The following is a 144,179-nucleotide window of genomic DNA, read 5'->3' as shown; positions in this document are numbered from 1 at the left end:
GACACAAAAGCAAGAATTACATCTGATTTACGACTTCACTACTTAAAACAACTCTATCTTCTCAACAACACACTTTCAGATTAGCTACTGTAAATTATGGACAGCAACACCATGGTGTGTTTCTCATTAATCATCAGCTGCAGTGTGGTGGCTGATTGGCTACTCTTACTGTCAATCAGTGTTGCATATTTATTGCATATGAAATCGTTTTTAAAGAATTTGCAATCGGGGGAAGAACTACCCAATCATCGAAAATGACATACCTGTAAGTAAATGCTTGAAAAAATCCGAAAATCTCATAGTTCACATATAGAACTGTTCTTTCTTTTTCAATTATTCAATCGCCCAATTTACTGATGTAAAGCTTATATAATATATAGAACCGGAGACCAAAAAGGACATGATTCAATCATTCTGTATTCATTTCATGAAAATCTGAGTGTCGAATTTAAAAAAAAAACCAAACACGTTTCTTCAGAAGTATTCAATGTTGTGCATCTAGTAATGTTCACTTGCATTCGGCTTAATTGTCGTCTTACTACTATTGAACTATGAAATCTAGTAGTTGATTATTGTCACGAAGGGCAGATATTTCAGAGCAGGCTATGGCAGTTGTTCAGGCTGTTGTCTTTTTCCACGATACTTCTTATGCAATATTAGTCTATTTATGTCGGGTTTGCGCCCGTCTCAAGATGTATCACCTAAATTGCAACATTTAAATAAATGTCATAAAAATTGGTCAGTCTTCACATATCAGACAATAAGTATTGTAGTGCTTTTCACAGTCCTCAATTTAACACATATACGAATACAAGTAGATCGTCAGAAAATGTGTTCCAAGGGTTTTAAACACGCGGCATTTATAATTATTTTCAGATTGCAGAAAACGTTTTAAGGTGAACCCGAGTAATGATGTTTTCTGTGAGTTTATATAACAAATACGCTCAGGGAAGTCCTGGCACAGTGGCACTATGCAATTATCGAAAAGAAATGAAGCATATAAAATAATCAGGTATATCATATAACCGATGTTTTATTAAAATAATTCCCCCTGTAACAAATTCTGTTATTTTGTGAACGAAAGATAGTAATATATTGTAAGGAAATATCTAGCTGAAATTAGTTTCGTTTTGAATTCGATGTGACAAAAACACATCTAATATTGTTGGGGGCATTGATGTAATATGGTAAATCTCGGGATTTAGTTGGACACATAGGGTGTTAATTTAATTACATATGATATTATTTGTATACTGTAATTCAGTCAGACGAATACGGATTACATACAATCGTGTGTGCGCTGCTGAAGGCAACAATAAACCTTTGCAATCTCTTACGTGATTTAAATTATAATTATTAGAGTAGTGGTAACTCCTTCAATGTTGTTTTTCATATTTCATATTTTAGAAATTAAAAAAATTCTGATTTAAAAATTAATAGACCTTAGACGCAATAGCCATCGAGATGTTGTTGTTGTCTCTAAAATAGTGTTTCATTCTTTCCGTAATCGCGTCAATCTCTCGTGTCTACTCATCGGTGTAACCATAGTATTTTGAACAGTGGACGAGATGAGAGGAGAGAACGGGCAAAACACGTCTCTTGATTCCCTTACTCTCAACAAAATGTCGACAGTCATTTGCGTGTAAAGTATATTACTAGAAATATAAAACAAAAATCTTCTCGAAGAGCTTTTTCAGTAAATACAACTAGCGACATGATGCAGGTAGTTAAAATTGTTATTCGTAGTGGTAGTTCAGAATCAATATAATATGCATAATGTATGCTGCTACATTTGTCGGCTGTACAAAACACTATCACTAAATTACGTAATCATTACGTTACATAATAAATATTGCAATAAATATGCTGTGCCATAATCCGTTTCTGATATATATGCAAATACACGAAGTGATATGAACATGTGTTCACAACCGGGAGACAAAATCATTAATATGCAGCTCACACGTGATGCTTACGGCATCTTGCTGAAAACGATATATGCAACTTTACAAGATTAACGATTTTAGTTGATAAGTGATCGGATACACAACATAACGAAATGCACGGATTGCCCGATATTTAATTATTCGTATATTCCAATGAATTGAGCAAGCGAAAGAGATTCCGGTGACGACAAATAGTAGATTCAAAGGGGGTTATTTTTGAATATTTAACATTCTCAGTATTGCTAAAGTTGAATACACATGTTCAATGACAGTTAATGTTATTTGAGCATTTCCTCGGGTAGGTAGATCATATAGACTCAAACACTGAATGTCAATACATATTTAAATAATATTTAATAAGTTCTTTAGAATACAGATAGCGGCATCCACATCGATATCCCTACTAATATATTACGTTTGAAAGATATAACTAAAGGTTCGTAGAATCTCCTGCACCAAAATGTAAAATGAAACTCGTCATTGAATCTAGACAAATAAATAATGCTATGTGGCAAAAAAAGACTCGAACCCTGACAACAATTGTTATTATTTGACTAAAACCACGCTTTTTGAAAAATGAAGAAATAAATTCAATTTGCTTGTTCGGTTGGTAAAATAAATGAATAAATAAATTGGGTTGTTTTTCAACTCGACTGCTCTCAAATTACATTATGAACTATTGTGGCGTTATGCTCATTCATCATATAAATATATGAGAGAAAAATGAACATTTCAATATTGGATGCTGTTCAATACAAATTGCTTATTGCGTACGACACATTCTGTACTTCGCAATATATTGCAACAGACAGTGCTAAAATTGACAAACAACTGTCGATAAAGTTTTCATTTTAAGTAGTTTGCTAAACATGACGGACAGTATTTGCTCCTTATCCTTAGTGATTAATTGGGGATATTTTTAGATTCTGGTAACATTTACATGATCCGATGCAATATTTAGTTGATATGGCAGTAATCTTACATAATTATACCTTATGCATCATTAGTTTCACAAATTTTAACCATCAGTTTCGTTTTATGGCATAATTCACGTAAATATGTCGATATAGTGTGCTCATATACCTAATTAGAATATATGATACATATAGTATATCTTCGCTGATATTGAAAACTTTTTTTTTATGTTCCTACAGAAAATACTCACAAGATTGTCTGTGTCCATAGATTATTATTTCTCAACCCTTCTAGAGGTTCTCAATATCGCATGCGAACAGCAAGACGAAAACCTTAAAGTTCTAATCATTTAAATGTGTACACGATTTTCACTTAGCGCCAGTGGCTAGTATTTATAGTTCACCAGCGGCTTGTATTTATAGTTGTGTGCGCTCCTTTAGTAGCGCTGTGCATGACGGGTGTCTTCCGCCATTGTTGTTGCTTTTCAATAAAGCTGTTTCTTATCGTTCACCGGTGTTTGTATCATTACTGGCGTGGTGGCAGCGTCGGGATACGAAATCGACGCTAAATATCGTCCCTAAGAAGTCCGGCCATTCACTCAAGCAATCACCAGTGAACTTGCTTCTACTATAGCGGTAAGAAGTCCACTTTAAGTTAGTGTGTCGCTGTATATTGAACTGTCATCATGGCCTATAATGTACGGGCGCCAAAACAGTGGAGTTTGACCAAACACGAGTCAATAACGTCGTTCGAAGCCTGGCGACAAAATCTGCAGTATATTTTGTCACTGGATCCAAATTTTGCTATATTTCTTGCCACTGATTATACATGGAATAAGAAGTCTAATGCCACGCCACTGCGTGGTTTTACCGACGATGATGAAGGTGTCGAAGAACCGAAACGTCGAACCGCTCAACAAAAGGTCATGTATCTCGAATTAATGCTGGGTCAAATTGCCAATTATTGTCCTGTAATTTCACGCAACACCATCTTAAAGTCGTCCACATCCATGTCATCAATTTGGCAAGCAATTCGTTTACACTATGGCTTCCAGACCTCGGGTTCACATTTCCTGGATTTTAATAATATTAAATTAGAAGCTGACGAGCGCCCAGAAGACCTATACCAACGCCTGGTTTAATTTATTGAGGACAATTTGTTACATCGTGACAGTGACATAAAACATCATGGGGAAACCACCACCATTGACGAAGAACTCACACCTTCCTTAGAAAACATCATTGTGCTCACATGGTTACGCCTATTACACCCACAGCTACCAAGCTTAGTGAAACAATGGTATGGCACTGAGTTACGCTCAAAGACGCTTGCTACTCTAAAACCAGAAATTTCTCAGGCATTAGATTCGCTTATGGAGGAGGTTCATGCTTCAGCTGACGCAAAGGTTTTGCGCTCCGTTGCCAATCAGTATATACACACCAAGGATCCTCCAAAACCGACCACAACATCAACCAAGCGCCAGAGCACTAAATCATGCCCATTGTGTAAACAAGCTGGTCGTCCTAAATACCAACATTTCCTAAGCAATTGTAAATATTTACCGACAGAAGATCGCTTATACATTAGCAAATCTCGGCAAATAAGTTGCCAGGATGATGAGTCTGACAGTGACGGTGAAGACATCACCACTGATAACTACAGTGACCAACCATCAAAAAATAGTGTTCGCACTTGCAGAGTTAACACAAAGCAGTCACCATTCTTTAAGGCTTTCTACCACCATCACCCTCTGCAATTAACACTAGACACCGGGGCGGAAACCAACATGATTAGGTCTTCACTCGCTAAATATATAGGAGCTACTATTCAAAATAGTTCGCAAAAAGCACTCCAGGCCGATGGGCTGACACCACTTCGAGTTATCGGTGAGACTCATATCATACTTAGTAGAAATGGCATTGATCTTATACTCGACGCACTCGTCATCGAAGAATTGGATGTCGACATTTTAGCTGGCACACCGTTCATGACAGTCAATGACATTTCCGTACGCCCAGCTATGCAGCAAATAACTATCAAAGGCACACATGTTGTTAGGTATGGAATCGAAGACGACACACTCCATTCACACAAAGTACATCGCACACAGGCATTGGTATTGCGTTCCCCATCGGCCTCATCTGTTATTTGGCCTGGTGAATTTCTAGAAATTAAACTACCACCTAATATCGATGAAGATAAAACTTTCGCTATTGAGTCGCGTCATGATTCACCCAGCATGCGTAACCTCAAACCGTCACATAGATGGCCTCAGCCAGGTATCATTGAATCAGTCGCAGGCAAAATTCGCATCTGTAACAACTCAATGTCACCAAAAGTAATACGGCGCAATGACCACTTTTGCCAAATTCGTCATACCACTTCACCACCATCAGCAGCATCTAGTACACCAGTCAAGGACACTCTTGACAAATCTCGTCCACGCTCACCAACAATGCACTCGGATGGTGTTGACCTTGACCCTGACGCAATATTGACGATCGATGAGCGCTCCCAATTTCGAAGTCTACTTCGTACTTACGACGATGTCTTCAATCCATCAATTTCCGGTTACAACGGTGCATGTGGTAAATTTGAAACGTCTGTCAACATGGGCCCTGTTGAGCCTCCTCAAAGAAAGGGGCGCGTCCCTCAATACGCTCGGGATAAGCTCGTAGAGCTTCAGAAAAAGTTTGATGACCTCGAGAAATTGGGGGTATTCCGTCGACCTGAAGACGTTGGAGTTACCGTAGAGTATCTAAATCCATCATTCCTGGTCAAAAAGCCAAACGGCGGTTATAGACTTGTTACTGCATTCGCCGACGTCGGTCGTTACAGCAAACCACAACCTTCGCTAATGCCGGATGTCGATTCAACGCTACGAACCATCGCATGCTGGAAATACATGCTCAAGACTGATCTAACCAGTGCTTTCTACCAAATCCCATTAGCAAAGGCCTCGATGAAATATTGCGGTGTCGCAACACCCTTTCGTGGTGTGAGAGTATATACGCGTTCGGCCATGGGCATGCCCGGGTCAGAAACTGCTCTTGAGGAGCTAATGTGTCGCATATTAGGTGACTATATACAAGAAGGGTGTGTCGCAAAGCTTGCAGATGACCTATACTGCGGAGGGAACACCCCACTTGAGCTACTCCAAAACTGGGAAAACGTTCTACAAGCATTAAGTAAGTGTAACATTCACTTGTCAGCCAGCAAAACAACGATCTGCCCAAAGTCCACAACCATTTTGGGTTGGATTTGGCGAGAGGGCCAACTTTCAGCGAGTCCTCATCGCATTGCAACTCTTTCATCATGTCCACCTCCTGACACTGTCCGTGGACTACGCTCATTCATCGGCGCCTATAAAGTATTGAGCCGTGTCATAAAAGGTTGTGCAGCTATAATCGCTCCATTTGAGTCAGCACTTGCAGGCCTGTCATCACCAGACAAAATTCAGTGGTCAGAGAGCTTACTACATAGCTTTAAAACAGCACAAACTTCACTCGCACAGAACAAATCAATTGCTCTTCCTCGTCCCTCAGATCACCTATGGATTGTAACCGATGGCTCAGTAACCAAGCATGGCATTGGCGCAACCTTCTACGTAACGCGCAATGACAAAACTTCACTAGCAGGATTCTTCAGTGCCAAACTACGCAAACACCAAGTTACATGGCTACCATGTGAAATCGAAGCACTATGTATTGCGGCATCAGTTAAGCACTTCAGTCCGTTTATTATCCAATCAGAGCACCAAACCTGCGTTCTAACTGACAGCAAGCCATGTGTACAGGCAGTTGACAAACTCTGTCGTGGGGAATTCTCATCAAGCCCACGTGTCACTTCCTTTCTTTCTACTGTAAGTAGGTACCAAGTTGCATTGCGCCACCTTGCAGGTTCAGCCAACGTGCCCTCCGATTTTGCGAGTCGCAACCCACCCGAGTGTGACGAACCAAATTGCCAAATTTGCCAATTCATCCAGCGCACTGAGGACGCGGTTGTAAGGGGATCCACTATTTCAGACATCATTAACGGCAAACTACGCCTCCCGTTTACCACCAGATCAGCGTGGCTAAGTACACAATCACAGTGTCCAGATTTACGACGTGCACACGCTCACCTAAAACAAGGAACAAGACCATCAAGGAAACTCACCTCAATCCGGGATGTGAAACGGTATCTTGCTATCGCTACTATCGCAAGAGATGGTCTCCTCGTCGTTAAACACAACGAACCCTTCCAAGTGTCATCTGATCTAATCATCATTCCACGTGCTGTTCTTAACGGACTTTTAACTGCACTTCACATCAAACTCGATCACCCAACTAAACACCAGCTAAAGCAAGTCTTTAAACGCAACTTCTACGCTCTCGACCTGGACAAATCCATTGAGTTAGTGTCACAACAATGTCATGTCTGTACGTCACTTAGTAAGCTGCCTGATACGCTAATAGAACAAACATCAGAGGACCCACCACACTCAGTCGGAGTATCTTTCGCAGCTGATGTAATCAAACGCAATCGCCAACTCATACTCGTCCTAAGGGAAACCGCTACGTCTTACACGTCATCCACTATTATCGATAGTGAGAACCAAACCGCACTACGTGATGGTATAGCCCGTTTAGTCATTGAAATGCGTGCACTCGACGGCCCATTTGCCGTGGTCCGTGTCGATCCTGCTCCTGGTTTCATAGCACTACGTAATGATAGTATGCTTGAATAGTACCGTATCAATGATGAGATTGGTCGCATTAAAAACATCAATAAGAATCCCGTAGCCGAAAAAGCCATCCGTGAACTGGAAGAAGAGCTCCTCCGGCAAGACCCAAGTGGTGACCCAGTTACTGCTGTAAAACTAGCTATAGCAACCGCACGATTAAACTCTCGCATTCGCAATCGTGGACTATCAGCTCGCGAAATGTGGATACAACGTGACCAATTCACTAATGAGCAAATACCACTCGTCGACCGTGAGCTCATCACACAACAACACGAGTCACGCACTATTAATCATCCATACAGTCAAAAGTCTAAGACAAAATATCGCGACAGTACAGTCAACAACATCAAGGTCGGTGACTTAGTCTACTTACGGTCTGACCGCAACAAGTCACACGCTCGCAGTAGATTCCTCGTTGTCAGTATCGATGGGGAGTGGTGCTTCATTAGGAAGTTCACTGGCTCGCAGCTACGTGCTACTTCATACAAGGTCAAATGCAACGAATGTTACAAAGTACCTGACCAGTACTTTGACACCACTACTTACAACAAAACACCTGTTCAAGACAACAGTGATACAGAAGCCAATGATCACCAAGTATCCAGCTTTCCTCCCAGTCCGATTTCGCCTGAGACACCAATCGAAATATGTCTCCCCACAATCGATGACAATTCTTATCTTGTAGACAATGTAGTCAGTAGTGAGACAGAGAAAAACACTGAGAATATTGAGTCTTTGCCTAGTTCCCCTCCAATAACTAGACCTCAACGGCATCGTAAACCTCCTAAGTATCTAGAAGATTATGTAACATAATCAATGTACTTTTTGTGACATGTATTGGATCATTTTGCTTGTTATGCCATTACCACTTACGCAATGAATTTTCGTGTTTTCTCGTTTTCGTTTACGATGATTTTCTTCGAAAAAGAAAGAAAGAGGTCACGCCAGTGGCTAGTATTTATAGTTCACTAGCGGCTTGTATTTATAGTTGTGTGCGCTCCTTTAGTAGCGCTGTGCATGACGGGTGTCTTCCGCCATTGTTGTTGCTTTTCAATAAAGCTGTTTCTTATCGTTCACCGGTGTTTGTATCATTACTGGCGTAGCTTATCTTCAAGACATCGCATTTAGATTAGAGAGTTCCCCTGAAGGATACTCAGGACAAGTTGGGGATATATTGAGAAAGGTTTTAGATAAGAACTAAGTAAATGCCCTTGAAGGATGCACATTTCAATTGGTTTCTGAAAGGTGCGAATGTCATGAGAAATTGTAGTGAAAAAATATTCTTAACTATTTTGACAAAAATAAATAATATGTCACCAGAGCATACTATAACGAGTTGTACAGGGTTCACTGGTAAATGCGAATTATGCATGGTACTTTATATAGTCAGACAAGGAATGGTGTCTATACAGGATTAATCACTAAATTTCACATGAAATAACCCAATGTATAACTGTGTAACCAATCGGTGTTCCTCGACACTCTGATATCACAAAACAAGAAGGCGCTCCGTCACAGCTGCAAAGACGTATATAATTTCTAATACCTCTATCCTAGTATGAATATGAGGTTATTACGAGAATACCTCAAAGTCGCGCAGCGGAGGTCGATGCGCGGCGTACTGGCTGAGTATCTGTCGAGCGAGCCCATGCACGAGTTGAGCAGAACTCAAGATGGCGCCACACACGATGTGTCGCCGATGATCAAAATGACCAGAAACACTGTCCAATTTTGAACTTTTTTCAGTTCATTGCCAGAAAACGATTGCCTTATCATTGAGCAACATTCTGAAAATGCTTTATCATAAATTAGCTGTCTCACTTCTCATAATTTTAAAACAAACAAAATGGCGACGCTCGTTGACCGGAAGTGCACGGTTTTCGAACTCTTATAGATTTCTCCTATTGTCTTACCAACGTGTTTTCTATAAAGCCTGCTTCGTTGCGCTCACTATAATATAACGCACCAGCATTTTGTCGGTAAAAATTATGGCTTTCAAAGACAAATATTAAAGGGATTTAGAATACGACACTCGGATATTGTGTTGAAGGATTTAATTTTATGGTTGCCATAACAACGACAGCTACCAAACTGACATCTACGACACGTGGCAGAAAGACACAAAAAACATCCATCATCCATAATGTATATGCACATCAAAATTTAGGCATCTGTCGGTTACGGATTTTTTTGTTTTGGGCAGCATTTTTATTGAGATTGTGGCAGATGTGTATGACAGACAAACAAATGTACATACTGGTAGACAAACAGGCAAGAGATACACGTTCTCCATAGTTCATGGTCATCATGCCCCTATGTCTGTGTTTATTCTCCGTTTAATCCTGCGTAAATACCTGACAGAAAATTGCGTTTCATTACAATTGTGCCTTTGGCAACAGATGTGAAAACGATTCCGCGCTGCGACTAATTGTCCTGTTGAGGCGCTTAAAGCCGACAAAGTAAAAATGAGCCGCAGCCATCTAACCGTGATTATACCCACTATGCACGCCAAATATATTGATCAAACTACAAAATCGCATTTCTGGAAATATCTTGAAAAAAAAAAAAGACAGGGACATGGTGATTTCCCGCTTATCGTGAATAATCATAGAATAGTTCGGTTAGTTTTTGGTTAGTAATAACAAAAACCTCTCAGGCAGTATTCGGATTTATATTTTATATTTCTAGACTAGAAGAGTCATGTTACTGACAAAACAAAATATTTACGCGTGAAGAGACAACCCTGCCGGCTGTGATTATACGATTCAATGATTTAATTTATTTATCGTAATAATAAATTCCGGCACTTTGTAAGAGGGTGGTAACAGCACCAACAAGAGGGACATGAAATTAAACCACCCTTGGTCTTATAACCCACGGTCATGGTCGTATGTTTATTTCCGTAAATGTACCCAGACAGATTATTACCACAGTTGTTTTCATATGCAGATTAGGCTTCGCCAGAGTTGTTTTCGTATGCAGATTAGTAATCTGCCAGTTGTTTCTCCACGGTTGATTTCATATGCAGATTAGTAATACGCCACAGTTGTTTCTCCACGGTTGATTTCATATGCAGATTAGTAATATGCCACAGTTCATTTCATGTGCAGATTATTACACATCCTAATTGTATTCATGTGCTGATTAATAGTCACCGCAGCTGTTTTCATATGCAGATTAGTGGCCACCATAGTTGTTTTCATATGCAGATTAGTGGTCACCATAGTTGTTTTCATATACAGATTAGTGGTCACCATAGTTGTTTTCATATACAGATTAGTGGTCACTATAGTTTTTTCATATACAGATTAGTGGTCACTACAGTTGTTTTCATATACAGATTAGTGGTCACCATAGTTGTTTTCATATACAGATTAGTGGTCACCATAGTTGTTTTCATATACAGATTAGTGATCACCACAGTTGTTTTCATATACAGATTAGTGGTCACCATAGTTGTTTTCATATACAGATTAGTGGTCACCATAGTTGTTTTCACATGCAGATTGGTTCTCACCATAGATGTTTTTATATACTGATTAGTGGTCACCATAGTTGTTTTCATATGTAGATTAGTGCTCACCATAGTTGTTGTAATATGCAGATTAACTCTCATCATAGTTATTTTCATATGCAGATTAGTGGTCACCATAGTTGTTTTCATACACAGATTAGTACTCACCATAGTTGTTTTCATATACAGATTAGTAGTCACTATAGTTGTTTTCATATACAGATTAGTGGTCACCATAGTTGTTTTCACATGCAGATTGGTTCTCACCATAGATGTTTTTATATACTGATTAGTGGTCACCATAGTTGTTTTCATATGTAGATTAGTGCTCACCATAGTTGTTGTAATATGCAGATTAACTCTCATCATAGTTATTTTCATATGCAGATTAGTGGTCACCATAGTTGTTTTCGTACACAGATTAGTACTCACCATAGTTGTTTTCATATACAGATTAGTGGTCACCATAGTTGTTTTCACATGCAGATTGGTTCTCACCATAGATGTTTTTATATACTGATTAGTGGTCACCATAGTTGTTTTCATATGTAGATTAGTGCTTACCATAGTTGTTGTAATATGCAGATTAACTCTCATCATAGTTATTTTCATATGCAGATTAGTGGTCACCATAGTTGTTTTCATATACAGATTAGTACTCACCATAGTTGTTTTCATATACAGATTAGTGGTCACCATAGTTTTTTTTTCATATACAAATTAGTGACTCTATAGTTGTTTTAATATACAGATTAGTGGTCACCATAGTTTTTTTCATATACAGATTAGTGACACTATAGTTGTTTTCATATACAGATTAGTTGCACTATAGTTGTGTTCATATACAGATTAGTGGTCACCATAGTTGTTTTTATATACAGATTAATTAGTGGTCACCATAGTTGTTTTCATATACAGATTAGTGGTCACCATAGTTGTTTTCATATACAGATTAGTGGTCACCATAGTTGTTTTCATATACAGACTAGTGATCACCATAGTTGTTTTCACATGCAGATTAGTTCTCACCATAGTTGTTTTCACATGCAGATTAATGGTCACCATAGTTATTTTCAGATGCAGATTAGTGGTCACCATAGTTGTTTTCACATGCAGATTAGTGGTCAGTATAGTTGTTTTCATATACAGATTAGTGGTCACCATAGTTGTTTTCATATGCAGATTAGTGCTCACCACAGTTGTTTTCATATGCAGATTAGTTCTCATCATAGTTGTTTTCATATGCAGATTAGTTCTCATCATAGTTGGTCTATATAGATTAGTGGTCACCATAGTTGTTTTCACATGCATATTAGTGCACTATAGTTGTGTTCATATACAGATTAGTGGTCACCATAGTTGTTTTCACATGCATATTAGTGCACTATAGTTGTGTTCATATACAGATTAGTGGTCACCATAGTTGTTTTCACAAGCAGATTAGTGGTCAGTATAGTTGTTTTCATATGCAGATTAGTGGTCACTTTAGTGTTTTTCATATACAGATTAGTGGTCACCATAGTTGTTTTTATATGCAGATTAGTGGTCACCATAGTTGTTTTTATATGCAGATTAGTGGTTACCATAGTTGTTTTCATATGCAGATTAGTTCTCATCATAGTTGTTTTATATGTTGATAGAGGACGTGTGTGTTCTCAATTAGTTGTACCATTGTGTTACCGCGATCAGGTACTAGCACTTGCTCATGAGTCAGTTATGGCAGGTCATCTGGGTGCTAAGAAGACTACAGATAGAATAGCAACTCAGTTTTATTTGCCTGGTATGCAGGATAATGTTATTAGATATTGCAGGTCATGTGATATATGCCAGAAGATCACTTCTAGGGGTCGTGTTAGCAAGGTACCATTAGGCGATATGCCTTTGATTGAAATTCCATTTCAAATGATAGCCATGGATCTGATTGGTCCGATCAGTCCCGTGACTGAGAGAGGTCATAGGTACATTTTAACTGTTATAGACTATGCTTCACGATACCCTGAGGCTGTAGCGTTAAAGAAAATGACTTCTGAAGTAGTTGCTGATGCATTAGTCAGTATATTTAGTAGAGTTGGTGTAGGTTGTTTTCACATACAGATTAGTGGTCACCATAGTTGTTTTCATATGCAGATTAGTGGTCACCATAGTTGTTTTCATATACAGATTAGTGGTCACCATAGTTGTTTTCATATGCAGATTAGTGGTCACCATAGTTGTTTTCATATAGAGTAGCACTCATCATAGTTGTTTTCATATGCAGATTAGTGGTCACCATAGTTGTTTTCATATACAGATTAGTGGTTACCATAGTTGTTTTCATATGCAGATTAGTGGTCACCATAGTTGTTTTCATATGTAGATTAGTGGTCACCATAGTTGTTTTCATATACAGATTAGTGGTCACCATAGTTGTTTTCATATGCAGATTAGTGGTCACCATAGTTGTTTTCATATACAGATTAGTGGTCACCATAGTTGTTTTCATATGCAGATTAGTGGTCACCATAGTTGTTTTCATATAGAGTAGCACTCATCATAGTTGTTTTCATATGCAGATTAGTGGTCACCATAGTTGTTTTCATATTCAGATTAGTGGTCACCATAGTTGTTTTCATATGCAGATTAGTGGTCACCATAGTTGTTTTCATATAGAGTAGCACTCATCATAGTTGTTTTCATATGCAGATTAGTGGTCACCATAGTTGTTTTCATATAGAGTAGCACTCATCATAGTTGTTTTCATATGTAGATTAGTGGTCACCATAGTTGTTTTCATATGCAGATTAGTGGTCACCATAGTTGTTTTCATATAGAATAGCACTCATCATAGTTGTTTTCATATGCAGATTAGTGGTCACCATAGTTGTTTTCATATAGAGTAGCACTCATCATAGTTGTTTTCATATGTAGATTAGTGGTCACCATAGTTGTTTTCATATGCAGATTAGTGGTCATCATAGTTGTTTTCATATGTAGATTAGTGGTCACCATAGTTGTTTTCATACACAGATTAGTACTCGTCACAGTTGTTTCCATATACAGATTAGAGGTCGCCATAGTTGTTTTCATACACAGATTAGTGATCACCATAGTTGTTTTCATATGCAGATTAGTGGTCACCATAGTTGTTTTCACATGCATATTAGTTGCACTATAGTTGTTTTCATATACAGATTAGTGGTCACCATAGTTGTTTTCATATGCAGATTAGTGGTCACCATAGTTGTTTTCACATGCATATTAGTTGCACTATAGTTGCTTTCATATACAGATTAGTGGTCACCATAGTTGTTTTCATATGCAGATTAGTGGTCACCATAGTTGTTTTCACATGCATATTAGTTGTACTATAGCTGTTTTCATATGCAGATTAGTGATCACCATAGTTGTTTTCATATGCAGATTAGTGGTCACCATAGTTGTTTTCACATGCATATTAGTTGCACTATAGTTGTTTCCATACATAGATTAGTGGTCACCATAGTTGTTTCCATACACAGATTAGTGATCACCATAGTTGTTTTCATATGCAGATTAGTGGTCACCATAGTTGTTTTCACATGCATATTAGTTGCACTATAGTTGTTTTCATATACAGATTAGTGGTCACCATAGTTGTTTTCATATGCAGATTAGTGGTCACCATAGTTGTTTTCACATGCATATTAGTTGCACTATAGCTGTTTTCATATGCAGATTAGTGATCACCATAGTTGTTTTCATATGCAGATTAGTGGTCACCATAGTTGTTTTCACATGCATATTAGTTGCACTATAGTTGTTTTCATATACAGATTAGTGGTCACCATAGTTGTATTCATATGCAGATTAGTATAGTTGTTTCCATACACAGATTAGTGGTCACCATAGTTGTTTCCATACATAGATTAGTACTCACCATAGTTGTTTCGATACACAGATTAGTGGTCACCATAGTTGTTTTCATACACAGATTAGTGGTCACCATAGTCGTTTCCATACATAGATTAGTACTCACCATAGTTGTTTCCATACATAGATTAGTACTCACCATAGTTGTTTCGATACACAGATTAGTGGTCACCATAGTTGTTTCCATATACAGATTAGTGGTCACCATAGTTGTTTCCATACACAGATTAGTGGTCACCATAGTTGTTTCCATATACAGATTAGTGGTCAGCATAGTTGTTTCCATACACAGATTAGTGGTCACCATAGTTGTTTCCATATACAGATTAGTGGTCACCATAGTTGTTTCCATATACAGATTAGTGGTCACCATAGTTGTTTCCATACACAGATTAGTGGTCACCATAGTTGTTTCCATACACAGATTAGTGGTCACCATAGTTGTTTCCATACACAGATTAGTGGTCACCATAGTTGTTTCCATATACAGATTAGTGGTCAACATAGTTGTTTCCATGCATAGATTAGTGGTCACCATAGTTGTTTCCATATACAGATTAGTACTCACCATAGTTGTTTTCATACATAGATTAGTGGTCACCATAGTTGTTTCCATACACAGATTAGTGGTCACCATATTTGTTTCCATATACAGATTAGTGGTCACCATAGTTGTTTCCATACACAGATTAGTACTCACCATAGTTGTTTCCATACACAGATTAGTGGTCACCATAGTTGTTTCCATACACAGATTAGTGGTCACCATATTTGTTTCCATATACAGATTAGTGGTCACCATAGTTGTTTCCATACACAGATTAGTACTCACCATAGTTGTTTCCATACACAGATTAGTACTCACCATAGTTGTTTCCATACACAGATTAGTGGTCACCATAGTTGTTTCCATATACAGATTAGTGGTCACCATAGTTGTTTCCATACATAGATTAGTGGTCACCATAGTTGTTTCCATACATAGATTAGTGGTCACCATAGTTGTTTCCATACACAGATTAGTGGTCACCATAGTTGTTTCCATATACAGATTAGTGGTCACCATAGTTGTTTCCATACACAGATTAGTGGTCACCATAGTTGTTTCCATACATAGATTAGTACTCACCATAGTTGTTTCCATACATAGATTAGTGGTCACCATAGTTGTTTTCATATGCAGATTAGTGGTCACCATAGTTGTTTTCATATACAGATTAGTGGTCACCATAGTTGTTTCCATATGCAGATTAGTGGTCACCATAGTTGTTTTCATATACAGATTAGTGGTCACCATAGTTGTTTCCATACACAGATTAGTGGTCACCATAGTTGTTTCCATACACAGATTAGTGGTCACCATAGTTGTTTTCATACATAGATTAGTACTCACCATAGTTGTTTCCATACACAGATTAGTGGTCACCATAGTTGTTTCCATACACAGATTAGTGGTCACCATAGTTGTTTCCATACACAGATTAGTACTCACCATAGTTGTTTCCATACACAGATTAGTGGTCACCATAGTTGTTTCCATATACAGATTAGTGGTCACCATAGTTGTTTCCATACACAGATTAGTGGTCACCATAGTTGTTTCCATACATAGATTAGTACTCACCATAGTTGTTTCCATACATAGATTAGTGGTCACCATAGTTGTTTTCATATGCAGATTAGTGGTCACCATAGTTGTTTTCATATACAGATTAGTGGTCACCATAGTTGTTTCCATACATAGATTAGTGGTCACCATAGTTGTTTCCATACACAGATTAGTACTCACCGTAGTTGTTTCCATACACAGATTAGTGGTCACCATAGTTGTTTTCACACACAGATTAGTGGTCACCATAGTTGTTTTCATATACAGATTAGTGGTCACCATAGTTGTTTCCATACACAGATTAGTGGTCACCATAGTTGTTTTCATATACAGATTAGTGGTCACCATAGTTGTTTCCATACACAGATTAGTGGTCACCATAGTTGTTTTCATATACAGATTAGTGGTCACCATAGTTGTTTCCATACATAGATTAGTGGTCACCATAGTTGTTTCCATACACAGATTAGTACTCACCATAGTTGTTTCGATACATAGATTAGTGGTCACCATAGTTGTTTTCATATACAGATTAGTGGTCACCATAGTTGTTTCCATACATAGATTAGTGGTCGCCATAGTTGTTTCCATACACAGATTAGTACTCACCATAGTTGTTTCCATATACAGATTAGTGGTCACCATAGTTGTTTTCATATACAGATTAGTGGTCACCATAGTTGTTTCCATACATAGATTAGTGGTCGCCATAGTTGTTTCCATACACAGATTAGTACTCACCATAGTTGTTTCCATATACAGATTAGTGGTCACCATAGTTGTTTTCATATACAGATTAGTGGTCACCATAGTTGTTTCCATACATAGATTAGTGGTCGCCATAGTTGTTTCCATACACAGATTAGTACTCACCATAGTTGTTTCCATACACAGATTAGTGGTCACCATAGTTGTTTTCATATACAGATTAGTGGTCACCATAGTTGTTTCCATACATAGATTAGTGGTCGCCATAGTTGTTTCCATACACAGATTAGTACTCACCATAGTTGTTTCCATATACAGATTAGTGGTCACCATAGTTGTTTCCATACATAGATTAGTGGTCACCATAGTTGTTTCCATACACAGATTAGTGGTCACCATAGTTGTTTCCATATACAGATTAGTGGTCACCATAGTTGTTTCCATACACAGATTAGTGGTCATCATAGTTGTTTCCATACATAGATTAGTGGTCACCATAGTTGTTTCCATACACAGATTAGTGGTCACCATAGTTGTTTCCATACACAGATTAGTGGTCACCATAGTTGTTTCCATACATAGATTAGTACTCACCATAGTTGTTTCCATACACAGATTAGTGGTCACCATAGTTGTTTCCATACACAGATTAGTGGTCACCATAGTTGTTTCCATACACAGATTAGTACTCACCATAGTTGTTTCCATACACAGATTAGTGGTCACCATAGTTGTTTCCATATACAGATTAGTGGTCACCATAGTTGTTTCCATACACAGATTAGTGGTCACCATAGTTGTTTCCATACATAGATTAGTACTCACCATAGTTGTTTCCATACATAGATTAGTGGTCACCATAGTTGTTTTCATATGCAGATTAGTGGTCACCATAGTTGTTTTCATATACAGATTAGTGGTCACCATAGTTGTTTCCATACATAGATTAGTGGTCACCATAGTTGTTTTCATACATAGATTAGTACTCACCATAGTTGTTTCCATACACAGATTAGTACTCACCATAGTTGTTTCCATACACAGATTAGTGGTCACCATAGTTGTTTCCATACATAGATTAGTGGTCACCATAGTTGTTTCCATACATAGATTAGTGGTCACCATAGTTGTTTTCATATGCAGATTAGTGGTCACCATAGTTGTTTTCATATACAGATTAGTGGTCACCATAGTTGTTTCCATACATAGATTAGTGGTCACCATAGTTGTTTCCATACATAGATTAGTACTCACCATAGTTGTTTCCATACACAGATTAGTACTCACCATAGTTGTTTCCATACACAGATTAGTGGTCACCATAGTTGTTTCCATACATAGATTAGTGGTCACCATAGTTGTTTCCATACATAGATTAGTACTCACCATAGTTGTTTCCATACACAGATTAGTACTCACCATAGTTGTTTCCATATACAGATTAGTGGTCACCATAGTTGTTTCCATACACAGATTAGTGGTCACCATAGTTGTTTCCATACATAGATTAGTACTCACCATAGTTGTTTCCATACATAGATTAGTGGTCACCATAGTTGTTTTCATATGCAGATTAGTGGTCACCATAGTTGTTTTCATATACAGATTAGTGGTCACCATAGTTGTTTCCATACATAGATTAGTGGTCACCATAGTTGTTTCCATACACAGATTAGTACTCACCGTAGTTGTTTCCATACACAGATTAATAGTCACCATAGTTGTTTTCATACACAGATTAGTGGTCACCATAGTTGTTTTCATATACAGATTAGTGGTCACCATAGTTGTTTCCATACACAGATTAGTGGTCACCATAGTTGTTTTCATATACAGATTAGTGGTCACCATAGTTGTTTCCATACACAGATTAGTGGTCACCATAGTTGTTTTCATATACAGATTAGTGGTCACCATAGTTGTTTCCATACATAGATTAGTGGTCACCATAGTTGTTTCCATACACAGATTAGTACTCACCATAGTTGTTTCGATACATAGATTAGTGGTCACCATAGTTGTTTTCATATACAGATTAGTGGTCACCATAGTTGTTTCCATACATAGATTAGTGGTCGCCATAGTTGTTTCCATACACAGATTAGTACTCACCATAGTTGTTTCCATATACAGATTAGTGGTCACCATAGTTGTTTTCATATACAGATTAGTGGTCACCATAGTTGTTTCCATACATAGATTAGTGGTCGCCATAGTTGTTTCCATACACAGATTAGTACTCACCATAGTTGTTTCCATATACAGATTAGTGGTCACCATAGTTGTTTTCATATACAGATTAGTGGTCACCATAGTTGTTTCCATACATAGATTAGTGGTCGCCATAGTTGTTTCCATACACAGATTAGTACTCACCATAGTTGTTTCAATACGCAGATTAGTGGTCACCATAGTTGTTTTCATATACAGATTAGTGGTCACCATAGTTGTTTCCATACATAGATTAGTGGTCGCCATAGTTGTTTCCATACACAGATTAGTACTCACCATAGTTGTTTCCATATACAGATTAGTGGTCACCATAGTTGTTTCCATACATAGATTAGTGGTCACCATAGTTGTTTCCATACACAGATTAGTGGTCACCATAGTTGTTTCCATATACAGATTAGTGGTCACCATAGTTGTTTCCATACACAGATTAGTGGTCACCATAGTTGTTTCCATACATAGATTAGTGGTCACCATAGTTGTTTCCATACACAGATTAGTGGTCACCATAGTTGTTTCCATACACAGATTAGTGGTCACCATAGTTGTTTCCATACATAGATTAGTACTCACCATAGTTGTTTCCATACACAGATTAGTGGTCACCATAGTTGTTTCCATACACAGATTAGTACTCACCATAGTTGTTTCCATACACAGATTAGTGGTCACCATAGTTGTTTCCATATACAGATTAGTGGTCACCATAGTTGTTTCCATACACAGATTAGTGGTCACCATAGTTGTTTCCATACACAGATTAGTGGTCACCATAGTTGTTTCCATACATAGATTAGTACTCACCATAGTTGTTTCCATACATAGATTAGTGGTCACCATAGTTGTTTTCATATGCAGATTAGTGGTCACCATAGTTGTTTTCATATACAGATTAGTGGTCACCATAGTTGTTTCCATACATAGATTAGTGGTCACCATAGTTGTTTCCATACACAGATTAGTACTCACCATAGTTGTTTCCATACACAGATTAGTGGTCACCATAGTTATTTTCATACACAGATTAGTGGTCACCATAGTTGTTTCCATACATAGATTAGTGGTCACCATAGTTATTTTCATACACAGATTAGTGGTCACCATAGTTGTTTTCATACACAGATTAGTGGTCACCATAGTTGTTTCCATACACAGATTAGTGGTCACCATAGTTGTTTTCATATACAGATTAGTGGTCACCATAGTTGTTTCCATACACAGATTAGTGGTCACCATAGTTGTTTCCATACACAGATTAGTGGTCACCATAGTTGTTTTTATATGCAGATTAGTGGTCACCATAGTTGTTTCCATACACAGATTAGTGGTCACCATAGTTGTTTCCATACACAGATTAGTGGTCACCATAGTTGTTTCCATACATAGATTAGTACTCACCATAGTTGTTTCCATACATAGATTAGTGGTCACCATAGTTGTTTTCATATGCAGATTAGTGGTCACCATAGTTGTTTCCATACATAGATTAGTACTCACCATAGTTGTTTCCATACACAGATTAGTGGTCACCATAGTTGTTTCCATACACAGATTAGTGGTCGCCATAGTTGTTTCCATACATATATTAGTGGTCACCATAGTTGTTTCCATACATAGATTAGTGGTCACCATAGTTGTTTCCATACACAGATTAGTGGTCACCATAGTTGTTTCCATACACAGATTAGTACTCACCATAGTTGTTTCCATACACAGATTAGTGGTCACCATAGTTGTTTTCATACACAGATTAGTGGTCACCATAGTTGTTTCCATACACAGATTAGTGGTCACCATAGTTGTTTTCATATACAGATTAGTGGTCACCATAGTTGTTTCCATACACAGATTAGTGGTCACCATAGTTGTTTCCATACACAGATTAGTGGTCACCATAGTTGTTTTTATATGCAGATTAGTGGTCACCATAGTTGTTTTCATACACAGATTAGTGGTCACCATAGTTGTTTCCATACATAGATTAGTACTCACCATAGTTGTTTCCATACACAGATTAGTGGTCACCATAGTTGTTTTTATATGCAGATTAGTGGTCACCATAGTTGTTTTCATACACAGATTAGTGGTCACCATAGTTGTTTCCGTACATAGATTAGTGGTCACCATAGTTGTTTCCATACATAGATTAGTGGTCACCATAGTTGTTTCCATACATAGATTAGTGGTCACCATAGTTGTTTCCATACATAGATTAGTGGTCACCATAGTTGTTTCCATACATAGATTAGTGGTCACCATAGTTGTTTCGATACACAGATTAGTGGTCACCATAGTTGTTTCCATACATAGATTAGTGGTCACCATAGTTGTTTCCATACATAGATTAGTGGTCACCATAGTTGTTTCCATACATAGATTAGTGGTCACCATAGTTGTTTCCATACATAGATTAGTGGTCACCATAGTTGTTTCCATACATAGATTAGTGGTCACCATAGTTGTTTTCATACACAGATTAGTGGTCGCCATAGTTGTTCTCATACACAGATTAGTGGTCACCATAGTTGTTTCCATACATAGATTAGTGGTCACCATAGTTGTTTCCATACATAGATTAGTGGTCACCATAGTTGTTTCCATACACAGATTAGTGGTCGCCATAGTTGTTTCCATGCGAAGATTGCTCACCACATATGTTTCCATACACAGAATAGTACCCACCACAATCTCTTTTTCATATTCATATTTATAACACCCACAGTTTCATTTCGCACCTATGTACATTAGTATTTCCAGGTTCGAACCATACATTTTGTATTGGTCAGTGCCTATACTTCTACTCTGAGGAGGAATTGTTGTGGGGATAGGTTCGTCATGTTATCGGTGTAATACACTGATGGTCAGCATAGTGTACACTCTCACTCAGTAAGGGCACTGTCTGTTCAAATATGTGCTGGAGCTTACGGCAACTCAGTGTCCCCGATTTAAAGGAAGCGATGCTTTGGCTTCCTGTATCCAATATTCACATTATCCGTGTGTGTGATAAAAACAAACAAAATAATGATATTCATCTAATAATACATATTTATTAATACACTTAAATTAATGTACAGTTAAAAGGTAAAGTCAAATTGTACATCTAACAACTTATCGCCGCCATTATCATGAACATCACATTCGCAGAGCATCCTTCATCAGTTGCGCCCTCTGTCGAGTCGGTATGGTTATTACAAGTCGTAACCTACCAATAGAGGGCGAAATTCGCGCGGCTTGTACAGGCCTCGCACAAAAGTTGGAATTTGTATTCTGAGTGTAACTCTCCATTCTTGCTTTTCAAACTTGTTTGTTGAACAAAGTACATTTTTATAGAGATCTTAGTAAACACTAATTGTACTAGTTTGTTAATTTGGATTAATTTAAAGTACTATGGAGGTAATGATATTTTAAAAGAAAAATTTGTAATACCTATTTCACTTCAAGTTCAACACTCATACTGTTAAAGGTTTAGAACACACAACGTCCTGATTCTGTGATGTGAATATGCATTTGGGTGAATCTCAATGTTGTATGTTATAAATACCTATTGACATACAATTTTCGGGTAACGTCATATATTTGTATTCCTCTTTAAAATATGCGAGTCACCAATCACATCAATTTGCGCTTGGCCTATGTTCTACGGAGGAAACACACATATGCTGTTGCCTGCATGGTAAGTCAATATGTGTATACATTTGCACATTTAATATGACAATTACACGCTAAAAGCAAACGCTTGGTAATAAATACAGCACTACTATATATATCTAATATATCTAGTGATTTTACACGCATATATAATGTATATTCCCATTTCAGTTAAGTCTATTTTGGTCAATAATGCTCAAAACATTAAACAATAATAATATTCGTTGTGTTAGTGAATATTAATTACTGTAATAACAAATTATAGCGTATGGCATTAGCAACAAAAACATTCCTGGTGAATAACACACTTAAACTATCTAATAAGGTAGAACCACAAACAGATACCACTAATATGGATCGAAAGATCGATCCTTTATAATAATGTAGTATGGGAAAGTATAAACCCACATATGTGGTTCAGAATAATCTTCACTTCTGTTTCCCGATCACATAGCGCTACGAAAATTTACACAATGAAAAAAAGACATCTAACTTTATTAACTCCTCTGGCGGCAGATTTTTTCGACAAACTTTAGGTGTAACATTTTGCAAATTTTATATATTTTTACTTCTTTTTAAAGTTTAGACCAAGTGGACATAATTTCACAGATTAAAATTTTACGTTTTGAAAGGTTACAAACGTCAATATGGCGCGAAAAGAGTTAATGTATTGTGTTATGATACAATTGTGACGATGCTAGACGCCAACTATTATAGTACATTATAACAGTGAACTGAAGTTCGGTTTAGTATCGAACAAAACTGACCGTTTAATCCCATAATTTTCAACTATGTATGCATTTATGTCACATTTCTATATAACCGACATTTCAATTTAAGTTATTTCGCTACCAATAAAAGAAAAATTGATCACGGTAAATTATTCAGAAATTGTTATACATGTAAGACATTCATATTTAGTATTACGGAGAAAGAATGACGTGTTTTCAAGAAACCATATGTAAAATAATCTAAAAAGCGGCCATTTTGGAGAATTTTCCATAGGGATTCATGTAAACACATTATTTCATGGATAACTTATACTAATATTCAAAATTCGCCATTTCTCATCTCGGCCATATGTAGCTTCAGAGCACTACATACCATTTCTAAGCATCAGTCTCCGAAATATGGTGGAATGTTTCTGTCATAGAAACCAAATAAACTACTCAAAAATAAGCATTTTTGATCAATTTGCAAGTTCCTTTCGTGGAAAAATTAGTTTGGTAATATATAATGTTTTATTTTGAACATTAAACTAATCCAACCCTCAACCTGAATTTAGAGAATTTACGTTTTTCTAAACTTTAATAAGTGCACTTTACTATTATACTTTTTTAAATATAATCGTTCATATAATATGTAATATTTGATTTATTATACCATATCCCCGGGTGCCACACGGGATTACTGTACTGCAAATCGTTTCTATGCACAAAACTCAATATCATATTTCTAAATATAAGTTCATAATTTGTGACCATATTAGGGCATATAAGCTCTGCAATAGCATTATTTTCAATATTAGTATACTAAACAAAGCATTATTTTCAATATTAGTATACTAAACAATTAACATACCTATTTTAAATTGATAGCATTTCAAAAAATAAAGCATGATTCACCCCATTTGTTCACACATAAAATATTTTATAATTTTGTTACCGAGACTGGTAAATTTCTATTAAGTATTATGTTCAATAAATAAGTAATGTATACTATTGTTGCAACCATGCATAACGGTAATTATTCAAGGGTCTACACGATTTTTCGAAATTCTAGTGTCCCATGTCTAATTTCCATATAATTGCTAACCGTCACGTCACAAACTCTACCATTGAAACATATTTTTTTCTCGATAGCGAGTATTATTATTCAGCTCAGTGACTGTTATTAAAATTATTAACTCTAAAAATTGTTGTTTTACATTCACTGCATGTGATTATGTCTTATGCAGACTTTGACGATTTAGCAAAATATTATATTTCCCGTAATTAGCAACTTAATTTAAAACGAACGTTTTCTCGAACAAAATATATCACCGACCTCACTCTAACATTGTCAACACTCAGATTTGTATTAATTGTGGGTAGTTTTATCTCTCTAAATAAATAAATAAGCCCAACTCAAAACTGAAGTAAGTAACTGCTACAAACCAATTATAACTTTATAATAAGGTTTTAAATATATATATCATAACAAGCACATGTAAATGACAGGAGATTAGCCGTTCATATTCTTATAGATTCCAACTATTATCCATCTACTAATTATATAAACGGATCACTGTAATTAGTACATAGGCGGAAAGTTCCATAGAAAAAAGTATATTTACAATTATACCGAAACTGTTTTTGAAATGTTGTTTTCACCTTGTTCACACATTTGAAAATCGATGTATTCACAATAGTCATGTCTCAGAGACGTCATTTCCCAGTGACACTGTGAGCACGCAATACACTTGGTTTGTAATGTTATATCACGTGATCACAAATAACTAATAATTGGTGGCATTCTAACCCTGATTTCCAACAATGTGTGTAAGTGATGCAGTCGTGAAAACTAATGACCTCAATCAACACTAATATAAACTTTCATAAATTATAAATTTATAACCTTGATACCCATGCAAACTTTAAAATTATTTTCTCGTATTTTCTATTTTACACATCAAACCATGGAGGTATAAACTGTTTATACCTCCATGATCAAACTGTCTTATTTGAGGAAATAACGCAGATATAAACAAACGTACATCACGTGAGAAAATGGTCACATTATAAACTGTGGTTAATCATACAAGTGCCGTAACCATCACGTAGCCATGCTCTCAATAATTAGTACTACGGGTGTCTTGAACTGGCCAATGGGCATTCTAGTATGACGTAACCTGGTTATGACGTGGTATGTGAAATAACTTTGAGTATGCGACTTATGTACTACAACCTAAACTACGCGTACTCGCAACTGCAATATGATTGGGCGAAATTCCATAATTCGCGACAGTTGTGGTACATTTTTTTAAAGATCACTGTCACCAGATGCTAACGGGCATAGATGCCGCAACCAGCACGTGGTCACGTCGTGACATGGTGTACGTTTGTTTGTTTCTTGGCTTATTAAATGTGAGACTGTAACTCGAATCTGAACCTGAGTCAGGATATTCTTATCTTCTTAGGTTTCTTCATTTTCTAACTGCTTTTTGGGTTGTGATGTGACGGTCATATAAGTGTCGATACCATGACCCAACCAGGCACTCTCCGTGTGGTGGAATTCATCAAACCCTGCGTAGTTGGTGAAGACATTATCAAAGCTGCGATCTTTGTTGAATAACAAAAACACCTTCTTCCACTTGTCCAAGTCAGGGTATAACTCCTTGACACGATGTGCGGTCAAAAAATTGTTCTTCGCCCAATGTGGTCGAGCCCTGTATTTCTCAAACAGGAAATTCTCCAACGATCGGTGGTATTCATCAACTGCATAAGCCCCAGGTAAAAATGGCACCTAAAGTGTGAATATTTTGCTACGTAATTTAAAAGCGTAGAAATAACCAACAAACAAGTCACAATTCCATCAATAGCATCACACATCATTTTGTCCTGCTAATTACTTATTCGTGTTCGACTCGGAATAAAAGTGCAAATGATAAAAACGATCTTTTTAAATAATGTTAAAATAATAGTTTATTGGCGTCACTGGAGCTGGTGTAAATCAGAGAAAAATAAAACTCGCATACATCTGTATTGCCTGATTTAGACGTATTTCCGCGCTTTTTTTCTATTGTAAAACGACTCAGTCACAACAAATGATCAAACACACACACACACACACAATGAGTACAGGGCACAGTGTATTAAAAAATCGCTGATTACACGTATTGATGAAAATGTAATACATCCTACCTCGATATAGCAGTACTCATCGCACGTTGTACCGTCCGGTCTGTTTCTATTGGCTGGGCTCAGGTACAAATCATCCGCCTTCACAAAACGTACGTAGATCGGCAGAAGACTGTACATTGCGTGTTCTCCTGCATAAAACTGTGCCATTTTGATGACGTTAGCCAATGCGTTTTCTAAATTCTCCAATGGAATACAGTACTCAGCGGTCTTTACGCTAATTAGAACAAACGTAATTAAAGGTTTGAATGTGAATTTTAATCAAAATAGACTGAATATGACCAAATATGGTGAAGTTTATCATCTTACAATGACCTTCTTGGTTCCACATTTGAACCCTTATGCAAATTGATTGATAGAAACTTACTGAATATTTCCATTGGTGAAGGTTAGTACGTTGTACCACTTGTGAATATACGGCAACTTCCGGGCAAAGTTGTTTAAACCAAAGTCTGTTATTATTGGTATGCATGAAGTACAGCAACACTGTGCACAATGCTGCAAAAATGCTGCCGAACAGTCCGTCTATAAATAGAATTAGAAGAGAGACATATCCCATAATATAACCACACATTTCTAGTAGTGTCTACGCAATTTTCAGAATTTGGCGGGAATTCATATCGAACAGTTAAATCGCAACGTAACCCAGTGCGCGTTCTATAGAACACGGCACATCGGGAACTATGGTCGGGGACGATAACGCCGTGACCGTCACGCACGACGTGTTTAAAGGGTGGTAGTCGTCGCGCCACGCATACGTGAGACTGTTGCGCAGATCAACGAGTACAAACCGAGATGTTACCACGCTTTAATAAGGTATTCCAGGTGATTGGAAAGTATCGAAGGAGTCACCAGCGGTAATTAGTGCGCCCAGGTTAAACATCATACTTGTGATTTCCATTAGAAGAACGCATTGGATTGTGGGAAAATCAATGTTTATCAACACAAATGTTGCACATGCGCAGGGCGACGACTGCCGTCCTTTAATGTGGGTTCCATAGCGTATGAAATAAATCACCTGTCAAATAACAGTGAAATAGGTGAATATGAATTATGATGCCATTGGCAACAAGCAGGATACACAGAAATCTTTGTACTCACCTGTACAGCCTGACAGGCCGACTTGCCGCGGCAACCAGTGCAACAAACTCCACATTGAAGATCAATACAGTGATCGCATTGACAACAACCATGGTATTCGACCTCTTCCCCTGCTAAGAACACGCCCTTCACATAATTACGCTTATTGCAACACCGTTTCCTAGGAAACGGATTGACGAAGAAGGAAAAGTATTTCCCATTATGAGTATACATTTCTTTAATTTCCTTCGGGATCCGGAACTCTTCTACATATTCACCAGGCCGTGGGCAGTCGATGGTGAAAATTTGTCTGGTCTCTTCGATGTTGAACATTGTCGTGCATTCGAAGGTTACCGAGTAGATCACCCCCAGCGAACCTATCCCGACGGCGACAGCATTGAACACGTCGCTGCTGACGAGCTCTATAACAGGATCACCATATGAAGCACCATTTACTCTGTCTTCCACAACACTGAATTCCTCGTCTGTTTCACCTTCCTCGGGTTTTCTCACTTTTAATTGGATTCCCCCAGCAATGATTATGTGAAATCCATACACGAAGTTAGACTATAACAATTAAGAACATAACTATTAGAAAAATAACCTTGATCGGTCAAAATGTAGGTGTAAATTTTGTTTTCTCCAGTCTAGTTACATAGATCAGTGGAATAATAAATGCGATGATGAGAAAGCAAAGAACGCTATTTGAGAAGCAAAAACGTGTCTATTTACAGTCAAATTAATGTACTGTCCATACTAAAAGTGTGGTTCATTCAGTAAGTTGCTTTCTGGCTATTAGCACTCAGATATCTAACTCAGTGAAGACCCTTATTTCATTTCTACTTTGAAATCAAGTTTAACGCTAAAAATATGCAAACCCTGATACGTTAAATAATTGCACTATGTTATTAATACAAACAAATACACGATCACTACACACGGGAAAACTCGTTACTACTCGGGTCTAAACAAAACAATGTGAAAGGTATGATATACAAACAATAACCCCGTTGTGAAACAAAACTTATATCATCATTTGGTCTCACGAAAACGATTATTGTTAAATTAAAGCGCGGTGGTCGTCGCGCAGCGCGTGTTCGAATTTCATGTGAATAAACAAAGTATTTTACACGCGTTGTATACGTCGCTGTGAGTCCCATATCGAACAGTACGCGGCACGACGAAATTAACCAAACAACATAGTATACTGTTTTGGTGTTTGGGTCCATACAAGATATTTATATTTATAAATGTATAACGTTGACGTATTTTATTTACATTAAAGCGGGGAAGTCGTCACCTGCGCATGCGTCAGATGACCCTAGCGTGTCATTGTTTACGAACAAGCGTCTACCCATGAGCCTTTGCGTTTTTAGTGTGTGTTGTCATCGTCGCTTGGGACTGAATTCCCGCGCGTGCGCAGGTGACGGCCCTCCCGCTTTAACACAGTTGCCCGATACAAAAAAAAAGAAAAAAAGAAAAGATTTTTAGGTCCTACACTATTTGTTGAGTCGCATTTGTGTGTAAGTGGATTAATCTAAATGCTTATAATTGTTATCCATTCCAGTTTTATTTATACGTGATCAATTTAGGCATTACACTATTTTGCTAACTTGCCATTGTTTTGGTTCCAATCATAGATCCATGTGTCGATGTGCTGACAATACCGGCTACAGTCTGTCCAGCGTAGTTTCCCATAGCCGGGAAGGCAAGGCCATGATTCTTGTCCAACTCTCGAATGAAGCTGTGCACTGTCTTTCCACCTTGCACGGTAACGTGGAACACGGATAGGTCTGATTCAGACTGCCTCACATCTAATATGCGTTCAAGGTCAGTCATATCTGCATATATACATCATGATTTGTGTTACTAATTATTAACACCAGAACTATGACCAGACAATGTGCAGTTTAGTTTTAATCATTGACAAATTTATAATAGAATTTATTTGTCAGTATAGATCGAGAACATGCGTTAGCAGATTAATGTGCCTTTTGGTAGAATATCGATTTGATCTCGTTCTTTCAGAGCATTTTATTATATAGAATTATGTGGTACTTTTATTGTTTATTATCAATATCATATGCTGACAGAATTACGCATGTTTTCGAACCATAATGCCTGGCCACCCAATTTGTAAGAGAATATTGGGAGACTTACCAATCAAAATGTCCCTTACGCTGGTTAATTTAGACCACGATGACCCGCTGCCTACTGCACGAACCCGCAAACCATTTTGGTGTGCAAATCTCAATACGGCGGCTATTTGATCATGAGCGTTCATTCCTAATTCGTGTTCCTCCATTTCTAGAACCATACCTAATGGACATTGATTGAAAGATATTATCGTGAAATTATTGTCTGTGACATAAGTTGAGTTCAGCGTATGAAAGGTTACTAATAAGTGTTCACATAATATATATATATATATATATATATATATATATATATATATATATATATATATATATATATATATATATATATATATATATATATATATATATATATATATATATATAACTAGCGTATGAAATGATTTTTCTCTAAAGTAGAAGCCTACTCATCAATGAAAATACTCAGCATTTATTCATTTTACAATAAATTCAATACTCCAGGTCAATATTAGGCCTAATTTTCGAAAGAATTATGTTTTAATTTCAGTAGATAGTTGCCATTTTAGTAGTATTATAGGTTTATATGGCAGAGATGTTATGTCATATCTTAAATTTTTGCACAATGTATTTGCACAAGAACCCTTTTGCAAGGAAGAGCCTAACACTAATTCATTGTACACGGAGGCAAACACGTCGTGTTGTTGTAGCCATCAATTCATGAAACTTCGCATGAAACACATAAATTATCTGCAACAATGATAACAAATGTGCAGTATTGTAGTTATACTGTAGAAGGCAAAGTGTTTTGTTACGATACGATACAATACAATACAATAAACTGGAGTGGACTAAGGCTGCATGTCCCATTTTCCAGTTATCATTGATTTATTGTCTCTATAGTGACACACAATAATACATTTGTCTTTGTTTTATGTTGTGATTTTATCCCAATCTGATGTTCATGTGCTAAATGTAGTAGAATATACTACCTTGTAGGAGTGGTTTCTTTGTGACTTTGTTTGAAGGCTTAATATATCCTACCATGGGCTGCACAGTCTCCGTCCCATCATAATTGTAAAATGGTCTTTTATGACCATAGGTACAACACCGAATACATGGCCAGAAACACTGGTTGTACTGTCTCAGCCCAAAACAGCAGTCCACACACGAACATGAATTCCCCATTGTTGATCACTGCAATAACGCCAGGTTAACTACAATAACAAATATGAGTCATATAAGTATGTTACAACGGTGAATATATAAGTCTGCTTCCTTGTTTTATATTTATATTCTCACAGAAAATGTGGCTATGTATAGACTTTTTGAACAAAATACCACACGCAAATAACAAGCAATGCAAGCAAGCACAGTCAATAATTCAAACAATCCTATAATTGTTCAATTATTTCACTTCATGTGCTTATAGCTCATTTATGATCGATTATGTTTTACTTAACATTTACAGACTACCAGGTAAAACTAAATATATATATATATACACTTAACTCAAGATTCATTAAAGTATGGGTCTGAAATTTGGGCTTGTGAATTATCAAATGATGCCAACAACTTGGAACAGGTGTGTAATCAGTGCTATTGTTTTGGGTGTTAGCAAAGTGACCCCAACCATAGGCACCAGGGGTGAATTAGGCAGAATTCCTAAAAGATTGAAAGCCTCAATCTCTCAAATTAAATATTGGTATAGAATGTGCACTTTGTCTGGTAACAATATCCTTAAGGCTGCTTTAAATAAAACGGTAAAATCACAGTCAACATGGATTAAGCATGTAGACAACATATTAGGGGAACATGATGTTAGAAAAATTGAAGAAAAATAGTAAGGATGGTGAAAGGAATAAATTGAGGACTTACTGCTTATTTAAAGAACATTTTGAGTTAAAATTATCTGAAAAATATAAATACATTTGTCGCATACGACTTATTTACCACTCCCGTGTCACTGAGAATGTTCTAGAACCGTACTGTGTCTGGGTGGAATATTCTATATTTCTTTTTAGGAACTGGTTGAATAGGTAATAGAACACTGTAGGAGGCAATAGAAGGTAATGGAACATTCTAGAAATTTGTAGTAAGTGCCAGACTCATTATGTATGTTGACGTAATGGTCTATTTATAGACAGTGTGGGTATATATAGGGGAGGTGTTCAGCACTGAGATCAGATCGAAGATCTCGTTGAATTGTATTGGAGTTTAAGTATCTAGTTATTGGAGTAGTGGAGTTTTACCGCGTTATTGTACTTGATGTTTGCAGAGTATAATAATACCAGTACCAGTTGAAACCTCATCTGTTGGCTCCGTGTTCGTATTTTATCATCGCCGCCAGGGAAGTCTTTCTGTTACTGTTGCCATTTTGGTATTTGAACCATCACACCTGTACTATACCAATTACGGTAATATTACGTTGCGTGTGACAACATTCAACCTTCGAAAAATGTTAAAGATGTAACATAAAGCTTTTTATCCTTAAATGTCTTTCCTTTAAAAGTGAAAGAAGATTGTGGTCTCAAGTCTAATTTACCAGATGATATTTTTCTTGAGGTAATGACAAATGCAAAAGCCCTTCACTATACCTTAAAGATACTATCTATAAATCCCCTGATTACAAGTTGCGAGAATATTGAAGTTATTATTTTGACATTCCTTCAGCTCTTTTTTCAATTTTATTGCATTTGTTTATTTATGTCTTGTTATCCCCTTTACCTTCAAATCCCCTGATGATCAAGTTGTGTAATAAAGTTATTATTATTATTAAAGAGATAAGAGTTTTGCCAAAATGACGAGTTTCTTGAGGTAAACAAAGAGTTTCTAAAAAAACATTTAATTTATTTAATTGAATGACATACGTTGTACCAAAGTGTTTTCCACGATACGTGTGTTATATAATGTAATCATATATCAATTATGAAAATTGACTTTGTTGCTATATCTCTAGGTGTTATTTCCTATTCCCGCTACGTGTATTACTGGCTTTTCAAACACCATGTTTTGCTCACTCGCCTAATCGAATCAGGATGATTGTAGTCAGTTTTATAGTACGCGACGAAACAACTAACCAAATCGTCGAAGCAATGGTGAAGATTAGTGGTTAAAATCACACTTTCTACGTTGGTGGTCTCCCAGTTGTTGCAAGCATGTAAGACTGGGTTGACTTTGGGCAAGTGACGCCCGCAAGGTAATGTTACTGGTGCAGATCGGACAGCGCTGAGCAAACGGTTTTAGGGCCGTGGTCGTCACATCACGCATGAGGACTTTTGCGTTGATAAACATCGCTTTACCCACCGAGTTGAATGCACTCTTCTAATGGAAATTAAAAGTATGAATTTTGGCCTGGGCGCGTCGTGCACTAATTAGCACAGGCTACTATTTCGATAACCTTCCAATAACCAAACCAAGGAAATTATCTAATCAAAGCTTGGTAATGTCTAGATCTGTACTCATTGGTCTGCGCAACAGTCAAAGAAGCCGTCTTTGTTCATATGAGAACCCAGTCTCGTGCATGCGTGGAGCAAAGACAGTCGTCCTAAGCCTGCCACAATACAGTAGACGCCCGATTGAAAATTGACTTGTGATTGAAAATTAAATTGTTGTAAGGTTGTGTGTAAGAATATTCAGGTAATCAGTTATGTTCGATATATGCAGTTCGTCAAAGTACATAGACAGACAGCGAGTATATGTAGCGGGGCTGCATCCAGACAAAATTTCCGAACTGTCTAAAACTCCAAACAACTGACGCTTTCTTAACTTCAAGCTAAATTTCGAACTGACAATAAATTAATCACTAACATGAGAGGACTCGGCCTCATGAAATTGGACTGACATTGTTCTCCTAGACCGGCCACATTCCTAAATGAATTTATTATCGGGTCAGATATGATATTCATGCCTTTTTTCAACTGGAAAGTATATCCATGTTGTATGACTTACTGAGCATGTTACTAAATATATGGGCAATGCATTGTTGAAAAACTTTTCGTTGTATCTAATAGAAAACTATTATCAAGAAACTCAAAATTTCGATATACAAAGTACTAATTTTACTATAGAAAGCAGTGCAAAATGCATATTTTGGCCAATTTTTATGACATTTGGAAAATAGATCTCCGGAACAATTGTTCATGTCAATAATATGATTTTTTCATTTCATGCTCTCTAAGAAAAATTAAAAGATATTAATAAGAAATAGGCATTTTACCATACAGACCAAAGCATTTACCTGACGCACAAACTAAGCTCGGCATTTTTTTTTATTTAAATGGGTAATATTAATAAACACAAACCTCAAACTTGTTTGAGGATATAAACTACTCGAGACATTGCTACTGTTCGAAACACTACAACTAGAGTAGGTGGAAGCGCCTGTCTCATCCCGACCGGTTACCTAATGTCCAAATGTACCGAAGCTACAGCACGTGGCACGTTGTTTGTATGTACTGTGGATTAGCGTATTAAGTCGGTGTGGAAACTGGATAGATCGGGTAATAGGGTACATGCATGGTGTTGACATTTGTCACCAAACTGCCTGTACCCCTGGTTACATAATATTAGATCATTGTCAATGAAAGATGGATCATTGTTTTCTGCTGCATGTAGATATTCTTTCCTTTGACACACATTTGAAATAGAAATCTTGGCTGCTGGAATAATACATTTAACTTTGCTAACGGATGATGTACACTGGTTAAAGATATCTAAAATATAATTTTAACATCTCACAATGACAATGAAGATTGAATGCTGTCACAGTACTAGTGCTCTTCAGAAACAACAGGTGGTACATTTTCCGTAAAGCCATCGTTAGAATTAAATCTTGAATTCATATATTCTGCTTTCCAAAGCTAGTAAATGTTTATTCTGTTGCAAGAATATATTTGGTGGTGGTCGGTTGCGCTATATGCTATCGGTGACAATGGCGCTAGCCACGGCTGCAGTATTTTCAGAAGGAACACGAAATCTGCGCTGATTGCAAGATACACATGGATAATGTGCTTTACTCAAGTTAACTAACCTTGGATCATCATTTCCACAGTCATAATACATGTGTGCACAACATGTTGTCGATTTCATTAATTGTAATATAATATTGCACCATATTTTCAAACTAGTGGTACTCAGTAAATTAAACGTCAACAATTTTCTTTTTTTTGTGTCATTTTTGCTATCAAATAAAACTGTACATAAATATGCTCCAAAATAGATGTTAAACCTGTGACGTACAGAGAAATAAATAGAGAGGTAGCTGACTCACTGACTTACAAAGTAGAGGATAAACTGCCGGAAAACAAATTTGTGTTCGAATCGACATTCAATATCCAGCTAACTAGGTGCTTCTTGCATATCTATTTTACTCCATACCACAAAGGTATTTGGTTCAGGATTGCGCAGATTAAAAACTCATATAAATACACACGAAATATGCAAATAATTATCATTGGAATAACATTTTAAAACAAAAATTACCAGCATTTTACTGATATTGATCATTTGTCCTTTTAATTTTTGTTTTCATAATGTGAGCATACATAGCATATTAGCATATCAAAGCCTGAGAATAAATAAATAAAACAAAAAGTATTCGAATATGATTGATAATCAGGCACTGATGGGACGTGATACAAAAAAATGTTTTCATGATTCCTAATAGGAATCTAAACAGTCCTGTAGTTCAATACACTTTAGGAATAAATAAAAGCTGTTTTCGTGTGTTCTTGGTTGCACCAATACCTCCAATAGTATAATTATTTTTACGGATATCGAGAGGCAAAATGGGTGGTGTCATACCAATGCAAGCTGAGATATGTTTCCGTGTGCGTTGGTTGGGATCGAAAGTGTGCGTGTGTGTGCGAGTGTTATACACAACGTGCGCAATACAACTGATAGACAAATGTACCCAGTGACGCGATTTCTCGGTTGGTCAAAGCATGACCAAGGTAGAATTTGATACAAATTGACAACGAATAAGATGCTCTCTGATTGGTCTGACTGATAGATGATAGTAGCCAATCAGGCACAATCTTGTGAAGAGCTGCGCATTACCTCTGATAGTCAACGACTGATTGCATCACGTTGTCGGTATGTGGCGTAGTCGAATGCCGTGTTGATATCGTCACTTAATGTATATGTTCATTCTAGATAGATTTGTTCTTGAACAGTCAATTTTGAATGTTGATTCAAAAATAACCTAAGTAGCCAACATTACATTTAGTAAACTCTTTAGATAGAAACGCCAACAACAAGATGGTGGCAATATTAATGCATAGCTGGATCAATGTATTGCTACAGAATATTGAAAATAAAGACGGTCGGTCAATTAATAAACATAACGTGCATTAAACATTACAATACACGAAAAAAATAAAATAGTTTCAAATTGAAAAAATCAAAAATAATGTCTATTATAATTTCTCGTAGGCAGCTGGTATCGCAATGTTATACATAGAAATGTTATTAGAGGTTCGTATCTTGTTATACGACAGTTTTCAGTATTTTAAGGTAAATACTGTCATGTTTCTGCTATGTCAGTCTATCCGGAAACCAATTCTTATTTCACGACATATGCTTTAGTATTGTATGTAAAATGTCTGTTTGTTTGCAGCATCCGTTGGTATTACCTACGTCATCAAGCCATGGTGGATGTCGACGATGCTATCTAGCAAAAATATGCTTATAGCGACAATTGCTGTTGTGATTTATGTAACTATCCCGTGTAAATCTCATTAGTATGTCTATGTTGAAATATGTATGGTGAATCAATAAAATAATGTGAAAACACTGATACTTACATCAAAGTACAAAATACGCACCACATCGCCACATACTGTCAGCGCGAATCGGTATGCCGTTTTTATAAATTTAACCCAGAGACCCGCATCTTTCACAAAACGAAAACGTCGATATAGATGGTTTTAAGTAGCCTGGATTAATAAAAAAAACACGCGAATTTCAGGGAGGGGGCATTTTTGTTTATCGTCCTGTCAAATCAATTGTTTTAGGACGGGGGGGGGGGGATAAGACAGCAAATAAAAGAAACTCGTACGCGCTTCTAGACATGATACAATGATTTGATATCGACATGAAACGTCATGAAAGAAGCCAGTTATATTGGCCCTTAGTGACGTCATTATATTATTGCGTTTTCTAAATTTGTAAACATAAATCACCTCATAGTTCAATAATCCTAACATTTTAGTATATTAGTGAATGAACGTATTTGTTTAGTTTGGTATTTCTTGTTCTTAAGGTTAAGGTTCTTGTTATGGTTTAGGAAAACTACTAGTATGAACAATCATCGATAGGTGTATCAGTAAACAGACAACATAATCAAATTTTATGGTTCGAATTGGTAGCGCAGGACACACATGCAAAACACAAGTATCTACGGATGCACGAACAATGTAATAACGTTCAACAGTGAAGGTAAAATATTGCTTTTCAATAAAATATACTACTATAATACAGTTATAATAATCAACAATACAATAGTTCACTCAGGTGTATATTGAACTGTTCTAGGGATGTGTGACGACTGGCACTAGACACGCAGAAATGATGAATGCAAACACAGTCAGCTGGAGCACACGTGATAATAAAATAAATGCGATATTTACTCTATGGGGGCCGCCATATAGAGATCTCGTCATATGTTAACATTGTCGTCTATGGAGTTTTCAATTAGTGGTATGAGCCCTGAAATAATATCTAATACTAATTCAACGTTCTATGGCACACTCCAAACACTAGCGGGGCCCTCACTTACGTTCCTCTTGTTCGAACGGAGGTGAGAGCGACCGCCAGTGTTTGGAGTGTAGTGTGTGGTTCTATGGTTCAGTTCTATTTTTAGTGGGGTAATAAACTGCTCGGCTGTGCTCGCTCGCCAGGCTTTGCCTGCTAAATATTATTTGTTATATCGGTTACAACTAGCATAAAAAATTACCATATATAAAAACAAAACAGCAATATATTGGTATATATATATATATATATAGTCAAGAAGTGCAATCAAGTATGTTCGTAACAAAATATGCACACATATTTAAGCTGCCGAAAATCATACCTCAAAATACCTTGTCAAACCCAGTTACGAGTGATTATAACACTTATTTTGTATTACTTTAGCTATCGAAACATGATTTCAACGAGGTACTTTCTGACTGAATTAGTCAACGGATCATAGACGACTTGTGACGTCACCATTTTTATAATTATATTGTGGCTTAAAGGATTTCAATATGTGATTTTCCCCTTCAACTGCGAGATCTCGCGAGTTGCGTGAAAGACGCGTGCCGAACGTCTGTTGCAAAAATCGAACGATTTGATTTTGAACTCGAATTTCATTATTTCGTAGCTAACGTCGAAAGGCCGATCTTTGACAGGGGGTGCCCATCATCAAATGTGTACAGCACATTACTGAGCATAAAAATATCTCCAAAAATACGTGTTTGTCGAATCCCACGCGATGTTTGTCGCCACTACGACGCTATGACCTTTGATCTGTTTTTACGTTCGATTAAACGCATAGCTCATGATCTCGCAGTGAACGGAAAATGTTCTATTTAGCTGGTTATTCTGCATGGTTACTTCGGGAGTGACCAATAATTTTGCAGTCGCTTGCACTGGAGACGGGTGATGTTTTGTTGACGATCAGGCCAAAAAATTCTAAAACACGGTATTGGAGCTCTAGCTGTAAATGTTGATTGTTCGTCAAAATTTAACAACATAATGTAAAATAACTCGTTATTAAAGAAATTTGCTGATTTGGATAGGATCTAAATATAAGCAGATATTTCTGCATATTTGGAATCCAATCGTGACAGAGCGATTGATCCGGATATTAAAGCTGTTGGGGTCAAATCAGTTTGGGATTTAATTGTTGAATTGTTTTTTTTGGGCGGGGGGGGGGTATGTAATATTATAGCTATTTACAGTTTTTTAATCATTCAGATTTACTTAATTTTTGTTTTGTTTCCATTCTAGTAAATTATGCCCAGTGTTTCGTGTAAAGTTGAGGCCTTAACATCAGTGAGGCGATGGCTCAATAAACGAACCTTGGCTGGCGAAAATGCAGCATGTCAAGCAGGAAGTGCACACATTTGTTGGAAATGAAAGAAATTCAATGTAATGAATGACAAGAATTGTAAAATTTTGTTGAATGTTATTTGTAAATAAAATGTATTTTTTTTATAATGGTTCATGCAAGTTAATTCATTGAGTTGTTGAATTCGTGGGACGACAAATTAACATCAATACCGATGAACATGAAGTGAATCTTGCGAAACTGCGTCCACTTTTGTCACTTTACTAATTCGAGGAACAAGTGAAAGTACAACAAATACAGTAGTTTATCTAAAGGTTTAGCATACTGCATATCAAGTTCGCAATAGTTGCATTAAAAATAAATACATTTTTCAAACCGAACAATTAATATGTTTGTGTTCTTTTGAAAAACACTGCGTCAATCGTAGAAATGCCATTGTTTTATTGTTTATTTTATTTCTTGCTGGACAAAGCATCGGCAACCAACGTATATTTAGATCGCCGGACCAAAGAAGATCCTGATGATTCATGGTCGTGTTCTGTGCAACTTGCAATACAGAATTATCGAGAACACACAAGACAAATAAGTAAAATTAAATTGTCTGTCGTAATCCCGAGTAACGGAACGACAGCTGTAGCCCATTTCTCCAGCTTGTTCTTGTTCGCTAGTCAACCTTTGATTGAGATGATTGTCTTCAATGCGAAAAGCCACGTAACACGATCTTTTTTCTTGTACATTGTAAGTGTGTGTTAATCATTTCCCCCTCGAGCACCCTGTCGTCCAATATAAAGGCTAGCTGTGATTGGTTGTAGCTTAAACGAGATTAGAACGGGATTTCTATGGACGTTGTGTCAGATCCTTGTTGGTTTACCGATTACCAGCACTGCCAACAAATTAATAATTCAAATAAAAGAAATTGTATGATGAAAATAAACAATTGAAAACATGTTTAAAAAAAAAGCTCAAACTAGGTTCTTATTTTAATCAAATTAGCTTGTTAACATACCTTGCGATGGACTAAAAGGAATGAGACTGGTTCATGTATGGAGTTGCTGAAATAAAATCACGGCAAATTTTGTTCAATTACGGAGAATGTGATTTGGCAGGAATTTTAAACATCAGTTCGGGTTATTATGTCTGAGTTAAATATAAACGACCTTAAATATTTTCTCATTTTAACAATACCTGACAACTCTCCCCATACCGATTGGACAATGAGTTATTGTCAGGCTGATTGGAGAGTTTAGTATTTGGTAACATTCTCCGATTTTAGCACAACAGGACACGTTTTTTCCTGTCCTACCAATTTACGTCAATTAACTATCCAATGAAGCATAGATTATTTCTCTGTGATGTCTCCGCAGGTTTACGGAAAGCTAATAAGCTATATTCTAGGAATTCGATTATAACTATACGATACGGACTGCAACGCCAATCTCTAAACGTGACCAATATAGACTGTGTAATTTTATAAAGAACGAATTTAACAAAGTTGTTATCCTAGTTCAAGACAGGCTATGGGGAACATTACGATTTTATCTGCGTTGGGTCAACTTGGCTCGTGGCCTGCAGAACAACATATTCGTGTACATTATGATACATCAATGCATTTGAGATTGCACCAATTACGAACGATGACACATTAAACAGTCACTTTCGTAAATAATCATCCTTCATTAACGTTGTTATAATTGTACTCTGATCCGATATGTTTTAAACTAAACATTTAAAGCGGGGGGAGTCGTCACCTGCGCATGCGTCAGATGGCCATATTTTGTCATTGAGCCTTTGCGTTGTTAGCGTGTGTTGTTATCGTCGCTTTATAGGACTCGATTCATGTGCGTGCGCAGGTAAAGACCCTCCCGCTTTAATTTAGAATACTATTCAATGATTTATCGGACTGGCGTGTATGTATCATTAAAGTTCATTCACTTGCATAATTTGAATGCTATGTGTTATGAATTACATAATTATTGGCGTTATTAGGGAAAAGTATACGTCTATACACCCTCTCATAATTCTGAGCAACTCGACTCAAGATCATGTCACGCACGAACGCTCTCAAAGCGCAAAACGTTTTTTGTTGGCATTTTAGATGTTATCTCTCAGCCAGACGCATCTCGTCTGAGTATGTACAAAATCTACTTTCAACTGCATTCAGTATTTACGAAGGAGATTTTGCCACTGTGTGAAACACGCTGATACGATTGAACACATTTGATTTGTATTCAACATGCTCGACCTTTATCATTTCATGCAACGCGTCAAAATGCCAAATGGATTTACTTGGGACCACTCTGCTACACTGTCGATATCACTAGTTTCAAGGCTGTGGAGTCATATCTCAGAATCCCTTGGACCGATTCCGTTCATTCTATGCATGTGCCTATTACTTTATGTGGAACATATGCACATGCAGTGGTTTAGCGATTCGATTCAAAATGGCCGACTGGAAGCCATCTTGTTTTTTGAAAATGTTGTATTTTGGACATGCCTTTTCAGTTTTCATTCAAATTTAGTACATAGATCATACATGTTAGATTACATGTCCCCGACCGTCCGTGAGTTCCTGAGTCTGTCCGTCCGTCCGTCCGTGCGTCAGTCTGTCCAGAGTCATATTTCCGAATCCTGTGGACCGATTCCGTTCATTCTTTGCATGTGCCTACTACTTTATGTGGAACATAAGCACATGCAGTGGTTTAGCGATTCGATTCAAAATGGCCGACTGGCAGCCATCTTCTTTTTTGAAAATGTTGTATTTTGGACATGCTTTGTCAGTTTTCATTCAAACTTGGTACATAGATTATACATGTTAGGATTCATGTCCATGACGATTTATTTCACAATTGGATCAAAGATGGTCGACTGGCAGGCATCTTGTTTTTTTTTATGCGGTATCTTGGACGTGCTCTGTCAGTTTTCATTCAAATTTGGCACATACATGTACTTTATACATGTTAGGATGCATGTCCATGACAATTTGTTTCAAAATCTGGTCAAGGATGGCCGAATGACAGCCATCTGACCTTTTGGTCTTACTACTATATTTCCACAATTTATGTACCATTTTCATTCGTATTTGGCATACATCATACATATCAGTGTGTTTCATAATCAGATCAAAGATGACCGAATAACGGCTGTTTTTATTTTTGGCCATATGACTACTACACGGAACACGTGTTTTGATGTAAATAAACAATATGTTGTATACGCCACTTGGTACTCAAGTTTCAAGCACACGCTCGCAACAACCCCTCCGCTTTAAATTCAATATCAGTATGAAATCGTATCTCATCAATATCAAAAACATTGATTTGAGAACTAGTCTGGCTAAGTTCCGTCTGAGTGACCATGCCCTCAAGATTGAGACTGGCAGACACAATTGTACTCCACTCAGTAACAGGGTTTGTGACATGTGTAACCAAGATACCATTGAAAATGAATTTCATTTTATGGTGGAGTGTCCCAAATACAGTAATAGACGCAGTGTTCTGTTTGATACAGCGGCTGATGTGATTGACTCCTTTCACACCCTGCCTCCTGAAGAACAGTTCACTACACTGTTAAATAATGATAGTATTGTCATCCAGGTAGCACAGTATATCAACAAGTGCTTTGAAATTAGACAACAAATTTTGGATTAATTGAAGGAGTTGTTTTATTATTATTTCTTTCCCATTAATATTCTGTTTTTGTAGATTAGTTTATTTTTTTTATTACTTCCTTATTAGTGTATTGGTGCTGTATTCTTTTACTGTTATCTGTAACCATTGCCACTCTCTCCGGGGAGTGAGTAAGTGTTAATAAATAAATAAATAAAAATATGACGAGCACAAAGAAAACTTTTAAAAATTTAACGGGGACTGTGTCATTTTCAATGACTTGTTTTACTTCGTATTCAAACGTTCGTAAGAGTTAAATTCATTAATAATGGTAAATAGTATGTCAAATAATCAGAATATAGAGTGTGGATAAAGTACTCTTATGTGTTTACGTGGTCTATGTGACCAGCAATTATTTTGTTTACAACTAATCATGTAAAATAACAATATAACTCATTGTTTAGTTGACAAATTTGTGGGTTTAAAACCTAGTGAATAAGCATTCAATCACAGTCCCCCGTAATCTAAGATCAAATCAAACATCACTCATGTAGTCATAGATCCGTAGTACTTCAGGAACAGTTGTACTTCCGTTGGATCTGACTTGACTTGTTTTGCCAGAAGTGGATTTGCAGATTACACAGATGTTTATATCGTCGGTTGATGGAATCATAATCGCTGTATTAAAGTTTGATCATTGACCTCGATTTTCATAGCAGTCGGGTTACAAATCGATCGTTACGTATACGTCAATGGAATGGCGATAACGCGACGGAGGCCAGCATTTGAGTTCGATGACTCGTAAATAAGAAAAAAAAAACTAACACTTCAATGTTCATTCAAGTTCATCGAATGTGCCTGTATCAATACTTTTTTGAAACGTTCTTTGTTATGCCAGTGAGAACCCCCCCCCCCCCCCAACTATGGAGATTGGGTATAAAAAACCACGAAATGCGAAATAACCCAAAAGTTCTTTGACATCAGTTGAGCTAACTGAATCAAACAGAACTTTGAGATTAGCAGCCAGGCAAGTCGTCGCATTGTCCGATAGCATTTTGCTAGGAATGAAACGTCTTACGGAAAAGCGTCCGACTCGAAATGCAATAATATATGTCTTATTTTAGGGTTTGGGTACAAGTTGGGGTGTACGAGTAACCACACAAGCAAACAAGTACACATAGGCTTTGCTTTTGGTGCTCTTGTTCGATTGCAACAACTTAAGGTAGAGATGCAGTTTACCTGACAGGTATTTTAATTAGTTAATTCGGAAACCAAGATGACCTCCCTTGTCCACAAAACTATATATTTTCGGAAAGCTTATTGTATGAATTTTAAAATTTTGTAAGTATTTGTTTTCTATGGACACTGTAGTTTGAAATATGCACATAAATGTGCTTTTTTGGTCAAAAGCGATTTAAAAGAAATCATGCTTCTGTTTCCTGTCAAAATGGGTTTATGGGTACATTTTTGAGTATGTTCCACCATTCACAATTCCACACAATTTCAACAGTCTATAGCCAAGACTGTTTGGATAATAAAAAGCAAAAAAACAAAAATTTCACTCCCAAGTGCTCACAAACCTGCATTTCTACCTTAACTGGGTCTTTACGTCATCGAGTACAAGGTAACAGCTTTTTGCCCCCCCCCCCCAAGAACAGCTTTCTCCGCGAGTCTGGCAATTGGGATGAATATATTGTACTGTTCTTCAACTTTTAACCGTGCAGCGACCACAAGAATCAAACCCACAGTCTCCCTATAATTATGCCACACATTCATACGCATGTTCGACTTTTATATGTGTTCTATACCTCGACCCATAGTGAATACGGCACTGCGGGACGACTGTGTCGCTTCAAGTCAGTAAATATTAGTACATCTATCAATTGTATTAAATTAAATATAGCGTAACATCATCTATTTGAAATAAAACGATTCATTTGCAATTTCATTAAAATTAATATCATAATATACTTTATATACTATAATATACTTGCATGTCCACCGCTGTACATTGTTTTCATTAAATAAAGTGTAAATATTGTTTTCTTTAACAATTCAGTATCCGCTTTAAAATATTATTTTTTAGTGAAAATGATGAACGCATCCAATCTGTATACATTCCATTGTTTTATTTTCCATATTTTATTGTTTTTATTTTTGTTTATTTATTACGTTTTATATGAGGATCTGTCGCGTATTCTAATTGTTTTATTTCGTTTCTGGCATCATGTCGGTGACGTTGGTTGTCGGTTGCTTACTCAACCTCGCAATACAACTAAGTATATTCACGAACTTGCTACCATACTCATACAACCAAGAGAAATCCAGGTCATTGTTGTCTACAGCTTGATATGCATGCTATTGTTCTATCCAGTGACCGACAGATTATCCAGCGTATCGATAGATTACGATTCAACCCTTGTACTTTAAACCAAAATATCTGAGATCATCAATTGATCAAGTCCGTCCACTGTTTTGCCACGAGTTCAATGTGTTGGCATCAAGCGGAGCGGTCAGAGCAGTTAAGTCCGAAATTAAAGCGATCGGGTAATCGCAACGGCTCTTAATAGCGAACACGGTAACCAGGGTTGATACATTAGATTCTTGCATTACGATCGACTGAGGTGACGACATTTCAACGACTACCAATAGCAATTTGAATGAAACAATTGAAGTATTTGAAGTCGAATTCTGAGCAGTGATGTTCAAATGGGTCTCATCGGCGATATTTTGGTTGACACATCTAGGTCCTAATTACTTCCGGTAAGTGAATATGCAAACCACTCATCTGCATGTGATGGTCGTCTTGCCGAGTTGGCACATCGCGCCATGCCACGTGCGATCTGAATGACTGGCGCTTTTGGTAATGTGATCTATTGATTTCACGATTAGGTTATGCATGTAATTTTACATTCGTTTACACACCTACTTTCAAACGGGGATCGTAAACCGACACACTCGAATGCAAGATTGTAAACTGCATACTTTATTCACATGGCGATTGTAAACACAACACTTGTATTCATATGGAGAGTGTAAACTACATACTTGTGTTCACATGGAGATTACAAACACTACATTTGTATTCATATGGAGATTGTAAACTACATACTTGTGTTCACATGGAGATTACAAACACTACATTTGTATTCATATGGAGATTGTAAACTACATACTTGTGTTCACATGGAGATGACAAACACTACATTTGTATTCATGTGGAGATTGTAAACCCCACACTTGTATTCATATGGAGATTGTAAACCCTACACTTGTATTCATGTGGAGATTGTAAACCCTACACTTGTATTCATGTGGAGATTGTAAACCCTACACTTGTATTCATGTGGATATTTTAAACACTACACTTGTATTCATGTGGAGATTGTAAACTACATACTTGTGTTCACATGGAGATTACAAACACTACACTTGTATTCATACGGAGATTGTAAACTGCATACTTGTGTTCACATGGAGATTACAAACACTACACTTGTATTCATGTGGAGATTGTAAACCCCACACTTGTATTCATATGGAGATTGTAAACCCTACACTTGTATTCATGTGGAGATTGTAAACCCTACACTTGTATTCATGTGGAGATTGTAAACCCTACACTTGTATTCATGTGGAGATTGTAAACCCTACACTTGTATTCATGTGGATATTTTAAACACTACACTTGTATTCATGTGGAGATTGTAAACTACATACTTGTGTTCACATGGAGATTACAAACACTACACTTGTATTCATACGGAGATTGTAAACTACATACTTGTGTTCACATGGAGATTATAAACACTACACTTGTATTCATACGAAGATTGTAAACTGCATACCTGTTTTCACATTGAGATTGTAAACACTACACATGTATTCATACGGAGATTGTAAACTGCATACCTGTTTTCACATTGAGATTGTAAACACTACACATGTATTCATACGGAGATTGTAAACTCCATACCTTATCGTCACATGGAGATTTTAAACACTACACATGTATTCATATGGAGACTGCAAATGCCACTTTTATTTATATGACACAAAGTAAACACTATACTCGTATTCATATGAGATATTGTAAACACTACAATTGTATTCATATGAGGATTCCACTAATCACCACACCGGAGGTTGGATAAGTGGTGAGCAGTATTGTGCGAGTCAGCAGAATTGGACCCACCAAATAAGGAAACCTTGGGGTTAACAACTATGAACACATTAAGAATTGGCCATTTCCGTGAAAAAAGGGTGAAATGTTCTAAACACAGATAAAGCTATGGTCCCACAGCAATGCAAAGTAGGCAATGTAGTGTGAATACTAACAGACAACACAAGAACAAGGAAGATTTGAATGCACGGTCATTTTTGCAACGTTGCATATTTATTTTTATTTCTAGCCTTGGTTTATTTTTAAATATTTGCTGGATAGTTTAAGTGATTTTTAAAGGAACACCATCAACCTTTTCTCAGGGTATAACAATTTTTTATTGTAGCGGCAAATAACGATTCGATGAATATTCGCGAATTTTACAGCAATGGAAAAGTTAACTTTTAAACGTCGGGTAAACATGCCTGGACACACGACAGGAAACCAGCACTGTGACGGCATTTACAACAATGATTCGAATATCCGCGTACTCATTTACGCCAGTTAAGAGGATATAAAAACTCCCATTTATCTTGCTGGCAAATAACCAATTAATGAATATTCACAAATTTTACAACAACGGCAGAAGGCAACTGATAAAACGATGTGTTGGGTAAACATGCATGGACACGCGACAGGAAACAGAGACTGTGATGACATTTACATACTAGCCTCTTGAACATATTTTGAAAACCTATCATTTTGTTTTTCATTTTGTTGTTATCATGATTGAGCTAGTAAGTTTAATCCGTTCAGGTAACGCATATGCCAGGCGTGTTTGTCTTGCTTTCGTTAAAGTAGGACTAAGTATCCTCGCTGTTATCATCTGTGACAAGCGAAACCCACGATGCGACAGGTGAGTATCTGTGTGCGTGAAGCAAGAAGTCGCGCAGATTATTATTATTTAGACTGTAAATATAGACATTGTAGACGTGACACATGATTCATATGACAACTGTAAACAATTCATAAGAATATTGTAAATGTGACACATTGTTAACCTTTGACATATAATTATCGTAAACGCTTAATCTAATTTGTAATTTATAGAAAATGTAATCGATTAACGTAGTTGAAAATATCATTTTAGTTTCACCATTTATTGAATGCATTAGAAATAATTTAATTTACTGGTGTAGGTACTTCAACTGACTGTACGCTGTATATAAAAGTCGTACAACCTATATTGCTGAATTTAAACACTGCGTGTACAGTCGCCGAGTAGCGATTAAGAATTTCGTGTATAAGCAGTTTGTACCAATATCGAACACGATGCTTTAAACTATGTCGATGTCGACGTGTGTCATAATTGTCTCGACCTCTTAGTTCGTTTTATATCGACAACACGTGTTTGACGGTGAATACTCACGTATACAAATATGAACTGATGACAACAACTATGGCTATGTTTTTATATTTGTTAATAAAACTGTTTGACTTGAATAGTAGATAGTAAAGATAGATATAGTAAAAATGGTACATAACTAACAATATCTGACATATAACACGTCGACACATAAAAAAGCTACTCTTTTTTTTATGTTCCATGTTTAAAAAAAAACGTTCACAATGGGAACGAAAACGAAAAACGAAATCTGTTTGTACAGACAGCCATCTATATTTTCCAAAAGCATGAATTTACAAATGAGTTTATATATTGTTTGGAAAATTCTTATTTAAATTGTCAAGCTAATAATTATTAATTCCGTGACATCTTTGACCAGAAGAAACAGGAGATCGGTCACGTGAAGAATCTAGACATTGTTTTAACCGGCTACTCAAGTTGGGATTCTTGTATTCAAGGATTTGTAAGCAACACGCACAACTTTGACTGTTTAAAATAGGGGCATTATTCGCAGGTTTGAACATCTCAATTATAGTGTTGCATTTGCATTAATTAAATCAAATGCGTCCAAAAGATTTGTCTTAAATATATTGTGTTCACCAAGTTCAAAGCTAAACGTATATTATGTTGTCATAACTACAATACCAATATTCTTCGGACGTGTAGAAAATTACTCGACGCAATATTTTTATAAAGAAATTTAAATATAATTTTCACTAGATATATTTAATATGTATAACAGCTAAAATGCATTCTAGAACTCTCCATAGTTGAAATACATTATAACAAGAACGTTTCCATGTCAACCACCAGAAGTTATATTTTTACCTTGGTGAGATAATGTTTTTAAACTTTTTTTTTGCCAAACTTGGAGAAATTTACTTTAGTTTTTTCGTTCATATTTCTATGAACATATTGTAGATATTTCTATTTGCTTTCCCAGGTATCACAAATAAATTAATAAATAATTCTAGTGACGTCATAAGCGGTTACATTCTGAATTCGTTCTAAATAGAGCATTTCTGATATAGCAGCAACTCGTTGTTTAGACTAGTCTAGGCTATTTTTATCAGATTGTATTGAAATATATAAAGAATGGCTTTTTCCCACACACAATCATCAATCCAGACAATATAAATACTCTGTATGCTTTGATATTCTATCGTTTTGTTTTCATTTTGCTATCATGTTAGTCTATTTTCAGAAAAGCAAGTCTGACTCGTTCTATGTATAGTAGCGTTCATGCACAGCATCTTAGCACGGGCTAAGTGGTCAAATACCTTAAGTTAGCCCGTGCTATGAAAACGTGCGTGAATGCTAAGCACGGGCTAAGAAACGCTAAGTACGGATTAAATCATCTGGCCTGCTTTTAAGACAAGCTTTATTTCCTTAGCACGGACTAACGAGTGGGCATGAACGCTTAGCTCGTGCTATGTGCCCAAAACGCTATTGTATTCAATGTTCATTTTGAAGATTTAGTATTATATTCATAACTATTTATTTCGGTATGCCATTTCCGACATGACAATCAATGCGAGCACATTAAGAGATATCTGATTGTTCCCGAGAAAAAATGAACTGACGATGAGACTCTGTGCTACTTCTTGTTATTCTGCAATTTTCATTTGTACCTTTCTACTAGTTACTGTACAGTAGTGAGTAATCATAGTTAAAATGACTGGAGAAGGTGTTTGTGTATTCGTAACAAGATTGGACGTTCATTTGGCACTCACCACTGTTACCTGCCGTGCGTGAACGCAATAGACCAATTTCCGTTCACTGCGAGAATCACGCGTTGTGCGTGAAATCGAACGTAAAAACAGGAAAAACAAAGGTCATAGCGTCGTAGTCGCGTCAAAGATCGCGTGGGATTCAACAAACGCGAAAATATTTTGGGGGCATTTTCATGCTTAATAATTTGCTGTACACATTTGATGATAGACAATTTCAATTAAGTGAGGGTATTCGAAAGCAATATTCCTCTGTCGAAGATCGGCCGGTCGATATGAGCTACGAAATAAAGAAATTCGAGTTCAAAATCAAATCGTTCGATTTTTGGGGCAGACGTTCGACGCGCGTCTTTCATGCATCTCGCGAGATCTCGCAGTTGAACGGAAAATCACCTATTGGGTTTAGCCGATATGCAAAAATATGAGATTAGCTTTAAATGTAAGTTTTGTTTTCAAAACGGAGAGCATGGAAAGGTGCGATGGAGATTACTAATGTAATTTGGGGATGAGAACATCATTTGTAAATATAAGTTGAGTTTTACAGAAAAGACACTGTGGATTAAAGTATGACAGAGATGTATATACTTAGACATGTCAGATTTTTTCGAAGATGGTAGTACATAGATGTGAAAATGTTCCAATTCCTTTTGCAGAATTGGGGCTCCCTGGGCTAGCCTAACCAAATAATAGTATGACCAACTCATCGTACATGATAGAGGGCGCTATGGAGTTGGTGTACATGGTCATGCCAGTTTACCATCACCCTGATCTTAAAACAGGGTGGTTGGGTATGGACTGACAACACAAGTTTTTGTCGTCGACTTGAATTAGTATATACCCCTCCAACAACTTATTTTATTTAGCTCCATGAGTCACGTGATGAACTGGTAAACAAGTATGGATCATTTTTTTAGTAGTATTTAGAGCATGTTTAAATAATTGTTTAGGTTATAATTGACATTTTAGGTTGATAGTAACATGAACATGATTTATCGTGAGTAAATCCCTCCCCCAATGGCAAATATATAGCAATATTCTTTCGATGAAACAACGCTAAATGCAAATGTGCATGATGCGCCTCGGTACTAAGTCAAAGAGCGATGCACCAGTGATGATTATACCGATACATATATTGTCACTATGCATTGTTAAGACATTATCAAAAACAATCGAAAATAAAGTTATCACCTAATCGATACTACTGTCCTGGGATAGATATTCAGTCTTCGATTTAATAAAACTCATAACCTGGTTTTTCAGTGAAAGGCTTTATTTCCCAATATATAATCAAAATGTTTTCTATATAAAACCACACTGAACTTAAAAATACAAGGGCATTTAATTTGAATCACTGTCATATATGTCACACCCATGCATGGTTACTCGTAACTCTGACCCTAGTCTGGTCCCCTGCCCCAATTTCAACGCTGAGGGCGGTATTTTCTTAACCGCCCTCAGCGTTGAAATTGGGGCAGGGGACCAGACTACTCTGACCCACGATCAACAACGCCCTCACAGGTGTTTTTCTACATAACGTCAACGCATGCGCAGAAGAATTATTGGCTGAACTTATACTTCGATGAACTTCGGGGAGTGCGCCCTCTTAACCATGTAATAAATATTAAATATTTGTACAATACTTAAAATCCGATGTCCTATAGTAGTGACATAACACGTGTTATTATAATACCGACCTGGTTTCACTGGCACTGTAAAATACGTACGACTGAGCATGCACGCATGCGTGGAATCGCTAAATCACAGGCAGCGATGTTTATCTCGAATACGTGTGCAAACAGCCCGTGTTGTAGACGTGCATACAATCTCTTGTTTATTTGTTGCTGTTTTCGCAATAAAATAATGTCACGTGAGTGTGTAAATAACGAAAGGCGTACTCCTGCTAACTTTTGTTTATCCGAAGTTCCGTACTACCTCATTCTGAAAGAAAAACTAAAATACACTTTAAAAAATAATGACGATAATGATACAAATAGCAAAATACATAAATGACCGTTTTAAAATGATCAGAAAAGAAAAATTGAAAACACCAAAAATAAGTTACCGGCACTTATTACCTCCAAGCATTTTATTTGCGGGAGAAACAATATATATAACACAACATAACACAACATTACAAAAATCAAAGAAAGCTTAGAAAGAATTCCCATGTGCTGAGAGTATTGTAACACATTAAATATAATTCGGAATTACTTAGCTGAAAACTAATTATGCAAATCAGAAAATTAATATGAAAAGATTTTAGTGTAAAACTAATGAGATCTTCGCAATGTAACAGAACATCTATGTACCAAGTTTAATTGAAATGTGATTAGAACCAAAAAATTATGAATTATTACGCTAATTAGGGAATTAATATGAACAGATTTTCACCTCAAACTAATTAGGTTTGTACATTGTCCTAGAGCATATTTGTAATAAGTTTCATTGAAATGAAAAAATTAGTACTTTAGATATCAGTGTGAAAGCTTAAAATTGGTTAATTATGCAAATTAGGCAATTAATATGTACAGATTTTTACCCACAATTATCGAGGTCTGTATATTGTCCTACAGCATCTATGTACAAACATTCATTGATATGTGATGATTAGTACCTGAGATATCAGTGTGAAAGTTGGAAATTATTTATGCAAATTAGGTAATTAATATGCACAATTATTTAGCCTAAAACTAATCAGGTCTCTGCATTGTCCTAAAGGATCTATGTACCAAGTTTCATTGAAATGCGATGATTAGTACTTGAGATACCCGTGGAAAAGCTGAAAATTAACTAATTATGCAAATTAGGTGATTAATATGCACAAATATTTATCCGAAACAATCAATCTCTGCATAGTCCTTGAATATTTAAGTACCAAGTTTCATTGAAATATAATGCTCACTACTTACATCAAAAGCTGAAAATTAATTAATTATGCAAATTAGGTAATTATATGTACTGATATTACCATAAAAACTATCAGGTCTGTGCAGTGTCATATGACATCTATGTACCAAGTTTCATTGAAATGTGATGATTAGTACTTGAGATATCAGTGGAAAAAACGAAAATTGACTAATCATTATGCAAATTAGGTAATTAGTATCCACGGATTATTACCAAAAACTAATCAAAACCTAGCTTTAGTTCAGAGCATCTATGTACCAAGTTTCATCAAAATCCAATGAGTGGTTGTTTAGATATCAGTGGAACAGTCATGATACCACTAAAAATAGCTAATTATCATGCAAATTAGGTCATTAATATGCACGGATTTTTACCAAAAAACTAATCAAATCTGCGCATATGTTCAGAGCAATCTATGTATCAAGTTACATCAAAATTCAATGAGTGATTCTTTAGATATCAGTGGAATAGTCATAGAACAGCTAAAAATTAGCTAATTATCATGCAAATTAGGTAATTAACGAGCATGGATCTTTACCAAAACCTAATCAAATCTGCGCATTGGCAGTGGAACAGTCGGACGCACATGGGGGTCAACAACATACATAACACTTTAAAAACAACATACATAACACAACATTACACAAGCAACATACATAACACAACATAACACAACATTACAAAAACAACATACATAACACAACACTTTAAAAACAACATACATAACACAACATTGCAAAAGCAACATACATAACACAACATTACAAAAACAACATACATAACACAACATTTCAGAAACAACATACATACACAACATTACAAAAACGCAACTTGCACACCGTTGATAAGTAAGTATTTGAAAATAAATTAATTTATGTATAATCAGATACAACCAGTATACTTGAGAGTGGGGTCGTTTGAAGAAAAACATTTGAAAGAAAACACCATGATGTCCGATTACCAATATAAGGTTCGTTTACTGTCATAAATCTGTCAGTGTGATACACAACGTATTTTCTTCCTAATAAATTACGAGCAAGCATGAAATAGTTGACACCGGGTTCCTACCGCACTATATCATGGTGGTAATTACTATGATCAAACAGAACACGGAATTCAGATGTTGGGTTATTTTGTATTTGTAAATCTCTTGCACGTTTTTTTTTTGTAATGTACATGATTTCTTGTTCTTGAAATAAGTATGTGTTCCACTGATTGTTCAGAGATCAGCTCGGGTAACATCATTATGACGTAACACAGCATGGTCATAATTGTTCATCAGGCTCGGAGGTTCCAACTGTTTACAGTATACGAAGGTATATCTACCCGGGTTGGTATTGCGCCATGACACAGGCTGGCAAGTTCATCCCGGGTGGAGTTACAATTTAAGGGCAGTTAGGGATTCATAATATTTCAGAACGAGGATGTGCTTCCATGTGCGTAAAAGGGGGCCTTTATTCTTGTACGATTTATTTATTGACATTAGTTTAGATATTTCGATGGGCGCTTCTGCAACTTTTTTAAGGCGGATATTATTGACGACTTGTTTGTCTTCCTCTCGCTATCGAATCAAGTACAGTAAATGTATTCCAATACCAGTAAGTACCATTTCATCTTGTGTGTGTTGGTACAGTGTAGCTATTTTGATGGGAATTCCACTGATAGGGCCCAAGGTCTTCAGTAACGGCCGGGTATCAGTGAGCGCTCTATCACATTACGACTGACACTCAGATATTGGCGTCATTGAACCACACCGTTTTTTCAACCATGATGCCTTGCTGGCCACTTTCATCATGTACTGATTGTGCAACGTACACATCGCATCGTATCGCTACATCGTTTTTTCTCTTAAGAGCGCCTCAGTGAATCAATTGATCCTTCGCTGGCCGCTTTCAGCGTGTACCAATTTCAATGCGACGTACGCATTCTCATTTTATCGCTGTTGTCTCAACCATAAACATTACAGAGAAGAGCGGAACCTATGATACATGTCATCGATGACACTCATGGGAGTAATCGAAGTTTTTTTTAGTCCGAAGTAAAGTTCTCTGCCGGGTGGATGTGACGTTCAAACTTTCCGCAACGAACGAACTGCGAACCAGTAGTAGACTAGAAACACGTATGCACCCGTGTTTAATATTAAGTAACCTTCTACTAGAATTAAGACTAGATATTTCTGACAGTATTCTTAGTGCGCAATCATTTTTACAGACCATAGTCCATCTTGTTTATCTGCTTTGTGGCTGTGATAATATAATTGATAAATGTAACGTGTGAATTACGTGTATGTTCCACGGAATTCATCACAGATAAGGAGACGAAGAGTGATTAGATCAACCCAACCCAGTTATATATAGCATATGATACAATCCCATACTGGCATAGCGATTCTAACTAATTATTAATATTTGATTACCAAAGATAAGCTGTAGTATATCCTATTTTAATGTTTAACTTACATTCCACTTATTAAATCGTGATTTCATAAGTGACAATGACTGCCAGGCAACCAAATTTTTGGCAGCCAACTGACAAATTTAATAGACAAGAATTTATTATGATTTACAAATACATAATAAACCATTCAGAAAATTATGTAAAAAATCTTATGTCCTTTGCATAATTATCGGTGATATTAATTCACTTACAAGAGAATAAGATGCCTTTGTGCTGCAAATTGCGTGGTTTATCACTCAGACAGATATTGCTGTAAATCAATTTATAACAATAAGTAAATATGAAGTATGATGCATATGTGCAAAGTGTTGATATGTTGGGAGAAGTGTCTAATCTGTCAGAACGACCTAAATATTTACTTTAATCACCATTGGTTAAATTTAGTTGCCATGGCCACAAAGATCTGATGAAGACAATGACAATGTTTCTTGATGACTATAATGACAATTTTATTTATTTATTTGTTCTGGAAATGCACATTTTTCATAAGACAATCATTTATTTGTAGAAGTACAACAGTGTATGACATCTGAAAGTATACCAACAAAAATATGTTATTTTCAACATTATATGTCATTTTTAGTGTTTTCACTTATTTAACTTTTCAAAATTGTTCAAAGTCACAAAACCACCCACACCCAAACCTTATCCACACACACATTGCATTCTGAAATCTACTGCCTGTCAGCTTTGAAGATTGAACCATGAAAAAAAAACAAAAAAAAAAAACAATACATTTTGCACTATGTGTGTCTTTGGATCATAAATGTTTGTAATGTAGTTACTGGTTGAATAGTAATTAAGTTGAAATAACTTTTCTCGCTACTTTGAACTATTGAATTTAGATTTTTATAAATAAAAAATAATATTTGGTGGCTTGAGTTAGATGTACATGTATCTCAACATTATTATTTCAATTGTATAGTATATGTCACCATACTTCATTTGGTTTTACAGAATGCTTTCCAAATACTGGAACTCTAAATTCACCATGAAAAAAAATTAATCACACCTTGTGAAAAACAGCATCAGAATATCTCAACTATAAAACTATAAAATATATTTATGGCTTGTTCATAAATTTTATGTGTAATGTAGGTTGAAACATTTGAATACATTATCTCAGTTTTATTTTTAAATGTATATCATAAAAACTTATATAAACAATTATTTTTTTGATTCAAACATTTGTTATGCAATTTTACTAGAAAAAAAATTGTTATTTGTCTCAGTGTATGTCTAAAGTATGCAATAAAATAATTATAGCTTTGATCATTTCCATGGAAACAATTTTATCACAAGTTGTATCTTCTAAGTATTTGTAATCAATTCATTGCACATCTTAATTTGAATATAAAGATTCAAATATTATTTAAAATTTAGTGTTATTCAAATCATATACTACAGTTTCAGTTTAAAATTTAGTGTTATTCAAATTATATACTACTTCCAATTTAAATTTGGTGTTATTCAAATTATATACCGGTACTAGACTTTCAGTTTAAAATTTAGTATTATTCAAATTATATACTACTTCCAATTTAAATTTAGTGTTATTCAAATTACATACTACTTTCAGTTTAAATTTAGTCTTATTCAAATTATATACTACACTTTCCATTTAAATTTAGTCTTATTCAAATTATATACTACTTTCAGTTTAAATTTAGTCTTATTCAAATTATATACTACTTTCAGTTTAAATTTAGTCTTATTCAAATTATATAATACTTTCAGTTTCAAATTTAGTATTATTCAAATTACATACTACACTTTCAGTTTCAAATTCAGTGTTATTCAAATTACATACTACACTTTCAGTTTAAAATTTAGTATTATTCAAATTATATACTACTTTTAGTTTAAATTTAGTGTTACTCAAATTATATACTACACTTTCAAGCTTAAAATTTAGTATTATTCAAATTATATACTACTTTTAGTTTAAATTTAGTATTATTCAAATTATATACTACACTTTCAGTTTAAATAATATAATTCCCATTTTAACGCATCACCTGCTGGAAGTCTCCATGGATTGCCAACACAGAATTGGAAAAACAGATCAGTGACTAACGATGCCTTATAAACTCTATGTATTATTAAATAAACACTGATGGGAAGTAGGTCAGTTTTCAAAATGGCTGGTGCAATTTGTTAGTTAATATTAGACATCTATTATTCTTGTACAAGCATCTGTCAATGCAGATAACCTTTATTAAAGTCTGTATGAATTTATTATCAATGAATTCTGGTAATAATTAACATAATTTTATCATAGATATTGCCAACTACCCACCAACCTTTCATTCAGTAATACAAAGATTGAAATTGTGTTTTGTCCGTACCTTTTACTCACAGTAAAAAATGTTTCCATATAAACAATGACTTTGTGAAATTGAAAATTTACTTTAAATATAATATAAAAATTGTTCAACTACCATAAGTGTGTTAACCATGAGTACCTCTTCAAAACATTGAATTCAAAGTCCAATTACAATAATAAGTCAATTTTATTTTTCCTTTGATGTTCTAGGACAAAGCACAGCCATGATAACTTTTTGATTAAAATATGTGCATATTAATTACCTAATTTGCATAGCTTTTCCATTGATCTCATGAAATAATCATCACAATACAATGACAATTGGTACATAGGTGCATGGGTACAATGCTAAGACTTGATTAGTTTGGGGTTGAAATCAGTCCATATTATTCACCTAATCTGCATAATCATTAACAAATTTTTATCTGATATCTAAAAGCTAAATATTTCCTGAGGACAATCGTGAAGATCTGATTAGTTTTACAATTTCAGCATAAAAATTACCTAATTTGCATAATATGCATAATCTTCACATTTCAAAGATACATAGATGCCTTAGGTTAATCCACTTCAGTAGTTCAATGCTGAAAACATTTAATGTTGTATGTCTCGCATAACAGACCTATATTAGTCACAAATATAGGTTTTGTTAGCACCTTGTATGTATAAGAAATGTACAATATTTGGGTAAACTTAAACATGTGACTCATTTTATTATTGTTGACCAGGTACTGGTAAGTGTGCATCCCAGGCACCAGTAAGAGTTCATCCCAGGCACCAGTAAGAGTTCATCCCAGGCACCAGTAAGAGTGTATCCCAGGCACCAGTAAGAGTTCATCCCAGGCACCAGTAAGAGTGTATCCCAGGCACCATTAAAAGTGCATCCCAAACACCAGTAAAAGTGCATCCCAGGCACCAGTAAGAGTGCATCCCAGGCACCAGTAAGAGTGTATCCCAGGCACCAGTAAGAGTGTATCCCAGGCACTAGTAAGAGTGTATCCCAGGCACCATTAAAAGTGCATCACAGACACCAGTAAAAGTGCATCCCAGGCACCCGTAAGAGTGCATCCCAGGCACCAGTAAGAGTGTATATCCCAGGCACCAGTAAAAGTGCATCCCAGACATCAGTAAAAGTGCATCCTAGGCACCAGTAAGAGTGCACCCCAGGCACCAGTAAAAGTGCATCTTTGGCACCAGTAAGAGTGCATCCCAGGCACCAGAAAGAGTGCATCCAAGGCACCAGTAAGAGTTCATCCCAGGCACCATAAAGAGTGCATCCCAGGTACCAGTAAAAGTGCATCCCAGGCACCAGTAACAGTGCATCCCAGGCACCAGTAACAGTGCATCCCAGGCACCAGTAACAGTGCATCCAAGGCACCAGTAAGAGTGCATCCAAGGCACCAGTAAGAGTGCATCCCAGGCACCATTAAGAGTGCTTCCCAGGCACCAGTAAGAGTGCCTTCCATGCTCCAGTAAAAGTGTATCCCAGGCACGAATAAACATGTATTTCAGGCACCAGTAAGAATTCATCCAAGGCACCATAAAGAGTGCATCCCAGGTACCAGTAAAAGTGCATCCCAGGCACCAGTAAAAGTGCATCCAAGGCACCATAAAGAGTGCATCCCATGCACCATTAAGAGTGTATCCCAGGTACCAGTAAAAGTGCATCCCAGGCACCAGTAACAGTGCATCCAAGGCACCATTAAGAGTGCATCCCAGGCACCATTAAGAGTGTATCCCAGGCACCATTAAGAGTGCTTCCCAGGCACCAATAAGAGTGCCTTCCATGCTCCAGTAAAAGTGTATCCCAGGCATGAGTAAAAGTGTATTTCAGGCACCAGTAAGAGTGCATCCCAGGCACCATTAAGAGTGCATCCTAGGCACCAGTAAGAGTGCACCCCAGGCACCATTAAGAGTGCACCTCAGGCACCATTAAGAGTGCATCCTAGGCACCAGTAAGAGTGCATCCCAGGCACGATTAAGAGTGCATCCTTGGCACCAGTAAAAGTGCATCCCAGGCACCAGTAAGAGTTCATCCAAGGCACCAGTAAGAGTTCATCCAATGCACCAGTAAGAGTTCATCCCAGGCACCAGTAAGAGTTCATCCCAGGCATCAGTAAGAGTGTATCCCAGGCACCATTAAAAGTTCATCCCGGACACCAGTAAGAGTGCATCCCAGGCACCAGTAAGTGTGCATCCCAGGCACCAGTAAGATTGTAGCCCAGGCACCAGTAAGAGTGTATCCCAGGCACCATTAAAAGTGCATCACAGACACCAGTAAAAGAGTATCCCAGGCACCAGTAAAAGTGCATCCCAGACACCAGTAAAAGTGCATCCTAGGCACCAGTAAGAGTGCACCCCAGGCACCAGTAAAAGTGCATCTTTGGCACCATTAAGAGTGCACCCCAGGCACCAGAAAGAGTGCATCCAAGGCACCAGTAAGAGTTCATCCCAGGCACCATAATCAGTGCATCCCAGGCACCAGTAACAGTGCATCCAAGGCACCAGTAAGAGTGCATCCCAGGCACCATAAAGAGTGCATCCCAGGCACCATTAAGAGTGTATCCCAGGCACCATTAAGAGTGTATCCCAGGCACCATTAAGAGTGTATCCCAGGCACCATTAAGAGTGCTTCCCAGGCACCAGTAAGAGTGCACCCCAGGCACCAGTAAGAGTGTATCCCAGGCACCAGTAAGAGTGTATCCCAGGCACCATTAAAAGTGCATCCCAGACACCAGTAAGAGTGCATCCTAGGCACAAGTAAGAGTGCATCCCAGGCACCAGTAAGAGTACATCCTAGGCACCAGTAAAAATGTATCCCAGGCACCATTAAGAGTGCATCCCAGACACCATTAAGAGTGCATCCCAGGCACCATTAATAGTGCTTCCCAGGCACCAGTAAGAGTGCCTTCCATGCTCCAGTAAAAGTGTATCCAAGGCACGAGTAAAAGTGTATCACAGGCACCAGTAAGAGTGCATCCAAGGCACCAGTAAGAGTGCATCCAAGGGACCAGTAAGAGTGCATCCCAGGCACAATAAAGAGTGCATCCCAGGCACCATTAAGAGTATATCCCAGGCACCATTAAGAGTGCATCCTAAGCACCAGTAAGAGTGCACCCCAGGCACCATTAAGAGTGCATCCTAGGCACCAGTAAGAGTGCATCCAGGCACCAGTAAGAGTGTATCCCAGACACCAGTAAGAGTGCATCCTAGGCACCAGTAAGAGTGCATCCCAGGCACCAGTAAGAGTGCATCCTAGGCACCAGTAAAAATGTATCCCAGGCACCATTAAGAGTGCATCCCAAGCACCATTAAGAGTGCATCCCAGGCACCATTAAGAGTGCATCCCAGGCACCAGTAAGAGTGCATCCCAGACATTAATGAATGAATCCCAGTAAATCATTGCTTATCAAGTCAGGGCTGATTTGCCATATGTGATCTCATTCTTGAATGCTGCTTTATATGCAATGCAATTTACATGTATTGCATATAGTAATAGTTACACAATAAATTATAGAAATTGTAAATATTATTGAAATTATTCTCCCTTACCTTTTAATATAAGTGATTTAATTAATATCCAATTTCATTTTATAGCAATGACTTGCTGACACCACATCCCATTGATGGCGACAAATTTCCAGTTGACTTTGAGGTAATTAACAAAACCTTCTATTTTACCATGAAAACCAAATTGTATGCTTGTTTGGTTTCTGTAGTTGCTAGGATATATATATATATATCATACAAACACTATTAACTTCAGTGACTTGATGAGCTGAAGGAACATGGGTGTTGAGTCTATAGAAAAATATGTTTAAAGAGATGTTCAGTTTACAGAATTATTATTTTTTATATTCTGTTATTAATTTTACACAAGTTTTACATAATGATTTATATAGTTGTTCAGTCTACAGAGGTGCTTAATTTATACAGGTATTTTGTTGCACAGATTTTTAATTTATAGATGTATTATGTTTCAAAGATGTTCACTATACAGAGGTATTCTGTTTACACAGGTATCAAATTTACACAAGTTTTCAGTTTACACACTGATTCACATGGATGTTTACAGAGGTGTTCAGTTTACAGATGTATTTTTTCAGTTCAGTTCAGTCTACTTCATTTCCAGGTGTTCAGTTTACAGAATGTGTTTTACAGAGGTATTTGTTCACACAGGTATTACACACTGGTTTACAAAAGTTTTGGGTTTTACAGAGTTATTGAAAGTGAAATTCTGTTCACTAAAATTTCAGTATACAGTCGTATTCTGTTGCATTGTTCAGTTTACAGAGGTGTTTAGTATACAGAGATATTCTGTTACAGAGATGTTCACTTACCGAGGTGTTCACTATACAGGGTATCTTGTTTAAAGGTATTCACTTTACAGAGGTATTAAGTTTACAGAAGTATTCTATTTACAGAGGTGTTCAGTTTAGAGTGGTGTTCAGTTAACATAAGTGTTCTGTTACAAGAGTTTTCTTTTTACAATAGGTAAATTTCCAGATAAATATGCTTCCTGGGTTATGCAAATAAATATTAAGATCATAGATTCAATGGATATGTCATTCATGCTCTTTCTTACAATCCTACATATTGTTTGCTGGAAAGCTATCCATGGTGGAAAAATGACATCAAATATATGACATAATGGTTGGGTTTTCAATGTACTAGCTGATTTAAATGGTGTCCTTTTCACTAATTTTCAGCAGAAAATACCTCATAATATTACAGTATGGAAAAAATCACCATGGATGATTTGTCTTAGTGAAACGTGTCATTGTGAATTGTGTCATATAACAAATCTACTCTCTGAACTTCATTTATCAGTATTAATTGTTTCCCTGGCATAGAAGTCTAGCATGAATACAGAGAGTTGCAACTGTATTAAGCAAGATCTTTGTTAAACAAAATGTTATTGAGCTTAATATATTTTGACTTGTTTATTTCATCCTATCAATACAAGAATTATGAGCCTGTACATGCCTAGGTCATAAATGAGGAATGACCTATAAAACAAATTTTATATTGGACTGAAAATTGTAATTTTCAACTTTAGACATATTTAGCGATGATCACCAGATAAACTGCTTGAATTGAAGTACTAAAGTGGTCATGTTAGAATGTGTTCAATGTGGGTCCCATGTGACATACAAAATATGTGTAATTTGCACACATGGTGTAAGAAGACTTTTTATTTTTTTGAAGAAGAAGGCGTTTTGCCTTTAAAAGGCGGTAGTCGTCACGCTGTGCATGTGCGAGATATATGGGTCTCATATAAACAAAGATGGCGACGTTGACTGTTGCGCAGATCAACGAGTACGAAATGAGACGTTTCCAAGCTTTAATTAAGCAATTTTCATGTTATTGGAAGGTATCGAAGGAGTCACCAGTGGTAATCAGTGCAAGTCGCGCCCAGGTCAAACTGCATACTTGTGATTTCCATTTGAAGAGCGCATTGGATTGTGGGAAAATCAATGTTTATCAACACAAATGTTGCACATGCGCAGCGCGACGACTACCACGCTTTAAATCAATCAATTATAACAAATTATTGCACATATTTGGACAATATCACACAAAAAGAATTAATCTATAGCAATATTTTTGGAAATATTAAAACATAGATTCTGAATTCTTTATTTCATATACTTGTATAATGAATTATTTCCAACAGTAATGTGTTTCCAGCCTTGCTTATGGCTTTGGGTGAAGTGTAATATAACCATCAACATAAATGAGATTTTAATTAGTCATTAACATCTTAAATACCACCATTTGTCAAACCATAGGATGTTAAATGTTAACAAATAATAATTCTAATTAATTATAAATATAATGAAGGACTGTTATTTTTTTAAGAAACCAAAGGTTTATAGGGTTTACTTAGGCGGCTCTAATACACAGAAATTTTTCTCAAATCATGACTTGGTATTTGAAAGCATATTGGATTACGGCTAAGTGCGTGCAGTTCAGTTTCATTGATTTATCTACATACAAGATGTGAAGATCAACCTGTAGGGCAAATTAATGTAAGTTGCAATAACTATAAGTTAGTTTAGATACATTACCTGCTGAAAGCCTCCACATATAGTGGATATGGAAAAAAAAAACAGCAGGCGTTGTGTTAACTGTTTCAGGCAGTTTAGGCAATAATTATAATTGTATAGAATGAAAAACTATTATTACCCTGAAAACTTACAATGTTAAACGTCAATTTTATATGGAACCCAGTGTTATATACCTAGTTGAATTAATATGGCAAACCATTCAATGAAGTCCATTCTGAAAAAAAACTATTATAATGTATAATATAATGTTTTCACTGATGACAACATATTTGAAATTATTATACATCTGTCAACGTAACGGCTTAAGTTACAGCGTGCCATAATTTTGCGGTATTTTACAGGGTATTTTCATCCTACCATATTAGGAAATGCAAATTACAAATATGGAATGATTACGCGCTTAAGCGTCCACTAATAATAAAAACAAACATGGCTGCCACCAGGGTTTGGCCAATCTCAACACAAAGAAGTTTGCTGATTCTGTTCTAAACGTTTTGGATTTCAGCATTCCCATGACGTATCCTCGGCAAGAAAAAATGTATAATGATAAAGTTACTATGTGGATACCTCAAAGTATTCAGTCAGACAGTACACCATCACATCGACCTCCGCTGCACGTCAGTCGATACTCTCGCTGTACTGTCTTCATGTTTACTTTGAGGTACCCTCGTAATAACCTAAAATTATTGTTTGTATATGTATACAAATAACAGGATTACACTCTAATTGCATAACTAGTGTTTAACATTTACCAACAATAACTGTACAATGACAGCAATAAGAAAATATTTGTGACATGTCACATTGTGAACCAGCAATACTATATCAGTAATTTTTTTTGGTGATGGTATGATTTGGAAATGTTGACAATGATTGTTTTTGTAATAATTACATTCAGGATACAATATCAACTCTTCACATTTTTCACCAATTTCAAGATATTTTTTGTCTGGAAAAATGCAAAGAAGGACATTTTTGGAACAATTTCCAGAGAATTTCATATACAACATTTTTTTCATATAAATTATATATTCATAAGGAATTCCTAATAATTTATTAATTTTGTTTTGGTTTTAATTTTGTTTATTTTGCTGACTGGAAAATGTGCTAAATTAAAACCCAGTGTAAAATTTAGCATAGAACACATTATCTAAATGATAAAACCGTGAATGTAAAACCCACTAAATATGCCTGAAATGGTAAATCAGCGAAATTTAAACCCAGTGAAAATTAATTTATTTTACAGTATTTGGATATTTTGGAAACAACAGTATATTAATTAATTTTGAAGGGATTTTCTGATTTTAACTATGTTTGAGTAATTACCTATTTCTCATTATGCAGAAACTGTACATTAAATGTATGTCTACTTCAGAATTATAAATCTCTAGATGAGTGTTTTTGGTTTATTACACAAGAGCTTGGCAGTGTCTGTCACATGATACATTTGCATAGAGAATGATTTACAGAGGTTGTTCAGGAAATAAAGGATGCCTAACTGCCCACTATTGCATGATAACAGGGCAAGAACAATATTGTGTGCAATAGGCAAAATACATGTTGTGGCAACGTGAGAAAAAGATAATAATATGCAAATTAGGTAATTAGTATGCATAGATTTCAACCAAAAACTATTCAGGTGGTAGCTTGAGAAAAAACTATTATGCAAAGTAGACCATTAGTATGCATGGATTTCAACCAAAAACTAATAAGATCTGCGAATTATCCAAGAGCGTCTATGTACCAAGTTTCATTGAAGTCTGTTGAATGGCACTTAAGTGAAAATGCTTTTAATATGCTAATTGATATGCAAATTAGGTAGTTAGTATGCATAGATTGCAACCAGAAATCAATCAGATCTGTGCATTCAATCCCAGACCAGCCACATAGCATGTTTCTTTGAACTCTGATAATTGGTTCTTGAGATATCAGTCGAGCATGCACATACATAATTAAAGTACAAACATACAGACACACGAACCGCAAAAACTTCTATTGTGTGCTTTGCCCATGGGAGTCAAATAGCAGCACTCCTTGTGACATGACAAATGGCGTCACTTTGTTTAATCTGTAGTCAGGCTTTAGTTAGTACAAATAATCCTGTTAGATATACCGGCACTTGCCAATCTTAAGAGTATGCTAGTTATAAAGCTGGTTCTGAATATATTCAGAGCTAATATACATAGCCCCAACTTTGATAATGTAACCATTGAAGGCATTGGTTAATAAAAACAGGGAGACCATCTATATTAAGATATATTTCAGCTATTTCTTTAATTTCTGTAAAGGGTAATAATATTTTCAAATGCACTTTTTTTATTTTTAGAAATAACCTCATCATATTATAATAGTCACTATTGGTCAAATGTGTTCTACACTGGTCTTTTACTGGTCAGTGCTGGTTAACTGTATTGTTCAGTGATCTAGAACTGGTACACATTGGTCAACTGTGTTCTACAATGATCTAGTTTTAGTCACTATTTGTTAGTTGATGACATTACCTTGTATTTTCTATTTTTAATTTTTATTCAGACCCTGTCCAAAAACAGGGACTCATTGTATTGATACCTCCATATTGTGTCTGTGTGTTCATCCTTTCATTTGTAACCATCAGTATCTCATTCATGCTTGGAATTATCTAGTTTAAACTTTACACATACAATGTACTTCAGACACTATATTGGACATATAATTCATTTATTTCATGATCCAATTCAAGGTGGCTAAATGGCGACCATTTCAAGGTAAAATATGTATCAGAATCACACATATTCACCATTCTGAAACTAGATCTCAGTTGTGAATGGACGTATTCTGTTCAAATTTGATACATACGTTGAATATAATACTACTTTTACGCATTTCATTTCATTTCATTTTTTTATTGTGTTCAAAATGACTGGCTGCCATTTTGTTTTAAAGGATGCAATTCCAGATTCATATCTCAGACATGCAATTTAAATAGATATGTTATGTGCAGCTGTCATAATTCACATGGTAACGGAAAATTTGACGGGACTATGTCAGTGACAATAAGTCGACACAGCGGAGCTGTTCATTTTACTGATTGTCCGTCGTCGTCAACTTTACACTTTCAACTTCTTCTTCGAAACCGCAAGTCAGAATTTTTTAAAATTTGATATGCAAGTACCTTGAATGGTTCTTTCTCCGATTTGTTCATTTCATGTCAAAATCTCAAATTTTGATGAATATTTTTGGTATTTGGTATTGATGACATGAATAATGGAAAATTCTGTCATTTTCATTCATGAAAATTGTTGCTCATGAGTGGTCACACCATGCATGTAAAAACATGTGCAAAGTGACCCATTAAAGTGTCAAATATATCTTAAAAAATGTTGCATGTATCAATAATATATCTCTCTTGGCTATCAAGTGATAAATAATTGTTCAGCTTGTAAAAATGTAATGAGGCACTACTCAATGGTTGTTAAGGCTGGCAATACTTATGTCATGATCTTGTTACACAAGTGTTGAAAACATACTGTAACAGTGTACCAATAGAGACATGAATGTATTTCATAAAATGGTTGAAAATAACAACATCTTAGTGTGATATTCGTCTGGGGTAAATCTTTTATAAATTCCATGAGAATACTACAAAGTAAATGTATGTACACAAAGGCAATAAAGCCAATCATATCAAGCGATGTGGAGGTCAATGTGATCCTGTACTGCTTGGATGTATACGTAGTGATATTCTTATGATATCTTATTTAGTACATGTCTTTTCCTAGTTGTAGTAATAATTTAATGAGAGGTCACAGTTGAAATGTCAACACAACACTGTGCAGATGTTTGCATTTCATGATGGGATTCTATTTCCATCATGCACTATAGTGCTTCGGTGTCAGCTTAATTATGACATCAATAACGTGAAATGCAATCAATGTTGGTAATTTAGTGTACCATAATATATGTAATGGAACTGTGAATGTTAAAATGACTAAATAGATATGTTTTGAAGAGAATGAAAATTATATTGCTTTTGGTGCTATAATATGATCCACACATAGTAAAAGACTTCTTGGTTTCTACTATAAACTTTCAACAGTGTTAGTAATTTAGGGTGATTCAGGCAGTTTCTAAGCTCTTTAAAAATTGCTAATAATTTGTGGATATATATTGCTATACAAGGTCATATGTAGAAAAAAACTAGAGGTTATAGACCAATTTTTGAGATAAATGTGATATTAATTTACAATGATTATGGAGTTACATTTTTGTATGTGTAAGAGATAACAAGATTCTACGAGAAAAAAAGTTAGAACTCAGTAAGTTCAATCAAAAAATCTTTTTTTGTGTGTGTCTGTTTATTTGATCAGTTTTAATTCATTTCAACAGATAATCTGTGCCAATTTGTCTCAAAATTCTGGCTGATCATGAACTCAAGGTACAGAGAGATCATGATTATAATAATATACTTTATTAACTAGCCAGAACTGATGGTCATTAGCTGACCTATGCCAGTTGTCATGTGATCTTCTGTTGTGGTGACATATGTATTTCTGTTGTGAATGTTTAATTAATTAAGATATATAATAATTTTTTTTTAAATTTTTATAATAGTAATAATTCCTAAAATGGTGTAAATGTTATAAAAACAAGCTGTTTTCTGTACAATTTTCAGTATAAAGTTTTATAACTTTTAATGGTATTGGTTTGATATTTATAAATAAGTAATGACTTAATCTACCATGTTTAATTATGTCATAGTTCTATTTATAAATATTATTCATTACATATTTAAAAATTTGTATTCTTCTTAGTGTATGTATATTTATTGTACTGGTAGGTTTTCTTTCTCTTACTTTTGACTTACAAATGTATTTTGTACTCCACATTTACAACTAAACTTATAATCTCTGCAACATTTTCACAGTTTTTGTACTGTTAATGTTAATTTTGACCAGAACAAAAAGAATCTCTATTTCTTGTGCCTACATGCACATAAACTTATGTACAAAGTGTAAGTCACCTTCACAACCAGTATTTTTGATAAAAAAACATTTGGAAACAAAATCTAGTTGTGAATAGTACCTAACATTTCAGTAAGTTGTTGTTAAGAGTTTGTCAGTTGTATTGTACCTATCTTACCCCCATGAAAAATTATCCAAAAAACATCTTTCGTTGACCACGCCAGGCTCAGGAAATATTACGTCTTTTTGAAGAAAAAAATTCTTTGTTGTTTTTAAAACATTGGCTGATTCTTGTTTATGTATTCAGTCATAATTATGACTCATTAAATTCACATTATTTAAAATTAAGTTGCCCACTATTTGTCAAAGTTAGTAGATAACACATTTTGGAAATCCCAACAGAGAAAATGAAAATATATGTTCCATTCAGGTCAAATGACAGAACAAAATAGTTTTACAAAACATAGGGTTTTTCCTAAGATGAAATTCCATATAATTTTACAGAAATTGTTATTACACTAACAACTAAACTATTTTTAGTATTTATTTGTTGGTGATATTGTTGATTATTAATTTGTGGCGTGCATGCATCTATTTAACTTTTAATGAAGTTATGAATGTTTTTTTTGTAAAATATTTAGAAATGTTTTATAAAATTCAAATGATGATTGCAAACAAAAGATTACAATGATTTGATGGATGAATGGCGAATAAATTGACCAATGATTGTGTAAAGACTCATGGGTAATGAATGATACCAAATAGCTTCTGTAATTATTGGGATTTGAATGAGACTAGTACTTTATCTAGGACATATGAACATGCAGTGGTTTATTGATTCAATCCAAGGTGTCTGACTGGCAGCCATTTTGTTTTTTGAAAATGTGGTATTTATTTTTATTTAACACTTTATTTAAAGAGGGTAGGCCAATATACAATAAAGTAATTTGTTCAAATTTGATACATACATTATACATGTTAGGATACATGTCTGTGACTATTCAGATCAAAGATGGCCAATTAGCAGCCATTTTGTGTTTTTGAAAATGTGGCACCCTATGCTTTTACAGTTTTTGTTCAAATCTGGTACATACATTATACATTCTAGATTACATGACTATGTCAATTTGTTTTACAATCAGATCAAAGATGGCTGACTGGTGGCCATTTTGTTTTTTACCTTACTATCTCTCCTAGGCTTATGGAACATTTTCAATCATATTTGGCACATACACATTCATATATTTCTTTGTTATTGGTAAAGAGAAAATTATGGTGATTGGACAAATAGACAGTCTTTGTGATTGGTCAAATATGCAGTCTTTCTGATTGGTCAAATAGGCAGTCTTGGGTGAAATGGTAATAAGGTCAAATGTACAGTCTTTGGTCCAATAGTAATAATACAGTCTTTGGGACTGGTCTTTGCTATTGGTGAAGCAATAATCTTGGTAATTGGTCAAATATACAGTTTTTGTGATTAGTCAAATAGACTTTGTGTTTGGTCAAATATATAGTCTTTGTGATTCGTCAAATATACAATCTTTCTGATTGGTCAACTAGGCAGTCTTGGGTCAAATATACAGTCTTTGGTCAAACAGTAATAATTGGAATTGATCTTTGCTATTGGTATTATGGTGATTGGTCAAATATACAGTCTTTCTGATTGGTCAAATATACAGTCTTTCTGATTGGTCAAATAGGCAGTTTTGCATCAAATAGTAATTTAGGACTGGTCAAATATACAGTCTTTGTGATTGGTCAAATATACAGTTTTTATGATTGGTCAAATATACAGTTTTTATGATTGGTCAAATATACAGTATTTTGTGATTGGTCAAATATACAGTTGTTATGATTGGTCAAATACACAGTTTTTGTGATTAGTCAAATAGGCAGTCTTTCCGATTGGTCAAATATACTGTCTTTCTGATTGGTCAAATAGGCAGTCCTTCTGATTGGTCAAATAGGCAGTTTTGCATCAAATAGTAATTTAGGACTGGTCAAATATACAGTTTTTGTGATTGGTCAAATGTACAGTCTTTGTGATTGGTCAAATATACAGTCTTTGTGATTAGTCAAATAGATTCGTCAAATAGATAGTCTTTGTTATTGGTAAAGAGAAACTTATGGTGATTGGTCAAATAGACAGTCTTTGTGATTAGTCAAATAGACTTTATGATTGGTCAAATATACAGTCTTTGTCATTGGTCAAATATACAGTTGTTATGATTGGTCAAATATACAGTATTTTGTGATTGGTCAAATATACAGTTGTTATGATTGGTCAAATATACAGTTTTTGTGATTAGTCAAATAGGCAGTCTTTCCGATTGGTCAAATATACTGTCTTTCTGATTGGTCAAATAGGCAGTCTTTCTGATTGGTCAAATAGGCAGTCCTTCTGATTGGTCAAATAGGCAGTTTTGCGTCAAATAGTAATTTAGGACTGGTCAAATATACAGTCTTTTTGATTGGTCAAATGTACAGTCTTTGTGATTGGTCAAATATACAGTCTTTGTGATTGGTCAAATAGATTCGTCAAATAGATAGTCTTTGTTATTGGTAAAGAGAAACTTATGGTGATTGGTCAAATAGACAGTCTTTGTGATTAGTCAAATAGACTTTATGATTGGTCAAATATACAGTCTTTGTGATTGGTCAAATATACAGTTTTTGTGATTAGTCAAATAGGCAGTCTTTCCGATTGGTCAAATATACTGTCTTTCTGATTGGTCAAATAGGCAGTCTTTCTGATTGGTCAAATAGGCAGTCTTTCTGATTGGTCAAATAGGCAGTTTTGCGTCAAATAGTAATTTAGGACTGGTCAAATATACAGTCTTTGTGATTGGTCAAATATACAGTTTTTATGATGGGTCAAATATACAGTATTGTGTGATTGGTCAAATATACAGTTTTTATGATTGGTCAAATATACAGTCTTTGTGATTGGTCAAATATACAGTTTTTATGATTGGTCAAATATACAGTCTTTCTGATTGGTCAAATATACAGTCTTGTGATTGGTCAAATATACAGTCTTTGTGATTGGTCAAATATACAGTCTTTGTGATTGGTCAAATATACAGTCTTTGTCATTGGTCAAATAGGCAGTTTTGCATCAAATAGTAATTTAGGATTTGTCAAATATACAGTCTTTGTGATTGGTCAAATATACAGTCTTTGTGATTGGTCAAATATACAGTCTTTGTGATTGGTCAAATAGGCAGTCTTGGGTGAAATAACAATTTAGAACTGGTGAAATGTACAGTCTTTGGTCAAATAGTAATAATACAGTCTCGGTGATTGGTCCTGCTATTGGTAAAGAGATAATCTTGGTAATTGGTCAAATACACAGTCTTTGTGATTGGTCACCAACACAGTCTATGGAATTAGTCAAGCAGGTAGTTTAGTGATTCTTTAAAAAGGAAATCTTTGTTATTTGTCATTTAAACAATCTTTGTGATTGGTCAAATAGAAAGTCTTTGTGATTGTCACGTACATATTTTTTGGGAATGATTAAATATACAGTCTTTGTGATTGATCAAATAGGCTGTCTTGGATGAAATATTAATTTAGGACTGGTCAAATATACAGTCTTTGGTAATAATTGGAATTGATCTTTGCTATTGAAGAAATAATCTTCGTAATTGGCCAAATATACAGTATTTGTGATTGGTAAAGAGTAAATTATGGTGATTGGTCAAATATACAAATAGTAATTTAGGACTGGTCAAATATAATATTTGGTCAAATTGTAAAAATGCAGTCTCTGGGATTGGTCTTTTTTATGTATTGGTAAAGAGGCAGTCTTTTTGACTGTACAAATAGGCAGTCTTTGTGATTGGTCGAATAGAAAGACTCTGGGATTGATCACATACACAGTCTTTGGGATTGGTCAAATAGGTAGTTTGGTGCTTCATCAAATAGAAAATCTTTGGGATTCGTCATGTAAACAATCTTTGTGATTGGTCAAATAGAAAGTTTTTGTGATTAGTCAAATACACAGATATTTGGGATTGGTCAAACAGACAGCCTCTGTGATTGGTCAAATATATATGATTGGTCGAACAGACAGCCTTTGTGATTGGTCGTATACATGGTCTATGGGATTGGTCAAGTAGGTAGTTTGGTTATTTGTCAACAAGTCATTGTCAATGACACGTCCCCGTTCCGTTCATATTTGAGTGACATATACATTCAAAGGAACAATATGGATGTTGAACTGCATTCAGTAAAACAAAATAGCCACCAGTCAGCCATTTTCAACACAATCCAAAAAGAAATTTAAACTAAATTTGCCCACGCATGACTAAGATTCAGTTCCGGTATGGTGAAAATGAGCAATTTTTGTGAATTTTTGACCTTAAAAGGACTGGCCCAAATGCACAGGCATATGTATGATATAATGTATGATGTGTATGTGAAGTTTGAACTTGATCTGTCCAGGCATGTCCGAGATATGGATCGAAAACTAAATTCTTTAAAACAAAATGGCCGCCAGTTGGCCAATTTGAACTTAATCCAGAGAAAAATTGGTATGCATCAAGCTTATATTATGTTTAATATATGCACTAAATCTTAACAAAATCCATCCATGCATGACTGAGATCCGGTTCCGGAATTGTGAAATAACGCGATTTTGATGCATTTTTGGCCTTAAAATGGCCATCATTCAGCTATTGTTAAGCGGATCATGAAACAAATGCACATACATATTTGTGACATGATGTACCTTGTGTGTGTGAAGTTTGAACTCGATCAATCCAGGCATGTCTCAGATACGGATCCAGAACTGAATTCTTTAAAACAAAATAGCCACCAGTCGGCCATTTCAAACCCGATCCCCCCCAAAAAAATGACGTGCATCAAGGTCCTATTATGTTTAATGTATGTACCAAATTTGAACAAAATCCGTCCATGCATAACTGAGATCCGGGTCCGAAATGGTGAAAATGTGTGATTTCAATGCATTTTCGGCCTTAAAGCGGCCGCCATTTGGCTATCGTTAATGAGATCATGAAACAAATGCACATACATATTTATGACATGATGTACCTTGTGTGTGTGAAGTTTGAACTCGATCAAACCAGACATCTCTAAGATACGGATCCAGAACTGACTTCTTTAAAAAAAATGGCCGCCAGTCGGCCATTTCAAGCCCGATCCCCCCAAAAAAATGACGTGCATCAAGGTCCTATTATGTTTAATGTATGTACCAAATTTGAACAAAATCCGTCCATGCATAACTGAGATCCGGGTCCGGAATGGTGAAAATGTGCGATTTTGATGCATTTTCAGCCTTAAAATGGCCGCTATTCGGCTATCGTTAATCGGATCATGAAAAAAATGCATGTGCATATGTCCCATATAATGTGTGATGTATGAGTGAAGTTTGAACTTAATCGGTCCATGCATGTTCGAGATACAGGTGATCACGGACGCACAGATGCACGGACGCACGAACGCACACAGGGCCAAACATAAGTCCCCGTTTCCGGACTACGTCCAAACGGGGACTAAAAAGAAAGTCTTTGTAAATCGTCATGTAAACAATCTTTGTGATTGGTCAAATAGAAAGTCTTTGTGATATTTTGATGATTGGTCAAATAGAAAATCTTTGGGATTCATCACATAAACAGTCTTTGGGAGTGGTAAAATATGTAGTTTGGTGATTTTTAAAAAAGAAACTTTTTGGTATTCGTCAAGTAAACAATCATTGTGATTAGTTACATATACAGTTTTTGGGATTGGTCAAAAAGACAGTATTTTTTATTGTTCAAATAGACAATCTTTGTTATTGATCACATACACCATTTATAGGATTGGATAAGTAAGGTAATTTGGTGAATTGTTATGTAGAAAATCTTTGGAATTCATCATGTAAATAGTCTGTGTGATTGGTCACATACACAGTCTTTGTGATTGATCACATACACAGTCTTTGGGGTTACTTAAGTAGACAGTCAAATGGGAGATCTTTGGAATTCGTCAGTCTTTGGGATTGGTCAAACAGACACTCTTCGGTCAAATAGTAAAATAGAAAGATTTTGTGATTGGTCAAATAGATAAGCTTTGTGATTGTCACATACACAGTCTATAACTTTAGTCAAACAGGCAGTCTTTGTGATTCGTAAAATACACAGTTTTTGGGATTGGTAATCCCTTTGATTGGTCAAATAAACAGCATTTGGAATTGGTCACATATGCAGTCTTTAGGATTGGTCAAGTAGGTAGTTTGGTGATTTGTTAATTAGTAAGTCTTTGGGATTCGTCAAGTAAACAATATTTGTGATTGGTCAAATAGAAAGACTTCAGGATTGGTCACATTTGCAGTCTTTGGGCTTGGTCAAATAGACAGTATTTGTGATTTGTAAAAAGACAGTCTTTGGGATTGATCAAATGAAAGTTTTTTTGGACTTGTCAAATAGACAGTCCTTGTGATTGGTCAAATATACAGTCTTCAGTCAAATAGTAATTTACGATTGGCCAAATATACAGTCCTTAATCAAATGGTAATGATACAGTCTTTGGGATTGGTTTTCGTTATTAGTAAAAAAAGAATCTTGGTGAATGGTCAAATAGACAGTCTTTGGTCAAATAGTAATTTAAGATTGTTCAAATATACAGTCTGTGGTGAATGGCCGTATACACAGATTGTTTCAAAACATTGCTGTGAGATAACACAATATTCAATAATTTGAAGTTTTATAGTAATTAAAATATCTGAACAGTTGAGTACTAAAAACAACGATAAGTTATTGTTGATTCTTCAGCAAACTAAATAAATTTTAAAATAATTCAAATCACTTTAGTCTACATTATTTAGATATAAGTTATAATAATAGAAGAGGGGTACAATTGTATAGATCCATAGGATAGAAAATAAAGAGTTTTTGCAAAGTTCATTCACACAACTTGGTCTAAACCAAGTCTGTACATATATCTACCCTGTAATAAAAGTCTACAGAAAAAATAATAAAAGTTTCATGAATTAATACATAATGTATTTCAATCTGCAGAAAGTCCAGACAAACCTACACAAATGTCTCTTCAATTTGAAAAAAAAAAATGATTCAAATCTTATGGAATTTATATAGAAGACTGAAATACTAGGGAAATTGTCAAATTTGGCAACCCCCCCACGAACACTCATTTGAAGTGCATCTTTAAAACACAGATTTAGTTGAAGTCAGTTTACATGACAGAAGATATTTATTGCATTACAATCATGATTTGTGGAAGTAACACTCTTTTGTTTATGGGTAAACATTTAAAACATGCCATAAGCCACACCCAGTTTATTTGCTGAAGTGATTATTGGTTGGATTATGTTCTGTCCACTTTCTTAAGTTAACAGGTTGTGACATGAGTCATGCGTACATAAGACTCATATACATTGTAAAATGAAGACGCTGTGTTTTTAGCAACCGCCATCAGTGCATCTGAGACAGCTGATATCGTGTATATGATTTCTACCTGTGATTTGGTGCACCAGTTGATGTTCTAGCCATTAGCAGTTGATCACTCAAAGTTTATACATAAGTTATTTTGAGAATTAACCGACTAAATATATTTCATGGTGTTTCAAGCTCTGCTACTTCAAACTCTGGAATGGTTGCACCCAGCTACATGTATATATAACATTTGAACAGTTATAAGACTTTGTTTATTATGTTAGCCTTGAAAACTAGGTCATGTGGCAGAAGTATTGCCAAGATGATGTAAGCATAGTATGGTTATTGATATTTTATGGTGATTATAATATGTAATTAGTGACAAATAAAAAGATTTTTGATCGTTGATTTAAAATAATATTTCCAGCTCGGTAAGAATGTTAGCGAAAAAATGTTGGTGATGAACTGATCTCTGCTGATCCTTTGGGTTAATATTTCCAATTCACATTTATCTAATCTGGAGTGTTTTTTAGAAAATCTGAAATTATTTCATAATTATTTAATCTGCTTTTTGTTTTTATTTTGCAGTTCTTTGTATAAAAGTATGTCATTTTCTGACATGTCTACTAACAGCATGGGCAATGTCAGACCTGAACAAAATGGTGGACACCACATCTCAGGGTCTTCAAGATGTGACGATGTGTCACTTCGCATTGACAATGACGTGCAGGAAATGACAGAGTTTCGTCCCTTCCTAAATGGCGATGTAAGAGATGATTACAAACCAACTGTTATTGAACCAGAAAAGCTGAAAGCTTTGTGGAGCTTTGGATACTTGTGTTTAGGGACGTACATTTTAACAATAGTTCTAACAATGGTTCATGATCGTATGCCTGATTCTAAAACACACCCACCGCTACCCGATATAATTTTAGATAATGTACCACGAACTCCATGGGCAGAAGACATTGCTGAAGGCCTCATTACAGCAATGGGATTATTGCTTGGGATTGTAATCATTTTTCATAAACATAGGTATGTCTAATTTATGAAGTTATTCCAATTATACTTGTTGCAATTTACTTCAGCTCACATGTGTCAAAAGGTAATATGCTACGCTTGGTCTCATTATCATTTTCTACAAACATAGGAACACACATGTGTCAAAAGGTAATATGCTACGCTTGGTCTCATTATCATTTTCTACAAACATAGGAACACACATGTGTCAAAAGGTAATATGCTACGCTTGGTCTCATTATCATTTTCTACAAACATAGGAACACACATGTGTCAAAAGGTAATATGCTACGCTTGGTCTCATTATCATTTTCTACAAACATAGGAACACACATGTTTTCAGTTTGGAGGGCTCTGTAAGTGTATTGGTATTCACAGGTTTGTTAAAAGCATTTATAGTTCTCGTCAGAGGAAGTCTGAAATGAGGACTTTGGGTTATGTCTGTGCATGTGTCTGTGTGTTTGTCCATGCAACCAGTGTCATTTCTCGTATATGCTTTAACTGATTTTGTTCAAAGATGGTACAAAGGAGGATGGTACATAACGAGATATGTATGCATGCCGCAGAGTTGTCAGTTTGACAAAACCTTGATTGGGGTATGATTTGATGTAATCTTTTGTCATTGCATCAACCTGGTGATTGCATCAACCTGGTGATTGCATCAACTTTGTCATTGCATCAACTTTGTCATTGCATCAACCTGGTGATTGCATCAACTTTGTCATTGCATCAACTTTGTCATTGCATCAACTTTGTCATTGCATCAACCTGGTGATTGCATCAACCTGATGATTGCATCAACCTGGTGATTGCATCAACCTGGTGATTGCATCAACTTTGTCATTGCATCAACCTGGTGATTGCATCAACCTGGTGATTGCATCAACTTTGTCATTGCATCAACTTTGTCATTGCATCAACCTGGTGATTGCATCAACCTGATGATTGCATCAACTTTGTCATTGCATCAACCTGATGATTGCATCAACCTGGTGATTGCATCAACCTGGTGATTGCATCAACCTGGTGATTGCATCAACCTGATGATTGCATCAACCTGGTGATTGCATCAACTTTGTCATTGCATCAACCTGATGATTGCATCAACCTGATGATTGCATCAACCTGATGATTGCATCAACCTGGTGATTGCATCAACTTTGTCATTGCATCAACCTGGTGATTGCATCAACCTGATGATTGCATCAACTATATCATTGCATCAACTTTGTCATTGCATCAACCTGGTGATTGCATCAACCTGATGATTGCATCAACCTGATGATTGCATCAACCTGATGATTGCATCAACTTTGTCATTGCATCAACTTTGTCATTGCATCAACCTGATGATTGCATCAACCTGATGATTGCATCAACCTGGTGATTGCATCAATTTTGTCATTGCATCAACCTGATGATTGCATCAACCTGATGATTGCATCAACCTGGTGATTGCATCAACCTGGTGATTGCATCAACCTGGTGATTGCATCAACTTTGTCATTGCATCAACCTGTTGATTGCATCAACCTGATGATTGCATCAACCTGATGATTGCATCATCTTTTAATTGCATCAACCTGGTGATTGCATCAACCTGATGATTGCATCAACCTGATGATTGCATCAACCTGGTGATTGCATCAACTTTGTGATTGCATCAACCTGGTGATTGCATCAACTTTGTCATTGTGTCAACTTTGTCATTGCATCAACCTGGTGATTGCATCAAATTTGTCATTGCATCAACCAGGTGATTGCATCAACTTTGTCATTGCATCAACCTCGTGATTGCATCAACTTTGTCATTGCATCAACCTGGTGATTGCATCAACTTTGTCATTGCATCAACTTTGTAATTGCATCAACCTTGTGATTGCATCAACTTTGTTATTGCATCAACCTGGTGATTGTACCAACCTGATGATTGCATCAACTTTGTCATTGCATCAACTCTGTCATTGCATCAACCTGGTGATTGCATCAACCTGGTGATTGAATCAACCTGATGATTGCATCAACTTTATCATTGCATCATTTTGGTCTTTACATAAATCTGACAATTGCATCAACTCTGTCATTGCATCAACCTGATGATTGCATCAACTCTGTCATTGCATCAACCATGTCATTGCATCAACCCTGTCATTGCATCAACTTTGTCATTGCATCAACCTGATGATTGCATCAACTGTCATTGCATCAACGTTGTTATTGTATCAATCTTGTCATTGCATCAACCTGGTGATTGCATCAACCTGGTGATTGCATCAACTTTGTCTGTGCATCAACCTGGTGATTGCATCAACTTTGTCATTGCATCGACCTGGTGATTGCATCAACTTTGTCATTGCATCGGCCTGATGATTGCATCAACTTTGTCATTGCATCAACCTGATGATTGCATCAACTCTTTCATTGCATCAACCATGTCATTTATCAACTCTGTCATTGCATCAACCTGGTGATTGCATCAAGTTTGTCATTACATCAACCTGATGATTGCATCAACTTTGTTATTGCATCAACCTTGTCATTGCATCAACATTGTCATTGCATCAACTCTGCCATTGCATCAACTCTGCCATTGCATCAACTCTGTCATTACATCAACTCTGTCATTGCATTAACTTTGTCATTGCATCAACTCTGCCATTGCATCAACTTTGTCATTGCATCAACCTTGTCATTGCATCAACCTTGTCATTGCATCAACCTGATGATTGCATCAACCTGATGATTGCATCAACTGTCATTACATCAACTTTGTCATTGCATCAACCTTGTCATTGCATCAACTATGACATTGCATCAACCATGTCATTGCATCAACTCTGTCATTGCATCAACTCTGTCATTGCATCAACTCTGTCATTGCATCAACTCTGTCATTGCATCAACTCTGTCATTGCATCAACTCTGTCATTGCATCAACTCTGTCATTGCATCAACTGTCATTGCATCAACCTTGTCATTGCATCAACTCTGTCATTGCATCAAACTTTTCATTGCATCAACTCTGTCATTGCATCAACTGTCATTGCATCATCTCTGTGATTGCAGCATCTCTGTCATTGCATCATCTTTGTCATTGCATCAACTCTGTCATTGCATCATCTGTCATTGTATCATCTGTCATTGCATCATCTGTCATTGCATCAACCTGATGATTGCATCAACTCTGTCATTGCATCAACCTTGTCATTACATCAACCTTGTCATTACATCAACTCTGTCATTGCATCAACCTGATGATTGCACCAACTGTCATTACATCAACCTTGTCATTGCATCAACCTTGTCATTACATCAACCTTGTCATTACATCAACTCTGTCATTGCATCAACCTGATGATTGCACCAACTCTGTCATTACAAAGCCATATCATTGCATCAAATTTGTTATTGCATCAACATCAACCTTGTAATTGTATCAGCTTTGTCATTACATCGACCTGGTGATTGTATCAAATTTGTTAGAAATCCCCTGACATAAATAACTTAATGGAGAATTTTTGAATTTAAGGAAAATAAATTATGTACAATGATGAGAAACAAAAAAACAACTTTTTTAGCTCCGCTGTCGACTTTGTCGAGCGGAGCTTATCATATGAGTGATTGTCCGTCATCGTCCGTCGTCGTTCGGTGTCGTCGTCCATGTCATTGTTTCACTTTTTCGACTTCTTCTTGAAAACTACAAGCCTGAATGCTTTGATACTTGGTGAATATGTACCTTGGGTAGACCTCTCTCAGATTTGTACATTTCATGATCATATCTTCAATTCTCTAATTTTGGTGAATATATTTTTGTCATTTTTGGTAAAAAGTGGTATTTTCGACTTCTTGTTAAAAGCTTTGATATTACATATATAGGTACTACATGTGTATCTTTCTCAGATTTGTTAGCTCCGCTGTCGACTTTGTCGAGCGGAGCTTATCATATGAGTGATTGTCCGTCGTCGTCCGTGTCAATGTTTTACTTTTTCGACTTCTTCTTGAAAACTACAAGCCTGAATGCTTTGATACTTGGTGTATATGTACCTTGGATAGACCTCTCTTAGGTTTGTTCATTTTCATGTTGATATCTTCAATTCTCTAATTTTGGTGAATATTTTTGTAATTTTTGGTAAAAAGTGATATTTTCGACTTCTTGTTAAAAACCGCAAGTCCAATTGCTTTGATATTATATGTATAGGTACTACATGTGTATCTCTCTCAGATTTGTTCATTTTGTAATGATATCTTTAGTTCTCTAATTTTGGTGAATATTTTTGTCATTTTTGGTAAAAAGTGATATTTTCAACTTCTTGTTAAAAACCGCAAGTCCAATTGCTTTGATATAACATATATAGGTACTACATGTGGACCTCTCTCAGATTTGTTCATTTTGTAATGATATGTTTAATTCTCTAATGTTGGTAAATATTTTTGTCATTTTTGGTAAAAAGTGATATTTTAGACTTCTTGTTAAAAACGACAAGTGCAATTGCTTTGATATTACATATATAGGTACTACATGTGGACCTCTCTCAGATTTATTCATTTTGTAATGATATCTTTAATTCTCTAATTTGGGTGAATATTTTTGTCATTTTTGGTAAAAAGTGATATTTTCTTCTTGTTAAAAACCACAATCATTTATGGTGAAAAATGATATTTTTAAATTCTTGTTGAAAACAGCAAGTCCCATTGCATTGATACTATGCATATTGTTCATTTTCTAATGATATCTTCTGTTCTTTAATTGAAATGTGCATTGCTAACAGCGGAGCTATCTCAGCCGAAAGGCTGCTTGTTCACAAATAAGATGCAAGTAAAGACGGAACTAAGATAATTCTTGTCAAAGTAACCTTATTCCTAATTTAATTTTCATTTGTCTTAAATGTCAAATATTCAAAAGTGTAATATATATCTAATATAATATACAAATCCATGATTGAGTCGAAGCATATATACAAGGCAGAATATGATAGGTTGAAAAAGTCTGTCAACAAATAAGCTGCTCTCTGATTGGTCTGATTTGTAGCTTTGATTTGACTCCAAATCCATAGTTAGTCAATAGCCCATTTTCCGTTCACTGCGAGAATCACGCGTTATGCATGAAATCGAACGTAAAAACAGGACAAACAAAGGTCATAGATTTTTTTTTATTTTGTATAATTCTAAAATTAGAGTTTTATCCATGTAATCAATCTATAGAAACTGGATTGGTAGATAACAGGATTGGATACTGATATGTTATCAGGTTCCTTCTTTTCTCCACTGTTCTTGTGTAACATTATACCACATGTTCTGATGATTTGTTTCCTTTATTAGAACACATATCTAATCCCACCATATGGTTATGGAGCAGTGGTTCTAATAGATCTAATAGTTATTATACTGACCAACATGACATTTTGCAAAATTATTCTAGCATTTATAATCAGTTAATAGGAATATACTGAAGGCTATTTGTTATTATTTCAAGTAATTTTGAGAATTTCCATCTACTGTAGAATACTTCATGTTTGCTTGAAATTTATTTTCACTATTTTTGCTGTAGGGATGATTCCGTGAAAATAAAATCCAGCGAATATACTTTTTTTCCTGTATTTCACATTAAACTCATCAAAAATCAGTGAAAATAAATTCCATACAAAACGCCCAAAAAAGTCTTTTCAGCGAAAATTAATTCCAGCGAAAATAAAGTACCCCACAGTATTTGACTGGAGAGGAATAGCATTGACATTGTTTTATATAAGTAATCTGAATTCTTTATTTGTCATTGCTAGGATATTTTCACAAAAATTACCTTTGCTACATGTCATGGACCCCAAACAAATTTTCACTACAACAATATTTTGCGATTTTCGGTGACTCACAAAATAATGAAAATTGCACTGGTTTACAGTATTAACAGAGTCCAAAATAAAGTGGAAAATATGTTTAATTTGGTTGGAAAACAAATCATAGGCTCAAATATTTTGCGCTCCCAAACACATTTGACGTAAATTTCGGGAGAAAAAAGAAATTTGACCGAAGTTTTCAGACTGAAACAAAAATGATGTAAAATATGGCAAATAAGTTATTTTTTTCTGCCAAGTGAATGCATCTACTTTAATGTACCAATGCCATTAAAATCGGAACTACAGCCTATAACTGCTTTTATTTCACTGGAGACAGATTTTATGAATTCCATGAGTCATTGAAAATTGCAAAATTTTGTAGCAGTGAAAATTTATCTTGGATCAGAGACTTTGGTGAAATTTAGTCTTGACAAATGCCATTGTGAATAATATGATATTTGCAGATATTTTCAGTACACAGTGTGTGTATCACTAGTATATATACTAGTAATTATTTTCTGTCTCCTAGTAGTATTCATGATATGTGATCAAGTTACTGAAATATGTTGTACACTATAAAGAGGCTAGACCAACCCATATTTTACGATGTTGATTCAAGATTACACTATTTGTATTATGGGTATAAGTGTGTTCACCTATGTAAGGCCAAATACTGTAACCCTACCCATTCAATTTTTAGGGGAAATCATAAAGTTTATTCAATGCAAATAAGCTTAAAATTAAACTAAATTTATTTTTATGCAAGTTAGCTATGGTCTAATGTAATTTTATCCTTAGTCATTTTTCTTTAGTTAACCAATGATAATAATCTCACGAAAATGTACAATTAATTAGAAAAAAATAAAAGAAAAAAAAATAACATAAAAATGCCTGCCTACAAAGTCACACTGACACTGGTCAAATCAAAATCAAAAATTGTCAAATCACAAATGATTCTAAGAGCAGGTGAAATTGTCTTACAACTAACAATATGTACCATATTTAAACTAGATAATTATCAAGAATCTTATTACAATGGAAGTAAGTGAGAACAATATTGACTGGTATATATATAATTAAGAACACATAGAAATAGCTGCATGCAATTTTAGCGGATTTGACTCTTGGCATAAATTAACAGAATCTTAATTTAGTTATAGTGTTGACTATCTCCCTGTGAGAATATACTTAATGTTAAATTAGCTCCATCTTGAATTAGCCAAATTACAGATTAGCTAAATTAACTAAAATAACATGCTAGCTAAAAAGACATGTTTTACAGTATTTATATTAAAAAGTATGAAATTAATGTTAGCAATTAACATTCATTTGTGATTATGGCTTTAAATTAATATCAGTTGTACATTTCCACACTGTTACGAATAATTGCTGTTAGATACATTCATGGATTATATCAGATATTCAAACCTGTATTTCACAGTGAAGATGGAATTTGACTACCGGTATCTACATGTTATATATTTATAGTTGGCTTTGTGTGTGAATTGTGTGGAAAAGTTATTTGTTCTCAAACTAGTGAAGTGTATGCGTGTTAATTTCTCTTGAAAATAGACCTTTTTGAGTTATTTCACTGCCATACGCCATGAACCAGGGTCTCATCATTAACTGATGTACTATTAGTTCCATTTATTGTGAAGTGGGTGCGAAACCACTAAAACCACTAAATTCTTCCGCTAGAATATTACATGATTTAAGGCCATTTACAGGGACAAAATTTCGTGATTGTCAGTGACTAATGGACCTCAGCGAAATTTGTCTGCTACGAGCTAATTAATAAATTTTTCTTAAACACAAAATTTTCAAAAATTATTATTATTACTCGCGAAATTACTGTAAAATCTGTATTAAAAGCCGCGGCTTCTATTAAAATGATACAATGCAACAGAGGGGATGCGGCTTCTATTAGAGCATCTACACATATGAGAAATGGTGAATTTTTGGGTCTCAATTGTTCAAAAAGAATGGGTGCGGCTTCTAGTAGGGATGCGGCTTCTAATACAGATTTTATGGTACTCGCGAAATTACAGTGGTAGACAAAAGATAGAAAATTTATTATATCATTGCCAAACACTGTTAAACGCCATATTGCTTTCTAATCAAAATTTTGAAGCAACAGTTTGTACACTTTTCATGATTTTTTTCTTTATAATATCTTGGTTAATTTTGGACTAAATGAACATATTGGTATGTTCTTAACGAAAAGTTTTGAAAAAAAAAATATTTTGTGAAATGTGAGTGTTATTTTAAATTTGGTGCTCAAAGGGTGTGGTGATTTATTTTTGGCTGAAAATTAAATTTTAAATTTCCTATCCCAGGAGAAATTAATTTTTAGTCAATATTGCATCAGCAGCAACACAAAATTGATATTCATGAGCCGCAATTATTATTATACCAATATCATAAATATTGCACACAATTATTAGGTCAAAATAAATGTTCATGTTTCAGGGCATTATATACATCACAATATTGTTTAGGTGTTTACATTTGGAAACTCAGAGCAATTTACATGTATAACAATTTCAGAAAAAATTTAAAATATATTGTTTCTGTTGATTTTTGAAAACAAATCCACTAGAAATATATATTTTTTTTATTTTTTACCTAACAGGTACTTTTGATATACTTAATAAAAGTTTTTGTGAGTCAAGAAAAACTGCTAATTTAAAATCAAATTTAAATATGTCTTACAGTATATACAGAAATGAGTCACCATGTTTTTTTGTGACATTTATTTCTCCCCATGAATCAATGAATTTAACTGTTTAACTATAATATTTTTTTTTCTTTTCTAAGCCCTTCCCTTTCTATTAAATCTATGGGCAGGGCATTACATGTGTTTAAGAGTGTCAAGAGATGTGATATAGATTAAAAAGGTTAAAAGGGCACTATTTCACATTTCAACTACAAATTGTAGTCTGTGTGCTAAGCTAGACATGAATAAATCTGATAAGCGTCATTTGCAACTCTGGTATTTGATAAAGCAATAAATATTAACTGAACACAGATATCCTATCACAAAATCCTATATTTTTTAGTTCAAGGACAAAAAAAAGTCTGAACTTCCTGTAATGATAACAGTTCCTAATAGATCAGGTACCAAAAAAATATAATACCCCCGAATACAATATTTGGCCCCCCAAAATGGAATATTTGCCATCCCCTCTTCACAATATGTTGTCCCCAATACTATATGCCAATTCTCTAATTTTGGTGAATATTTTTGTCATTTTTGGTAAAAAGTGATATTTTTAACTTCTTGTTAAAAACTGCAAGTCCAATTGCTTTGATATTACATATATAGGTACTACATATGGTTCTAATTCAGATCTGTTCATTTCATGATGATATCTTCAATTTTGGATTTTATTTTATTTTGAAAATAAACTCCAGTGAATATACCTTTTTTTCTTATATTTTAACTTGTCAAAAGTTAGTGAAAATAATATTAATACAGAACACCCAAAAAGTCCTTTCAGTGAAAATTAATTCCAGCTAAAATAAAGGCATAATAATAATAATTTCAATGTATCATTAAAGTTTGTGACTCAATTTATACATTTTGGACCTAATAATTTCATTGTAGAGTATATGTCAAAAATTGATCCATGTACTATGCAATTTTCATACCATGCTGTTAAGAATCTTACAATGCCATGCATGTTGTGCACTCTACAGGGACAATGCCAATGTCAACAACACTTCAAGTTTTTGTTGCTAATGGTTTTTAGAGGTCTGCTAAGAACTTGTTTTAATTATGTATTTTATTTATTTATTTTTATTATTTATTTACTAGAAGTTTTTCAAAGTTTTTGTGATCTTGAAAGCCTACAAGGTACAATACATGTAAGTTAAAATAAAAAAAAATAAAAAAAAATATTGCAAAAATGGGATAAATTTGTAAAATAAAATAAAAAATACATGTTGCATAATACATCAGATTTTAATCAGATTGCCAAAAACAGCCTTAATTTCACTGAATTTTATATTACAGTGAAAATCAAATTATATTGTATAATAATTCTGTAGGGCTGGAATTACTGTAACAATTCATGTTTACCAAATTGTAAAACTTTAGAAGTAGAAGTAGGTGAAAATCATGATATTTTGCTGCTATGGCGATATTTCTCCAAGATAATATCACAGTAACTTGTGAAGGCTTTATAGTTTATCAGGTTACTAACATTGAATTGTTTACACTGATAAAACAGTATCATGTCTCCATCAGACAAGGATTCTAATTCGAAACCATAACTATTCCCATTATTTCTAGTATTAATCAGGTACATATTTTTAATTAAGAAAACTACATGTATATTTATTATTGTTACAAAGCACATCTGTATTATTATAATAATAATAATTTAATAATAACAATAATTTAATAATAATAATAATTTATTGACACAACACCGATATAGTACAATACGGCAGTATGGCCACTAAATACAACTATTAACTACATTTAAAATAGAATTAACATATTTGGCAAAAGGTATCATAAGATGAGTATCCAAAGCACTTAACAAATAAATGAATTTACATTCTTGATTTAGTTTTTCAAATTCTGGAAAGCTAATATTGTGAAAAAAAATTTCTCTATTTGATTTAATATCTGAGTTTGAACAGTTCATAACATAGTGTTTTTCATCACCCACTTCAGATGAGTCGCACAATTTGCATATTCTTTGTTTTTGATGGATATTATTGTATCGCTCTTTCTCAATTGGCAAGTTATGGCTTGAAATTCTTAATTTTGTAATTGCTGATCTTATTATATTAAAATATGGGAGAAAAGATGAAAGTTTGGAAATCTAAAACTATCTACAACTACAAGGTCAGTGACAAGATCCAATAGAGCTGGTGGCAGCTTGTTGAGGTCATTTTGATTAACAGTTCTCTTAAATGTTATGTTAAATAATGTATGTAATAATATACCAACTGTGTTTGGCTTTCCAATAAGATTTATTTGACCTTGAAGTATTCTTGAATTTCCAGACATTGCACAGAACCTTAAGATAGTTTTATTGGCAGATCACATCAGATTAATAAAGTTAATGAATTATTATTTTTTATTTTCAAAAATGGTTGATATTAGTAGATAGGAAGGTTTATATAACTTTCAAAATGTGTTTGCATTCAGCATTTATTAATAATAATAAATTTATTACACTACTGAACCATCAGCTGATTCAAAAAGTATTACAAGACTAGGACAATTCTAAATACAATACAATACAATAATAACAAATAAAAATAAAATACAGACTGGGTTAAAAAGAAATGTTAACAAAAATTACTAGAATGAACACAATAAAAATAAAAACTGATCTAAATAAAGTACTAGTAATTTAGTCCCCCCCCTCCCATAGGTGAAGTGATTACAATTTCTATTTTGGCTTAAATATTGTGTTTTTTAAGAATTTTAAGTGTTATTAAATTCTTTACAAGTTTACAATTGTCTTGATAATGTTCATTTTCATTCCACAAAAAGATGGTGCCTTTTTGTCACAACATTCTTTTCTTTCTTTTATTTTTACAGTATTTTGTGTGATCTGTATTCAGAGGTAAATTTGATTTTAGAAAGTGATAATTATACTGAATTGATCATATCTGAGTCATTGATTGATTTTTCATTCATTGCAATATAAGTATATGTATCATAATTACCATGCAAATTCATATTTCATAATGTCTTCTATAATTGCCACCATATTGAATATTCTGCAGCACAAAACATGAGGCAATTTAACATTCAATTAAAGGGCGATGATTGCCGCGTCGCGCATATGCGACATTTGTATTGGTAAACAATTTTCCCACAATGCAATGAGTTCTTTTGATGATACGAATTTCACCTGGGCAAACGTCTCAGTTTGTATTCACAGGTCTGCGAAACAGTCAAAGCCACCATCTTTGTTTATATGAGACCCACATCTCACGCATGCATGGCATGACAACCACCGACCTCGGTCATCACAACAGATATAACTGAGGTCATGTCTGTTTAATTTATTATAGCTTCATAAGGAGTTAGCACTGATCTGTTGATTTGGAAAACAATTTGATTTGAATCTTATTTAATATAATTTTAAAAAATCTTGAAAAATGAATTCTGAGTTTCTAGGTTTGTAATGCTTAAAACTTCTCATTATTTCTTATTCACAGGTATATAGTACTTAGAAGATTTTTTTGTACGACGGCAACGCTTTACCTTTTAAGATGCATTACGATATTTGTGACGGCACTGCCTGAAACGGGACAGAATATTGACTGCTCTGCAAAGGTGAGGTAAATTAAGGTTCAAAGGTCAGTTTTTCACAAAACACTCTTGGAGGCCAACAAACTATAAGGAGAATGTTATGTGTTTTAGTATATTATTAACTTGCAAGTACTAATAATGCACGTAAAATGTCACAAAATTTGTTTGTGTTCACTACATGTATAACTGAAAATGTCTGTATCCAATATAATATTTATATTTAAACTTAATATCAGATATAAGTCAATTTAACATTGGAATTTACAAATTGGTTTTGAACACCATATTTTCTCACTAAAATTTTGCCTGTTTTCACATATTTTTTCTTTATTATTTTTGATAATTTTGGATCAAAATGAATATATTTTCCTATTGGCTACGGATCCAGATCGAAATTTGTAAAAAAAATATGAACAAAATTCAGGTTTCATTTTGTGTAATGTGACAAAAGTTTACTTAAGCAACCAACAGATGACATGAATGGTGTATACAGTAAATGTATCACTATATTAAAGCAGGTGATGAAGGACCTAAGTTCCTTAATTTTTTTTCAGTCTTACTGTCATTATTTGATCAGAAATAAATTTCTTTTCAATGAAAATTTAATATGTTTTTCAGAAATTTCTTTTTTTTTTCTTTACCACGGGCAAGGCTTAAATAGTTTCTCTATGTTTAAGGACTACTTGATATATTGTTGTTATTTTCACACCTTAGTGGGTCAACACACTTTACTAATAAATCATCCTGGATATCACGTTACCATAACTCTGTTAATGACAGGCCACCCACCATTGTAATGGTCACCAACATATCAGAGAAAAATTACATATAAGTCACCAGTCACTAAGAACAGCAAATATTTCCGTGATTTATATACATAAAATACCATAGCAACAGTTGTTAATATGACACCCCGGGTATAAACATGAGTTGACCAAAGTAGACTAAACTTAATATGTTATACCTTGATAAAGTTTCATGATATAATAACAATGGAATACAATTAGCTCAAATAGATAGCAAATATCTTATGACTGGCACTATATCATTCAAGTGTATTAATTTTTTATTTGTTTTGAGTTTTCAGTGAGGAACAAATAAAAATTACTACAGTACATTAGTTTAATAAATCTGATACTCTAGGGTCAAGAATTTGATATCCTGTTAACCCATGCAGCTATTTAGGTTCTAAAGGCTGAAAATAATGCAATGATTGTAGTATGCATATTCAAAACATTGAAGTGTGTTCTGGCTAATTCACACAAAACATCAACACAGCTACTGTGACTGTTAGTTTAACCTAATGCGATTAAGAAATACAGTATAATGTCACAAGCAATTAACCACTGTATTTGTGGTTTCAGGGATGTTTTGGTAACATAATTGTTAATTTTAAGGTCAATTCAAACTGTGCCCATTTCATAATATGTGAAAAGTAACCACTAGACATTGTTGAAACACAATAATATCACTTACTCATTTAGTGGACATCTGAACCTACTAAAATTAATTAGATTAGTACAATAACCAAATAACTTAATAACCACTAACGTCATAGGATATTGGCATATATTAAGGATACTCAGCCATGATGTCAAAAGTTCAATCTGTCCTGCATTGACCAATCAGATTGCCAGGATTTATATTTACCAGTAACTCCAAGTAGTCAGTACAAGCAAACCCTACTCATCAATGTAAATATCCTGCCTGGACACTGAGTCAATACCTTGTTTGTTTCTATGGTCAAAATTAATTATATTTTACTGATTCAATATACAACAAAATATAATTTAAATAGTCAATTTTGATAAGGGCTTTCTCACTTGTAAAAAACAGCCTATTTAATGAAACTCCCTTTTATTATTTCGATAGATGTCTATTTATCTAAACTTTTTTGTGGAATCATTTTGACTGTTTAAATCACGGTGGTCATCGTGTGTTCGAATTTCATGTAAATAAACAATGTATTTTACAAGTGTTGTATACGTCACTATGAGTCCCATATCGAACAAGCTGCGGCGTGTTGACCACTGCCCTTTAGCTTTTTACTTCGCTGCCGACAAAGTCGACACAGCGGAGCTGTTCATATTATTGATTGACCGTCGTTGTCGTCCGTCGTCTTCAATTTCACAATTTCAACTTCTTCTTCTAAAACGCAAATCAGAATGTTTTTGTTTTTTAATTTTGTTGTGCCGGGCGACAGTTCTGGACATTGAATGTCACTGTTGTCTCTCCTGACTTTTTTTGTATGTGCAAATTGCAAGTGCTAGTGCTGACACATAGTGCATTTGCCACAGAAGTCATATTCATGTTTGTTTTCAAATTTGATATGCAAGTACCTTGGATGATTTTTCCTTAAATTTGTTCATTTCATGCCAAAATCTCAAGTTCTCTATTTTTGGTGAATATTTTTGTCAATTTTGGTAAAAAGTGATTTTTTCGACTTCTCGTTAAAAACCGCAAGTCCGATTGCTTTGATATTACATATATAGGTTCTACATGTGGACTTCTCTCAGATTTGTTTGATTTGTGATGATATCTTTAATTCTCTAATTTTGATAAATAACAGCGGAGCTATCTCAGCTGAGAGGCTGCTTGTTTAAATTAATAACCTAAAAGTCATTTTGAAGTTTATTCATCAAGAAAAGTATTTGGTATATACAATTTGTATCAATAGATTCCAATCAGCCATCTGTTTTAGTCACAATTTTTAGAATATAAATCAAAGAAAGCTTAGAAAGAACTCCCATGTGCTGAGAGTATTGGAGACACATTAAATATAATTTGAAATTACTTAGCTGAAAACTAATTATGCAAATCAGAAAATTAACATGAACAGATTTGATTGTAAAACTAATGAGGTCTGCGCAATGTAACAAAAAACTCTATGTACCAAGTTTAATTGAAATGTGGTTAGAACCAAAAAAAATTATGCTAATTAGGGAAATAATATGAACAGAGTTTTACCCCAAACTAATTAGGTTTGTACATTGTCCTAGAGCATCTTTGTACTAAGTTTTATTAAAATGGAAATTAGTACTTTAGATATCAGTGTGAAAGCTTGAAATTGGTTAATTATGCTAATTGGGTAATTAATATGTACAGATTTTAACCCACAATTATCCAGGTCTGTCTATTGTCCTACAGCATCCATGTATAAACATTCATTGATATGTGATGATTAGTACCTGAGATATCAGTGTGAAAGTTGGAAATTGGTTAATTATGCAAATTAGGTGATTAATATGCACAAATATTTACCAAAAACTAATTCTGTCTCTGCATAATTCTAGATTCATTGAAATGTGATGATTAGTACTTTAGATATCAGTAGAAAAGCTGAAAATTAATTATGCAAATTAGGTAATTAATATGCACAATTATTTACCCTGAAACTAATCAGGTCTCTGCATAGTCCTAAAGGATATATGTACCAAGTTTCATTGAAATGTGATGATTAGTACTTGAGATATCAGTGGAAAAACCGAAAATTGACTAATCATTATGCAAATTAGGTAATTAGTATCCATGGATTATTACCAAAAACTAATCAAAACCTAGCATTTGTTCAGAGCATCTATGTACCAAGTTTCATCAAAATCCAATGAGTGGTTCTTTAGATATCAGTGGAACAGTCATAGAACAGCTAAAAATTAGCTAATTATCATGCAAATTAGGTAATTAACGAGGATGGATTTTTACCAAAACCTAATCAAATCTGTGCATTGGCCCAGAGCATCTATGCACCAAGTTTCATCAAAAACCGATGTATGGTTCTTGAGATAGCAGTGGAACAGTCGGACACACATACACACATACACACCCACATACAGACACACTAACTGCAAAGACTCCCATTTTGTGCTTCGCACATGGGAGTCAAAAATAAATAGGTATGTTTATTTTGTGTGTCAAAAATTGTCTTTGTAAAGTTTAAAAGTTTGATACTTGTATATCCAACCTCTAGGTGTACAATATTGTATGGAACAAAGGTTGATACTTGTATATCCAACCTCTAGGTATACAATATTGTATAGAACAAAGGTTGATACTTGTATATCCAACCTCTAGGTGTACAATATTGTGTAGAACAAAGGTTAATACTTGTATTTCCAACCTCTAGGTGTACAATATTCTATAGAACAAAGGTTGATACTTGTATTTCCAACCTCAAGGTGTACAATATTGTATAGAACAAAGGTTGATACTTGTATATCCAACCTCTAGGTATACAATATTGTATAGAACAAAGGTTGATACTTGTATATCCAACCTCAAGGTATACAATATTGTATAGAACAAAGGTTGATACTTGTATATCCAACCTCTAGGTGTACAATATTGTATAGAACAAAGGTTGATACTTGTATATCCAACCTCTAGGTATACAATATTGTATAGAATAAAGGTTGATACTTGTATATCCAACCTCTAGGTGTACAATATTGTGTAGAACAAAGGTTGATACTTGTATTTCCAACCTCTAGGTGTACAATATTGTATAGAACAAAGGTTGATACTTGTATTTCCAACCTCAAGGTGTACAATATTGTATAGAACAAAGGTTGATACTTGTATATCCAACCTCTAGGTATACAATATTGTATAGAACAAAGGTTGATACTTGTATATCCAACCTCAAGGTATACAATATTGTATAGAACAAAGGTTGATACTTGTATATCCAACCTCTAGGTGTACAATATTGTATAGAACAAAGGTTGATACTTGTATATCCAACCTCAAGGTATACAATATTGTATAGAATAAAGGTTGATACTTGTATATCCAACCTCTAGGTGTACAATATTGTGTAGAACAAAGGTTGATACTTGTATTTCCAACCTCTAGGTGTAGAATATTGTATAGAACAAAGGTTGATACTTGTATTTCCCACCTCTAGGTGTACAATATTGTATAGAACAAAGTTTGATACTTGTATATCCAACCTCTAGGTGTACAATATTGTAAAGAACAAAGGTTGATACTTGTATTTCCAACCTCTAGGTGTACAATATTGTATAGAACAAAGGTTGATACTTGTATATCCAACCTCTAGGTATACAATATTGTGTAGAACAAAGGTTGATACTTGTTTATCCAACCTCTAGGTGTACAATATTGTATAGAACAAAGGTTGATACTTGTATTTCCAACCTCTAGTTATACAATATTGTATAGAACAAAGGTTGATACTTGTATTTCCAACCTCTAGATGTACAATATTGTATAGAACAAAGTTTGATACTTGTATTTCCAACCTCTAGGTATACAATATTGTATAGAACAAAGGTTGATACTTGTATATCCAACCTCTAGGTATACAATATTGTATAGAACAAAGGTTGATACTTGTATTTCCAACCTCTAGATGTACAATATTGTATAGAACAAAGTTTGATACTTGTATTTCCAACCTCTAGGTATACAATATTGTAAAGAACAAAGGTTGATACTTGTATATCCAACCTCTAGGTATACAATATTGGATAGAACAAAGGTTGATACTTGTATATCCAACCTCTAGGTGTACAATATTGTATAGAACAAAGGTTGATACTTGTATTTCCAACCTCTAGGTGTACAATATTGTATAGAACAAAGGTTGATACTTGTATATCCAACCTCTAGGTATACAATATTGGATAGAACAAAGGTTGATACTTGTATATCCAACCTCTAGGTGTACAATATTGTATAGAACAAAGGTTGATACTTGTATATCCAACCTCTAGGTATACAATATTGTATAGAATAAAGGTTGATACTTGTATATCCAACCTCTAGGTGTACAATATTGTGTAGAACAAAGGTTGATACTTGTATTTCCAACCTCTAGGTGTAGAATATTGTATAGAACAAAGGTTGATACTTGTATTTCCCACCTCTAGGTGTACAATATTTGTATAGAACAAAGTTTGATACTTTTATTTCCAACCTCTAGGTATACAATATTGTAAAGAACAAAGGTTGTTACTTGTATATCCAACCTCTAGGTATGCAATATTGGATAGAACAAAGGTTGATACTTGTATATCCAACCTCTAGGTATACAATATTGTATAGAACAAAGGTTGATACTTGTATATCCAACCTCTAGGTGTACAATATTGTGTAGAACAAAGGTTAATACTTGTATTTCCAACCTCTAGGTGTACAATATTCTATAGAACAAAGGTTGATACTTGTATTTCCAACCTCAAGGTGTACAATATTGTATAGAACAAAGGTTGATACTTGTATATCCAACCTCTAGGTATACAATATTGTATAGAACAAAGGTTGATACTTGTATATCCAACCTCAAGGTATACAATATTGTATAGAACAAAGGTTGATACTTGTATATCCAACCTCTAGGTGTACAATATTGTATAGAACAAAGGTTGATACTTGTATATCCAACCTCTAGGTATACAATATTGTATAGAATAAAGGTTGATACTTGTATATCCAACCTCTAGGTGTACAATATTGTGTAGAACAAAGGTTGATACTTGTATTTCCAACCTCTAGGTGTACAATATTGTATAGAACAAAGGTTGATACTTGTATTTCCAACCTCAAGGTGTACAATATTGTATAGAACAAAGGTTGATACTTGTATATCCAACCTCTAGGTATACAATATTGTATAGAACAAAGGTTGATACTTGTATATCCAACCTCAAGGTATACAATATTGTATAGAACAAAGGTTGATACTTGTATATCCAACCTCTAGGTGTACAATATTGTATAGAACAAAGGTTGATACTTGTATATCCAACCTCAAGGTATACAATATTGTATAGAATAAAGGTTGATACTTGTATATCCAACCTCTAGGTGTACAATATTGTGTAGAACAAAGGTTGATACTTGTATTTCCAACCTCTAGGTGTAGAATATTGTATAGAACAAAGGTTGATACTTGTATTTCCCACCTCTAGGTGTACAATATTGTATAGAACAAAGTTTGATACTTGTATATCCAACCTCTAGGTGTACAATATTGTAAAGAACAAAGGTTGATACTTGTATTTCCAACCTCTAGGTGTACAATATTGTATAGAACAAAGGTTGATACTTGTATATCCAACCTCTAGGTATACAATATTGTGTAGAACAAAGGTTGATACTTGTTTATCCAACCTCTAGGTGTACAATATTGTATAGAACAAAGGTTGATACTTGTATTTCCAACCTCTAGTTATACAATATTGTATAGAACAAAGGTTGATACTTGTATTTCCAACCTCTAGATGTACAATATTGTATAGAACAAAGTTTGATACTTGTATTTCCAACCTCTAGGTATACAATATTGTATAGAACAAAGGTTGATACTTGTATATCCAACCTCTAGGTATACAATATTGTATAGAACAAAGGTTGATACTTGTATTTCCAACCTCTAGATGTACAATATTGTATAGAACAAAGTTTGATACTTGTATTTCCAACCTCTAGGTATACAATATTGTAAAGAACAAAGGTTGATACTTGTATATCCAACCTCTAGGTATACAATATTGGATAGAACAAAGGTTGATACTTGTATATCCAACCTCTAGGTGTACAATATTGTATAGAACAAAGGTTGATACTTGTATTTCCAACCTCTAGGTGTACAATATTGTATAGAACAAAGGTTGATACTTGTATATCCAACCTCTAGGTATACAATATTGGATAGAACAAAGGTTGATACTTGTATATCCAACCTCTAGGTGTACAATATTGTATAGAACAAAGGTTGATACTTGTATATCCAACCTCTAGGTATACAATATTGTATAGAATAAAGGTTGATACTTGTATATCCAACCTCTAGGTGTACAATATTGTGTAGAACAAAGGTTGATACTTGTATTTCCAACCTCTAGGTGTAGAATATTGTATAGAACAAAGGTTGATACTTGTATTTCCCACCTCTAGGTGTACAATATTTGTATAGAACAAAGTTTGATACTTGTATATCCAACCTCTAGGTGTACAATATTGTAAAGAACAAAGGTTGATACTTGTATTTCCAACCTCTAGGTGTACAATATTGTATAGAACAAAGGTTGATACTTGTATATCCAACCTCTAGGTATACAATATTGTGTAGAACAAAGGTTGATACTTGTATTTCCAACCTCTAGATGTACAATATTGTATAGAACAAAGTTTGATACTTGTATTTCCAACCTCTAGGTATACAATATTGTATAGAACAAAGGTTGATACTTGTATATCCAACCTCTAGGTATACAATATTGTATAGAACAAAGGTTGATACTTGTATTTCCAACCTCTAGATGTACAATATTGTATAGAACAAAGTTTGATACTTGTATTTCCAACCTCTAGGTATACAATATTGTAAAGAACAAAGGTTGATACTTGTATATCCAACCTCTAGGTATACAATATTGGATAGAACAAAGGTTGATACTTGTATATCCAACCTCTAGGTGTACAATATTGTATAGAACAAAGGTTGATACTTGTATTTCCAACCTCTAGGTGTACAATATTGTATAGAACAAATGTTGATACTTGTATATCCAACCTCTAGGTATACAATATTGGATAGAACAAAGGTTGATACTTTTATTTCCAACCTCTAGGTGTACAATATTGTATAGAACAAAGGTTGATACTTGTATATCCAACCTCTAGGTGTACAATATTGTATAGAACAAAGGTTGATACTTGTATTTCCAACCTCTAGGTGTACAATATTGTATAGAACAAAGGTTGATACTTGTATATCCAACCTCTAGGTGTACAATATTGTATAGAACAAAGGTTGATACTTGTATATCCAACCTCTAGGTGTACAATATTGTAAAGAACAAAGGTTGATACTTGTATTTCCAACCTCTAGGTATACAATATTGGATAGAACAAAGGTTGATACTTGTATATCCAACCTCTAGGTATACAATATTGGATAGAACAAAGGTTGATACTTGTATATCCAACCTCTAGGTGTACAATATTGTATAGAACAAAGGTTGATACTTGTATATCCAACCTCTAGGTATACAATATTGTATAGAACAAAGGTTGATACTTGTATTTCCAACCTCTAGATGTACAATATTGTATAGAACAAAGTTTGATACTTGTATTTCCAACCTCTAGGTATACAATATTGTATAGAACAAAGGTTGATACTTGTATTTCCAACCTCTAGATGTACAATATTGTATAGAACAAAGTTTGATACTTGTATTTCCAACCTCTAGGTATACAATATTGTAAAGAACAAAGGTTGATACTTGTATATCCAACCTCTAGGTATACAATATTGGATAGAACAAAGGTTGATACTTGTATATCCAACCTCTAGGTGTACAATATTGTATAGAACAAAGGTTGATACTTGTATTTCCAACCTCTAGGTGTACAATATTGTATAGAACAAAGGTTGATACTTGTATATCCAACCTCTAGGTATACAATATTGGATAGAACAAAGGTTGATACTTGTATATCCAACCTCTAGGTGTACAATATTGTATAGAACAAAGGTTGATACTTGTATATCCAACCTCTAGGTATACAATATTGTATAGAATAAAGGTTGATACTTGTATATCCAACCTCTAGGTGTACAATATTGTGTAGAACAAAGGTTGATACTTGTATTTCCAACCTCTAGGTGTAGAATATTGTATAGAACAAAGGTTGATACTTGTATTTCCCACCTCTAGGTGTACAATATTTGTATAGAACAAAGTTTGATACTTGTATATCCAACCTCTAGGTGTACAATATTGTAAAGAACAAAGGTTGATACTTGTATTTCCAACCTCTAGGTGTACAATATTGTATAGAACAAAGGTTGATACTTGTATATCCAACCTCTAGGTATACAATATTGTGTAGAACAAAGGTTGATACTTGTATTTCCAACCTCTAGATGTACAATATTGTATAGAACAAAGTTTGATACTTGTATTTCCAACCTCTAGGTATACAATATTGTATAGAACAAAGGTTGATACTTGTATATCCAACCTCTAGGTATACAATATTGTATAGAACAAAGGTTGATACTTGTATTTCCAACCTCTAGATGTACAATATTGTATAGAACAAAGTTTGATACTTGTATTTCCAACCTCTAGGTATACAATATTGTAAAGAACAAAGGTTGATACTTGTATATCCAACCTCTAGGTATACAATATTGGATAGAACAAAGGTTGATACTTGTATATCCAACCTCTAGGTGTACAATATTGTATAGAACAAAGGTTGATACTTGTATTTCCAACCTCTAGGTGTACAATATTGTATAGAACAAAGGTTGATACTTGTATATCCAACCTCTAGGTATACAATATTGGATAGAACAAAGGTTGATACTTTTATTTCCAACCTCTAGGTGTACAATATTGTATAGAACAAAGGTTGATACTTGTATATCCAACCTCTAGGTGTACAATATTGTATAGAACAAAGGTTGATACTTGTATTTCCAACCTCTAGGTGTACAATATTGTATAGAACAAAGGTTGATACTTGTATATCCAACCTCTAGGTGTACAATATTGTATAGAACAAAGGTTGATACTTGTATATCCAACCTCTAGGTGTACAATATTGTAAAGAACAAAGGTTGATACTTGTATTTCCAACCTCTAGGTATACAATATTGGATAGAACAAAGGTTGATACTTGTATATCCAACCTCTAGGTGTACAATATTGTATAGAACAAAGGTTGATACTTTTATTTCAAACCTCTAGGTGTACAATATTGGATAGAACAAAGGTTGATACTTGTATATCCAACCTCTAGGCGTACAATATTGTAAAGAACAAAGGTTGATACTTGTATTTCCAACCTCTAGGTATACAATATTGGATAGAACAAAGGTTGATACTTGTATATCCAACCTCTAGGTGTACAATATTGTATAGAACAAAGGTTGATACTTTTATTTCAAACCTCTAGGTGTACAATATTGGATAGAACAAAGGTTGATACTTTTATTTCCAACCTCTAGGTGTACAATATTGGATAGAACAAAGGTTGATACTTGTATATCCAACCTCTAGGCATACAATATTGTATAGAACAAAGGTTGATACTTGTATATCCAACCTCTAGGTATACAATATTGGATAGAACAAAGGTTGATACTTGTATATCCAACCTCTAGGTGTACAATATTGTATAGAACAAAGGTTGATACTTTTATTTCCAACCTCTAGTTATACAATATTGTATAGAACAAAGTTTGATACTTGTATTTCCAACCTCTAGGTGTACAATATTGTATAGAACAAAGGTTGATACTTTTATTTACAACCTCTAGTTATACAATATTGTGTAGAACAAAGGTTGATACTTGTATATCCAACCTCTAGGTGTACAATATTGGATAGAACAAAGGTTGATACTTTTATTTCCAACCTCTAGGTATACAATATTGTATAGAACAAAGGTTGATACTTTTATTTCCAACCTCTAGTTATATAATATTGTATAGAACAAAGGTTGATACTTGTATATCCAACCTCTAGGTGTACAATATTGGATAGAACAAAGGTTGATACTTGTATTTCCAACCTCTAGGTGTACAATATTATATAGAACAAAGGTTGATACTTGTATATCCAACCTCTAGTTATACAATATTGTATAGAACAAAGGTTGATACTTGTATATACAACCTCTAGGTGTACAATATTGGATAGAACAAAGGCTAATACTTTTATTTCCAACCTCTAGGTATACAATATTGTATCGAACAAAGGTTGATACTTTTATTTCCAACCTCTAGTTATACAATATTGTATAGAACAAAGGTTGATACTTGTATATCCAACCTCTAGGTGTACAATATTGGATAGAACAAAGGTTGATACTTGTATTTCCAACCTCTAGGTGTACAATATTGTATAGAACAAAGGTTGATACTTTTATTTCCAACCTCTAGGTATACAATATTGTAAAGAACAAAGGTTGTTACTTGTATATCCAACCTCTAGGTATGCAATATTGGATAGAACAAAGGTTGATACTTGTATATCCAACCTCTAGGTGTACAATATTGTATAGAACAAAGGTTGATACTTGTATTTCCAACCTCTAGGTGTACAATATTGTATAGAACAAAGGTTGATACTTGTATTTCCAACCTCTAGGTGTACAATATTGTATAGAACAAAGGTTGATACTTGTATATCCAACCTCTAGGTATACAATATTGGATAGAACAAAAGTTGATACTTGTATATCCAACCTCTAGGTGTACAATATTGTATAGAACAAAGGTTGATACTTGTATTTCCAACCTATAGATGTACAATATTGTATAGAACAAAGGTTGATACTTGTATTTCCAACCTCTAGGTGTACAATATTGTATAGAACAAAGGTTGATACTTGTATATCCAACCTCTAGGTATACAATATTGGATAGAACAAAGGTTGATACTTGTATATCCAACCTCTAGGTGTACAATATTGGATAGAACAAAGGCTAATACTTTTATTTCCAACCTCTAGGTATACAATATTGTATCGAACAAAGGTTGATACTTTTATTTCCAACCTCTAGTTATACAATATTGTATAGAACAAAGGTTGATACTTGTATATCCAACCTCTAGGTGTACAATATTGGATAGAACAAAGGTTGATACTTGTATTTCCAACCTCTAGGTGTACAATATTGTATAGAACAAAGGTTGATACTTTTATTTCCAACCTCTAGGTATACAATATTGTAAAGAACAAAGGTTGATACTTGTATATCCAACCTCTAGGTATACAATATTGGATAGAACAAAGGTTGATACTTGTATATCCAACCTCTAGGTGTACAATATTGTAAAGAACAAAGGTTGATACTTGTATTTCCAACCTCTAGGTGTACAATATTGTATAGAACAAAGGTTGTTACTTGTATATCCAACCTCTAGGTATGCAATATTGGATAGAACAAAGGTTGATACTTGTATATCCAACCTCTAGGTGTACAATATTGTATAGAACAAAGGTTGATACTTGTATTTCCAACCTCTAGGTGTACAATATTGTATAGAACAAAGGTTGATACTTGTATTTCCAACCTCTAGGTGTACAATATTGTATAGAACAAAGGTTGATACTTGTATATCCAACCTCTAGGTATACAATATTGGATAGAACAAAAGTTGATACTTGTATATCCAACCTCTAGGTGTACAATATTGTATAGAACAAAGGTTGATACTTGTATTTCCAACCTATAGATGTACAATATTGTATAGAACAAAGGTTGATACTTGTATTTCCAACCTCTAGGTGTACAATATTGTATAGAACAAAGGTTGATACTTGTATATCCAACCTCTAGGTATACAATATTGGATAGAACAAAGGTTGATACTTGTATATCCAACCTCTAGGTGTACAATATTGGATAGAACAAAGGTTGATACTTGTATATCCAACCTCTAGGTATACAATATTGGATAGAACAAAGGTTGATACTTGTATTTCCAACCTCTAGGTGTACAATATTGGATAGAACAAAGCTTGATACTTGTATATCCAACCTCTAGGTATACAATATTGGATAGAACAAAGGTTGATACTTGTATATCCAACCTCTAGGTGTACAATATTGGATAGAACAAAGGAGGTTGATACTTGTATTTCCAACCTCTAGGTGTACAATATTGGATAGAACAAAGGTTGATACTTGTATATCCAACCTCTAGGTATACAATATTGGATAGAACAAAGGTTGATACTTGTATATCCAACCTCTAGGTGTACAATATTGGATAGAACAAAGGTTGATACTTGTATATCCAACCTCTAGGTATACAATATTGGATAGAACAAAGGTTGATACTTTTATTTCCAACCTCTAGTTATATAATATTGTATAGAACAAAGGTTGATACTTGTATATCCAACCTATAGGTGTACAATATTGGATAGAACAAAGGTTGATACTTGTATTTCCAACCTCTAGGTGTACAATATTATATAGAACAAAGGTTGATACTTGTATATCCAACCTCTAGTTATACAATATTGTATAGAACAAAGGTTGATACTTGTATATCCAACCTCTAGGTGTACAATATTGGATAGAACAAAGGTTGATACTTTTATTTCCAACCTCTAGGTATACAATATTGTATCGAACAAAGGTTGATACTTTTATTTCCAACCTCTAGTTATACAATATTGTATAGAACAAAGGTTGATACTTGTATATCCAACCTCTAGGTGTACAATATTGGATAGAACAAAGGTTGATACTTGTATTTCCAACCTCTAGGTGTACAATATTGTATAGAACAAAGGTTGATACTTTTATTTCCAACCTCTAGGTATACAATATTGTAAAGAACAAAGGTTGATACTTGTATTTCCAACCTCTAGGTGTACAATATTGTATAGAACAAAGGTTGATACTTGTATATCCAACCTCTAGGTATACAATATTGGATAGAACAAAGGTTGATACTTGTATATCCAACCTCTAGGTGTACAATATTGTAAAGAACAAAGGTTGATACTTGTATTTCCAACCTCTAGGTGTACAATATTGTATAGAACAAAGGTTGTTACTTGTATATCCAACCTCTAGGTATGCAATATTGGATAGAACAAAGGTTGATACTTGTATATCCAACCTCTAGGTGTACAATATTGTATAGAACAAAGGTTGATACTTGTATTTCCAACCTCTAGGTGTACAATATTGTATAGAACAAAGGTTGATACTTGTATTTCCAACCTCTAGGTGTACAATATTGTATAGAACAAAGGTTGATACTTGTATTTCCAACCTATAGATGTACAATATTGTATAGAACAAAGGTTGATACTTGTATTTCCAACCTCTAGGTGTACAATATTGTATAGAACAAAGGTTGATACTTGTATATCCAACCTCTAGGTATACAATATTGGATAGAACAAAGGTTGATACTTGTATATCCAACCTCTAGGTGTACAATATTGGATAGAACAAAGGTTGATACTTGTATATCCAACCTCTAGGTATACAATATTGGATAGAACAAAGGTTGATACTTTTATTTCCAACCTCTAGGTGTACAATATTGGATAGAACAAAGGTTGATACTTGTATATCCAACCTCTAGGTATACAATATTGGATAGAACAAAGGTTGATACTTGTATATCCAACCTCTAGGTGTACAATATTGGATAGAACAAAGGTTGATACTTGTATTTCCAACCTCTAGGTGTACAATATAGTTTGAATGTGATTGGTCTAGGCATGTCCAAGATGCTGGTGTGGATGCACAAATTAGACATCTATTCATATTAAGTCTTCATTTTTTAAATGCATTCAAATGGGCAAAAATTGATCTGAATATTCAATTCTGAAATCTACTTATCGGTTTTCCAGTAGAATTATTGTGATCAATGTTGTTTTGGTTGTCACTGACCTTGATACCAAATTGCATACAAGATATCACTTACAAGCTCTATAATGGTTGTTTAAATTGTTAATAAAGTTAGTAATTTAATTTCTATTTGACCTGTCATCACAATTTTCTATGATTTTTGTTGAAAATTTAATTAGTTAATTAGTTTTAATATTAATTTGTAATTATTTTCATTATTATTTGAGCATAATTCATACTGAATGCCTGCATACTTTCTAAATGGTAGAGTGCAACATGTTCAGCATTGCAATCAATGTTGATACATTTTGCACTTTGCAGATTTAGTAATTTTAATACGAGTAAAACAAATCAACTGGTATTAAGTGCATCTAAGTATCTAATATATCACAAACTGTATTATCAACAATACTGGTCCCTTTGCATAAATCTGGCAACAAATCCGACCCAGATAATTATAGAGCGATTGCGTTATCAAGTTGCTTATCAAAACTATTTACTAGTATTATGAATAACAGACTGACATCCTATTTAGAAAGCAATAAATTATGAAATGAACTACAATTTGGATTTAGAAAACAGAGAAGAACAACTGATGCAATTTTTCTACTAAAAAACATAGTAAATAAAACATTATACACTAAAGAAAATGTCAGTAAACAAAAACGTTTGTACAGTTGTTTTATAGATTTCAGAAAGGCATTCGATCATGTTTGGAGAGATGCATTATTTCTTAAATTGCAAAACTTAGGGGTCAATGGAAATTTTTATAATATTGTGAAGTCAATGTATACAGGTTTAAACTACAAAGTAAAATTACCTAATGGTGTATCAAATGATTTTAAGTCTACTTGTGGTGTTAAGCAAGGATGCAATATTTCTCCAACACTATTTAATATATTTCTGAATGACCTACCCGGTTTATTTGGTAAAAAGGATGATGACCCAGTCTCGATTGGTAAAAAAACATATAAATTGTATCCAATATGCAGATGATTTAGTATTGGTGTCTAAGACTCCCGAAGGTCTACAAAATTGTTTAAATAAACTAGCCAACTATTGTGAAAAATGGAGCCTTGTAGTAAACGTAAAGAAAACAAAAGTGATGGTTTTTAATACTGGCAACAGAATTCTTAAAAATCAAAATTTCTCAATTAATAACCAAAATATTATAGCAGTGGGTGAATTCTGTTATTTAGGCACTATATTCACACCAAATGGAAAATTTAAATCAAATTTATTAATGTTAAAAAACAAAGCAATGAAAGCTTTATTCTCTATACGACAAACCATATTAAATCACAAAATGGCGTCCCCTTCACTGTGTTTAAAGTTATTTGACCAACTAATCTCACCAATTTTAATGTACGGGGCAGAAATCTGGGCTTGTGATTTATTAAAAGATGACAATGATCTTGAACAAACCTGTAATCAATTTTATCGTTTCATATTTGGTGTAAGTAAAACTACATCAGTAATCGGTATTAAAGGAGAACTTGGCAGAACGCCAATAAGAATAAAGGCATCAACATTGGCAACTAAATATTGGTTCAGGCTAAATACCCTACCTGATAACCATATACTTAAATGTGCTCTCGATGAAGCAGTTAAGAATAATTCTAGTTGGATAAAACATATTGAAAATATAATGGGCCACAATGACTTTGAAACAATAAAATTAAACCATAAAGTAAATAACATTGATCAAATCTCAAATGTTGTTAAAATAAAAATCACAAAAGATTATGAAAAATTATGGAAAGAAAGCTTAAATTCTCCTCACAGTAAAAATGGTAAAGATGACAATAAAATGAGAACATATAAATTATTTAAATCGTTTTTGAAAATAGAAACTTACCTGACCGAAATAACAAACTTCAGCCTTCGGAGAATTGTGAGTAAGTTTAGACTTAGTGATCATAATTTAGAAATTGAAAGAGGCAGACAACAACGACCAAAAATTCCTGCGGATGAGCGATTTTGTAAAAAATGTAATACAAATTCAGTTGAGGACGAACAACATTTTATCCTAGATTGTGAATTTCTCAATAAAGAAAGAGGGGAGCTGTTTCAGGAAATAGGAATTAAAAATAAACTAAATAAAACAGATAATTTCATTAAAATAATGACGTGCTTCATACCCCTGGCAAAGTTTCTAAATTAGGCAAAACAGAAATCAGGTATATGATAGCTATCACCTCTACATGGGGAGAATCCTGTAACTATCCTTAATTTGTTTTTCCTATTAAGCTTTTAACATCTTTTATTTTTAATTTTATCTTATAGTCTAGCTACTGTATTTTTTCTTATGATTTGTATTTTATTTACCATACTGCGCCCTCTGATGGCATAGTAGTGTAATAAAGTTATTATTAACCAAACAAGACCTGGATTTAATGGTCCTTCCTAAAATGTGCATGCATGTTCTTGAAGGTCATATAATAAGAATATTAAACTTGAAAAGTACATGTACAAGGTTATATTTTCTAAGTTATTTGATTATCCCACTGAGCAAGAATTGTTGTGTCTATGTCATAGTTGCCATAGCAATACAAGTTGAGATTCAAGTTTTAGATGTGTAACTTGACACTACCAATTTGGGGATGGGCCACTACATAAACATTCCATTAACAGCCCCTGGTTTAGATAACATGTTGTGAACTGCATGGTATGAAAACAAACTTCAACACAAGAAAGCAGAGACTAATGCACTTACAGTTGGTATATAATATCTATTCTGTTGTAGTTTAGCTGTTATACACACTGCTTGCAGTTCTAGTCAGTATACATGCATTGTTGTAGTGATAGATAGATAGATAGATAGATAGATAGATAGATAGATATAGATAGATAGATATAGATAGATAGATAGATATAGATAGATAGATAGAGATAGATAGATAGATAGATAGATAGATAGATAGATAGACAGACAGACAGACAGACAGACAGACAGACAGACAGACAGACAGACAGACAGACAGACAGACAGACAGACAGACAGACAGACAGACAGACAGACAGACAGACAGACAGACAGCAACTTACAGTACTAAAACATATCAAGAATATAGAAAATAAATTTTGCAAAAATGCTAAGAATGAAAAAATCATTACTTGAAACAATAATAAGAATAATTCATCCATGCTAAAATCTTCCAACTTTGGGACATAGATGTATAGAGCTGCAAGAAGTCTAGATCTTTGTTTTTTGATTTGACAGTTATTATATAAAATGTAATGTTTCTCATCCCCTACTTCATTGCATTCATGGAGATTACATAGCCTGTTTTCCTTCAAAATGATGTTATGTCTAGTTATAGCTAGCATGGATATACCAGCTATGTCTATATACTACAATTGTAGCTAGTATACACACACAAGTACATGTATATACCCGGTACCAGTATATACAGTGATGCAGTATACCAACTAATATATGCACAACTACATACATCAATAAATGGTACATCAAATCTTACATACGTGTACAGTACACTATTAAAGCGTAAATTGGGGGTGGGCGCTTGTGACCAGGTATGGGCGCTAATGCGGTCAAGTACGGTAAATGCAGGTTTGTTAAAAATAATAAATCTGTAATTTCCTATTGCAGTATGAGGGTACAATAATGTTTCGCATGTACACGTCATTCCTGGTATTCATAAAACTTGGTATGGCTTCGACTGGAGGCAGAACTTGTGGTGCTTATATGTTTAGTGGGCATGCCATGGTTATGACCAACATGAATTTTTTTATTACAGAATGTAAGTATCATGGTTTATTTATTTGTGTGTTTGAGAAAAAATTATCTTATCGTTCCTATAAAAGTTGTCTTACAAGCTGAACATAACTTAAACCAAAATAATGAAATTTCAAAACACATGAAGTTTTTTTTCATCAGTTTTATTTTTAAGAATTTAGAAGTATGACTTATAAAATTATGAACTGTGATTTTGTTACTTTTCTTACAAATAATAAAACTTGTTGACAATAATGATCATTTTGGTGTGACTACTTAGAGACATGCCGGCAGTAGATATAAGTCTATAACTTTCATTAGTTTGGTCTTAACCAAAATCATGTATTCATGAATTATGAACATTGTAACTTGTTGTTTTTATCTGGACTTAAACCTTGTCTCATAATTTGGTTTTGAACATTTGAGCGTACTCAAACACTATGACCTACACCTTGGAAGTACAACATATTCCATGTTTGCTTGTACACACTGGCAACAAATGTTTACAAGTCACTGTATAAATTTACATTAGGCCTAAATGCACAGGTTCAACAAGTGGGTATTAATTGCAAACAATCCTTTGAAGTAATTCTTCAAGTATTAATTTATTAAGAAGATCACATTCAATTGTATGTGTTGTATCTTATTAGTTTAGTATCTACATTTAGAATGAATGCATGCAATAGTAGTATGGTCAAGAAGTAGTTTTTATTCAATGAATTATGAGAAACATACAAGTTAATTTGTTTTTTAATATTTTTTTTATTAGATACTTCTTCAAAATTCTGTCTATTACACCTCATATCATGGATGATGTCTATTACTGGTATGTTTTGTATTCTAGCAGCACACGGACATTACACCGTTGACGTGGTGGTCGCATATTTCGTAACATGTCGGTTATTTCTCTTCTATCATACATTAGCAAACAGCCGGGTGGCACGTTTGCAGTACAAACGAGCCAGATATTGGTTGCCAATGGTGTACTTTTTCGAGTCAAAGAGCAACTGTATTCTTCCAAACGAGTATGAATGGCCATTTCCGGGACCTACGCAAATACGGGAATGGTTGAAACTGATATTTTGCAGATGATAGTATGATGATTCTAAAATTTACATTTAATGAATACTATCTTTGTATTCTTGAGTTCAGAGAGGTTATTTTGCAACTTTAAAACGAAGCAGACCTTCTAAAATTTTATTACATATCTTCTGCATTCCTGCAAGAAAAACTGTTTTTGAATCATTTTTAAGTCATTGTTTTTTTGGCACAATTGGTAAGATTTATAAGGTGATTGGCCATTGAGAATCATGTGACGAGGCAAGCAATGGTGATTGGCTGCTGTAGGGCATCATAGGATGAAATAAACTGCAGTGATTGGCTGCTGTAGGGCATCACAGAATAAAATAAGCCACAGTGATTGGCCAAACGAGTTGTTTGTAATATTATATTTTTGCCAGGAAATTCTTCAGCATTAACTTTCTGTAAATATTGTTGTTACTTTTAGTAACAGGTATCCAATCGAAATATCAAATCAAAATCATTGTCACTATTTTGGCAATTCAAGAAAATTTTTTACAGGTAATAACTTAAGTCATTCAGCGTCACATGACCAATATAGTTCAACTATAACTTTGCCAATTGTATCATATATAACGACCATCGAGTTTTAGTATCACAAATGGTCACCATGGTCAGCCATGAGAGTGGCATTTATAATAATATTGTGATTATTATATTTTCTTACTATTTTATTTCTGATGACCCAGTCTTAAAATGGGTCAATTTGTTTTTTTGGGTATAAGGCATCATGAATATCTACTATTAAAATTAACAAAATTGACCATGTCAATATTTGAGGTACCATATTTTCTCTACTAGAAGCGCATCACTAATAGAAACCAAATTTTGCATTTGTTGTATATTGAGTAATATTATCTATTTCAACCATAAAACATCTCTGTAATTTATATAAGCACATGCGCTACTAATAGAATAAATACGGTATTTCAACTTTTACTTGCTATTTATACTTACTAATATAGCTTAGCTTGTTATACAATATATAGTTTTAATAATTTTGTAAATGCGTCCCCCACCCTATGATATTTAAATAACACATGCTTGTGAGGGTAATATCGGCTCTGGCATCATCAATATTATGGTCATGACCACCATTTCTTGGGCAGGCAACAAATCGTGATATTGCCCGAATAACCATGTGTTATGAACAGACATCCACCATGACAATCACATCTACCATATATCACTTACACCCGCTCTCCCACAAAATAACAACACTTATATTTGAAGTATGCAATATTTTATTTTATCTATTATAACAAGTTTCACATTACTCAATAACACATACATTGCTTGCTGAAAAAAACAACGAAATACATTCAGTAAATGTTATTTTCAGCCATGGATACTCTTTTTAGTTGAACCGTGTTTCAGCAGTGTGATTCACTCAAATTATCGAGAATAACATTTTTGAAATGAGTTGAGAAATTTTCAAACGCAAGTTATTTGATCACTCTACAGATAAAAATGTCAGAGTGCCGTGGAAATGACTGAAATTACCTTCTCACAAACGTACCACACCTATTCACAAGCCATACAGCTTTGTTTTAGAGCGTTTTCGGTTAGCATTGCGTGGAATGCGTAGAAATGCTTACAGCATAGAACGCGCTGCAGTGACCCTGGCTGCGATGTTTTTATTCCATGTCATGTGGCCGAGTCTCAACCAATCACAGCATGCGTAACAGCAGTGAGATGTGATAAATAATGATAATTTCTCTCCAACTTCACTGAGTCCTGTAATGTTATACTACCTCTGAATATATGTAGTATCATTTACAGAAACTAAAGGTCAAGCTTAGGTCACAGATCAAATTCATATTAATCTATGAAGTACAGCACACATTCACAAGTTCAGAATGTTTTATTCATTTCCTGAAATGTACACCACCCCCATGATAATTCATCTACTCAAAGGAATATTTTTCAGTACATTAAAAGACGGCAGTCGTCACGCTGCGCATGTGCGACATTTGTGTTAACAAACATTGATTTTCCCATAATCCAATGCGCTCTTCTAATGGGAATCACAAGTATGAGGTTTGACCTGGGCGCGACTTACACTGATTACCGATGGTGACTCCTTCGATATCTTCCAATCACATAAAAATTACCTAATTAAAGCTTGGTAACATCTCAGTTTGTACTCGTTGATCTGCGCAACAGTCCAAGTCGCCATCTTTGTTTATATGAGGTCCATATATCTCACGGATGTGTGGCAGGACGACTATCACCCTTTAAGTTAACTAGTGCACCAATTACAATGATTATAGTGCTCATTACGGTAGTAATGTACTAATAACTAAAATGGAAATAAGCTGTGTTCTTTTTAGCATTTTTTGTATGAGCAATGTAAATCTGAGTTAAAATTACTGAATTTTGATACAAAAAATAGACACATGTATGGAGTACAATATTTATAATAATAACATGTAAAGTAGTCAGAAAATAGTTTTTGTTTAATTCCCAGTCTCATAGTTGTGATTACATGTTACCATCCTAACCTTTGACCCCAATGTTTGTTTGTTCAGTAACAAATTTCTCAGTATTACATATGATATGATATAATATAATATGAAAAATTGTTAAAAAACACAGCTAATGCTCCATTAATTGTCAGCCATGATACTTTTAGATTTATACTGTATGATATGATCGGCAGCGTATCAAGGTTCTCAAAAAACCCAACTAAAAATGAGACTGATGGCAGATTTGAATGGCTTGATTTAATTAGGATTGCCTGAATGATAATCCACCTTGTCTTAATGTCTCTTTCAAAGTCTTCAGGTTCCGCCTTTTTTAAATAATACTTATTTTTACTGGTATTTAATTTCACTATTTTGATCTTTTGAACATATTAATTTTCATGGATTTGCCAGTGACTTTTATTGTTATTTAATATATTCATGTTGTGGGTTAATATAGCAAATTTTACTTGAGGGCGCTTTTGATCTAGTACATTAAGTTGATAAACTGCCACTAGAGGGCACAATTTACGTACTCAAGTTTTCGTGCCAAATAAATCGAAGAAGTAATGTTTTTAGATGACCAACATTTTATTTATAAGATTTGTATCTTTCCAGTAATCAGTACTTTTCAAAAAATATGGTTATACAATTACGGATAAAATTGAAAAAAATTAAATTAAAAAAGTTTAATATATATTGTTTTTTTTTAATTTATATTTATGCTAGAATCCAGTTACCAATATTTTTTGGGAAGAATGAAAAGTTTAGTTTATGCAAATGAGCCCATAGTTATTTAATTTTATTTAATTCTTTCTATGTAGTGAATGACTTGCATTTATTTGAAGAATTAAAACCTAGCATGAAAATTAACTTACATGTCATTCTTCACATGGTTATCTTCTATCAACAATGCACATTAGACGAAATAAAGTAAAAAAATAAATTAGAATAAAAAAAAAACCTGCCTACCTACCCAGTATTTGTAAACCCATTACTGGAAACACAAAATTTGTTTTTTAGGTGCTTAAATCTTTTTCTGATTTCATATTGTTATTATTTTTCATTATTATTGACAAAATAGGTGATCTCGATATCATTCAGGCTATACATTGTTACAACATTTTTGACTAAAGAAATTTTCAAGATTTTGTAAATTTGAAGGTGTTAGTGAACACAAAATTCCACTGTGTTTCCTATCCCAAGGAAAAAAATGGTGGCCATGACGTGTCATTGAATTGCATGTATACAAACAATGTATTTTTCCTTTCTTTGAAGATTTATGTCTCACAAAATTAGAATGATTTACAATATATACTGTAAAACATGTTGAAAAAGCGACTTGCAATTTTAGCGAATTGTGGTAAAAAGACTTGATAGCGAAATGTTGAATTAGCGAATCTCTCTTGTTATTGTTGATTTCCTGTTTTTACAATACAGTTGTTTACAAAGTGTGTGTGGCCATTTTGAATTTATAATAAAATCATTAGCGACATCTTAAATTAGCGAATCAGTTCTCTTGCTAAATTCGCTAAAAAAAAACATGCTTGTGAAAAAAACATGTTTACAGAATATATTGCAGTTTAAAGAATGATAAAGAATTGTAATATTGAAATAGAATATGTTTGTACATGGGAAAAAATCTTCTATTTTATAGTTTAAATGTTGCAATGAAATGAAAACTGTTACTGCATGGGTGTATAACAGCCTGAAGGCCTGCATTTATCTATTATTTTGTAAAGTTACAATTGTCAATTTAATGTAAACAAACATGTATATTGCACATGTTGAATACTGTAAATGCATTCATTTTCACAGGAATTGCATTTCAATATTTTGAACATATTCATTTGTTTTAAATGCAAATCATACAATGATTGTAATTATATATGACTTGTTCATGTTGATTTAATTTAGTTGATTTCACTTAATCATTGAAAACAGCTAAATTAAAGTAATAAATGGATTTGCAGTGGCATGTCAGCCAAAGCCAACATGAATCTTATGTAAATGTCTACAACAATTAATGCATGAATGTCATTTTTTAAAACTTGAAATGCATAGATACTAAATTCCATGTTTTGAATTTTAATGTCATTAATAACTGAAATCTCTAAAAACGAAACTGTCGCTGTCAATCACTGTAAAGCATTGATGGCAATGTATAAGTTGTCTAAAAGCATGAAAGCAAGAGAATATGCAGACTTTGATACTAGAGCAGCCAATTATTCACTCTCTATTCACTCTCAATTACTAACTATGCTTTTGGTCCATATTACTTTATTTTTGGCATGAATAACGTATTTTCCCTAATTCTTTATTTTGTGAGTTAATCAGATAATCTTGCTATCAAGGGAAAAGCAGCAAAGGAATACATTGGTTAAGATTGTTGAAATGTTCAGTTGTTCATAACAAAATAAATTAACTAAATACCCACAAACAATTTATTCAGACTTGTTTTTTCTCAAATTAGAATTTGTGAAAGATTACAATTCAGATGTTAGTGATTCGGATAACCTTAATAACCAAGTGAATAACCTTAATAAATATATATATTTCATTATATATGATGTTTTATAAGTTGTCATGGTAACTGAATACATTATCAATGATATATCATGAAAGATGAAATGCATATTGTATACATTATGACAAATTTCATACGCAACGAAAGCCAAACGAAAGAACGTGCAACCCCATTGCCCATTAATATGTTCCAATATAAGTGTTACACCCTAGCAGCGCGTGTCAGTGTAGAAAGCGTCCGGAGAACGAGTGTCACTGTTTGTTTGAAATTAAAATAATCAGACGTCTAATCTGAGTCACTGTCCGAATAAATAACTCGTTGACGTTTAGTTGGGACCACAACAGAATCAGAACTTGAACTGGACGACTATGATACACAGTTCATGTTGAAATTAATAGTTCCGCCACAGAATTGTGCATTGGCAAACATGCCGTGCAACTGCGGTACTCCACTGACGGGATGACTTTGGTCGACAGCGGTCGTCGCTGAGCTGCACGCTACAACTTTGTGTGTGATGTTGCTTGCTGGTCGTGGATTACCGGTTAAAATGTTGCTCTTTTGGCGTTGGTAATTTTTATTTGGACCTGAGTAACGCCACAACGTCGCCAGCAGAAACCTGGTATCTCGATGTTGATGGTTGTGGCTGCATAGTAATCGCTGATTTCACTGCTGGTGGATCTTCCGAGAGCCCTTCAAGGTTTATAAAACTCAGTTTCCAGGTGGTCAACATACATTAAGTTCTCCCATTCATAGTATTCCATGTGATGTACACCTAATACGCCAAAAATGTTGCCTGACGATTTGAACCGGACAAAAATAGCAGACGAAAATGTGTTTACAAAATAAAAATAGTTCGGTAGCCGATGGAAATACCATGTTCATTTGCATATCGACCGTGAAAATACCTAAAACATTATTGCATGGGGATATGCAAATTAGCTTTTGTCAAAATAAGTGACTGTCTAAAAGTACCATTACTGTTGTTCAAATTTCATTTCACTCGGCAAGTATATTCATGTACCCCAAGGGGAAAATATCGTACTTCTTAATATTGTTTATTTCTGCTATGTTTCAAAAAACGATACTTTGTTTGCTCTCAGACCTCATTTGCATATGAGGTGTGGAAATACCGAATTTGATTTCAGGGACGAATCAACATAAACTGCAGTACATATGTAATAATTAATTGTGGTAAATGTCAAATGTTAGATGGCACCAATAAATGTCATACACAAGTGTCACAAACATATCACAATGTTGACATATGTTGATGAATGATGAATGACACAAATATGTCAAATGTCGATGACATCAATATGTCATTCACAAGTGTCACAAACATATCACAATGTTGACATGTGTTGATGGATGATGAATGACACCAATATGTCAAATGTTGGATGACATCAATATATGTCATTCACAAGTGTCAAAACATATCACAATGTTGACATATGTTGATGAATGATGAATGACACCAATATGTCAAATGTTGGATGACATCAATATATGTCATTCACAAGTGTCACAAACATATCACAATGTTGACATATGTTGATGAATGATGAATGACACCAATATGTCAAATGTTGGATGACATCAATATATGTCATTCACAAGTGTCACAAACATATCACAATGTTGACATATGTTGATGAATGATGAATGACACCAATATGTCAAATGTTGGATGACATCAATATATGTCATTCACAAGTAACACAAACATATCACAATGTTGACATGTGTTGATGAATGATGAATGATGCCAATATGTCAAATGTTAGATGACATCAATATATGTCATTCACAAGTGTCACAAACATATCACAATGTTGACATATGTTTATGGATGATGAATGACACCAATATGTCAAATGTTGGATGACATCAATATATGTCATTCACGAGTGCCACAAACATATCACAATGTTTACATATGTTGATGGATGATGAATGACACCAATATGTCAAATGTTGGATGACATCAATATATGTCATTCACGAGTGCCACAAACATATCACAATGTTTACATATGTTGATGGATGATGAATGACACCAATATGTCAAATGTTGGATGACATCAATATATGTCAATATTTGCCGGGGCATACTACATAATATGTAATAAAATCACGAATGCCATAAAATCAGTAAAATTCCTTCAGTTTGGCAGTATTTGCTTTGAGACTTATCTTTGTACTACATGTACTTACTCAATAAGTCAACTCTAGGTGGCGCTGTCTGGCAAATTTCATTTACTAGTATCTGGTTTCAGCTTGCCGGCCCGGTATATAGTGTAATCATTGAAATCACTGATGGTTTTCATTATGTGTCCAACAAATCAGGTGAGTGCAGCCTGCAAGATTATTAAATTTACCAACGTCAATCAGCAGTCATGATGCTCTGGCAAATTCACCAAATCGGCAAACAAATGTACTTTGTAGGTCTCGGTCGAGACGCTCACTCGGTATGGAAACATTTTTGACAACCAAAGGATACCCAGTTCATGAGGTCCGTGTGCATTTAGAACAGCTCAACTCTACAAACATTTTCGAAGTGGGTTACCAATGTTTCAAAATATCACCATTTTATTGGGAGATTTATCAAATATAGCACTGCTCTTTTGATATTGGTGGGCATAATGTCCCTTTGTTTTGAGAAAGTCCCAATAATGATTTCCGATATTAAAAAGAGCCTCGTGGAACACGCAAGAAAACTCAGATGTTGTCCTGCTCAAACTCACAAAAATGAAACAATCAAGATATATTTACTGTACTGGTATTATATCTAGAGAACTTACCGGAAAAACAACAACACCAAGAGTATATCATACAAGCGTTCAAATTATGCATTCATATGTCATCGGTTAACAATCATTTGGGGTCATGTATGACGTAAGTGGTAGACGCCCTCTATCATTGGTTGACTCGCCTGTTCATCTTGGGTAATGCCCATTAGCCATGAGTAGGGAAAGCATTGCAGGCAACTTCTGTCATATTTGCACCATATTTTCCATGTTTTTTCCACCTCTCACTTAACGTGTTAGTAAGTTCAGGCTTCATTTACATTTATTTCTAGCAGTTTCAAACGAGCCTCATAGTAAGTTTAGTTTTAGTCACATTTATCAATGTAGCCAAAGTTCCAATTATAAAATTGGTGAAAGCTCTATCGACCGATAAATATAACATTAAAATGATAATATGTTATTCGCACTGAAAAAGGAAACTTCATCTGAATTGTCTGGTTATATTGAATAATCATTAAAGACTACGGTTGCCACCTACCATTCTCTATAAACATGCGCGCGAATTACGTGTACGTAGATGCGCAGCGCCCTCACATGGCAGAGTGGGACATTTGGGAGAATTGGGATGTGGTCAATTCTCTTATTTAAATTATATATTATTGGATTTTAGATAAGTTAGTTAGTTATACCAGATTTGATGTAATTGACAATGCGGGAATATTCACTGGGTTTTAAAATCACTGTTATGAAAAGGAAATATTAACCATAAATGTATATACTACTAGTAGTATTCACCGATTTTTAATTTAGAACAATTAGCTATTAGTAAAATAAGAGAAAATGAAATCTTGAATCTGTGACTAAGAGCTGTATTTTATTTCAGAGACTCTCGGAATGCCACTTGCTTTCCCTTGCTTAACCATAATGTGACTGTCACTTGATACACAAGGGTCGCGAAGCGCCATGGCGACGTGGCATTATAGAAAACCCCCTCGATAATGATGTTGGGATCTCGATGCGGTACTAAACTTTTGTCTCCTGTACCAAGTTAACAACAGAGTTGCTTCTTCTCTCATCCTTCGAATCGTCACTCACACTGTGATGAGAACCAACTGTCCAACAACGAAAACTGTCACGATCCGTTGAATTGAATTATTATAATACGTTTTGTATTTGTATGATAGTCTGTATTTTGTAGGGATTGTCGATATGTCCTAATTTCGTCCACATTTTTCTTTACAGATTTGATAAATCTAAAATATTAATTCATCACATTTTCTCCAGGGCCGGTTTTGATATTATTTGTGTTTAACATTGCTTTCATTACACCTTGTTACAGCGCCCTCTCAAACGTAAGTCCACGGTGGAGTTCTTTTAAATTAAAAAGATTTGATTTCCATGAGGAAATACTAGAGGCAACGATCGCTCTCCCAAAGTACTATTTATCTTATACTAGTGCCAACTAGAACACGAATGAATATTCAGCGGTGATCATCTCGAGGCGTTGTACTGTATGTAGGTTCTAATGCAGTATACAGCGAGAGTAAAATATATTGTTTACTCAATCGCGGACACGGCACGACCTTTGAAGTCTCTTCGAGTGATATACGCTTGTTGTGTTTTTTACTAAATTGATTCAGTGTGTCGTTTTATATATACTAGTACTGCCACTAAACACTCAATCAATTCACAGACATACGAACACCGCTGTACATGGTCCGACATCGCATAAAAAGCACTTTTCCGTCGTCAGCTGGTGACGATATCCCAGGTAAAGTTGTTTCTCTATTTTCGGATCCAGTGTGGATAATTTGAGGAGTGAATTAAGTTATCAAAGAACTTGGTTGCATAGCTGATCTAGTTGGGAGTTTCCAATTATGGAAATGATACTCATTGACTTCAGACAATATTCGAAATTTACACGTAAACTTAATAAAAAATAATTCTGTATTTTGATAACCTAATTTTTAAAAAAAAATGACAGAAAGGCCACCAGTCGGCCATGTTTAATCGAATCTGAGAAACAAATCAAGAATTTATATCTAATAAAACGATTACACGGAATAATAATCTGCAGACGACCACTGTTATGTACTTCACGTAATTTAATTGTCTGTTATTTTAAAACCAGAAATTGATTGACCTCGACCTACTTCTACCGTTGATGTACCGGATCTGTCATGATTTGTACGACTATTCTTTACGACGTCCTAGTTTCCGCTGTGTTACCTGGCATGACTCATTTGAGATATTGTACAATGTGCACATGACCCTTAGGGTGATCACTATCAGTTATTTCTGAGACTATGACCCGTTACTGATCAAAGTTTTGTAGTTAGGGTTGATACAGAATCAACGTCAAGTGTGATTTATGTTACGAAATCTCATCGTGTATCTAGATCTACACGCCGATCTCGTGTCCGTCACGGTGGCCGTCTATTATCGTGTGACTTAAAAAATAGAAAGTGCGCATGGGAGGGCCTTACATACGAGTTAATCTGTGCATGCGTGTTTCCACGGTAATGTACTGAAATCTAGGAGTCACAAAATTCTCCCGTGTACTTGGAAGGGCACTCTAAATGGCTGGATTCCAGGCTCCCACTTTATACAACACCATGTGTTTCAGAGTAATAGGATCAGTAGTTCTGAAGAAAATTTAAAAGCATTTAATGTCATTTATAAGAATTATATTGCAAAAAGTCACCTTTTATTCGTGATATTTGTGGAGTATATGTCACTGACACTACAGCAACATTTTCACGTCGCAGAGATCACCAAAAATAATGTAATTTGACCATTTCCGTTTTTAAAACCAATATAGCCACCGAATCACGTGATGTACCAGTTCATACTGTTCTCTGTGAATGTCTTAAGTCACCCTTTAGCGGATAATTTGGATTGGAAATTTTGGGATATTTTTACTTGTTTTTGTAAGAATCAGAAAAAACACGTTTCATAAATTGTGTTTATTTGGTTGTCTACAATTGGCGAAAGCAGCGGGTGCGTCATGGAATCATGTGATACGTCGGAAAGTAGAATGAGAATCAAATTATAAATAATTATTAATAAATAATCGATGATTAGATCCAATTACTAGTCCCTTTAGTCGAGAACCAAATGTCGCCCTCTATGGTCATTGTTCAACTTAATTACAATTAATTGAGTAGAGAGGCAGAATGAGCTAAATCTAATATATCTGATTTAAATCCACCTAAAATCATGAATATATTTATATAGACACACAGAGGATATGTTATGTAATACAAGATTTGATGGTCATTCACATTTTAAAAAAACCTGGGAACACCGTAGATGTAAGTAAACGTAAATACATTGTTAAATCTTTGGCGACATAAATCAAATTGTCATATTAAATTTGATAAAGTTATTTCCATACTTGTGTGGCAAGTTACAAATATCAGTAGCCATTGCTCAATGAGTGGAGATTATGTTGTTTTGTTTTGTTTTCTCTAAAATCTCCTGTTGTATATGTGTAATAAGTACAGTTTACGAGTTGTTGGCTTATTACGTCTGAAATTAATTGTAAATAAAATATTTAAATAAATATTTCGGTAGGTGGACGCTGTAATGCATAACACATTGTTGAAGGATATACCATAAAATGGATTCTTGCGTTTCTGCGTTCAATACAAGCCTCGGTGTCAACAAATATTCCGGCCTCTCCATGATCTCAAATGGTCGATCCCATATTGAACACTTTATCACAAATGAAATAATTTATATTAGTAGCTATCCACCCGCGAGGTTCAACTGTACCCTAAACCTAACCCCATCCATCATGTGAGGTTCAGTCCTAATAGCAATTCAGTCTGTCTGTTACATTGACATAACCCCATCTATCCCGTGAGGTTGAGCCCTAATAGTCTTACAGCCTGTCTGCAACATTGACATAACCCCATCCATCCTATGAGGTTCAGCTGTAGTAGCTACACAGCACGTCTTTAACATTTACATAACCCCATCTATCCCGCGAGGTTCTTACAGCCTGTCTGTAACATTTACATAACCCCATCCATCCTATGAGGTTCAGTCCTAATAGTCTTACAGTCTGTCTGCAACATTGACATAACCCCATCCATCCTATGAGGTTCAGTCCTAATAGTCTTACAGTCTGTCTGCAACATTGACATAACCCCATCCATCCTATGAGGTTCAGTCCTAATAGTCTTACAGTCTGTCTGCAACATTGACATAACCCCATCCATCCTATGAGGTTCAGCTGTAGTAGCTACACAGTATGTCTGTAACATTTACATAACCTCATCTATCCCGCGAGGTTCTTACAGCCTGTCTGTAACATTTACATAACCCCATCCATCCTATGAGGTTCAGTCCTAATAGTCTTACAGTCTGTCTGTTACATTGACATAACCCCATCCATCCCGTGAGGTTCAGTCCTAATAGTCTTACAGCTTGTCTGCAACATTGACATAACCCCATCCATCCTATGAGGTTCAGCTGTAGTAGCTACACAGCACGTCTTTAACATTTACATAACCCCATCTATCCCGCGAGGTTCTTACAGCCTGTCTGTAACATTTACATAACCCCATCCATCCTATGAGGTTCAGTCCTAATAGTCTTACAGCCTGTTTCCAACATTGACATAACCCCATCCATCCCGTGAGGTTCAACTGTAGTAGCTACACAGTACGTCTGCAACATTAACATAACCCCATCTATCCCGTGAGGTTCAGCCCTAATAGTCTTACAGCCTGTCTGCAACATTGACATAACCCCATCCATCCTATGAGGTTCAGCTGTAGTAGCTACACAGTATGTCTGTAACATTTACATAACCTCATCTATCCCGCGAGGTTCTTACAGCCTGTCTGTAACATTTACATAACCCCATCCATCCTATGAGGTTCAGTCCTAATAGTCTTACAGTCTGTCTGCAACATTGACATAACCCCATCCATCCTATGAAGTTCAGTCCTAATAGTCTTACAGTCTGTCTGCAACATTGACATAACCCCATCCATCCTATGAGGTTCAGCTGCAGTAGCTACACAGTATGTCTGTAACATTTACATAATCTCATCTATCCCGTGAGGTTCAGCCCTAATAGTCTTACAGCCTGTCTCCAACATTGACATAACCCCATCCATCCCGTGAGGTTCAACTGTAGTAGCTACACAGTATGTCTGTAACATTTACATAACCCCATCTATCCCGTGAGGTTCAGCCCTAATAGTCTTACAGCCTGTCTGCAACATTGACAAAACCCCATCCATCCTATGAGGTTCAACTGTAGTAGCTACACAGTATGTCTGTAACATTTACATAACCCCATCCATCCCGTGAGGTTCAGCCCTAATAGTCTTACAGTCTGTCTGCAACATTTACATAACCCCATCCATCCCGTGAGGTTCAACTGTAGTAGCTACACAGTATGTCTGTAACATTTACATAACCCCATCTATCCCGTGAGGTTCAGCCCTAATAGTCTTACAGCCTGTCTGCAACATTGACATAACCCCATCCATCCTATGAGGTTCAACTGTAGTAGCTACACAGTACGTCTGCAACATTGACATAACCCCATCTATCCCATGAGGTTCAGCCCTAATAGTCTTACAGCCTGTTTCCAACATTGACATAACCCCATCCATCCCGTGAGGTTCAACTGTAGTAGCTACACAGTACGTCTGCAACATTAACATAACCCCATCTATCCCATGAGGTTCAGCCCTAATAGTCTTACAGCTTGTCTGCAACATTGACATAACCCCATCCATCCTATGAGGTTCAACTGTAGTAGCTACACAGTACGTCTGCAACATTTACATAACCCCATCTATCTTGTGAGGTTCAGCCCTAATAGTCTTACAGCCTGTCTGCAACATTGACATAACCCCATCCATCCCGTGAGGTTCAACTGTAGTAGCTACACAGTACGTCTGCAACATTGACATAACCCCATCCATCCCGTGAGGTTCAACTGTAGTAGCTACACAGTACGTCTGCAACATTGACATAACCCCATCCATCCCATGAGGTTCAACTGTAGTAGCTACACAGTATGTCTGTAACATTTACATAACCCCATCTATCCCGTGAGCTTCAGCCTTAATAGTCTTACAGCCTGTCTGCAACATTGACATATATAACCCCATCCATCCTATGAGGTTCAACTGTAGTAGCTACACAGTACGTCTGTAACATTTACATAACCCCATCCACCCCGTGACGTGCGGAACCCTAAAAGTTCATCGTCCGCCTGGAGTTCACCCCATAAATTCACATGCTTATTTTCAAATCACAAATGCATTGTTACAATAATTACTCGAAATGGCGTGAGAATTAACAAACGCCCTCTTTAGCCAACTTTTAGTTAACGTGATTCCGTGTATAATCATACGTCATATCACATGCTGATCACGTGCAACTTTTCTCGCCTTTGGAAAGAAGAGACAGGAATGTCCGGGAGGTATTGCTTTTGATTTTAGGCCTCGTATTCGTTTTACACACATGTTTCAAATTTAAAAATTAAAGATAATCTGTTTGATAAATATTGAAGGACAAGAAACTACGAGGATGAGTGTTTAAACGCTTTATTATATGAACTTTTACAAAATAAATACAAAATTACAGTATATGAATGAAAGGAAAGAGGATAATGAAAATGAAAGTAGAAAATGAAAAAAGGATAATAAACTATTTTGGGACTAGTCGGAAATTAACTTGTTTAAGGCACAGAAGTACTATAATAATGACGTCACAAGACAAGAAGACGCATCATGAATGATGTTAGGGCTCCCTCTGTTTTCGACAACCTCGTTCCAGGAGGTCTATGTTAAATTATTATAGAATCGGGTAAAGGGGTTCAATCCGAAGTGTCACAGACTGGGCAAACACTGCAGTGTGATTTATTATATAATGATGCATACATCGCCGTATTTAATGTAAGTAAATACCAAAACCATTTGCCAACCACCTGTGTTCGAGAGTTTAATTGCATGACTAATGATTTAGTTAGCCGTTTGCTCTTGTCGCTCAAGTGTATTATTTTAAATGGTCCAAACAACCTTGGTCGTTACGTAATGGAAAAGTGTTAATTGTCACTGTATTGTGATTTTGCTAGTTCGGGCGTTTAATTTAAATTGAAGATGTCTACTATTTGTGTATTGACATTTTGCGCATGCGTATTTGCGCATATTGAACGCGTTCAAATCTGTATGCATTTTCGGCCCGGCTGCTTTTTCCAATTATCTTTAACAAAAACAAATTAGTCCATATATTACAAGGCAGACCCCCTACCTCTAGATGATAGTATCATCCGTGTAGCTATTATATGAACTATTCCTCACGTTTTCTGGCGTTCGCAAAGAAATGTCATCTTCTCTAATTATCAAATGGCGCTGTGTGGAATTATTACGTCATCAGAGTAAGACAAACATTGTTATGTTCATTGTTATGAGCCTGTAGACAGAATTACGTCATGCTTTTATTCTTCATTGTCACATTTTACGTGCTTTGCGCATGTTGAATACGCATTCATCGGATTTATCATGGAGATCAACTAATTTATGAGTTTCCAATTGCTCACTATTAAATCATGCAATTCTTTTTAATAAAATTCGAATAATTAATTTCCATGTCGCCTGGTCCCGTTCATTTCTACATAGTAGGCTAAACTATGAATATTTAGATTAGATAATTTATATGCCAACTCTCATGAATTTAATCACCAGCTGTAACCTCTCACGTGACAAATCCCTCTTAAAGAGGATACACAGTCACTAATTGTTCTCCAATTAGTCTTGACATTTTCCGCTTTAATTTTGTTCTGACAGAAACATTTTAGTTACTCTTGTTTTTCGTTACCACCACACAGAGAGCATGTCTAATTTCAATATTAGAAGATTGACGATCATTCTGGCACTGAATCACAGCTAAAGGCGGTCACGAATTCAGTAAAATATTCTCGTCAAAGCGGGTAAAAACGCTCATTAACAATGACGATTTCTCGAAATCCCAGATCGTACTCTGTGGGGGATCATCGCAGCAATGTGCTATTGAGGAGAATAGTCACTACAACACGATTTTCAGTGAGTAGACATCGCGCATCGGATATATTTTCACCCCACTCATTCTGATTTCAAATCATTGGTGGTGCCCTTAATCTCAGTAGAAAGAGACTAATACCATGCTTTGCTGTCTACGGCGAAGAATTATCTACGTGCGTTTTCGACACTGAAATACAGTCTCGAGTCTCAGTCTATTATTATGGTTACTCAATGTAGTTTTCATGAAATTCAAAGACTTTTCTTATCGCTATACCAGGCCATATATAGTTTTAAATTAAACGTGATATTCATCTGGATCTCAGACATTATGGGAAAAATGAACAACACGACCCATTCACTTTGAAAAACATTTGAAGCATTTTTCCTCAAAATAATGAAACAATGTTTCTTGACCTACATTTAGAAAAAAATAGGAAAATTTCTGTGCGTTCACCTCGAACCCACCCACGCCCGGAAACACACTATATTGATCAAGCTTAGTATTGATGTTTCTTTCATCAAGATTGTTTGTTCTGCACAGCGTTGTTTTATATTTCCTGAATTTAATCAAATCAAATTTATTTCGTATTAATGAAAAAAAAATCAATTTTAAAGATAAATTCGCATTATTGTGGGTCAATTGAAATTCGGCTTTGTGACGAAACTCACCTATATTTTGGAAATCGAAAACTGAAACAGTTTAAGAATCGATTGGATGTATCACAATTTACAATTGTTTATTCACACTACGTGCTGAGTTGCTGGCATGAATCTGATTTAAAGTAACCTCTAAGCAGTACTATACTTGCACTACGCATGCGTAGTCACTACTACTGGCAATGTGACTGTCGCCACCCAAATGATCGCCCATCACTTCATGGCGTCACGTGATTAGTGACTCGATATAAAAAAAGTACCCTTAGGCTAGTGAAACTTTGATCTATTCCTCTTGTTTATGCGATATATGCACGATATTTAACGCGATATAATCAGGCATTTTGGAAGAAAATTTGATCGCAGAACTTAGTTATATAGCGTTCAATCCCATTATATCGATGTGTATATTTATCTATATTAGGTCATGTTTTTGAGATACACTCTTATAAGATGCAATGTGGACGAACACATGTACTTTTGAATATTGTCCAATACGTCATTTTGAGAGGTTTTGAAGCATAGTATATTTAATGGTTCAATGGAAAATATATGTCTGAATGACGTATCCCCGGTAGTGAACGTCTGAAACATTAAATGAGATGTGGCAGTCCCACCATTGTATTGCAGTGTGGCTCATCTCTGCATTGAGATTATGGAAGGACCTACTGTTAAAGAGATTCTTTATTTTCGATGGTAAAATGATATCATATCTTTATTTACTATGCAGTGACAATTTACAAACAATTTGTACAAGAGCTCCAGTACTTACGACATTTGTGTAATTGAAGATAACAATCTCGAGCCTCAGTTGAATATCCATCTATAATATTCTTGTGTAATCGGGAATTTTGACAACTATTTATAGGTGCATAGGACATTTCGTTATCAATTATTCTTAATATACTGAATATACGTAATTATCTTTTCCCAAAACGGAAATGTTGAGAACGGAAAGTCATTATCGTAGTGTTTTGGGGTTAAGTGTACATTCTCCCAACATTTCTTTGCAAGCCCTTAAGATGCAATATAAGGATTTTATGTAATCACATGTTCTGTAAGCACCATGGGGGTGTGGATGGGGAGGGGTGGGTTAATCGATAGAATACAATACCGCAGTGTTTACTGAATAATAAATCATTATCCAACGGATTCACTAACTTGCAATATCAAACAGAATTGTTACAGATTTCGGTTTATTTTTCCAAATTTGATTTTTATTATTATTTATAATACTAGTGATAAAGTGAAATTGGAAATCTCGACTAGTTCGATGACACATTGCCAGCAGCTGAATTTAGGTTCGACTAATACCGAAGATTGGGACGAGACCAGCAGTGACTTATGCTTAAATTTTTTTAAATCGTAAATGACTGTTGTTGGACAATAAATGTGTGTGCAAAGACGTATGTCAAGAATTCCTGGTTGAATTTCAACAGTTTTACGTAAACAGTAACAGTGACATGTTGTGGTAGACAAAGTGAACTAAAGACGTCATTGACTGTTGTTGGACGATTAATGTGCGTGCAAAGACATATATAAAGAATTCCTGGTTGAATTTCAACAGTTTTACGTAAACAGTAACAGTGCCAGTGACATATTGTGGTAGACAAAGTGAGCTAAAGACGTCATTTTCGCTTAAGTAATATTTGTATTATTTTATTATAATTTTCGGGTGAATAATACATAAATTCTCTTTATAGGTAAAATGAAAACAATTAATACAAAATAAATATACTTAATATGTATAGTGTACTGTTTGATGGACCCCTAAGTAATTCGCTGTGGGGTTTCGCTGGTAATATTTCTACGAATTTCACGCTCGGAGCAAATACGCCGACGCAAACTTTTTATCAAAGGTTTCAGCATGGACAGCGATAGCTAGCTCTTAAACACGTTAACACACATGGGGTAATTTTCAAAAGGGATTTCAATGAAACGTCGAACACATATTCAAACTAGAAAAACACTCACAGAGCGCAAACCCACGCCAAACAGCCCACATCTTAACATAATGTGACTTATACCTATACGGAAAACAGATCCACATCTTCACCATCGCCACTTTTTTGAAAAGTTTATGAAAATCTGTTCATTATTACTTGAGTTATAAATGAAAAAAAAAACTCCTGAATGTGTTGTTTCCATGACAGCCATATCATTCTCTACCAAAATCTAAATGATTGGTTCGTATCTGAAGAGCGATACCTTTCGAAAATCGAATGGGAATCTATCCTTAATTTTATGAGCTATAAATAAAAAACATTTCCAAATTGCTGTTACCATAGAAACTATACCCACATTTTTACCGATTGTCCCCCCTCGTGTTCATGGTACCCTCTGCTGATAATTTCATGAAAATCCATCATTAACCTTTTGAGTTAGTAAATGCCGAAAATCATCATTCATAAAATTGTTGTTTTTCTGGTAGCCGTACCCATATCTATACAAATCTTAGTGGGTTATCTTTTTTTAGTTATCTGCTAATAATCAAACAAACAGACCAAAGCAGGTCTCCTTAGGCGGGGGTAAAATGTGATGCTGTGAATGGAATGTACTGAGACACATGCACCATTCTCCAAGCCACTGATTTCTGTCGTTGGTGGCGTGATTGGTGAACCAAAATCAGTCTCTGCCACAGGCAAAATTTCAAAATTACCTTCTTTTTTTCAAATACGCTATATTACTCATAGTTTTGATTTTTATTTATTTTATATTTCCTCAAGCCAAAATTCAGCAAATTTAATAAAAACGCTACAAACAAGTAGGTCCGCTGTTGAACACAATGGTGTGAAGGAGTCGTACCGACGCTTTCGGTGGGAAGCTCAGCGTGAGAAATGCGTGAATGTCAATCGACAAAGAAGCCAATTGCTTACACGAAATTCGAAATGTGGCAGTCGGATAATCACAATTCTATAAAAAAATACAATCACAGTTACAACCCATTGCTCCTCCCTTTCCGTTTTAGTGAACTGGCATTAAGACCCGATATAACATCTTGAAGAAAATCCCTTTCGCCAAAAATCATCATTTGAAATGTTGCTATGACAATTACCACTTAAAATACTTATTACTATGACACACAGAGAACAATACGTAACTCTACCTGTCTAGACAGATGTCGTCAGTTTACATCTCTGGACCACGGAACAAGACGATATCTTTTCATTTAAACACTAGTCTTTACAGCAATTAATGAATTTAATGAGATAACATATATTCAAACATTTCAGGAATTTTAAAGAGATTATATAAAAAATTAAGATGCAAAAATTTCCCATAAAACCGTTTATTCGCTTAGTGGATATTATTACTACAATAAATATGGGGTTGATTGCCGTGTCCTTGGTGTGCACCTGCCGACTCTCAAAAAGTGATGTGATAAATTTAACAAATTCATATTTTCTGCAGTATTCTTAGTACTTTTGACACAGTAGCATATATACATGTTCCCGGGCATTTAGATTTCATCACGTGATTTCGCAAAATTTTGATGAGCTATAAACTGTTTTACGACGGGTGTATTCATGACAACTCGCTGAGGGGTCAAGTCTGTGTGCGACTCGCATATATTCTTGAGTACTCTTGCTGCGCATTGCAGCCAAGAACTTCACATTCAGCTTTATCGATCCATCACGTGGAAGCGTTCTGAGAGGCAGTGACTGCTTTCAGAGAATTCGAATTGCATTTGAACGATTGGTGAGTACGGTTTCTCCTTTTAACAAATGCTTTCATTTGACACGTTATGCATGTAATTACGTGTATACTTAATTACGAAGCGCGACTGAATTGGCAATCGGGTAGATAGAACACGGGAATCATGTGGAGTCAGCATTGACTATCGCCTATTAGAAATCACTTTGTATCAGTCAATCCTTATCAAGGCATGTAATGACGCTCTAAACCGTGAAATGATTAACATTCGACCGCTTCTCCTCAGGTCGTTTAATCGCTTCAAACCATTTGATGGTCTTCGCGTCGCTACGAGTCCGATGTAAGTCCCATGCCCCACGCATACCACCATACGGACTAGTGTCCGAGAGGCAACGTAAACACATTGCTCGTTTAGCACGAAATTCGAATGCCGCCAACGCCCTTTAAAATTTAATGTACGAGTTCAAGCTACGAGTACGTCTTCCAAGTACTGCATTGGTTTCTCTGTTAATACAGCATACTTGATGGATGCCCAAGGATCAATGTATTGTTTCGAGTGATGTACATAGCAGTAAAAACAATCGACATCCACACAAAGGTGTCACCTCTGAATGTAAGCATATTAGATATAAAATCAGATTACAGCTGTGTGTAATTTATATTTTATGGCAGGTCTTGTTGTTGAGATACTAAGTTGTTCTACATGAGAGTACACGCATGTTAAAGTATCATGAGACGTATTCCGCACGACGTATACAGTGTGTGTAATATATGTATATATGTTATACACGTAAATCTAAAGTGTGCTGCATAACGATCAAATCCCTTCCAAAGATTGTGCTTGCTGTACAGAAAAGAAAAACAGTATTTTAAAGAATTCGACCTAAAGCTGACGGTTAACGCGTAATCATGTGAATCGAGTTATTTCGCCATATCGTAAGAACACGACCGTAAACCACAAAATCAGTATCTTATGGCTTATCGCCAACGAAAACGACATGCTATCGCGGGAGAGAATGCCGATAAGATGGAAACATGCGTACGCTATTAACGACGTATTTACCCTATTAAATTTATGAAAAAAGAAAGATACACAGTTATATCTATATATATGTTTGGTCTGCTGTGATTAATATCCAAATAAAAAAATCTCGATATTAACAACTTTGGACAAAACACAATCTTATATATAATTTGCAAATTCTGTGTATTTTCGAAACCCTGTGCATTTATTGATTTATTAGCAGAACGAATGAGTATTTGGTTACCCAATTGACTTTACAAATGTAGCCGCGTAGAGAAATTAACTAACATACGCTAAATTGACTACTCCTAATAAATATGACGTAAATTTTGAGAGTTCTCAATGCCGTCGAGAAGTCACATTTGCCTGTCATCGTGGTGATTTTTGGTTTCATGGCGCTTGCATATAATTGTCCACTATTACCAGATTCTTCGTAATAAGGGATCAACCATATGAAATCATTGGGAGTGGAGGGTAGTGACAGGAAGGGTGTGATCAGTGTATTATTTTTTATTTTTCTTGAATGTAGCAACAGCTTTTCCCAGCAAAACGTTGAATGCGTTTTCTTATGTTTATATAAATGCACTGCAATGTCTTATTTGGTGCAAAATGTAACAATAAGAGGTTTCTTGAAAACGGCTAGCCTTAACATTGTTTGTCAGACATTTTCTTTTCTGTTGCTCTACTAGAAAATTCCATTTACTGCTTATCAACAATATATAATGTGTACTGAATCGATTATATTTTCATTATGTTTGGTTCAGCCTTGATCCATTTTATGAGTCAGGGCTAGGTCAGTATGGGACAGTGTTATTGTCATTTAAATATTAGAATCAATAACACACGCACTACTGACTGCCACAGTTCGGTGCGATGTCTTTTTGCAACAAAGTTGTAATATGTTCTGTTGAACGTGTCGAATAAAGGAGGAAAGAACTATTTGTTGTTGTTTGTTTAATTCAGGATATTTACTCAAATATAACAGTCGGTATGGTCTAGCTGTTAGAGCGCCCACATGCGTGTGTGCGAATTCAAATCCCCTTTTGCGTAAAATGTGGATGTTTGTTTGCCTATAAGCATTATGTTTTGACCTTTGTGCGTCCGTGCGTGCACCCGGACCTGTATCTCGAGTTATACACGCCTGCCCCAATCACAATCAAACCTCACACATACATCATACATAATATTATACATATGCTCATCAATTTGTTTCACGATCTTATTTAAGATTGCCGAATAGTGGCCATTTTTATGATAACAAATCATCAAAATCAAACATTTATGGATATATTGGTTTGACTATCTCATTCAAAATGCCCAATTTTGTGCTAAAAAATCATCACAAATCAAGCATTTTTGGCATTCTAGAACTTGATCTTGGCGATTTTGTTCAACCTTAGAACATACATTAAAGATTATGGGCTCCTGATGCACGTCATTTTATTTTTCAGATCGGATTCAAAATGGCTGACTGACGACAATTTTGTTTAAGGAATGCGCTTGTAGAGCCATATCTCTGATATGCTTTGACTGATTATGTTCAAATTGTATATATTCGTTTTACATCATGTTATAGATATATAGATGTATTCAAAATGGCCGAATGGTGGCCATTTTATTTTAATTAATGCTGTTCCAGAGCAATATTCTTCAATATGGACAAGTACTCGTTTGACGATCAGATACAAGATGTCAATCATTCTAATGTTAAAAAATCATCAAAATCAAGCATCATCTTCTCGATCCACACTTCTGACATGTTCCAACTATATTACTATAAACAAAACTATATATCTTAAATTTGATAACTAACTAGGACTGTGCTATGCATGGTTTGTTTACTATAATTGTATTTTCATTAGAATATATAGAAAATTTTAATATGGAAGGGGTATTGTGCGTTTTTTTTTTTGGATTGTTGACATGTCTGCAGACTACGGCTACTGTAACAATCCAATATTGGGTATATTAAAATAAACAAATATCACCATATCGAAGTTATCGGTTGAAAGCATTTTAATGCAGAACAATAATAAAGTCACACGCTATAGCTACGGGACAGACAAATATATTACAAACATAATTTTTAGTGTCAATTTTCAAAAACGAAGTCCTCAATTAGGAAAAGAAACTTTAGTGTTTTGCGTTTCTTAATTGATAATTGGAAATTTATATTAAAATGTAATATAATCAATAATATATGGGCAAGAGCTTTGGCGACTGCGTCATTACTTTTGTTTTGGTAGACAAGCAGAACAAGGAATGTAAATATGGTTCCGTATTAATTATGTTTTATCTGTGTCGCATCAGCTGAGACAGACTAAATAACAACATATGTTTATAGATATGTAGCAGTTGCGTGTTAAAGAGATTAGTTTCGCGATGTACTTCACATTATTCACCCCTAAATGTTGTGTTTATATATCAATAAAAGCCACTATTCTACCAGACTGTATGAAAATATGGATGCTTTAAATGTTACCACCTTGAATTACTAATTGCAGAGAGAACACATAGGGTTGTACAATGAACAACTAACCCAACAACCAATTATAAGTGTGTGTGTTAAAATATCCAGACATTAGTGGTTCCGATGGTTATCAAGAAATTGTTACTATAGTGTTGACCCACTGTGTATCTATGAATTGTTAATCAGTTTGTGCTATAATAATTTGTAATATGCTTTTTTATAATGCATCAAATTATTAAACTCGCATATCAATTTATTTACTCTTGTTTAGCAAGTGGCTGGGGGAGGGGGGCTGTAAATTGTGTACATACAAAAATACAGTAATATATAAGTGATATACACAGATAAATGCAATAGGAATGAATTACTCAGTTAATATTTGAAATTAACATCATATTCATCCCAAACGTTAGCTTCCATATAATATCTTCTCCCCACTATTAACCCTAACTTATATGTAGAGTAAGTTGTGGTGACTAGCTCACTGGAAGGTTCGGAAACAATTAAATGTTTTGAATTACAAGTGGGTGGTCATCAATCATTAATGCACCTGTAAACCATAATCAAAAGATAAAAATTAGTTTTATCTGTAATATTAAACCAATTTAATGTATTTAACATGTCATTGGTATGCACCGATTATTAGAATTATCAACACACCATGCACTAGACTAAACAATATACCATGTACCAGAGTAAACAACACACCATGCACTATACTGAACAATATACCATGTACCATACTAAACAACACACCATGCACTAGACCAAACAATATACCATGTACCATACTAAACAACACACCATGCACTAGACTAAACAATATACCATGTACCAGAGTAAACAACACACCATGCACTATACTGAACAATATACTATGTACCATACTAAACAACACACCATGCACTAGACTAAACAATATACCATGTACCAGAGTAAACAACACACCATGCACTAGACTAAACAATATACCATGTACCATACTAAACAACACACCATGCACTAGACTAAACAATATACCATGTACCATACTAAACAACACACCATGCACTATACTGAACAATATACCATGTACCATACTAAACAACACACCATGCACTAGACTGAACAATATACCATGTACCAGAGTAAACAACACACCATGCACTATACTGAACAATATACCATGTACCACACTAAACAACACACCATGCACTATACTGAACAATATACCATGTACCAGAGTAAACAACACACCATGCACTATACTGAACAATATACCATGTACCACACTAAATAACACACCATGCACTATACTGAACAATATACCATGTACCAAAGTAAACAACACACCATGCACTATACTGAACAATATAACATGTACCACACTAAATAACACACCATGACAACACATAATGCACTAGACTAAACAACACACCATGTACCACACTAAACAACACACCATGCACTAGACTAAACAATATACCATGTACCAGAGTAAACAACACACCATGCACTATACTGAACAATATACCATGTACCATACTAAACAACACACCATGCACTAGACTAAACAATATACCATGTACCAGAGTAAACAACACACCATGCACTATACTGAACAATATACCATGTACCATACTAAACAACACACCATGCACTAGACTAAACAATATACCATGTACCATACTAAACAACACACCATGCACTATACTGAACAATATACCATGTACCAGAGTAAACAACACACCATGCACTAGACTGAACAATATACCATGTACCAGAGTAAACAACACACCATGCACTATACTGAACAATATACCATGTACCACACTAAACAACACACCATGCACTATACTGAACAATATACCATGTACCACACTAAATAACACACCATGACAACACATAATGCACTAGACTAAACAACACACCATGTACCACACTAAACAACACACCATGCACTAGACTAAACAATATACCATGTACCAGAGTAAACAACACACCATGCACTAGACTGAACAATATACCATGTACCATACTAAACAACACACCATGCACTAGACTAAACAATATAACATGTACCATACTAAACAACACACCATGCACTAGACTAAACAATATTCCATGTACCAGAGTAAACAACACACCATGCACTAGACTAAACAATATACCATGTACCAGAGTAAACAACACACCATGCACTAGACTGAACAATATACCATGTACCATACTAAACAACACACCATGCACTAGACTAAACAATATACCATGTACCATACTAAACAACACACCATGCACTAGACTAAACAATATACCATGTACCATACTAAACAACACACCATGTACCAGAGTAAACAACACACCATGCACCATACTAAATAACACACCATGCACTATACTGAACAATATACCATGTACCAAAGTAAACAACACACCATGCACTATACTGAACAATATAACATGTACCACACTAAATAACACACCATGACAACACATAATGCACTAGACTAAACAACACACCATGTACCACACTAAACAACACACCATGCACTAGACTAAACAATATACCATGTACCAGAGTAAACAACACACCATGCACTATACTGAACAATATACCATGTACCATACTAAACAACACACCATGCACTAGACTAAACAATATACCATGTACCAGAGTAAACAACACACCATGCACTATACTGAACAATATACCATGTACCATACTAAACAACACACCATGCACTAGACTAAACAATATACCATGTACCATACTAAACAACACACCATGCACTATACTGAACAATATACCATGTACCAGAGTAAACAACACACCATGCACTAGACTGAACAATATACCATGTACCAGAGTAAACAACACACCATGCACTATACTGAACAATATACCATGTACCACACTAAACAACACACCATGCACTATACTGAACAATATACCATGTACCACACTAAATAACACACCATGACAACACATAATGCACTAGACTAAACAACACACCATGTACCACACTAAACAACACACCATGCACGAGACTAAACAATATACCATGTACCAGAGTAAACAACACACCATGCACTAGACTGAACAATATACCATGTACCATACTAAACAACACACCATGCACTAGACTAAACAATATAACATGTACCATACTAAACAACACACCATGCACTAGACTAAACAATATTCCATGTACCAGAGTAAACAACACACCATGCACTAGACTAAACAATATACCATGTACCAGAGTAAACAACACACCATGCACTAAACTGAACAATATACCATGTACCATACTAAACAACACACCATGCACTAGACTAAACAATATACCATGTACCATACTAAACAACACACCATGCACTAGACTAAACAATATACCATGTACCATACTAAACAACACACCATGTACCAGAGTAAACAACACACCATGCACCATACTAAACAACACACCATGTACCAGAGTAAACAACACACCATGCACTAGACTAAACAATATACCATGTACCACACTAAACAACACACCATGTACCAGAGTAAACAACACGCCATGCACCATACTAAACAACACACCATGTACCAGAGTAAACAACACACAATGCACTAGACTAAACAATATACCATGTACCACACTAAACAATACACCATGCACTAGGCTAAACAACACACCATGTGCCAGACTAAACAACACAACATGTACCACACTAAACAACACACCATGTACCAGAGTAAACAACACACCATGCACTATACTGAACAATATACCATGTACCATACTAAACAACACACCATGCACTAGACTAAACAATATACCATGTACCAGAGTAAACAACACATCATGCACTAGACTGAACAATATACCATGTACCATACTAAACAACACACCATGCACTAGACTAAACAATATACCATATACCATACTAAACAACACACCATGCACTAGACTAAACAATATACCATGTACCATACTAAACAACACACCATGTACCAGAGTAAACAACACACCATGCACTAGACTAAACAATATACCATGTACCATACTAAACAACACACCATGTACCAGAGTAAACAACACACCATGCACCATACTAAACAACACACCATGTACCAGAGTAAACAACACACCATGCACTAGACTAAACAATATACCATGTACCACACTAAACAACATACCATGTACCAGAGTAAACAACACACCATGCACTAGACTAAACAATATACCATGTACCACACTAAACAATACACCATGCACTAGGCTAAACAACACACCATGTGCCAGACTAAACAACACAACATGTACAACACTAAACAACACACCATGTACCAGAGTAAACAACACACCATGCACTATACTGAACAATATACCATGTACCATACTAAACAACACACCATGCACTAGACTAAACAATATACCATGTACCATACTAAACAACACACCATGCACTAGACTAAACAATATACCATGTACCATACTAAACAACACACCATGCACTAGATTAAACAATATACCATGTACCATACTAAACAACACACCATGCACTAGACTAAACAATATACCATGTACCATACTAAACAACACACCATGCACTAGACTAAACAATATACCATGTACCATACTAAACAACACACCATGCACTAGACTAAACAATATACCATGTACCATACTAAACAACACACCATGCACTAGACTAAACAATATACCATGTACCAGAGTAAACAACACACCATGCACTAGACTAAACAATATACCATGTACCATACTAAACAACACACCATGCACTAGACTAAACAATATACCATGTACCAGAGTAAACAACACACCATGCACTATACTGAACAATATACCTTGTACCACACTAAACAATACACCATGCACTAGACTAAACAACACACCATGTGCCAGACTAAACAATACAACATGTACCAGACTAAACAACACATAATGCACCGGACTATACAACACACCATGCACTAGAATGAACAACACATCATGCACTAGACTGAACAACACATAATGCCCTAGACTGAACAACACACCATGCACTAGACTGAACAATATACCATGTACCACACTAAACAACACACCATGACAACACATAATGCACTAGACTAAACAACACAACATGACAACACACCATGCACCAAACTAAACAACACACCATGTACCACACTAAACAACACACAATGTACCAGACTAAACAACACACCATGCACTAGACTAAACAACACATAATGCACTAGACTAAACAACACACCATGCACCATACTAAACAACACACAATGTAACAGACTAAAAAACACACCATGTACCACACTAAACAACACAACATGTACCACACTAAACAACACAACATGTACCACACTAAACAACACAACATGTACCACACTAAACAACACACCATGTACCAGACTAAACAACACAACATGTACCACACTAAACAACACACCATGTACCACACTAAACAACACAACATGTACCATACTAAACAACACACCATGTATCACACTAAACAACACACCGTGTACCACACTAAACAACACAACATGTACCACACTAAACAACACAACATGTACCACACTAAACAAAACACCATGTACCAGACTAAACAACACACCATGTACCACACTAAACAACACAACATGTGCCAGACTAAACAACACAACATGTACCACACTAAACAACACACCATGTACCAGACTAAACAACACACCATGTACCACACTAAACAACACAACATGTACCACACTAAACAACGCAACATGTACCAGACTAAACAACACACCATGTACCAGACTAAACAACCTACCATGTACCACACTAAACAACACACCATGTACCACACTAAACAACACAACATGTACCACACTAAACAACACAACATGTACCACACTAAACAACACACCATGTACCACACTAAACAACACAACATGTACCACACTAAACAACACACCATTTACCACACTAAACAACACACCATGTACCACACTAAACAACACAACATGTACCACACTAAACAACACACCATGTACCATACTAAACAACACAACATGTACCAGACTAAACAACACACCATGTACCACACTAAACAACACAACATGTACCACACTAAACAACACACCATGTACCACACTAAACAACACACCATGTACCAGACTAAACAACACACCATGTACCACACTAAACAACACACCATGTACCACACTAAACAACACATCATGTACCAGACTAAACAACACACCATGTACCACACTAAACAACACACCATGTACCACACTAAACAACACACCATGTACCACACTAAACAACACAACATGTACCACACTAAACAACACACCATGTACCACACTAAACAACACAACATGTACCACACTAAACAACACACCATTTACCACACTAAACAACACACCATGTACCACACTAAACAACACAACATGTACCACACTAAACAACACACCATGTACCATACTAAACAACACAACATGTACCAGACTAAACAACACACCATGTACCACACTAAACAACACAACATGTACCACACTAAACAACACACCATGTACCACACTAAACAACACACCATGTACCAGACTAAACAACACACCATGTACCACACTAAACAACACACCATGTACCACACTAAACAACACATCATGTACCAGACTAAACAACACACCATGTACCACACTAAACAACACACCATGTACCACACTAAACAACACACCATGTACCACACTAAACAACACAACATGTACCACACTAAACAACACAACATGTACCACACTAAACAACACACCATGCAGTAGACTGAACAATACACAATGCACCAGACTAAACAATATACCATGCACTAGACTGAACAACACATCATGCCCAAACTAAACAACACACAATGCACCACACTAAACAACGCACAATGCACCGGACTATACAACACACAATGCACCAGACTAAACAACACACAATGGACCAGGCTAAACAACACACAATGCACCACACTAAACAACACACAATGCACCACACTATACAACACACAATGCACCAGACTAAACAACACACAATGGACCAGGCTAAACAACACACAATGCACCAGACTGAACAACACACAATGCACTATACTGAAAAACACATAATAGGTCATAGTCATAAAATTGACTGCTGACTGCCATAAGTGCTTTTTTTGAGAATTCCACCAAGTCTTTTACTGTCGCTGAGGCACTGAAGTACCTTTTTAAATATCGCAAGGATGTACTGTTAAACGTCTGCATTTGTGTTGTGCCATGGTATATTTGGTATTCGTAACATGCATCTCTATTGACTTCCTTTGCAACATTGTCATAAGAACACATTTCTCTTTGATATAACCTTGCTGTGAGCCCTCTGGAAATTAACAACATTAATTTGCATATGGAAGTCACCATTCTCATGGTTTTGAACTTCTACAGAATTACGGGACTCGTAGAGTTTGAAATACTAAGTAGACAATACATTGTATATCATTTCTTATACTTTCATTAACATATGAGAAGCGCCCATACATAACTCGAATTCAATCCTTTTAGCATTTCTTTTGTATTTAAACAAACGCACACATTCACGGTAACAAAAGATTATTGCTTTGCTTTTTAACCTTTTAAGTTGCTTTTCGTCATGGATTATATTGATTTTAAATGCCGAATAATAAGATTTCACTCAATTGATCAATTGAGCAGACCACGTGACAGAGTTGTAGTTCTTCGACTTCAGTTTAAACGAAATATACGTGATTGTTTGAGTAACGTAACTGTGTGATTTGTTGATAACACAGCCCTACATAGAAGTGCAATTGTATTGCGTTGAAACATTTTCAATAAACAAGCTGCTCTCTGATTGGTGTGACTATTAAGTGTTGGGTTTGGGTAGCCAATCAGACACACTCTAGTAAATAGCTTCGCATTGAATTCATACGCGCATGGCAGTTTGTGGACAAGGTGGATTGTTGTGCATGTAATAACACCAATTTCATAATCACTTTGAAATTGATAAATTATCAATTAACGACTTATTAATTATGTATTACATACGCTTTATTTTGACACCTTACTTCAAAATATTCACAGATTATGTATGCACGAATATATCTTCACGAATACATGAGTTCCATGATTAAACGCTATAAATTTGTTTAAGTCTGCTCTAGGTAATATTTGAAAGCCATCAAAAAAACAAGGTGTATTTTACTGTTTACTTCCGTCCCGTTGTTTTACATGATAATCCAAACCAACAACACATTATGATTTATCTGAAACATTGATAGTATAGGTAAAGTATAAACAACAGTTTTATTTAAGCAACCGAACCTGTACACGACCCATAGGACCCAGCACTTATAACGTCAAACATAAATAGATGTGTATATCATTTTATTGCAACTGGGACGATTATTTGCGATCTGAACCTCTCATATCTTCTGTAAGTATTGGTACATACTTACATACATACATTATTATCACTACGTCGTCAAGGCGTGTTTAAAGCTTCAGTTAATTTCCGTGCGTCCTTGTAATATGTTGAAGTGTTTCTACAATCAATATATGATATGTACATGCCATGGCAGCTATATGTTCATTTCTCCGCATCGATATTATCTGTTTTCTTAAAGTCAATTGTATAAATACGTTCGATATGTTTTCGTTATAGGTTTTGTGATGTGCGACTTCCCAAGTTGACTTTTCCTACTACGACTCTTGATAACTACTGGAAGATTTCATTCATCCCATTGCTTTTATAATTAAAAAATGCTAAATAGCTAAAATAACAGGGGATTATTACGAGGATACCGAAAAGTACGAAGACAATACAGCGGGAATATCGCCCGACGCACAGCGGAGGTCGATGCGACGGCGTACTGTCTGAGTGCAGTATCCTCGTAATAACCTTATTGTTATACATCTTTTTCTCCCAATGATACATCATGGGAATGCCGAAATCCAAAAAGAATCAGTGAACTTCATTGTGTGGAGTCTGGTCAAACCCTGGGGGCAGTCATGTTTATTATTTGAGGACGCTTACACGCGTTCCATATGAAAATACCCCGTAAAATACCGCAAAATTACGACATGCTGTAACTTGTGGCGTTACGGTGACGTATGTATAATAATAATAGTTATATTGAATACTGAAACACGTATCTTAGCTTATAAATGCATTTGCAAACTTATATAATTATATATTAGCATTTACATAATCTTTCTCTTACTGATTTAACTATGTAGTATGGTATACTTGTCAGTTGTTTTTGTTATTTGTTGTCAGTCTTCTATTTTTGTGTTCTTGGTCTTGAAAATTCCCCCAAATCGACTTATATTCAAAGATCAACCCGTGTTGTCTTTCAAAGCGTAGGAGAAATGAATCTCATTAACATATGTACGTTCTTGTTTCTGTGTGTGTGATCGCACCACACAAAATATATATGTATAACGACATAAAGTACTTGTATGAAAGGGTCATTAACAGGTCAAGGGTCGGGAGCTGGTGACTCAATATGGCTTCATAAAGTGTACAATGATTAAATACAAACACTTAGCGTTTTTACAATATTGAAGTAAAAATATTTTCACTAACGTCATGTTCAGAATAAGACATATGACTGTACGTAACTTTTCCTTACCAGGTTCAGTATTCAAACATCGATATCACGTCATGTGATAAACTGTTGATGACGGGTTTTGATTTAGACAAACAAATAAAATAATAATATAACATAAGTAAAATAAAATGATATGACAACATATCGAAAACCATCACTGTCTTGAGTAGCAGTTTGTTAATATGGTGCCAATTGACAGATTCGCTCATTACAGGTAGACATATTCATTATTCCACTTCATAGCTATGTCAGCCAATCTGGTTTAAGCATTTGTAGGGTATTAAAATTGATTGTTGGCCGGCACCTATGTTATTGGTTTTCATCCGGGCTAACTGAAGGTTCATGCTTTAGAAATTTACAAGTACAATTCTATTACATTTTATTTGGTATAATAATGAAATGTTTACCAACCTATCGGTTAACATACAGTGTCGCTAACCCTCATATCATACGGCACACTTCGGCTCCGCTGCGGTTGTTAGCACCATTTGCAGATCAACAAACGGTATATATATATGTATATATCAACATCCCAGATACTTGTTTATGTCTATAAATATTTAAAAATTAAATTATGAATCTACATCACGATATGGTGAATGGACAACAAAATATGATGAATGGACATCATGATTTGGTGAATGGACATCACGATATGGTGAATGGACATCACGATTTGGTGAATGGACAACAAAATATGGTGAATGAACATCACGATATGGTGAATGGACAACAAAATATGATGAATGGACATCACGATATGGTGAATGGACATCACGATTTGGTGAATGGACATCACGATTTGGTGAATGGACATCACGATATGGTGAATGGACATCACGATTTGGTGAATGGACATCACGATATGGTGAATGGACATCACGATTTGGTGAATGAACATCACGATTTGGTGAATGGACAACAAAATATGGTGAATGAACATCACGATATGGTGAAAGGACATCACGATATGATGAATCGACATCATGATATGATGAATGGACATCACGATATGATGAATGGACATCACGATATGGTGAATGGACATCACGATTTGGTGAATGGACAAAAAAATATGGTGAATGAACATCACGAAATGATGAATGAACATCACTATATGGTGAATGAACATCACGATATGGTGAAAGGACATCACGATATGGTGAATGGACATCACGATATGGTGAATGGACATCACGATTTGGTGAATGAACAACAAAATATGGTGAATGAACATCACGATATGGTGAATGGACATCACGATATGGTGAATGGACATGACGATTTGGTATATGGACAACAAAATATGGTGAATGAACATCACGATATGGTGAAAGGACATCACGATATGATGAATGGACATCACGATATGATGAATGGACATCAC

General features: G+C 35.0%; 2 protein-coding genes and 1 long non-coding RNA gene across 5 annotated transcripts; 1 reads left to right on the top strand and 2 right to left on the bottom strand.

The window, feature by feature from the left end:
• Window positions 1–22,565: 22,565 nt before the first annotated feature.
• On the bottom strand, window positions 22,566–37,200 carry LOC100366811 (uncharacterized). 3 transcript variants are annotated; one of them, XM_085494089.1, is made up of 8 exons: window positions 37,086–37,200; window positions 31,272–31,496; window positions 30,326–30,484; window positions 29,783–30,006; window positions 28,187–28,732; window positions 27,453–27,610; window positions 27,089–27,302; window positions 22,566–26,690 (listed from the first exon to the last, which is right to left on the bottom strand). In XM_085494089.1, the coding sequence occupies exons 2-8, from the start codon at window positions 31,465–31,467 to the stop codon at window positions 26,361–26,363; spliced, it is 1,827 nt and encodes a 608-aa protein (XP_085350215.1). In that variant the 5' UTR covers window positions 31,468–31,496; window positions 37,086–37,200; the 3' UTR covers window positions 22,566–26,360. The 3 variants fall into 3 exon arrangements, with proteins under 3 accessions (XP_085350215.1, XP_085350217.1, XP_085350216.1); XM_085494091.1 differs by lacking the exon at window positions 37,086–37,200 and adding an exon at window positions 36,340–36,367; XM_085494090.1 differs by lacking the exon at window positions 37,086–37,200 and adding an exon at window positions 35,312–35,434.
• A 24,397-nt stretch (window positions 37,201–61,597) lies between these two features.
• LOC146731468 (uncharacterized) lies at window positions 61,598–117,447 on the bottom strand. The gene is made up of 3 exons (XR_014927438.1): window positions 117,394–117,447; window positions 116,807–116,949; window positions 61,598–61,670 (listed from the first exon to the last, which is right to left on the bottom strand). It is a non-coding gene; the product is annotated as an uncharacterized LOC146731468 (long non-coding RNA).
• Window positions 76,909–109,628, top strand: LOC102806444 (sphingomyelin synthase-related protein 1-like). The gene is made up of 4 exons (XM_085494039.1): window positions 76,909–77,309; window positions 89,315–89,432; window positions 108,392–108,542; window positions 109,287–109,628. Exons 1-4 carry the CDS (start codon window positions 76,909–76,911, stop codon window positions 109,607–109,609), a joined length of 993 nt encoding a protein of 330 aa, XP_085350165.1. The 3' UTR covers window positions 109,610–109,628.
• Window positions 117,448–144,179: the final 26,732 nt, after the last annotated feature.

This window comes from Saccoglossus kowalevskii, chromosome 19 (assembly GCF_978046115.1).
Source record: "Saccoglossus kowalevskii chromosome 19, keSacKowa6.1, whole genome shotgun sequence".
Taxonomy (NCBI): Eukaryota; Metazoa; Hemichordata; class Enteropneusta; family Harrimaniidae; genus Saccoglossus; species Saccoglossus kowalevskii.
The sequence above is the reverse complement of the archived record's forward strand: the minus strand, read 5'-3'. Positions and strand labels throughout refer to the sequence as shown.

Bases quoted from the DNA above. Each gene is read 5' to 3' on its own strand.
- LOC100366811 (XM_085494089.1), bottom strand. From the start codon at position 31,467: ATGGGGAATTCATGTTCGTGTGTGGACTGCTGTTTTGGGCTGAGACAG. The intron at 27,303-27,452 runs GTAAGTTTCTAT...TGTTCTAATTAG, and splicing joins TTCACCAATGGAAATATTCA to CGTAAAGACCGCTGAGTACT. The intron at 26,691-27,088 runs GTAGGATGTATT...TTCACACTTTAG, and splicing joins ATGAGTACTGCTATATCGAG to GTGCCATTTTTACCTGGGGC.
- LOC102806444 (XM_085494039.1), top strand. From the start codon at position 76,909: ATGGGCAATGTCAGACCTGAACAAAATGGTGGACACCACATCTCAGGG. The intron at 89,433-108,391 runs GTGAGGTAAATT...TTCCTATTGCAG, and splicing joins ATATTGACTGCTCTGCAAAG to TATGAGGGTACAATAATGTT. The intron at 108,543-109,286 runs GTAAGTATCATG...TTTTTTTATTAG, and splicing joins GAATTTTTTTATTACAGAAT to ATACTTCTTCAAAATTCTGT.